At 42.4% G+C, this 143,013-nt stretch overlaps 6 protein-coding genes across 13 annotated transcripts; 2 read left to right on the plus strand and 4 right to left on the minus strand.

Moving 5' to 3' along the window:
• The first annotated feature begins 1,436 nt into the window (after positions 1–1,436).
• BFSP2 (beaded filament structural protein 2) lies at positions 1,437–21,321 on the plus strand. The gene is made up of 7 exons (XM_074898121.1): positions 1,437–1,919; positions 10,255–10,337; positions 12,249–12,405; positions 14,746–14,907; positions 19,584–19,715; positions 20,182–20,402; positions 21,223–21,321. Exons 1-7 carry the CDS (start codon positions 1,464–1,466, stop codon positions 21,224–21,226), a joined length of 1,215 nt encoding a protein of 404 aa, XP_074754222.1. The 5' UTR covers positions 1,437–1,463; the 3' UTR covers positions 21,227–21,321.
• A 7,205-nt stretch (positions 21,322–28,526) lies between these two features.
• On the plus strand, positions 28,527–45,354 carry CDV3 (CDV3 homolog). Of its 4 annotated transcripts, XM_074900654.1 has the most exons (7): positions 28,527–29,098; positions 29,168–29,233; positions 30,581–30,596; positions 31,127–31,206; positions 33,325–33,461; positions 34,479–34,641; positions 35,724–39,134. In XM_074900654.1, the coding sequence occupies exons 1-7, from the start codon at positions 28,830–28,832 to the stop codon at positions 35,848–35,850; spliced, it is 858 nt and encodes a 285-aa protein (XP_074756755.1). In that variant the 5' UTR covers positions 28,527–28,829; the 3' UTR covers positions 35,851–39,134. The 4 variants fall into 4 exon arrangements, with proteins under 4 accessions (XP_074756755.1, XP_074756756.1, XP_074756757.1 ...); XM_074900655.1 differs by lacking the exons at positions 29,168–29,233; positions 30,581–30,596 and having other exon boundaries at positions 28,528–29,054; XM_074900656.1 differs by lacking the exons at positions 29,168–29,233; positions 30,581–30,596; positions 35,724–39,134 and adding an exon at positions 42,645–45,354 and having other exon boundaries at positions 28,529–29,054.
• Positions 45,355–46,865: 1,511 nt separating this feature from the next.
• On the minus strand, positions 46,866–73,101 carry TOPBP1 (DNA topoisomerase II binding protein 1). Of its 4 annotated transcripts, none has more exons than XM_074900659.1 (28): positions 73,046–73,101; positions 72,623–72,710; positions 71,945–72,079; positions 71,222–71,365; positions 70,242–70,423; positions 69,922–70,115; positions 68,943–69,122; positions 67,801–67,970; positions 67,103–67,266; positions 66,329–66,576; positions 65,710–66,032; positions 64,743–64,915; positions 63,566–63,777; positions 62,025–62,314; positions 60,186–60,359; positions 59,024–59,133; positions 57,823–57,946; positions 57,292–57,441; positions 56,689–56,797; positions 55,903–56,095; positions 54,889–55,115; positions 53,638–53,801; positions 52,562–52,676; positions 51,870–52,033; positions 50,820–50,960; positions 49,547–49,636; positions 47,959–48,120; positions 46,866–47,583 (listed from the first exon to the last, which is right to left on the minus strand). In XM_074900659.1, the coding sequence occupies exons 2-28, from the start codon at positions 72,701–72,703 to the stop codon at positions 47,440–47,442; spliced, it is 4,563 nt and encodes a 1,520-aa protein (XP_074756760.1). In that variant the 5' UTR covers positions 72,704–72,710; positions 73,046–73,101; the 3' UTR covers positions 46,866–47,439. The 4 variants fall into 4 exon arrangements, 3 of the variants coding, with proteins under 3 accessions (XP_074756760.1, XP_074756759.1, XP_074756761.1); XM_074900658.1 differs by having other exon boundaries at positions 73,011–73,099; XR_012633233.1 differs by having other exon boundaries at positions 47,449–47,583; positions 47,959–48,086; positions 73,011–73,099.
• Positions 73,102–76,807: 3,706 nt separating this feature from the next.
• LOC141957131 (C-C chemokine receptor type 5-like) lies at positions 76,808–78,650 on the minus strand. The gene is made up of 2 exons (XM_074898122.1): positions 78,544–78,650; positions 76,808–77,889 (listed from the first exon to the last, which is right to left on the minus strand). Exon 2 carries the CDS (start codon positions 77,876–77,878, stop codon positions 76,808–76,810), a length of 1,071 nt encoding a protein of 356 aa, XP_074754223.1. The 5' UTR covers positions 77,879–77,889; positions 78,544–78,650.
• A 12,676-nt stretch (positions 78,651–91,326) lies between these two features.
• LOC141957132 (C-C chemokine receptor type 2-like) lies at positions 91,327–96,628 on the minus strand. Of its 2 annotated transcripts, none has more exons than XM_074898123.1 (2): positions 96,571–96,628; positions 91,327–93,143 (listed from the first exon to the last, which is right to left on the minus strand). In XM_074898123.1, the coding sequence occupies exons 1-2, from the start codon at positions 96,626–96,628 to the stop codon at positions 92,110–92,112; spliced, it is 1,092 nt and encodes a 363-aa protein (XP_074754224.1). In that variant the 3' UTR covers positions 91,327–92,109. The 2 variants fall into 2 exon arrangements, with proteins under 2 accessions (XP_074754224.1, XP_074754225.1); XM_074898124.1 differs by lacking the exon at positions 96,571–96,628 and adding an exon at positions 93,846–93,933 and having other exon boundaries at positions 91,327–93,191.
• Positions 96,629–112,266: 15,638 nt separating this feature from the next.
• On the minus strand, positions 112,267–113,322 carry LOC141957133 (C-C chemokine receptor type 8-like). Its single transcript, XM_074898125.1, has one exon. The coding sequence runs from the start codon at positions 113,320–113,322 to the stop codon at positions 112,267–112,269; it is 1,056 nt and encodes a 351-aa protein (XP_074754226.1).
• Between the last annotated feature and the right edge of the window lie 29,691 nt (positions 113,323–143,013).

Below are 143,013 nucleotides of genomic sequence, written 5' to 3' on the forward strand. Positions count from 1 at the left end.
TTACATTTGTTTTCTGTGTGCTGTATTGCTTTTGCAAGGCAGTTTGTTGTTTGTTTGTTTTTTATTTGACACAGAGCAAATACACTGAAAATGTTGTGTAAGAAATACTGGAGGATTCCTCTCATTTAGCCAGCACAGTTTGCTTGGTAATCTAAATGCAGAATGCCTAGAAGCTAGTCAAAAATATTTGCAAAGCTGTGAGATGCTGCGCTATTCCTAGCCTTCACACGACTGGGAAATGGTGACCTGACTGTAGGCAGTCTCGCAGTTCTCAAAGTTAAAAGACAAGTGAAACAGACTCCAGCCACCAACCCGTTGAGCCAGGATTAGGCACCTATGGAAGACAGGGGTATCTGATTATATTCCATCTCACCAAAGACTCACCGCCGCCCCTGTACTAACCTACACCGCATTAAGGCAATGCCCAACATCAGCACATTACAGGCATGCCTACAAAGATGCACACACGGTAATCCTACACTGGAACAAGTCTGGCATTCTGGCTGTGAAGCATCCCTGTGTGTAGGTAGAAAAAGCTATACCTAGTGAAGGATCCCACTGCACCATAAACACATCCTACTTACATACCTATAAACTACCCACCTGATTACTAGTCACTAAAGAGCACTGACATAAAAAGAAGAGCAGCAGCAAACTCCCCCATCCCTGGCAATAAGTTTCAGGGATTGTTTCGCCCTTTCAGTTCACAGATGCCTCACCTTGTTGCCCCATTATGCAAAGTGAAAGGGGGCCTTGTTGAACAGACCAAGTGAGTTGATAACATGACGTTAAACTGACTGTGCAGGGGTAGACATGAGGGTGCTTGTCCCTAGTTAAAATCTGCTGGGTTTGGGGCAACGTGCCTTGGTCGGGTGGTGAAGCCAAAGCGCAGAGAAATCCAGAAGCTGCAGCAGGGCCGAGGGAGTATTCGAGGTGCTGCGGCACCGAAAGGCTGGCTTGGCTCGGCTCAGCTGTGGCCCTGCTGGCTCCTCAAAGGTTTGGGTTTTGCTACCTTTAGGTAATGTCTTGCTGCAGGACACTCTGGACAAAGTGTGGGCATTAGCAGCCAAGGCGTTTGTCATATATGTCTAGATACCTGTGGGTATAAGGGTAGGAAATCATCTGAGTGTCAGCGTAGAAAACACCGCTGGTATTTTAAACACGTACGTTGCACTGAATCCCCGTTCCGCTGTCCCTGTAAACACCATTGTGCTTTTCATCTGCCACATTTGCAGCAGCAGCAGCAGGGAGATTTCCCCTGAAATGGGATTGCTGACCCAGCGGCCGCCCGGACAATGTGACGGGCGCTCCCGGGCAGCACAAAGCCCCCCTTCCAGAAAGCCATCGCACAAAGCCGAAACCCTGCGTGAGCCCCAACCTGCTGGGCTCGGCACATCCCTCCCGCCAGTGCCGGGCGAGGCGGCCGGGCTGAGCGGTGGCGCTCGGCGGGCTGGAGCAGCATCATGCCCTTGCCGAGGCGCCGGTCGTCCTTCTTGGGGCAGCAGCCCTCTTCCTCCACAGCCGAGAGCTCAGGGCCACCCGGCCGCCGGGTGAGCGTCGGAGGTGGAGGGAGCCTGTCGAGACCCCCCGGCGTCTACGTGGGCACCGTCCCCACTGGTGGCGTGAGCAGCTTGGGCACCCGAGTGTCCCGCAGAGCCCTGGGCATCAGCAGCGTCTTCCTCCAGGGTCTGCGCAGCTCCTCCGCCGCTGTGCCCCTGGCCCCGGGGTTGGAGAAGGGCAGAGGCCTCTCCTACGAGAGCCTGAATGGCTGCTTGGTGGAGTACATCGAGAAGGTGCGCGCTCTTGAACAGGTCAACCAGGAACTGGAAGAACACATCAGAGTCTACCTGGACAAGAAAGCGGCCAGCGTGGGCAGCTGGGGAGCACTGCGGGAGAACTGGGAGGCAATTTACCATCAGGTGAGTTCTGGAGCACTTTCGGCAGCCGCAGGGACAGAGGGGAGCTTCATGAGTCATTAGCAACCCTGAGCGCTGAGAGTTGATGCTGATGATGAATGCCGCCTGATTTCAAGGCACGGCACCCTAGACAGAGGGTTTTAAATCTATCTTCATGATAATTAGCATTATCATTACACAGTGTGTTGTGGAAAATGCCTATTAAGCAGGAGAATTGCCTCAGGCATCCTGTGCATGGGGGAGATTGAAATGCACCCCAAGGCGCCATAGTCTGGGCTGATTAAAATGGGTGGGGTTTTTTTCTTAGTTTTTTGTTCTTAGCTGTGGCTGTTACACTAGGCATGAAAATTATTAAAAGAAAACTGCTAGGACTGAATTAGTTTATCCCTCAACATGATATCATTACAAGCATGTTGGGTTTTTTTTAATTAGCAATTCAGATTTTTACTTTATTCCCTTGTTAATCACATTTTCAAAAGCTCTATTTATTTAAAAAATAATAATTATATGGCTACAAATGAGTGATTCCTTTCCTTCCCTTTCTCGCCACCGCATGATTCCTTACTCCCACCAGCACAGGCTGCGGGTTCTCCAGGGAAGTGTTTATTGTGGGGGTGCAAAATAGTGTTTGTATTGACCTCATGGAAAAGAAACAGTTCCATTTGCTGACCAGTAAGGCCAGTAAGACTTTGCAGGCTGATATCCTGCTTGAAGAGAACACAGAGCTCTGTCTCCTGAGGTCTCACTGCACCTTGCGAGTCCCAGCTTCTTGACTCCTAGCCAGCAGGAGCAGACAGGACCCCAAAGAGCTGGAGCCTGGAATCTTCCACATCTCTTCCTGGCAGCACTTGTGCAGACACGGAAAGTGCTGCTGGCAGGTCTTCAGAAAGACTGAAAGACAGCTTTAAGTTCCCCAGGACAATTGTGTGTTCTGCCTTGGGCTGACCAGAGCTTTACTCTGGCGTAGGAAAGAGGGAGCATTTTTATAGTGCGCTGCATTTTTAGGGCAGGTCTTCATCCAGAACGCGCTATAAATGTCATCTGAACCCTGAATGTGGCAGCTTAAGCTGTTGTACAGAGATCATGTCAGCAGAAATGCCCAGTTAAGCACTGACTTTTAAAGATATCTTTTTGTATGGGCAAATGACATTGCCACTGCTAATCCTATAAAGCTTCCTGAAGGGACTAGCTGCTGAAGGCAGTGGGTGCTCTGAATCTGGGGTGCTTACGCAAAACCATACCCTCAAACCTATCATCTCACTGAGGTACATGGGGGACTTGGATGTGAGATGAGGGTTAATGCTTTGCAGCCACCATCCCTTGTTTTCCAGACGAGTGGCCCATTTTGCAGTTGGAGACCTCACCCGTAAATCCTACCAGGGTTTATTGTTAAGACCAAAAAAGTAGAACCATAGGTACTTTAGGAAGGACTGTCTGATTCTTCTTTATATGAAACCCCAACATTGTAGTGCAGATGGACTTATTCATGTAATAATTTTTCACCCAAATTGCTTTCCTTTTAACCCTTCTTCATATTATCCTGCCACATTGCCTCCACCTCGCCTTCTTATAAGTAAATCAGAGCAGCATATAATGATATCTAGCTTGAATATTGGGCTCTTCCTGTATAAAATGAGAAAAATAAAGCTATGTAATAATAGCATTTGCAAGTATCATAGAAAATAAGAGGAGATTAGCATCATTCATATCGAACTATTAAAACACATTAGAGAATACATAAAGTTTTCCAAATTACTGCAATTAAATCAATAAAAGAGGCACCACTTAGTGGGTTTTGACTTTCTCAGATATGATCTGAGCTGCTATGTACAATTCTGACTAATAGGTTTCTTCTCTTTTTTTATATTAAGCACCTAACCAAAAATGAAAGTAGGAACTCATCCAGCCCAAACATCAATTAAATCATTCATTCTGGAGATAATTGGCAAAAGGATGCCATCATCAACACTGAAACTGCCACATTTATTAAAATTACATCAAAATCAATTGTTGCAGAAACAGCTGCAATCACCCAAAGTCAGTACTCTCCTGCCTAGGAAAAGTAAAAGGTGTTCAGGAGCGAGGTGTAACAGAAAGGAAAGATACCTGGCAGATACATTTCTTGATGTAATTTTTGTAAATATATTTAGATTTTCTGTAGATGTCCACATCTACCTTAATGTGACATATCCTTTTTTCAGCTTCCTGCAAAATCTGAGGATTCATTTTGACTCCCAGCCAGCCCCACACATTCAGCCGGGAGGGATGCCCAGCAGCCATAAAACCCCTTAATGCCATTTGCATGAAGCAGCTGTTAAAGTTTTGGGGTGGAAGCCACTTGAGCAGTCACCCACTTTAAAACCCAAATACCCATGATAGGAACAATTTTTGAACAAGAAGCAGCAGAGAAAAATACACAACTCGGGGCGGGGTTGGGGGGAAGTGTCTAGACAGGAATGCCTACTTCTTGCCTTGATGGTGAGAAGACAAGGATATGGCCACATAGGACTCTCCTGGCCCCCAAATCAGAAAAGTGATGGGCCATCTTCACAGTGGAGTAGGAGAGACACCAGTGGACCTGAGGTCCCGTTTCCCTCCTGCCCTTCCTGTGACGTGCCCCAGCATCCCAAATTTGGGGTACTTGTCCTCTCAGCAATAACAACTGGGTGCCAGCATTTCTCCCAAACGTAGAGCTAGGGGAAAAAACGTTGCAACGAGTGACTTGGAGGGCACAAGTGGAGGGTCCCTCAGGGGAGAAAATACTCATGATTCATTGCAATTGTCAGAGCTATTACTGCAACAGGGGATCACTGACATGAGCTGAATGATGGGAAGACACTATCCAGCTCACAGCATTAATTATCCACCTGGGCAGCTGGTTTTTAGCAGAGCAGGTGGACAGACACTAACTGAGACAGGTGCAAAATTTTTCAGGAAATGAGAAATCCTTGCAGAGAGGAATTCATGTGTCAGAAATACAAATTCATCTCACTTTACTCCAGGCATAATCTTTTTCTCAAGGCTTCATCCTGGTCTTTTTGTGGAAAATTCCCTCTAATCAAATGTGTCTCTTCTGCAGAATAGGAGGTTGTTTGTAATGGCAGTTCCTTCCCAGGGAGCAAGACAGCACCTGGGAAAAATGGACGCTTGAAATAATCTCAGCAAGTTTACGGAGAGGAGAAGGTAGCTCAGCCTCCGTGACTGTTCAATTACGGCTGCATAGGAGACACAGAGATTTATTTTGTCTATGAGATGGCAGGCAGTGCAGTTCAGGTCACAGGAGTAAACACAAGAGCAGAAGAAGGAATCAATGTCCTGGACCAATTTTATCACTGCTGTGACTCCTGTGCACAGTTGGGAGCATCTGAATGATCACCAGAGTTTTTCTATAGAGTTACTTTTATTTACACCTGGCCTTACTGTCAGCATTTACTCAGTGTTAATATTAAGCTTGGAGAATATACAGGACTGACAGCCCAAGGAATCACCATATTTGGACTCACAGCCAGTAATTTATTTGCTGCGGGGCCAGGAGAGCTGCTGAGTATTATCTGTCACACACTGTAAGGCAACACAGTGCATGATTAGTGTCTGTAAATTGGTGAAACAGCATTCTGCCGCTGATCTAAGGGCACAACAAACTCCCACAAAATGGAACAAAGCTTGGTCAACTGCGATAGAGAGGATGACAATAAATTAGTTTTAATTATGTTCTCTCAGCCACCTCCAACGGCATAACCTTGGACTACCTACACATACAGCTGTGAGGTGGGAGGGGTGAGGTTTTCTTCTGGTCCTCAGGCAACATTACAGTTTTTACAGATTTTTTCTTCAGTAGGTATCTCCTGCTTTGAGAACCAGGAATTCTTTGATGCAGTCCCGCTTACTCATAAAATATTTGATCTCTAAATGAAATTGTGCTTTCCTGGAGGAAGCAGGAATTGGCAAAGGACCCATCAATCTTCCCCACCTCTCTCTAGGTATTGCCTTTCCCAAGGCGATGCAACAAACGCCACTCTTGCTACCTTTGAGTTTTCCTCCCTCAGGCTCTGAGAAAGGGGTTCAACACAGAAAGCGTAACCAAAAGTATGACAAGTTTACTGCTTGGCATCTGAGCAGCAGGTACTCGGTTGAGTGATTTTAGAGAGATTGATCTGTGAATCACAATGTGTTGGACGCAATGGATTCGTATCAGGGAATATGGTATTGCCTTCCATGGAAGGAAAAACTAGACTGGTATCTTCTGATCTTTCTCCATGGAGGCATCATTTGCTTTAACTGAAGTGAACTTAAAAGCCAGATAATTTTCTATTTCATGAATAATTGAACCATGAGATTCATTATCACAGGCCACAAATTCATCAGCATTCAGAAAAGGATTAGGCATTTGTAAGAATAGCAAAAGTATACAAAGCTATCAATAAAGCGTAGCTAAGAATTTGAAAGGCATAATAAAGTCTGCAATTCCAAACTTGGTCAGATGTCTGTTAAAAATCAAAAGTTGCCATCCATAAAGGATAAGTTGTCCCCATAAGCGTCTGTACCACATCATCCTTTATCAAGGCTGGAGTCTGAAAACTCCCTTGAAGTGGCTGGTTTTTCTCATTGCCAGTCATAACGCAGTAAATGGGCCATACGCTGATGCAGACTTTGATAAGGGTTTTTTTTCTAAAAATTAAAATTGTTTTCATGTCCATAAAACTGCAGTGAGATAAAAGAAAATTGTTGCTGCTTTCTAGTTAAGATGTTTTATGCCACAAACATTCGGTGTTAATTCAAGAGCTAAAAAAAAAAAATCTTGTTCAAATGGTGTGTATGCATCACAGATGCGAGTGTTGAAAGACAATACGTGACTTAAAGGAGCTATTATTAGTACTAAAATTTGCATTTTGATAATACTTCCCACCCTGACCATTTAAATGCCACACGAACATCAGTGAATTAAGCCTCTCAGGAGCCTGTGAGGCAGGACAGCCATTGCCTTCTGCTTTACAAGCAGAGGACGCAATATCCAAGTGCTTGCAGCATTGCGAGCCCTCTCATTTCCAGTGGACACAAAGAAGGGTGTTTCCTAAACTGCTGCATCATGCATTTTAGTACCTGTGTCAGCAAAGTGGCTATGAATCCATCTCACTAATGCTGTGTGTTTGCATCCAGCTGTTTGATTATTAGGAGAATTAAATCAAACAAAAGAGCCACTAGATGGAAGTCTTACATCTCTTCTTCTCCTCATGCAAGTCAGGGAGAATTTTTCAGGAAACCTGGTTTCTAGATAGAAACTACCCTGTAATTATTTATCCTTCAGGTTCCCTGTTGGACTTAAAGCATACACAGGTGACTTCCACAAGGGCTGACAGGCTGATAGTCAGCCTGCTGACTACAACACTCATCCCTGAAGACTTCCAAACATCAGACTTTTTTAAACCATTTTTACTTACATGGCACAGTTCAGGTTTGTGTGCAGTTTTGGAAAGTCCTGGACTTTCTCACTGAACATTTGGCATTAGCTGCTGGTCTATGAAGAGGGGAGTTGGGTATTGACAGAGTCCTCAGGAATATGGTACCAGGGGTCTGGTAAAGACATCCACTGAGGGTCAGGTAAAAAGTCACCCCAAATGCCTCAAAAAACCCCACAAGTTTACTACTGAAAAGCACTTTTTAAAATAGTTTGTCTCCATATAGAGGCAGAAATCTAGGCAGTGGCAAATCACCAGCTATTCCCTGCTTCTGCTTTTGTTGCAACCTGAAAGCAATTTTACACAGGATTCAGTCTCTAAACTTAGACATTAACATACCTCTGAGTGACACTGTGCAGCTCACAGGATTTAATGTTACTTTTGCTTGTGGGGTGTTCCAAATTCCCACAAAGATGTTGATTTTCGTCAGACTTTAGGTCATATATTGTAACCGTGTGGGCTCACTGCCGCAGGCGAATGGATTTGTTTTGACAGAGCAGGGCAAATCACAGGGCAGCATTTCTGCTCCCTGATTTGAGTCAGAAAAAAAAAAAAAGCTTCTGTGAAGATCCACACATGTCTGAGTTGACAGGAAGACGAAATAACTTCTGCAGAAAACAAACAAACAAACAAAAACAAAACAAATCCCACACCAAAAATTCAGAGCTTTGGTCAAAGAACTGCCTCTACCTCCATGATGCTGCCATATAAAAACTCAATGTCTTTTCTCCATCTTTCAGGAGAAAGTCAGGTCTCCTGGTGCAAGGGGACCCAAGGACAGCAGAGCAGTACTCCTCCAAAGTCCTGGCTCTGCTCAGCTGCGCTGAAATGCCACAGAAGTGACAACCCAGGGGTTGGGGAGTTAGGCCAGTGCTGGTAAAGCGGGGTTGCAAAAAAGGTAGAGAGAAAGAAATAAAGGGTTGAATGATGAAGAAGAGCCAGTTCTGTGTGCAAGAGAGCACATAAAAGTCTTCTGTGCTGGTGTGCTTCACGGCAGGATGGGCTGGTGTGCTGTCAGATACCATCTCTTTGCCCACGCCTGGGACTTTTGTAACATCTCTGGCTCCTACACATTCGCTGTGATCTCTTAATTTTCTCATGCCAAAACTGGGGCTTTTTTTCCCAGCAGCAGTATTCACAGGACCTCTCTTCTCTGTCTAGATGCTACTTTCATGAAACGCTGGAACTGCATGTCTCTGAGATGGCCTACCCCTCTATCATATCAGTTGGAATTGGCTAAGAAATCCCAGACTTATTAAAGAAAAATTGGCCACCCATGCAATGGCATGAGCTCTGTTTCCTTCAGAAGTCAAGCCCCAAGCTGGAGCTGGCAGGAATGGAGGTTCAGCCCCAGGCTTCCAGCCACAGCCACCTTCCTTTTTTGTTTCTAACAGTAGGTGAGAAGTAAGCAAACCACTTTTTTTTTTAACTCTCATGCCTCCTCAGATTTAAAAGATGTAGAGTGGTTTAACTTCATGATCCATTATGGACTTCTCAGTGTGGAGAAGAGCTTATTCCTCCAGCTCTCTCCTTATCAGACGCCTTCACATATTTCACATTTGTTTGTCTAAACATCTATAAGACATTTGGAGCAGTGAGCCACTTTTTCTGAGGGGAATGTTAATTATCATGTAGAAATGCTTCAGCCTTGCATGTCTACCTTCACCCCGTCACCAAGCAGCAGGCCAAAGAACAGGTAGGACCACACTAAGGCAACAACCAACTTGCAATACTTGAGATAACTTGTCTGGACGAAGGCTTGATGTCTCCACATTGCATGGCCTGTTTCACCTCAGGGGAGCAGAGTGCTTCGGGGGATTTGCAATCTCATTTAGTTGCAGACTTAATTATCTAAAGAAAGATTTCTGCTTCAAGGACTCTCCTGACCTGCTTAAAAAGCTGCTCTTATTCATGTGGTGGTTTAGATTCAACTGCAGATCTCCATGAGTATCTCCTGAAAAAGACCAAAGAGATGTTCAGTTTAGCTCCTCCGGAGAGACAGCATGGACCACGGGATGGCTGGACCTCCCAGATAGTTATTTGCAGAGATGATTGCTCTAATTATGGTATGAATTCAGCATGTCTTCGGTCATAGCTCAGTGCACGTGTGACTCCAGGGCAAGCAGTGGTCCTTTTTACCTTTTTATCATTTTATATATAAAATCTTGAATCACGACAAGCTGCTATGTCACAAGCCTTTCAGGTTTGGTTACCCCTCAAGTGTCTCCTGGGCATTAAAGATACGCCCCAGAGCCATAGCGATGATACCAGTCTTATTTGCACAATCTTTCCAAAGCATTTCACATTTGGTGTAATAATCTTTGAAGACTGCCTGCTTCTCAGGTCTCATATCTACACAAGAGCTTACAGGATCCCATCAGAGAAGAAAAATGATGCTCTGGGAGCTGAGGACGGCTCGCAGGCGGCATGAGCAACAAGTATTCCTTGGCTCACTGAAGAGGACGACCCTGAAGAGGACTGCTGATATGGGAAGTAGAATAGGAACTGCATAAGTGCTACTTAAACTATATCTACAAAATATAAGTGGGACTTAAGTGATGAACATACCTTGCACACAGTAATGAATTTTGCCCCTTGCAACCAGCTGACGATCAGAATAAATCTGTTTCCACAAGAAGATGAATGCTTAGGAGCAATGAACAGTTTGATGAAAAATTACAGACTATTTGCAGAGAATTTGTGAATTTATATATACAAAGTTAATTGATTAAATTATCTGGAATGAGTCATTTGAACAGCCCTAGGCTGAAGGATTATTTTCAGAACCAAAGCTATACACCTGCTTAAGATACATGTAGAGTGCCTATAGCTCATATGCTGAAGTTCTTCATTGCTTGAGCTCTGTTGTCTCTTTCTTCTAGGTGGGCGAAGCAGTTCTTGAAAATGCTCGTCTTATGCTGCACACCGAGAACATTCAAGCCTGTGCTGAAGATTTTAAAGACAGGTAGTCTTGTGGCGGCACCTACCTGGCCACTTTCTTTGAAACTTTGCATTGGCAAACTCTTACTCTATAGGGGGGTGATGCTTAGTGAGTAGAATGGACTTGTTCTTTTAAGTCACATATTTAGCCACCTGACTTGGGAGGGGTTTTGTAACAGCAAAATAATTATGATGCTAACATTTTTTTGGAAGATCTATAGTAAAAAAAAAACCCTGCATTAGCAAAACTACTTAAGCTATTCTTTGATATACAGACATTGATCTCTTACAGAGAGTTTAGCATTTATTCAAATTTGGGTTGACATTTTATAAAGGCAAACTTCCATGTGATTTTTAGTTTTAATTTTCAGTACCACACAAGCGCTTTTGGAAGTAACAGTCATTCTGCTGCAGCAGCTGAAAAGTAAAAACTGCAACACTACAAACTTCAACATGGAAATGTTAGATAAGAAAACAGAAATGGGTTGCACTGATTTTTCTTGTCTTTACTGAGATAAATGAATAGTAAAAAATCTTAAATACTGGCACACTACTTCTTTAATGTCTTTCTATTTGCAAAGCCTAACATTCACGTGCATGAACTCTTTAAATTTTATTCAGGAGACATGATCCTTCTAGCTTTTACTCATAATGGACTCTTTCATTTACAAATAGCTTTTTGCAGGATCTGTCACACAAACTGTATTTCAAAATAATTGATTTTTATTTCTTACGATTTTTATCATCCTTTAAACTTCTGTCTCTCTGGTGTTATTTTATTTAATCACATCAAAAACTGTGTTAATCATGTTCTTAGGTTTGCCTTTTATTTCAGAAAGGTACAGCTCTGATGTACCTTTATGGCTTTAAGTCCAGCAAGCTACACTCATATTTTAATTAGTTTTTTAAAATATTTTTTAAAAATATCAGCTGACTTGGACAAGTGGTCTACACAACAAAACAATGCCAAATCAATCCACTGCATAGTGAAAGCTCCTAATTCTCACTTGGGATCAGCTGTCACTTTCCCAGGCTGTTGAACTCCCAGCAAGGAAGGTGGCTCTCAAAGGGCACAGTGCAGGACTTGTTTATAAAGCCAGGTCCCATCCTACCTGCCAAGCCCCCTGTCTAACCTCCGTGGCCACCAGGTCCCCAGGTTGGATGGGCTTGACACAAAAGCCTCCCACCCAAGGAGATTCTTCCTGCAACCCACCCAGCCACATTTTCAATGGAAAGCCTAAAGTGAAAAGGTACAAATGAGCATGATGCAGCAAGCGACGCTGTGGAATAGCAACTGCCTGTCACAGTTTTCCCTACCATTGCAGCCACAGTTTAGAAATAAGCCGTTTGCTTTAACAGCAATTCTAGTTGACAAGCCAACCATTCAAATTTCCTCTTTATTTTGACACTACTGAGATTTGTTCTTAAGGATGGACTGGGACCCTGGAACATAGGCCAGATTTCCATCAGTATGTCGTTAGTAAAAGTAATGCTTGATCTATGTGTGTTTTCTTTAACCATAGCTCTGAAAATTTTTTTTTGTAGATGAATGAGCAGTTATTCTCATTATACAGCCAAACAAACAGAGAAAAAGCCACACATAGTCATACTGTATATAAATACCGGATCTCACAAGAGAGCATGTGCCTCTCTGTTCTTATTCAGGAATCCTATCAGGCTGATAACCACTGTAGCGCAGCCTGCTAACTTGGCCTATTTTATTACACTCTGAATTAATGACAGGGTACTTCAGGCAGTTAAATTCAAGTATAGCGAGACAAGGTGAGAGCACAGAATATCTTCTGTGTTTCTGTGCCTTTGTCTGGGACATACGAGATAACTAGCACAAACAGTGTCATTAAAAAAAAAAAACATTTTTTTTTCTTGATGAGTTGTGCTGCATTAAGGTTTTGTTTGTTGGTTCTTTTCTCTGCAGGTATGAAAACGAGCAACCATTCAGAAAGGCTGTGGAAGATGAAATTAATTCTCTATATAAAGTGATCGATGATGCTAATTTAACTAAAATGGATCTGGAGAGTCAGATAGAGAGCATGAAAGAAGAACTAACTTTGCTGTCAAAGAATCATGAAGAAGTAAGTCCAGACTCGGGACACTGCAAAGCCAGCGTGTGCCTGTTTCATCCAGCTGGTATCATACATCTAGTGCAAAGCAAGCACTAAAAAGCTCCTCCTGCCACATCTGGGTGGGGGGATTCTCCTGAAACCTGCTCCTATTTCTCTCTCCTCTGTTAACTTAAAGTACTAACCTCTGAAGCATGATCAGATTTAAGTTTTAATTATTTTCATCTGATAAATATGACACCACATGATGGTCATGGGGTTGCACAGTCACGTATGTGGACATCTCAACAGCAAAGTCTGTTTCTCAGACAGAGAAGTAAAGAGAATATGTGTGTGCAGGGAACAAGCTCTGGTCCTGCTGCACTAACACTGAGAATTAACCAGGTTCCTCTGAAAATATCCTGCTTGGCTTATCAAGCTGCTGAGTTCCTGAAACCAAGCCTCTCCTCAGCAACGTACCACTGAAGCAACTCACAGGGACAGGGACCTAGAAGGAGAGCCCATTGATACCCAGTTTTGCAATACCTTCCCATGTACTCATTACATTCACCATCATTATTTGCATGAAGGTGGTTTATTCCCTTCTGTTTCAGGATTGCACCCAAATCAGCATCTTTACTGATGAGGGCTCCAACATGGAGCTACTACTAATCCCACATAAGGGACAGCAAACAATTGCGCTGATGCCTCAGAAGTAAACGAATTGAGATGGCTCATGGAAGCGAGGCGCTTACAGGTTATTTCTCCAACCACAAGATTTCAGCAACATTGGCAGGCATATGGAGTCTTGGCTTGCCAAGATGAGGTTGCTTCATCCCCTCCGTACTTTCATGAGTCTGGTCCCAAGGCTGGCATTTTGCAGGAAATAACCAGTGGCTTCAGCACCACTGCACAGCATAAGAAAGATGGAGGTTGTTTTATCTAGATAACAGGGAAAACAGAAAATTGATAGAAATACACAAGATCCTCTTTAAACCTCCGTGTATTGCAATGATTGTTATGAAACCAGAAAAGCTAGCACTGGTGCTGTTTTCTGCTCATATACATGGCATAACGAGAACACCTTTCCAACAGACCCGCTCACTCCACATTTAGCCAGTGAGGAGCCCTTGCAGGGTGGAAGGATGCTCCTCTCTTTATCCCCAGCGCAGACCTGGTTTCCCATGGTAGCAGTGACAGGGGAAGCTGCTCAAGAGAGGTCACAGAATAAAGGCTGGAAGCAACTAGTGCAATTACTCCAGCTGAACTCTGGTACGATAAAGTCCCAAGGACTTTCCTGAACTATTTCCAACCTTTCCTTCCTTTAGTGTGTCCACTAGGAAATCCATGTCAAGTCCTTTTGTGAACTCAAGAGTGGGCACCTTTTGAGGCTTCCATTCTTGCAAGGTTCATAATTCATATAATACCCATCCATTTTTTTCCAGCATTGTCACTGTCAGGGGGCATTGCTTACAAATACAATAAATACAATTCCCAGATGCTTTTACACTACTTTTTTTTTTTTTTTTTTTTTTTTTTTTTTGCTTATGCCAATAGCACATATAAACAGATTGATGTAAAAGGATTGCGGTGCCAGGTTGTTCAAAGGATTGTGGTGCCAGACTGTTCGGATACATGTGCAAATTTTATTTATTCTTGCATTCCTGAATACGATGTACAACTGATGCACTACCTTTAAATATGCAATCCTAGACACACTAATTCTCTACTGCTTACATGTTTTTGAAGCACTTATATGTAAAGAAGGAATAGAATGGTGTCACAGAGAAGGATAGTGCTCTTCATCCAACATGCACAGGCATAAAAGCGCACAGGTGGCTCACACAAACTGTGAGGCTGTAGAGATCCTGCTGTTTTGTGCAACTTGTTGTATCTCCCAGTAGATGCATTGTGCGGCAGAGAGGGAAAAGCAGGGTTTGATTTGCTGTAAGCTGTTAGCCCCTTGACCCGGAGTCCACATTGCAGGTTTACTGGCAATATAGCTGTGGTGGTTTCGGGTCTCAGGTGTGCAGAGTGCATGTGTCAAACTGACTGCTGGAGAAACTTGCCACCGTGAGAGCACTGCTCCAGGCAGTGCCTTGGTGGAGAGCTTCAGTCTCCTTCCACCAAGGGGGAAACTACTTCCAGTACCCCAGATCTGCGGCAAGACTCCCCATGAAGAAGAAAGGCAAATCCACGTCTGAAAATGAAACCCTCCAGTGCACCAAATCATTAATGTAGAGACACCTTTCGGGACCAAATTTAATTACTCTCTCTGTGTGTGGCACCAACATAGCTCTTCCTCGAGCCTGTCTGAAGCTACTATTCAGTTGTCCCGTTCACCTTCTTTTATGTCTTTTATTTTTGTTTAAGGATGTGAAGGTATTATACAAGCAGCTTGCTGGATCTCAGCTGGAAGAACTTGATGTTCCCATGGGAAGTGGCCTGGATGACATACTGGAAAAAATTAGAATCCACTGGGAGAGAGACATTGAAAAGAATCGTGCTGAGACAGGTGCCCTGCTCCGTACCAAGGTAAGCACTCTGTAACCCACTCCAACATTTCAGGATTTGAAGCAAACACAAAATCTGTCTAATGCTCTTCAATAACTTTGAGGGTTGAGTTTTTCTTGAAACAAAAAAGATAATAAAAATCTAAACAATTTTGGCCCAAATACATGGGAAAATATACTCATAAATATCAATGGCTTTCTTGGGATGCACAGAGTTAAACAGTGGTGAAAATGGTCCTGCTGATATCACAGGTCTATGTGGGAGCCTTCTAAAGGATCTGAAGCGTTGGCTAAGAAAAACAAACTTAATCAGTTGATACCTTCTGCCTAAGATAAGCCACAGTCATAACCCTTCTTACGAGGGCCGTTCCTCCACGGAACAATTTACAGGGGTCTATAAATCAAAAGGGTAAAACATTGCTCCACACTAATTAGACAGCCTTGAAATTGTTTCCTTTGGCAGCAGTAGGAAAATTGGATATTAACTTAGAAATTAACAGGGATGATAATAGCCATTCCCTTCAAAAGTCCTCTCCTGATGCTGAGTTTGAAACAGACTTTTCCTCTGTCATGAAGGATCACTGTTTTTCCAAAGTGGCTGGCTGAAGTATTTTTTCAGAGCTGAAGCATTAATTTCATTGGAGAATCCTATATGTTAGTAGTCATCTCATTCTGAGTTGGCTATTACAGCAGAGCATGGCACAGCAAAAAGTAACTACAGCTGTGCTGTAGAAATAGCAAAAACATAGCCCCACCCTGTTCTGTGGTACAGAGTTGCCATGAGAGGAGTAAGGGGTAGTGAAGGCAAACAGCAAGATAAAAAAAAGTAAGAAATATGTTTGTAAAGATATATGCAATTAGGTGTTTATTTTCAAAATGAACAAGAAAAATCCTGTGACAGTGATACCAAAGGTGCTAGGGAATGTACAAGAAGCCAACCAGAGGAGTTTATCCCAGAGGTTCCAGCAAATTTGTGAGCCTGACAGACTGTTACTAAGCAAAGTTTTCATAAGGTTAATCTGTGCAGGCCTGATTTTCAGCTTGTAGAGCCCAAAGGAAGTTGGTGACACAGTAATAAACTGTATGAGCCCAGAGAGTGCCTCCATACAAAGCATATGCAGCCCTGAAAAGCCAGAGCATCCTCAGTACCCTCCTCAGCTTTTCCCAGAAATTCTGTTCCTGGCCTACTGCCAGGTTTCAGCAAAATGAGCATTACTCTGATGGCACCAAATTCTTCAGTGTTCCCACTTTCCTGTCCTGCTTGTTCCACTTCCTCCTTGTTCTCCTGTGCAAACACACCCTCACTTCTTTTTTCCTATTTCTTCCTTACCTTCAATATCTGCTCTTTCAGCTGCCCAGAGATATTGTTTGGGGGGGAAAATGCCACCTTGTACTAGACTGATCACTGGAACCCACTATCATGTCTTTGATACTTACCCCTTTCCTACTTGTCCATCTCAGTCTAAGTTCTTCCTAGTTCAAGTTGTTCCTGTTTTGCTTTGTGTTTTTTTTTTTTTTTAATAGGAGGAAGAATCAGAATATCATAGATTTCTGGAAAGATCAGTTCTGGTTCTGAGCAGGTTCTGGTATGACATTCTAGGGGGCTTTGTCCCCAGACATACCTCTTAAACCCAGATGATGCAGTTTTGTATCTCATACAGTTTTGTATCTCATAGGGATCTATTCAGATTATTACTACTTATACAGATAACAAGAGTTCATCTTTTCTCAGCTAAGCTTGTGGATTTATGTCATCTTACGTGGCTAAATTGCACCATTTAGTTATCCACACTGTGAAAAATATGCCCTCACTCTTTTGCAACATCAGAGTAGAGAGAGAAATTCCCTTCTCTCCTTTGCTCTTCATTACCAGTTTATCAATCTCTCTCCGTGAGGTTTCCCTCAGTTCCTAATATTTTCATTTCCTTTCTCTGGACTCACTCTTGGTGTAGTCGTGACCAGGTGAGACCCAGGTATTTCAAACTACATCCTAGCACTGACTTAGACATCAGGGCAGTATTTTTGTTCTTTTCTGTGTAATTCCTTGTGTCCTTTGCTTTGTCTTATGACTAGATTTGCAGTCTTGGCTAGATTTTTCACTGGTATTCAGGCACCAAAACATACCAGTTAACAATGGGGTTTCACATGGGACTTTTTTAGATGAGTAAGTAACCTCAAAACTCAAGGTCATTGGTTTGATCTCTTCACTTTTTTTGTCCATAATGCTCAAAACCTTTTCCTGAAATGACACGAGTGATTTAAACACTTGTAAGGCACACAAGCTATTTAATATTTTCCCCTGAAAAATGCTTTATTTAATGATGTGATGCTGTTCACATTTTCAATTAGTATAGTTCAATTCCACATATCCACCCCTGCTCATTGCTAACCTGTATTGTTTTCTGCCATCCATAAATCCTTCTAGTTCGTGAATCATCCTCAAGGCAGTAAAGCTTGAGGCATCAAGCTGTTAAGCTTCTGTCATATTGGAACTAGACCTTAATCCTTCTCTTCATGTCCTGTCTCTTGACCAGCTGTTGATCCATGGCAATGCTTTGCCCTGAGCACACCATTACACAGCTTCCTCTGTCAACCCCTATGCTAGATCTCATAAAAGGTTTTGAAAAATCTTATGAATTATGTCAATTGTTTCTCCCTTCTTTGCTAGTTTGCTACCACATTCCCAGAACTGTTAAGACCTTATGAAAGACACTTTTCTTCTGCAGATATCATGCTGATCAGACCCTGGATGTTGGTGTTCTATCCCTAATCATCCTTTAATTATCTCAATTCCATGAAAAACAGACTAATGAGAGATTCTGTGCTCTTGCACAACTCCTGGCTCAGAACTGTGCAGACATGCTTGAATCTACACATTCCTAGGGAGCTCAAGCATCAAAATGATAAAGATTTAGGGGGATGATTTCACCCTCTCCCTCCATCAATCCAGTTGCTTGTGGGCACCGCAGTTCAGTATAGCCTTTCCCTTGTTGAACATCTCAGGAATAGGAAGAGCAGAGCCCCAGAAAACAACTGATTACCTAGTGAACAGGGCACAAAGACTACATCTGCACTTTTCCACAGAAGGAACGCCAAAGCTGAGGCCAAGTGTCATACCTAGCATCGCCCTCCACATGGACTGTTGAAGTGACTCGGCTGGTAATCCTGCAAGGAGGGTGGGGAAACCCTGTGTGTACCAAAAGCTTTCAAGCTCATTCAGTGTGTGCTTACATGCTGTGTCATCCCTCTTTAGGGCCTGATGTGGCCACCTCCACTGACTCCATCTGCCTTTTCTGTCATTCACATCAGGCAGTCGTGACAGCTTCGGGTAACTCCTGGGGGAGTTTCAGCATCACCTGTGGTGAGGGCAAGTGGGATTTATAGGTAGCATTTGGGCCATCAGCAGGGTAAATGTGAATGAGAGAGGCCAGGCTTCAGATAATGGGTGTAGGCTGTAAATATAGATGCAAAGGCACCCACCCTGCCCTATGTATCTCTTTAAAAAGAGCCATTTATAGTCCTTGTACCATAATAACACGCAGACTACATTCTCAACACAATTTAGGAGACAAATTACTCCAGTGGCAGGTCCATTTTCATTAGGCTGGGTTCACCAGGACTAGTGAGGTCGGATTTTGTCTCTCTGAAGCACAAGCCCCCTGTAAAGTATTTCTGGAAAACACAGGCTCCATGCAGTTTGCTGGAAAGGACAGTTTTAGTGTTTGGCTTGAAATTCAGCCCTCTGCAACACAGGGTCATAAATCCCAAATTCTGTTTGAGACTTAGCTGGTACTTAAGTGACCTTTTGCACCTGAGGTTATTTCATTCACAATGACCAAGTTGTGGGGTTCCCATAATGGTACCAAAAACAATTATAAAAATGACTTACGGTGCATGGTCCCAGATTTTTTAAAAATGTTATCTTACTTTTAAAATAAAAGAATGCCTAATCAGGAAAGCAGGACAGGGTCAAGATGAATTTTCAGAGTGGAATGGAAGTATTTTGCATAGTTTAACTTTAGCATCAACCAGAAGAAATGTAGGTTTTGACTGAAGAATTGTATTTGCTAGAGAACCCAGAGTTCTGGATTGAAAACCTTGATCTCAGCCCTCATTAAAAAGTATAGATATTTTATTTTTACTAAGGTACCTTTTCCTTCACCTATTTTCAAGGAGTCTGAACTACATACATATAAAAACCCACAAGCAGCAAGAGCATGAATAAGAATATCTTAATTCAGTTAACAGACATTATTTTTCTGATCTCTGTGATATGACTTATAGACTCACAGAATCCTACATGAAAAATCAAGGTGTGACTACTTCTGAAATCCAACTAAGTGAAAACACTTAACTTCCAAATATTATAGTATAGCCACAAAATGAAGAATTACAGCACCATTTTCTTTTTATAGGTCATTTAAAATGTACTAGTATGAATGCTGAACAGCTTTTGTTGGCATAGATAAAATAGATACACTTACATGATTAAGCCATTTTACAGTAAATGCATAGAAAATATGATAATTTTGACACTAAGAAGTATGCAGAATTGTTCAACCACGGGATTTAATATACAGGAATCAAACAAAGTCAGAATTGCCACAAGCTGTGAAAATATTAACTGTCAGTTTGGTATGTAAGGAAATTAAAACATAATTTGAGTAGGCTGTGACAACAGTCACCATCTTTTACCAGCAACAGGCCGAAACGACGGCTGCCGTGAGAACCCAGGAGGAAGAGCTGGTGGAGGGCCTCAGAACCGAGTTCCATGAAACTGCCTGCAAAATACAGAGCTTGCAAGCAGAAACCGAATCTTTGAGAACCTTGGTAAGTAATGTTGGGTTTTCAGTGGGTATATTCTGTGTGAATTCGACATGCCTTCTGTGGAAAACATTCCCATCTTGGGATGCAGACAAGAATAAATCCCATTTTCCCGCTGATACTGTTTTCAGAGATGCCAGACATTTCTGGGCTCTTCTTGATCGACGTAGTACGCTAAATGTACCACATTTAACAACCAAGTCACAAATTTAAATCTTCAGTGTCTTCATACTCAATAATAATTTCACTGAAATTGCTGGGTGGGTAGTACTTGACAATGTGAAGAATATTTGTGCCTTGTAACCAAAGTAGTTCAACCTTTGTCATGATAATATACATTTTTCAAAGTGTCTAAAGAAAGGAATTCTCCATTTAAGCATATTCCAAAGAGATATTGGCTAAACCTGAATAAAAATCTCTATGAAGCATATGAAAACTGACTGGTTTAATGTCTGCTGTCCTGCCCTTACAGAAGAGGGGTCTGGAGAACTCTTTATACGATGCCAAGCACTGGCATGACATCGAACTGCAGAACCTAGGCTCTGTCATTTCCAAGCTGGAGGCAGAGATGGGAGAAATCAAAGTAGAAACAGAGCAGCAGCAACGGGATCGTGAAAATCTGCTGACCAGCAAACAACAGCTGGAAAAAGACATTGCTGCGTACCACTGCCTTCTGGATGGAGAACAAAGCAGGTACTTGTCCTTCAAAGCAAGTGTGCACGAGGATGGACGACATGTGTTCCCTGGGAAGGCGTTTTTGAGATTGCTGGAAGCAGGAGGACTAGGGTGGTTCTTGTGTTTCATAAGGCTGGGTGGTAGATGGTGAGGTTTGAAGAAGTTGCCACAGGGGAATAACACCCCAAATCCAATTGTGCAGAGATTCCTGATGTATTGGAGATGGATGGTTTCTAGCACTGCCATGGAAGGAGGAGGTTCAGGAATACACCAATAGGTCTATGAGTGTCACTTCCCTGAAGATTTGAGATGTGAAATTAAAAAGCTACTACAGCATCTGGTGGCTACATGAGTGGTTGCAAAGCAGCTGTGTTGTTGTTTCCTGCCTTGGTTACATTATGACTTCTCTCCTCGTCCCACTATACAGTCTAAATATTACAGCTGTGATCTTGGGGAAGCTCCCTTTCTAAGCACACAAGTGCCCCCCCCGAAGTACAAGGACAGAATCTGGCCCACTGACTGTACCTTTTGTGAAGAAATACAGTTCAGACTCTTAACATTTGTCCTCTGGGAATAATCTGTAAACACCTTTACGGTGGTTGGGTTGCTTGGTTGGGCTTTTTTAAGATCCTTAATCACCATTAGTCATGAAACATCTGAGAATCTGATCCACAGATTTTGACTTGTTCTTCCACTCAGGTCAGGGGTAAATTGTGTTATAATCAGACCCTGCTGCAGTTGATGAGATTTCACCAGCTGAACCGAGGATAGTACTTGGTTCAGCAATTTTCTGATTTGTATAGTAGTGACCAATTTTTTTTTTTTTTTTAACTTTCAGCTGATTATGGAACTCCCAGACCACATAAGACTATTTCTATAAAAGCAGAAGAAGATGTCACTGCCAATTATGTTCGTGGAAGCTAAAAACCCATCAAAGCAGCCTGCTTTATTCAGTTTGATTCAACAATCAAAGTAGGTTGTAGCTTGAACAACTTTATTAGACCCTCCTCATGTAATTGCTTTGCTTACAGATTTCAATTTACTCATGTTGTTAAAATTATAATAAAAATAAAGAATATCAGGTTTTTCGTTTGACTTTTTTTTCCTTACAGTATTTTTCATGATAGCTGAAGGGGGTTGGATTAAGAACCAGCTCTTCACTTTCCAGCAAGTAACTGCTTTCTTTTGATAGTACAAATATATCAAGACTGAGCTTACCCCGCCACTGTGCACACAGCATCCACACTGAAATGGCAAGTGCACTGTTCTGTCACAAGACCGTCAGCTCACTAGTGTGAAATCTAATTAAAATCATGCTGAAGCAGTTGAAGTGTGCTATTAACTTGATGCAATATATAAGCCAGCATAAGCACTAATGCGAGCATCCCAGAAGTACTTAAGAGACATGTTTTAACTCTAAATTTCTGGAAAATCTGAACGTGAAGGAGAGCAACAGCAATTCTGTATGCAGTCCAGGTTAAATCCCTTTACTGTATACTGAGAGTCCTAGCCAGGGTGTCTGTTTGTGCAAATATGATACTTTTTGATATATTGATGTCGTTTTTATTTTTTTCATGCTTGGTTCTTTCTTGACATCAACATCCCTTAAGGTAGGTTGGCCAAACTTGTTTTAAACAGGCACCCATACAGCATCAACATGTGGGTGATCCTAGGTAATTTCTCTTATTTTGATGGTAACGTGATGAAAAAGATTTGCCACCTCTCACTTTTGACTTTCTTTTATAGTTTAAACATTGATATCCTCACTGTATTGAATTTGCAGTATGGTCATATGAAGTTCCCTGATGGATCCTGCATTTTCAGAGAAACATAATGAACCTTGGCCCCCGTCACACAAAATCTTAGGCAAGTGGCCAGCTTTCCTTCACAAGCCCCTGCACAGGAACGAAGCTAACCATACAGGTGTTTGTTGGATTAGGATTTTACAATATCAACAGTTATACAGGCTGACAACACAGTTCATTAAGGGGGCTCAAAGACTACTGAGAAACGGCATGTACTAGGGAACATAATGGCATACAGCATGTATGAAAGGTGACTGTAGATAGTTTGATCTTTAATTGAAACATTAGCTAACAAAGCTGCTTAGTTTTTAATGACCGATAAAATCAAATGCACTCCATATCCACTCTACTTGATCCATTGGTGAATAACAAGAATCAGCACACAAGTGTCATGCCTTTCCTTACACATTCCCCCACAGATGGAAAAACCTTCCTGATAGTTATTTAACAAACAAGCTCTCATTTAATCTCTGCAAAAAGGGCATTTGAGATGTACCGCCTGCAAGATTTTGATCAAAAACATATTGGATTAAGACATTACCCAACAACAACCAAAAAAGGAAGGCCAGTGATGGCAGATTCCCTTTTTTTCTCACAGAATGTAGGCTACTCAAAGCACCAATACCTTCTTACACATCAGTGCAGAATTTACCAAGCTGAGACCCCATCAAGAATAGTGATGATGACAGAAAATATACACAAACGGTGGTACAAAAGGTGTGATGAGCACAGACTCGTGGGTTGTTGTTAACTGGTTGCTGTCCAGGAATAGTCACTTTTGACATTAGTGACACATAACCTCTCTCTCATTCTTGATACATAAGAAAGCAGTTTATGATTTGAGAAGGAAGAGAGAATTTACTAATGATTTGTGCATTTCTTCATAGCAACCCCCTGATAGGTTTTCAGGTTTTCTTTCTGTCTCATGTGTGCTGTAATTACAGACATCTTCTATCAATAATCAAATTAATCCTATAGCATAAAAATATACAATCTAGCATCAGATCTCCATTATTTTCTAGTGATACTTCAGGCATGAATACACTGCTGGATATCCCGTGAAACTGTTCTTTATAAATGTCACTGAAGAGATAAACCTGGTGAAACTAGGAGTCTACAATCATACTGTGATGTGAAAAGAAGGATTTTTTAAAGTTTCTCATATGCCATTCCAAATTCTCGTTCCAACAAAACCTGGATCGTACATTCAAATGATCCAGCATATTTCATAAAAAAAATAAATTAGATCTCTACTGAGATATATATTCATTGGAATGAAAATACTTTCTTGCAAAATCATTAGGGTATTCCAATATGGGGAAGTGGCTGGAAAAGGAGGAAGCATCTAAGCATAAATGATTAATTTCCAGCTTTTCTCTCCATCCCTAGCAAAGACCAAAAGCCATTGAAAAGATTATTTTCATGAATAGTTCATCAGAAGTCAAATGTAGCTCATCTGGCCCTTCTAAAACAAAGTGCTTTCATATTAGGTGCTAAAGCTTTCCTGAAGAAATCTCTTCTACACAGACTGGTGCAAGCTACCTAGCTAGCTCCACAGTCCCTTCAGCATGCCTTGCCAGCCTGAATGCTATCTAAGCACGTGAGATGGGAAATTGAGAACATGAGAGACTAAAGGCCTTCACAACAGTTTGTCAGTGCTAAGGTTCATGAACTGATTTATCTATATATTCACCCTCTAGTCTAGCTGTTGCTCGATCAAATACACGTGAATGTTTCCAACTATTTTTTCTAAGAAAATGAAAACTAGAAAACAGATCTGATTATCTCGTACTGCAGTATCTATCACACCTATATTCCCGTTAAGGGATCTGTGGCATTTGTTGTTACGAAGACTCAGGATGCAGTCAGAGGGTACAGATAATATGATCTAACAGCCAGCTGCTGCATGAAGGGACATTTCTACTCCCCCTCACTTGCTATATGCTCCCATCACCCTGTCTTGTGTTAGCACCAAGATCTGTTTAGTGTCTCAGGAAACAATTTAGGAAGTGAAATCAACGGAAATTAGTCCTGTAAAATGCAGGGAAACTTTCCTGCCACTCAGCTCCCTGAATCAGGCCACTACAGGGACAGACATGTACCAGCAGCAGCACAGGGATGGGAGGGGGAGAGACTAGTCAGCGCTAACGCATGGCCGCACGCCTTGGTGACAGCTAGTGGCTAGGTCGGATTAGCTGTACCGTCAAACCAAATGCGTACTTTATCCTCCTCCACCACCAGGCAAAGCTTCTTCTGCACTACAGCTTGAACACACGCTGCTGCATCCTTGGGAGAAGCAGAGGGTGCCGGCTCTATGCTAGCCCATGCTTCATTTCAGGTTTCACACTGAGTAGCAGCATGCCACACCAGCTAGGAACTGGTACTCTAGCTTCTCATTCTACTGTTACATTTTAGCACGAGCATTATTATACTGATTCTACCATTAAAAGGTTATCTTTAAGGTGACTTTAAGCTGGCATTGTGTAAAATTTAATACTCCAACAAAACATCATGCACTGCTGCCACCACTGCCTGCTTTCAGATGGCAATTACTGATGGAGAAATGGGCATGATAACCCTTCTCCCTTCCGGCTGTAGAGGTCTGGAATTACAGCAAACTTAGCACCCCAAAGCTGACAGGGGGGTTAAGCTTCTGAAGAGAACTGGGGTCTATGAGGTGGCAAGGACTCCACCAGAACCCTTCTGCAAGCTGCTCTGCACCTAAGGGCAACTTCTCCAATTTCCGCAAGCAGGCATCTGCTGAAGACTGATCGAATGAAGCATTCTTCTGCTTGTGCTCTGCAAATGTCAAAGCGGTTTGCAGTACTATCAACTTCACGTCGCAGAATGGAGATAATTATGTACAAAGAAGTAAGAAGACAAAATACCGGCCGAGTGGAAATTTGTTGTTGGGTAATCTCTTCACCCGGTGGTTTTTTTGATCAAAGTCTTGCAGGCGGTACATGTCAAATGTCCTTTGTGCAGCAATTAAATAAGAAATTGTTTGTTAAGTAACTGTATCAGGAACAATTTCTGATACACATGTGGAGGAATATGACAGAAATTACACTTGTGTGCCGATCCCTGGTATTCACCGGTGGATCAAATAGAGTGGATTTGGAGTGGATTTTATTTTATCGGTCATTAAAAACAAAGCAGCTTTGTTAGCTAATGTTTCAATTAAAGATCAAACTATCTACAGACACCTTTCATACACGCTGTATGCCATTATGTTCCCTAGTACATGCCATTTCTCAGTAGTCTTGCTTCAGCTTTCCTTTTTTCAGTTTCCCCACGTGCAGAGCAGCTGCTGCGTCACTTCCCCTATACGCAGCGGTGCTTCATTCCTCCACCTTTCTTTGTAAAACGCACCAAGAAGCACAGGGAACAGCATCACAGCCAGACTCATCATAGCTACAGGACAAAGACGAGCGGTGGCCGGGCAGCACTGTATGCCACGACAGGCACACTGCAGCGTGCACTGCTAACGTGGGGGAGGAAAGAGACAAAGTCCGCGGAGTCCTCCGGGTAAATCTGTACCCAAGCAGAGGCACTCAGAGCACCACGTCTTTGCCAAAGTTTGGTCGCACGGGTCAGTGATACGCAGTGCAGTAGAAAGCTGTCTGCTGAGTGTGTGCTTTTGTCAGGACAACGGGGCATTCTGGGTATAGTCTTTGCATTACAAACGTTACTTCTGCCAGTCCATGCCTGCGAGCTACACTTCAGCCAAATGTCCTTTGCATAAGTATCAAGGATTGTTGAATTTGAGAGAGTAAAAGGAAAAGAAAAAAAATAGAAATACTGACCTTTTTTTCTGCAGCTAACATTTTACATGGCAACAATCTTAACCATAAAAGCTACTGCAATGCATTTGCAGAGAACTACAAATACTGTGCATCAGCACGTTTTCACAATTTTACATAAAAATAAAACTAGAGGTGGGAGGCAAATCCAAGCATAACTGCATAACTAATGCTTCCTTTAAAGTGCCAGCTGAAACGTGTCTTTAAATCTGGATCTAAGATTTCCGAGGCCTAAAACGTTGCTGCTATTTTCCATGGTTTCCACTGAGTCTGCTCCAGATTTAACAGCTGAAGTGTTTCTTGGTACTCTGCTCCTGACAGGTATTAAGTTTCTAATCCAGAGTTGGTCATTCCAGCCTTACAGCACTATGTTTGCTGAAACTCGGAAAAAGCGTAGCTTAGAATCAGACACAGCACTGTACTTAGTGGCCATTATTAGCTTATCTCCCACAAAAGCTGAGGGATACAAATTGTCTGCTGAATTGCATATTATTATCAGTGCTGAGCCTGCAAGTCACGGCATGGTGCCATGCGGAGGGATGTCAGCTCCCTGGGCAGTAATGGAGTGCAAAGGCAAGGGAAAGGCAGCGCCTCGATGGGGCAACGACACCCGCACGTCCACACCCAGCTCTCCTGTGCCACATCTCCCACCCAACCTTCTGTCAACCAAAGGGGACAGCAGGAGTAGGAGGGGAGCCCAGCTGCACCAAGGAGGCACACAGAAGGAGAGTCAGCTACTAAATTTGCTTTCTACTTCAGTAATTATTCCTGCCGTTGATCACGTGGTGTTCTTGGTGTTGCCAGATGAACTCTTATGCCTGCCATTTTTAGTTCTCAGGGCCTGCTCTGGGCGGGATCAAACCTGGAAGTGCACAGAACGTCAATGGTAGTAGAGAAATACAGAGGGAACGCAGCACGACAGACATAAATAGTGTTGTAACGAATCTCCCAAACACCGAAGACGCGACTACAGTGATTCAGTTACAGCTACAAAACGTTTCACAAAGACATAGAGTATTTAACCTCTTTCTGCAATATGACAGCGACGCCTCCCCTATTTTTTCAAGTAGGCTGAGAATTATGGAGGGAAAGCATTAACTATTTTTATGGCCACAAATTAAGAGATTGTCACTCTCCAAAGTTCAAGAAAACTTTTAATTTACATGTTAATACACAGATATATAATAATTTCAAGAAAAAAAAAATCACAAAGCATGAAATGATACTAAATAAATAATACAAATATGCTTACTTTTATATAACACGAACCAATGCTTATTTGATGGGTAATTCTCATTTAGGCTCACACTTTAGCTGTAGGAATATTTATTTCCTTCTGATGGCTAAGTCATCAGAAACAGTTTCATTTAATTATTTGACTCATGACAGTGTACGTCCTGCCTCAGAACTTTTGACAATGCATTTTGAAGCCACGGTGAACTTTTAAACACCCATGTTTTTTTCCAAAGCTAAAGGTCACTACAGTACCCAAGGCTAGCGGTGGCAATCTGCAGACACCCAGGGTGAACTGTGTTTCCCAGCAGGTATTTCCTGGGTTTCACTGTGAGTCAGGAAAGCAGCGAAGTTCACATCGACACATCCGGACATCCCTGACAGAGCGGTGTTGCAAGTCTTACTCACTTAACCGCACCATTTCCAAGACGAAAGCACAATTACTTCCTTGCATCCTTTACAGCGGCAGTGTCAGAGCACGGCCCCACGGTGCGGGGGGGGGGGGAGGGCGGGCATGCATCATCTCAGTCCACGCCAAGAGCGAAGGCCACTTCACCTCAAGGGTGGGGAGCTGGGCGCAGGCCGAGCCGCCGCTGGGCAGGCGGAGGGGCCCCCTACGCCGATGGGACCGGCTGAGAGCAGGGGCCGCTCCAGCAGGCCTCCCCCTCCGCCTCCTCGGGAGCGGCTCCCGCAGCGCTGTGCGGGGACTGCCCCCTTGGCTCCCGGCCCTGCCCCTCTGCCGCTCCGCGGCGGGCCCTGACAGGAAGGGCCTGCCCACCCCCCGACGCGGGAAGCACCAGCGGTCTCCCGAGGAGCCCCGGCCGGCCACGGCGCACCCGCGAGCCCTCCCCGGCCGGGCCCCCACGCGGGTGCCCTCACGGCCGCCGGCTCGGCCTCGGGGGAAGGCGGAAGCGGGGGTGCGCCGACGCGCGCAGCGTAACGGCCGCGGGGCGCACGCGGCGGCCAGCGCCCGGCACGCGCCTGGCAGCCCCACGCGCCGACAGCGCCCCGCGCCGCCCCGCCCGGCCCCAGCGCGCACGCGCCGCCCCGCTCCAACCGACCCTGCGCCGCTTCCCCCCGCCGCCCCGCCCGCCCCGGCCAATCCCCGGCGGCGCCGGCGCCGCCCCGCCCGTCACGCATTCTCACGTCGCGACGTCAGCGCCTTGTCCCTGGAGACTCCCGACTGGCCGGCAGGACCGTCTTTCCCGGTCGCTCATTGGCCGCGGCGCGGCTGCGCATGCGCAGGAGGACGCCACAGCCGGAAGGCTCCGCCCTCTTTCCCTCGGCCCAGCCCCGCGGCGGGCCGCCCCTTCTCCCCCCCCTCTCTTTCAGGCCGTGTCAAGCGGCGGCCACCAACGTGGAGCGCGGCAGCCTCCTCCCGCCGGGCGTCGGGCGGGCTCGCGCGGTCCCGGCCAGCCGCAGCCGTTAGGCGGCCGCGCTCGCTCCCCTCGGCGAGGGGCGGCAGGCAGCGGGAGGACGCGCCGCCGCTGCGCGGGGCTCACCTGTTGGCGCGGGCCGCCGCTGCCCTCTTCTCTTTGCCCCCCACACCCCCTCCCTTCCCGCCCCGTCGTTGGTAGCGGCCGCCGCCAGCCGGAGCCGCCGTCATGGCGGAGACCGAGGAGAGGAGCCTCGACGACTTCTTCGCCAAGCGGGACAAGAAGAAGCGGAAGGAGAAGAGCAGCCGAGGGGCCGCCGCCGCCTCCAGCGCCTCGAACGCCGCCTCGAACGCCGCGGGAGCGGCCGCGGCGGCCGGGGGAACCCGTCCGGCTGACGGCAGCGGCTCCGGGGCCGCCGCCTCCAACGCCGGCTCCGCCAAGACGGCGACCAAGGTGCGGCCGCGAGGAGGGGAGGGGGTGGGGAGCGGGGCCGCTCTGTCGGGGCGGCGGTGGGGGAAGGGTCACGGCTTCCTCCGCCGGCCCGGGCGGCGCCTTCCTGCCGGCAGGGGGCGCCGCCGCCGGCCCGGGGGGGCGGCGCGGCCCGGCCATGCGGGCGCCCTCGGCCCGGCGGGGTTCTTCGGCCGCCCCCTGGGGCCTGGCGGGGCTCCCTGGGCGGCCCAGCCCCGGAGCGGGGCGGCAGCGGGCTGGGGCCGTCGGGCAGGCGCTGCTGCGACTGCTGCTGGGAGGGAAGCCCGGCGGGCGTCGGCCCCGGTGGCCTCCCGGCCTCGAAACGTGTCTTGTGTCCGCGTGGAGGGTGGGGAGCGGGGCCGGTTCCCGGTCAGCGACTTCGGTTCTACCCAGCCCTCCATGATTTCTGGGTCTTGGCGCACGGTGGCGGCCGGAACTGGGGGTTTGCATCAGATGCCAGCCGTGGGCCACCTGGGTTTGTGGCGTGTGGCCTGTGGACCTTGGCAATAAGATCTCCCTGGCTCTGCAGACAGAGTACGCCGAGCGCTTTGCCTTTCTGCCAGGAAGGGGTTTGCTGCCAGTAATTTTTTTGTAGCGTATTACAGTGAAACGATGAGAATGCAGGAGAAGCTTAAGAACTCGTAGCTGGTGCCTTAAAGTGGGCCATGCTGTATATCTGGAAATTAATTTTAAGAAATACTCTTCTATTTTGTAATTTTGTTTAACTTAGGGAGCTTGACACCTGCAGTAGCTTTCGAAGTAGACCAAGGTCAGTGGTAGGCTTTCAGCTGCTCTCATGCTCGTTTGCTTGTAAAATAATACCTGGTTTTGACTGAAGCTTGTACTTGGATTAGAAATAAAGATCATTAAATTTGAAAAGTACATTATTTTGGAAACAGGTTTCCATGGAGATGGGGATATAAGAAGTCTAAAAGACTTTAGAGCTGTAGACTCATGCTCTTCCAAAAGACCGAATCTTCACCACACAGTGCAATAATATGAGGTCACTGTCTACTTTTACTGTTAATTTAAAGCAGGTCAAAGTTTTCCTGCTAGAGGTTGATGATGTAGTAGAAGATCCTCGGACAGGACTCTTAAAAGAAGCTGGATTCCCATCTGTTCATCAGAAAGGGAGCTATACCATTGGCAGACCTTGCTTGCAAGGTCTTAATATTTAAACTGCATTTTGTTTACAGTGTAGGAACGATGTGAACTGCAAATTAGGATTTGTGTGTTTTAAACCTGTGACTAGGAAAATGGGAGGACTGCTTATCTCTTCTGGTCCATTTCTGTCCTAACTTAATAACGCTAGAATCTGCTGATGACACAGTAGGACAAAATTGACTGCAATTAGGTGAGTCCTTCTTTCCCCAAACACGTAATCAAACTCCTGTTTTAAAACCTTAAAGCGATGCTCTCCAGAGACTAGTATTCTGCTGTTTTTGTATGCTAAGATTGCTGTGGTTTTGAAGCTGACCTTTTGACTATTATAAAGACATTAAGAAAACAAGAAAGGCTGTAAATGTGGTTGTGAATGTGAACAAGTCAAATGTACCAATATTAATCTTTGTCATAAATCCACTGCAAGCTATTCCAAATGTTTGGCTCGTGAAATAGGTGATGGAATAGCTTTGTGTGCATTCAAGCTGTCATAAAAGCTTACTGTTAGTAAAAGAGAGGTCTTGCCCTTGTATTTCCCTGGTCTTGACTGCACAGTTCTAGTCCTGTTCCCTGTTTTGTGTTGTCCCTTGGCTTCCTGCTGGATTTTTATTGAGATTATGTGATTTTCTTTCACTTGAATGACTTTTTTGCTGGGGTGTTTCTTAGCTGTTCTAATGAATGAGTTAAAGTCAGCTCACAAGTGCATCCTAGATGACATAAAGTAAGAGGGGAGGAGGGAGTGGAATCCTTTCCCCTGTTGCCAGTGATGTACACAGATTAGTTTCCCATGCAACTGCACCTTCACCCTTAGTTTTCTTTGTATTCTCTTAGTTACATTCTTCTTTTCTACTTTCAGTGTGAAGAAGGTAACAACTTACATTTTTCTCCTCTTGCAGGAAGAGGATGATTGGAAGGAGTTTGAGCAAAAGGAAGAAATTGATTATAGTGGTCTTAGAGTTCAGTCCATGCAAATAAGGTACGACTTTTTTTTCTTTTTCTCTCCAGTATAATAATTACCTGTGTCTTAAAAGTATATTTTTTCTTCAGAGCTACCTCCACGGAGCCCAGTTAAACAGAGGTTTGAGATGTGTCTGCTAGCATACAGGTTTGCTGCAGGGTTACTTAGGTTAACTGTTCTCTGCTAATGTTCTCTTTATTTTCTAAATCTCCATTGATACTCTAGGTCTATCTGTTTTGGTTGGAACTCAGATTTTTATTACAAATGCTTAACATTCTCCTCCATAAAGATAGCAAAGGAGGAATTTCTCTGAGAGCGCGGTGTAGGGTAGTAATTCCCACTGACTCATTTGACCACTGTAAGGGTATCTGACTCAATCTATTTAGCATCTCAAGTTTGGGGAGTGAATTCCTGAAACATTGCATTTTTATTTAAAAAAAATGAAAATGTAGTTGGTAAAACTGGTGTCCCGTGACAAGGTCCCACAGGATTGCATTATGAGTCTCATCCAAGATTCTTTGCTTGCTTTTTCATTAGATTATTCCTGTAGTCTGGTCCAAACTAAGTCTGCTTAAGTGTGTCCTGCTTAAGAAAAACGTTTCATCAAGTCAGAAAAAGGATTTTCGTGACCTCAGTCTTTGACTGAGAATGTCACATAATCCTCATTGTCCAGGTATCAGTGATGTTCAGAATAATGTTATCTTAAAATCATCTTGCTTGTAACCAGTGCAGTGGATGTTTTCTTCACTGTTTGGGCAGATCTGACATGTTGTTTGCTTTTTTATAGCACCCCTGCCCCCCTTCCCTTAACTAGTCCTTTTAGGCTATTTGCACATATTTGGTCCACAGACTGTCTGTATCATTGAAGTGTCACAGCAGATAATCACATGTCTGAATGGACAAGTAACAAGTGGGCTGCTGCTTCACTGACTACTAGTACTGTTTGAAAAGCAAGGACTTTGGTTTTTCAGACGAAGGCCGGCATTCTGAATGCTTTTGATGCTGTGGCAGATTTTCAGGCGTGTAGAAGCTTCTGCCATGGGATTTTGTAACCATTCAGTTAGTGGATCCAAGGGGAGAGTGGAGAAGTAAATGGAAGAAGAAAGTTATAAATTATCCAGCTCTGGAGATCAATTTGCTGAAAATAAGACACAGAGTATCTGGTAGGGGTGGGGTGTTACGTATACTTACTCTGTTCTATCTAGTCTGTAGGCATCTGCTTTTGACTGTGGTTTAAAATAGAACAGTGATGTGTTTAGGTCCTTAGTCCAGCTTACTATGATTGTTACTGATGAACAGTGAAAAGCTGTTTAATTTTCAGAAATTATAGGTATTTTTAATTGTTCTCTAGTTATTACTTATATAGAAAGCTTATCCAATCATGATTAGTAAGATTTGGTGTATTATAAACTACTGCTGTATTCACACTTTCCTGCTGGTGTTCAGGTCAGTGTCCTGGGTCTTTGAACAGCCTCACCCTCCACGTATGTCCCCTTATACCACACAGCTTTCTGTAGTAGCTTTGTCTAGCAAATTATTTGGAGCCTCTCACTGTTTCTATGCAAAATAAAATAGTCATGCTTTTTCATAGGATTTATCTTTTAAAAATGGCGTATTTTTTGATTGCCTGCTTTACAAAAGAATCTGAGTTTGTAGATTATATTTGTGTGGGTAATATAAGAGTGTTTCTCAGGTGGTTGTGATTATAGGGAAAGGGAGCTCAGGACTTGCTTTCTGTCACTACTTTTTCACAATTTCTTTCTCTTGACTAAAGCATTTTATGGGCTGGACTTGTACCCCTTTCCTGCTTTATGTTCTCATCACTTCCAAATGCATGACTATCTTGATAAGAAAAAAGTCTTTAAGCTCAAAATAAAAAATTGATTTATTTGATGACTTAGTACAGTTTGAATTTGTATTTTTTTAAGAATTTTTTCCTTCTCGGTTGCCAAGTTACATAGCAGCATGCCAAAAATTGTTGACTAATACAGTGGTTACACAGGACTAATGTAGTCTGATTAAATCTAGTATCTTCAGTACAGTAGCTGTGAAGTCTTGGCTATGGTGATTGTGTTATCTGTGGCAAGTCTTAAACCTATGTTTGTAAAATGCTACTGATCATTTCTCTTTTTATAGTGAAAAAGAAGATGATGAAGGTGAAAAAAGAGAAGAACCTGGTGACAACTGGGAGGAGACTGGTAGTGGTATAGACAGATCATCTGGTCCTTGGAACAAGTCAGCTCCTGCACCAGCACCTGTTGTTGAACCAATTGGTAAATTTAACTCAGTTGTTGCTTTTTCCAGTCAGAAACATCCTAGGTTGAATTAGGCTGCTCGGAGCATAGAGCTCAAGGAGCAGTTCTGTTCAGGTACTTTGTCACATGCTGATTGACTTGTTTGACATATTAGCAAATGAGGAAATTTTCCCGTGAAGGGATCTGAGGAAATGAATTGATAGTGCTGTCAAATAATTTAAACACGAATGGAGGGGTTTTTATTTCTGACTTCAGAAGGGGAGGCGGGGGGAGCATTCCATCTTTGAAGGAGATCCCTCTACTTTGCAATTTGAAAAATACCTGCTGGAAGCATTTCTGTTGATGAAAAAATAGTGCTTTGACAATTAAGTGGATGTTCAGCCAATATCTGATGTCTAATACGGCAGTCCTTGAGTAGGGTCCCATGGTGAGTAGTACGTTTTTCAGGTCAGTTCTAGAGTACAGAGAACATGACATTGCAAAATTGATTAACTGGAATGGGACTTCAGTTTTGTTTAAGTACAATTTATTAGCATCAGTGGTGATGAACTACTTAGTCATGATCTGGGTTCAGAGTGTTCTCTTCCATTGAGAAATTCACTGAAAAGTGGCCTGTTGTGTTTTTTCTTGTTTGTACAGGCAATGAGGTAAAGTTAATTAAATCACTGTTATTTCATTGTAGATTGTTACCGTAAATACAAACTATTTGGATGGTCTCTTCTGTATCTGAAGAGGTGCTTTAAAAAAGACTTGCCAAATATATAATTATGTGTTTAAATCTCTAGTTTGAAATGTAAGCTGCTAATAAATTGCAAATAGGAAACATGAAGACCTCATCAGTGGTTTCGCTTCCCTGAACTTTGTGAGGCAATACATTGGAGCCACATTTTAATTTTCTGCTTTGTCTAAAATACTTCTGGAGGTTTAAAAGGTGCAAAAACATACTTGCAAGATTCTTTTATTTGTGAGTTGGGGTTTTTTTTCAGATATGAATGCAAACTTACTCTAGTGTCTAAATCTTGTTCTTGTAACTAGTTACAGAAACCCCAGAACCAGTCCAGACTGGTGGTGTGTACAGGCCGCCTGGTGCCAGGGAGGGCGGCAGGCCACGAAGAGCACAGCAAGGACCACCAGAAATCTATAGCGATACGCAGTTCCCATCACTGCAGTCCACTGCCAAGCTTGTAGACAGTCGAAAGTAAGTACATTCCATTAATTTCCTAAGAGATGTATTTTTAACTGCCTTGTCTAAGTTCTTATTTTCTTTTAGGGCTTAAGCCTGTATTTTTCCACAGAGGAAAGAAATAACTTAAGAAATTATTCTGTTTGGCAAAGAGATATTGGGAGAGGTCTTAACTGTATTTTGCAACTCTAGGAAGGGCTTCCCATGAAATAATTTTCATGGGACATAGCCCAACAAGACTGCCAGTTACCTTATCTTTGACTTGCTGAAGGATTTCCCTGAAGCAGGATATTTCTGCTCTTGACAGCATCTGGTTCCCTGAGCTACTAGCCATGGTGAGGCTCTGTGCTACTACCGTCAGTAGGCATGAGTAGAATGTCTTGAGCACACTGCCTTCTCATTAGAGATGTGGAAGTAACTTAAATGGAGGAATGGGGTTTAATACAAATCAGTAAACTTGCTGTCTGAGCTGTGGTTTACAGTGATGAGCCCCTCCAGTTTTGCTGAAGTGTTTTGTACTTTGTTGTGCTGAAGACTTGAGTCTCGCCCTGCTTTTGAGTCCTGAACTTTCTGTAACCTTCTTCCCTACAGAAGAGATAGCTAGGCCAATGCCCCATTCGCCTGGGGTTTTGGTGGGTTTTTTTTTTTTTGGTTCTGCTTGCTGTGTTAATGACTCATACAGCCTAGCAGAAGCTTTGTTTCTTCTTGGGGGTTTTTTGTGTGACTTTACTTGGTAAATGAGACATGCTGTCATTGATGCTTTAGGGTTGAACAGTGCAAATTGAGCAAAGATTCTGAGTGAGCATTCTAGAAATGGACTTCTGCTTTCTAAAACCTGTTTTTCATAAATGTACTTAAAACTTTTGAGAATGTTAACATTGAAATTAGACTGTAATCTGAATTGTACTGGGTAACAAGCTTGATTCTGGAGATAAGGTTTTACAAGACTTGCTTGGGAATGGTTGGCTGTTCTGTTAACAGATCTTCATGTTCTGTGTTCATAATGTTTTTGTTGGGATGGGGTGGAAATCAATTAGAAATTCACAATTCACAAGCTAGTGACAAGATATTTACTGATTACATTTATTTTCCCTTAGGGATAAAGAAATGGAGAAGAGCTTTGAAGTAGTAAAACACAAAACTAGAGGTAGGGATGAGGTCTCAAAAAACCAGGCACTTAAACTTCAGCTAGACAACCAGTATGCTGTGCTTGGGGATCAGTAGAGCTGCAGACACATTACAATTAAGGAATGCTTTTTTGGTAACCCTTCTACTAAGGTAACTAAACTACAGCTAACGGCTATGATGAACATGCCACCTTATTTCTGCTGGATCTACTGCAGCAAGCGCAGACTACTTTGACGTAAGTGATTGGTTCTCCTGCAATATGGAAGCATAATATGTTACAACTTCTCCATTGGATATGGGGCAAATTAATGTAATGATTGAACAAGAGTCATCAGTGTTCTTTAATTGCTCAGAAAGATACCTACAGCCAGTGGTCATTTCAAAATCTTTTTATGTTCAGATACTGAGCCTTCGTAAAGGTTGACTACCTCAGACTTGCTGCACTCATTGTGGACACCATGTGGATCACAACTTCTGGAAGAGAAGGTTACAGCTGTTTTAGTGGCCATCTGAAACTTGAAACCAGCTCTACTGGATTCCTGTCAGAAATCCTGCAGAAGTCAGCCATTTGGTTCCAATTTGCTATAACAAAGATTTAAGTGACCTTAATGACAAACCTATTCTGTTCCCCTTCTGAGGAATCCTGTCATGTGTAGCCATAGCCTACTAGAGACTTCTGGAGCGTACCACACCACTCTCACTATCTGAGTAGAACAGAGCTGTAGTTTGTTTACCTTTTTAGATAGCTGTACTGAAGAAACTACAAAACACATTAAAACTCACAGTATCAGATTTGAGGATCGATGGGTTTGAATGGTCTGTTTGCATTAGCCATTTTCAGTTGTCTGTTTAAGTATTTTTCTCTGTTCTCCACAAAAAAATGCCTGCCTTGTTTCTGGTATCAAATTGCAGTATATTTAAATAACAATGAGATGTTGTAGTGAAATAGGGTTTGTTTTGATTTTTTTTTTGTCATGAGTTTGTCTTTCTTGCCCTAAAGCACTAAGACTTGAGTTTCTATTTGACACAGAGGTATCCAGACTCTTGACTGCAGTCTTCAGAATTTATCTTTTAAAAATGAGATATGTGGCAGTAGCGTTACTAGATGAAAAAAAGTTCTCCTCTGTTAAAAATAGTTATTTGTTCGTTGAAGGGGTATGGTTACTTGATAACCAAAATAACTTAGTATGCAGAGGGATAACTAAAGCTGGTAAGCGTTACTTGTTTGGCTACTTCTGTGAAGCATGCAGGCTTTTGGGGGCAGAAATCCTCTAACTGAATAAACACCTTTTATGAGTTTTAAAGTCAGGAAGTTTAGTAATAATTGAAGGCAGTGACTTCTTTAAGTTATTGTCATCTCTGACTTAATTTAGCGGAAGTAGGCAAAATGGCACTGATACACTAAGAATATAGGATGTTGCCCGTAACTGATTCGATGAACCAAACCCGTCAAGTACCAAAAGTGTCCTGCTGTAACTGTTTTTCTCTTCTCTGAATTCTTACACCAGAAGCAAAATGAAGTACAATAGTAGCGTGCTCCAGTGTTGAGGTTTCTCAGAGTCAATGCCAAAAAATAGACCCAATATCCGTAAGAGTTGCCAATGGCAAGAAAACCAAGGGAACAAACAAAACTTGCTTACGTGTGTGGGAGTACTGTGTATGTGCAGAAGATGAGGATAGTGCAGGAATCGCCTAGCTGGGTTCCCTTTGACTAACTGCTGACTCGCTTTAAATCTACTTTTCTGAGGCCAATAGGAATTTTGCTGTTGACTTCAGCAGGGCTGGGGTTTCACCTGGTTCTTCTGTGCACAGACTAAAACTGGCCTTGTCCTTGCAGAGTTAACTGTCTCTAAAACTTCTGCTAGAAGCTGCTATTAAAAGAGGGCTCAAGAGACTATTCTTTAAGTTGGAGACTTCATTTGGAAACAAAACCCCACTGAAAGACTGATACCAATAGCTTGGACTCTGAGCCATGTATCTTCCTTGAAAATAGATTGTTGCCAGGAAAACTGTTGATTTGTCACTAAAGATTTCTGTGGAATTCATGGTAAATGGACATGTCACTGGATGTGGTAGAAATATGAAATCTTAAAACACTTTTTCTGCTGCTCTAAAGCAATTGAGATCACCAATGCACATGAATCAGATTTTAGTCTACTACTGTATGAAGGGTAGATGAGACTGTCCATTGTACCATCTTTATTTGAGGTTTTGGGCATGAATTCTGGCAGTTCAAGAAAACCCTGTAACAGTTTCAAATCAAATAAAATGGAAATATACATGGAATCTGGAGTCTAATGAATCTTTACCTTTAGTTTTAGCTTATGACTGTATGACAGCTGAGGAAATGCAGAGCATTTGGATCTTTCAAGGGACAGGCCATGCAGCAGGTAGTCAGCCTTGTGGTCAGGTGGGCTCTGCTTAAGAGCTTCTAGCAGTGCATATTAGTATGACTTTATTTATATGTAGAAGTTTAGTTTGCTACCTGTCAGAGTGTCTTCTGACTCCCACCATATAGGACTGGTTTGAGATTGTGAATTGAGTATGAATGAACCTTTGATTTGCTTTTCATTTGAAAGTAGCTCTGCTAAATTAAAGAATGAAAAAAAAAAATATAAAATAAACCACCCCAGCCTCTGGATGGTTGCTGTCACTGGTGTCCATCAGCTACCGATAACTAGGGGTGTTACTTTGGGGGCTTTTCTTAAATGTATCATTCCAGGTTCTTTCTGGAGGCATAAAGGAAAAAAATCAGAAATGCAGCAGATTTCCGTAGTACGGAATGTTCAACTATTTTAAAGTGTTTCTTGTGTTAAATATCGCTGCCAGCAACTATCAGAATGCCAGTTGTCAGTATCTTCCTTGTAACAATTAATTGTTCTGCATGCCTGAAATTTTGCAAGTCAGTCCTCTGTGGAAGCTCAGTATGCTTTTGAGACTCTGAAGTCCAACTTTATTTGGTTTGTTGTTGCGTATGTTCGAGGCATGCTAAGAATGTCCATTTCATTCCTTCAAAATGCTCGTTAAAGACTCATTCCATAAATGAAGGATTGTCAGTTGTAGAAATGAGATCCTTGATACAGTCAGTAAAATGAAGTCAAATGCCAGTTCAGGATCTTCCTAACCTGTAACATGCTTTTACAGTGGGTTAATTATTAATTTCCAATTTAAAGGTTCCGTTTTACTTTCTCTGGTTTAAAATAAAAATGAAATAAACACAGCCGCAAAGTTACCGACTTGCTAGTAGAATGTTTAAATATCCAGTACTTTACTGGGAAAGGAACAATCTGGATTTGTGGTTTTTGGTGATAGAGTCTGTATCTAAGGAATGTTAAAATGCCAAAACCTAGATAATTTTAATAAAGTTGACTTCCCAAATACCTGCTGTAGGAATCTGGCATCTGTATTTACTTGAGCTGATGATAAAATATAGGAGAGAATCAGTTTTGCAACACCTCTCACCCTCACCCACCCCACCCCTCATTTAGCTGTGCCATGTTTAATCTTACTCATGAAGAGGAATTGACAACTAAAAGTGACCATTTCCTGCTCCTTCAGTTTTGTCTTTGTAGCTAGCTTTACCAGTCATGTCCAAAGTAACTCTCTTACAAAATTTACAAGTAGATGACTTTTTAATGGTACGAACTATGTTGGAGACCTGACACCACAGGGACTAGCGCGTTTGGTACTTGCATCTGTTGGCTCTTGGAAAGTCCTTCACTGCAATATGCCTGTGACACCTGTGCTGTTTAGGTCAAGTAAACAGAATATAAATTTGATAGGGCTGCACATCTTGGAGTTTGCTTATCTGAGCTTTTGCAATAGTTGTATCTTTTTGTCTCTTTAATTTGAGCCTGGTTGACTGGTTTTAAACTTGCTTGTGGTTTTCTGTCAAATACCATAACTAAAATGGAGCGTGTTACTCTTTTCAGAATAACAGGGCTTCGTGTGCTTAAAAGGTGCTTATTTACAAGGTAGTAATATTATTCTTTCCAATACTGACATGGTCAGGGAAAGGAATACCTCATATTTTAAACAACCAGTTTGTATCAGAGGCCGAAGAAACTAAATTTTACCCAAAACACCTCGAGTAATTAAAAATCTCTGTGAATAACTACAATCCAGGTTCTGTTGTCTGACTGTAACTTAGTTCCCAGATTGTCCCTCTGTGTTCAGCTTAATTTGTTTTAATGGTGAACAGGGGCTTTATTTGGGAATATAAGAAAATAGTAACATGAGTATTTAAATTCCAGGTATATAAATTAAGTACATACAAAGGAGGAGGAAATTTACATATTTGCCAATAAATTCTTCAGAAAAAGTTAAATCAGCTTGTCTGTATTGAGGTTAATAGGAGAACCTGCAAGTTCCAACAGATGGAAGAAGAAATGATGGCAGAAAACAGAACTGAGTCTAATACTCATTTGGATAAGTCATAACTATCATGTATATAGAGTTTGGCTTCCTAAGCTCCAAGTGTATTTCCATCATGTTCTATTTGAAGTGAAATAGAACAGGAAGGAAGGTACTTTTTTTTTTTAATTGGAAGGAGTGGAAATTATGCAAATAAAACACAGGAGGTATAAGAGAGGGATTAGGAAGGCTGTTTTCCAGATGGTACTGTTAAATGCATAGCCTGAGGTAGGGGAGTGTAAGTGGTTGGATAGGAGGGGATGTGCTGCACGGATAAGCACTCTTTGCAGTGGCAGATCCATCTGACTTTAAATCAGCAAAAGTGTTTGAAGTTCAGTACTTGGGGAAGGCATCCCACTTTATTTTTTCCCTTCAACGAAAAGAATCAGGAAAACCTATTGACAGAGAAGGTAGGATTTTGCATTGGAACAAAGCTAACCACTTGCCTAAAGAGAGAACTGAGTACAAATTCCAAGATGATAGTTCAGCAATCTTATTAGGAAATAACTTGTTTCATATTTAAGAAAACTTCTTTTCACTTCTGTGATAAAAAGCTGAGACACTGATGCAAATTGCTATGAAGACATTTCCCTTTTTTATGAAGCATCTTCTAATGGTATGTATATCATGGGTTTATATTCAGTTGCTTAAAATATATGTTGATAAAGCAAGGTTAATGAAGTTCAATGGGCTGCTTAGCCAGAATACAAATATTAAAAGTGTATCACAGTATCAATGAATTGTCAGAAAAAACACAGCATCTGGAGTACTGGAGTGGAAAATATCATCTGAAACAACTGCGTGCACTGGAAAGAAGCAAGCCCATTTTGTAGCAAGAGCATAGGACCAAGAGAGTGGGGTTTAGCTTTGGTTTTCCACTGAGCTGCTGTGTTAATTTTAAGTAATTTAGTTTCACTTTGCCTCAGTTCCCCCAGCTGTACCAAAAAACCCCAACCACCTACCTCACAGGGGTGTTGTGAGGCGAAAGCTGTTCTTTGTCGAGGGCTGGGGCTGATGGAAGGTGTGACAAAGGACTAAAAATCTTTATTAAAAGATCTTTATATTAACTTCCATTACAGTCTTTTAATAGTACTCTGGGAAAGGCTCATTTCTACAGACTGCAATAAACATTCTATTTAAGACTTGATATGTATGGGTAAGGAAAAAGTTCAGGCTTAGCACTCTAACTGGTTTTTCCTCTTTAATTTTATGTGCATCCCAAATGGTATATTTATGAGCCTTTACAGGGAATACATTAAAATCAGTATTGCTCTATTTTGTAAAGCCCATGACTGCAATAAAATCCTGCTCACAGTTGATAGCCATCTCTTATAATGTGGCTGTTTTAAAGTTTGTTCAAATTATGTGAATTAGAAATGTTCACTCCTGAAAATTTCTGTCAGGATACTAAAGTGGTATTTTGTAGTAGGAATGTAGTTTTCTTCCCTTCTCCACATGTAAACACACATTTGTCCTACTCTTTATCCTTTCTCTCATTTAAGTTGAAGTAGCATGCAGAGTAATCTTAACTTCAAAACTTTAACAATCTGGTATTAAGGCAGGCTGTGGAGGAAAAAAACGAAGGGAATGAAACAAAGACAGGTAGTTGCCCACGGAGAGGTTTCTGTGAAACAGATAAAGGAAAGAAACAATCAAGACAGAACTGAGAGGTGTAAGCAGAGGGATAGGTAGCAGAGGAAGGAATACAGATACAGAAGAGGTGATTACCTTATTTACTATTGTCCCCTGCTTTATCAGTTAACTGCAGCTGAAGGAACATGAAAAAATGATTTTTATGAGTATGCCCTTGTCTGCTGTGGCTGGTGATTTCAAGGTTCATTGCTCAGCTTTTACAGTGGGCCTCCAAATAGAAGCACAGAACATGATGGTGGTGTGCACACAGACAAATTAGACCTCCGGTGGGTACTGGATGGGGATGAGGCCCAGCAGCTATCTTCTCTTACTGATACTTTTATCATTGCAGCACCTCTAAGACAGTTGCTACTGTGCATCAGCTGTGACAATTCTGTCAAAAATTATTACTGTTAAATTTCAACAAACTACTGCAGTTACTTCAGAGGAAATGTTTAACTAGCTGCATAGTAAGCCTTGAAGAATAACATGGGTTTTTTTGGAATACTTAGTGGTGATGATAAGTGATATTGAGGTCAACAGACTGGTAGGTGGCTTAAAATGACTTTGAGGGTATATATCCTGTTACATGGTGGGGAGGAGAATTACTTACAAGATGTCTATCATCTATTCTTTTCCCCTCTTAACAAATAAACTACCTTGGTCTTACTGTCGCTCCAGCTACCAAGAGCTGCTTCTACCATTCTCTTACTACTTTCTGCCCTGTATTTTTCTAATGTGTCACTTTTTTTTAAGGTGCTGATGAAACAGCAAATACTAATTTAGGACCTCTAAGAGAAATAAATGCTGTAATATTTTTCCATATTGTTCTGTCTTTAATACAGCCTAACATCTTATTCGCTTTCTTGACTGCAACTACACATTGAGCAGATGTCTTCATCAAGCTGTCCATGGTGATGCCTAGATCGTCCCCTTGAAAGATCACAACTAATTCAGAATCCACCAGAGCATGTATGAGTGGTTTATAGCCTTTCCAGTATTCATTGCCTTGGGTTTATTTTTTGTTGACGTTCACTTGCCACTGAATTGCCAAGTTTACAGAGTCAGCTTACCCTGGCAATCACCATCTTCCCCAGTGCTGACAAACATAGTAACTTCCCATGGGCACTGGCTTTTGACATCTGGTGTACTGAAGTCTTCAGTTTCATGTATATAATTCACTCTTATCAGTGATTAGCATGGCATGCTCTTACTAACTTTTACTCAATCTGAGCTTTTCTGTTCTGTTTCTTGTCTCCTATCTTCTGTATTGGATCTTCTTTCTAGCTCAGTTACAGCACTGAAGGAGTTATAGCTGTCTGCTTTATTTCAAATAATTTGCCTATAGAAAAGCATTAGTTACAATGTTGTCAATTAGTTACGATGTTCTTTTTTTAAAAAATAACATTCCACAGAATGTATAACCATAACAAAATGATTCAAACCATAAAAACAGGCCAATACAAGAGAACAAATGCATTGAGAAACAGGTAAAACAAACATGAATCAGATCTCACAGAGCTTAACTTCACTGGCTTCACTGGAGTTGTTTCTGTTGCTTGAGATCAGTTTCATTAAAACTTGATTTGAGATCTTCTCACCAGAAGTCTAGAAACAACAGCCAGAATCAAGCACAAGCGAACAAGCCCCATAGTAAATTTGTTTTAAGTTTTTGGGTTACTTTGTGGCAGAGATGAAGCAGCTGTATTACTTGGTCTCTGACTGGCAACCAAAAGGGGCTCGGCGATGCTTAGTCTAAGTGGATGTTGAAATTACAGTATTTGAGATGAAGATGAGTGCAGCAACACTGGGGGGCAGGCTTAGTCTTTGTGGTTTGTTTCATCTCTTCACATTCTCATCTTGTATTTTAACCTCATTTACACATGTATGATCTTTTAAGTCTTCAGTGTTGACTGCATTTCCCAGTAATGCTGCGTTTATAAATACAGATGTTGTAAGGGAAGACTCAAGCCTGTTAAGATGTATAGCTTACCACTTAAGAGTGGCATTGTCTCACTATCAGAATACTATTATCATAGAGAACAGCTGCTTTGTAGTAATAAGGATATGTGATCGAGAAGAATGTACCTTGGATTTCAGAATTTATTTGAATGCACCTGTTAGGTGTTCTATTACAGTACTTACTAGTATTCTGTCAAAAACAATTGTGCTTGCTGGGGATTTATAGAGTTGGCAAATGGGAGCTGAGGTTTTCTGTTAATTTTGAGGGGGCAGGGGGGAATAGAGCAGATGCAGCAATAGCTGAAAGTTGTCAGAATGTCGTACTTCATACCCTCTCCCACACTTCTAAAAGACTCATCGCTGCTGCTACACTTGCCAAAGCCCTGCCTTGCCACTGCAAATCCTTATTGTGTTATTTATTAACCACCCCATAACCTTCAGGACTAGTTTTCTGACTGCACACTGTGTCTCTAATCTGGGAATTAGGTAAAAGGCAAACTGGCTTTCTAAACTAGCATGACAGTGTTTTCTGGATAATTGGCTCCAATTGCTTTTTCTGCATATCAGAGACCAGCAAAAGTGTCTTGATTTGACCTGTCTTCACCCTAGAGTATTAGCTCCTTTTTTCACCTACATTATTACCATGCCAAGGATTTCTAGCCAGGTGCTTGAACTATTTGCCACTTTCTTAGAAAGCAGCTCTGTAAGCAAGAACTCCGGAGTCTTGATCATGCTGTATTTCTTCAGTCAGGGCTCTAGCATCACAAACACAGCTCTAGCTGTTGCAAAACTGCTTAGCAAGTAAATTTGATCTCCAGAGAATTTAAACCTGGACCCTCAAAGGCTACACAGGAGCCTAATTCCCTCAGAATACAGCAAAATGAAGGCAGTAACACTGGTCACAGTGTAACACAGTTCAGCTACAAAAAAGGAGTAGGGTTGCATGACTGGTAACATGCTAGCTCAAACAAAACTGTCTTACCTGGACAGCATGGTCTACCCTAAATCATTCTTATTTTTTTAATGAAAAGATGACTGAGTGAAGAATAGTAAGAGGACATCCCTGTAAGTGAAAAAAATATGAAACTGAATTTCAACAATGTACCAGAAAGTTTCACCACCAGACTTAAGCTGAAGAAATTAAGATAAAGCCATTTGAGTGCTTGTTGTAGTGCAAAGGAACGAATGATACTGTCTGGCTGGGAGCCCACTGAGCACAGCGGAAACTTTCAGCGAAGTCAAGTACAATACCATCTATTCCTGAGAATCCCTCTGTGGCCCCCACAGTTAACACAGGAACCTAATGGTGCCTGTATATTTATATAATTATATGTTTAGAGTCATAATTTAAGTTCAAAACCTGAACTATATATATATTTTTTTGTCAGTAGATTTTTTTACCCTGGTTTACCTATCATGGCTTCTGCATATGACAACTTCTAACTGTGCAGTGCACACACCTGTTGTTGTCCTTTTGTCCCATGTTAGAGTAATGGTATCAAACTCTGTAAAGCACTTTTGTGATGTTTCCTGTGAAGAAAGGTGAAGAAAATAAATTTATCTTAACAGCACCAACTGAATTTATACCTCTAAGTTTGTCTTGCTGTTGTTGTGTTCACCCCTCTCTTCAGTGACCCCGAGCAGGCAGTTGCCATGACAGGCAGCAACATGCTGGGTGTCAAGTGTGCTGTTCTAGGCTCTGGCTGTAATGGCTGCTTTCTGTCTGTTCCCCCCAGTGCTCTCTCAGTGTCTGCTCTTCCCCACGGAGGCTCAGGGCCTGCCTTCCCCCAGCTTACAGCCCATCTCCGCCCGGGCCCTGCGGACTGCTCGGTGCACGTACGCCTGCGCAAGCAGAGCAAAGGGCCCAGGAACAGGTTAATGCTCAGCTCCTACGTTACTGGTTGCACTGGGGGTTGGTATGGGTCTAGTTTTACCTGCTCCCCACTTCTGCCCTCCCCCCAGGATTCACAGCAGCAGCAGGAACTATGTGGCTCCAAGACTTCTTTAAAGCTTAGCTAAGTGGGTCAAGGGAGTGGTTTCTTATCTGTAAAGTGAGAAATAGCAGCTTCAGCTGAGGATGGGGAAGAAGGAAAAAAAATGCAAGAGTCACAGGACCCTTAGGTCTCACCTACTTCTATCTACACCTCTTTAAAATGCCTGCAATGCAAAGCAGCATTGTGGAGGTAGAACAGAGAATGGCCAGTGAAACACAACGGTAATTCAAAATGTGACGTGGCATTAGCAGCATTATTTTCAGTATGTGGACTGGGAGAAAGTTGGAGATGTTTGACATCCAGAAATAGTAAAAAGCATTAAGCTGTTAAGATCAAGAAAAGCAAAACAGGTGCTGAGTCACAGCCTGAGCCCCCACTGATAGGGGCACAGATCTCACTTGTTAGAATCAAATCCCTCAGGCTCAGTGGCATCTTTCAATCCTGACAACTCCGGGTCATCCCAACAGCATGTTGCCGAGCTCACTGCCAAAACAGCCACTGGGCTCTAGTGGGAACAGCTTTGCAAGTGAATGCAAGCTGCCTTCCTCCTCCCTCTCTCACCTGGGGACTCCCACAGCTCAGGGCCTGTCCCCTGTCTGCCAGCAGCAAGGGGTTTGTGCTCCCCAGGTGCCTCAGAGCTGCGATGCTTGTGGCTCCTCCTGCCTTCCATCTGCAGCCAAAGATACTGGTGCAAAGCCTTTCTATGCAACAGAGTATTCAGCAGCTAGAAAATAAAAGTAGAATATACCCCCCCCAACCAATAAAGTAGTACATTAAATAGACTTTAAAAGACATTACATCTATTTCCCCAGACAACTCCACTACACAAGTGGAGGCCATGCTTTTCTGTTCGAAGAGGCTGCAGCAATTCTAGTTGCTTAAGTACAGCTCTTCAGATTTCACACACACAAACACTTCTACCCAGACTAACGCAGCACAAGTCACATACAGGAAGTTCAGTAGAGAACCAGACTCCACAGTTAATTACTAAAAGGTCAAGCAGTTTGTCAAATGTTGTGGTTGTCTGACCAGGAACATTTCCAGCTGCTGGGAACCAAGACCTTAGTTCTGCCTCTGGTTCTTGTTGCAGACTCAAGCAGGGAGCGTGGTCAGACAAGCATCACCTCAGCCAAAGTTGCTTCTGTTTGCTGAACAGATTTGTTAGCACTCGGAATGGCAGCACCTCAACAGCACCTCTGTTTTATAGAAATAATTTATTACACCCTCTATTAGTACAAAAATTTACAAGCCATTTTTTTTGTCTAGTTTCCTTTTTCCCCTCCAATAAAAACTAGCAAAATAGGAAAAACTCATGTAAAACCTAAGAAATCCATTACTGTGTGGGAAATGCAATAGAATTCTTATCAACTGGTACTTTCTCCAACACACAGATGAAAGATGTAACAACCATTTCACAAAGTATTTCTTAACTATTAATATGCAATGGTGTCCCTAAACAAAATCATTAGTGGGACATTTTGAAGACAAAGTCTTTTTTGGAGGAGTTCTTGCCATATTTTTAGATGCTACTGGTAACCAAAGCAATCTTTAAAATATACTTTAACAGTCATTGGAATCTCAGGACAAATTAGAAGTGAAACTCAAAGCTTTTAATTTTTGTGGCAAGAATGAAGAAATATAAATATGAATTAAAAAAGGTATAAATTAGAAGCACAGAATTTGCTCATTGTATTCTGGATCGCTTGACTCTGCTCGTTTCTCCCAGTGCTTTTCTTTTCTGGGATAATCCAGTTCCAAGTTCCGTGTTATTCTGAAGGTAAGATTCAGCTTCTGGCAGGCAGTAAGACTGCATTGGGGGAGGTGGATCCTTCAATAAAGGAAGAGAAAAAGAAAGTGGTTTAGCTCAAGAAGCTTCTGAGAAGAATGAAACAGCTCATAAGATTTCTAAAATTAAAAATAACAAAACACTGCACACCTACATTCTGAATGCATTTTGCAAGCTCCCTACCCTGCCTCAGACCTACTGCCAGCACTAAAACAAGTTATAGCAGTTACAATTTGAGGCTACAGATCAAAAGACTTGGCCTAGGCACTTGTGGCCACAAATCCTGGCAAAGGTGGCACACAGTGGGTAGAGCAGTGATCCCTCTCGGAGGCTTTGGGGCGAGGGGCCTGCCCCATCCACCCTCCCACGGCGGGGCAGGTGAGGAGTGCCCCTGAGCATGCCCTGGGGTGTGCACACCTGGATGAGGTAGTCAGCGATGTACTCTGGTTTCAGGCAATTCACTCCTTGGGCTGCCGCCTCTGCCACACTAACCCTGGTGTCATCTGGCTTCAGCTTACTGAAGTCCGCAAAGAGATGAGTCGCTTCTTTAAAGAGAGACACAGAATGACCAGAAAACACCTACAGATTAAAACACGACAGACAAAGCCAGGTTTATTTCCATGTTTCTTCCCCAAGACAAATGCAGTTCATGAGCTGTAATTTCACTCATCAAATTAACCGGCAAACCAATGGGAAATACAATATGTACGCCCGCATTTTGTACCATCATGTACCTTTTAAGAAGGGTGATCCTTCTCATCAGAGCAGGGCACAGAAATTCTGTCCTCGATTCCTACCAGCCCTACTGACTCGTGCCACCTCAGGCAAGCTGCTCTGCCTGACCACTTGCAAAATGAAGATGACATAGCTTCTTCCTCCCACACATTGACCATCTCTCAGCTATCCTGTGTAAGCAATAATGTTGACTGTGCTGGGTTTGTGTGGCAGGGTTTTTGGCAGTAGGGGAGGGGAGTAGACTGGTGGTCCCCTGCAAGAAGCTTCTAGAAGCTCCTCCGGCTCCAAGGCTGAGCCAATTAGTGATGGTGGCTACACCTCTGTGATAACGTACTTAAGAAGGGAAACCTAAGAGGAGGGATGCTTTGAGGAGTTACGAGGAGGACATCTATGTGAATACTGAGGTCAGTGGAAGGGAGGAGGAAGGGGGAGAGGTGTGTCAGAGAAGAGCCTCCCTGTATGCCATGGTGAGATGGCAGCATCACGCCCCCTCCAACACCCATGGAGGTCACCAGCAGAGCAGAGGCTCCCTGCAGCCTGGGGAGGAACCCTGGGAAGAAGCAGCCTCCACGGTTGTAGTTTGGTGTTGGGAGGACTGCAACACGTGGGGGTGACCTACACCAGAGCATCTCGAGAAGAATGCATCCCGTGGGGAGGACTCACTGCAGAGAGTTTGTGGAGGACTGTCTCCTGTGAGAGGGATGCCACGTGGAGCAGGGGAAGAGTGCAGAGAGTGCTTTCCCCCCTACTTTGCAGGAAGATGCGGCAGACTGACTGCACCCCCATCCCCTGCCCCTGCACCACTGGGGGAAGAGGCAGAGAAAATCAGGAGCAAAGCTGAGCCCAGGAAGAAGGGAAGAGTGGGGGAAGATGTTTTTAAGATGTGGTAACACTTCTCACTGTCCCACTCTGTTAAGCACTGTTGTTGCTAGTGTTTGAATTAAAGTGATGTCCTTTTTTTCTTCCCCTAATGAGCCTGTCTTTTGCCCATAACTGTAATGGGTGAGTGACACCTTTCTGTCCTTACCTCCATTCCTGAGCCTTTTGATTCATTTTCTCCTTCCCAGCGCTGGGGGGGAAGGGGGGAGTGAACAGCTGCATGGTGCTCAGTTGCCCTCTGGGCTCAAAGTATGACACTGGATAAGATCTTTTACTCATATGAAAAATGCACAGCCCAGAGTTTAACAGAAAGGAAGAAAAAAACCCCAAACACCAAAACAACCTACCCACCATATGTATATTTCATTATTTTTTAAAAAAGCCTACATACTTTTGCTCCTCCTGACTGAAGAAGGCGTCTGAATCCCGCTTCCTTGGTTTGATCAACATTCAGGATCACTTTCCAGCCACTGAAAGCTCCCTAGACAAGACTCAGTTTAATCAAAAGTAGGTTGGTACTGAAAAAGTACAAAAAACTTAATGGGTCTATAATGTGCCCCTTTATGGAATATCCATTAGATAAAAGATTTGCTATCACCTAGTTTTGTCTTTAAGTATAAACTTTAAGATTAAATGGCAGACAAAAGCCCACAGAACATACAACTATCGGGCCAACACCTTATAGCCAGGCAGCTTGCCACCTGCATAGCAAGATGGGCAAACGGATCTATGAAAAAACCCTTGGCAATGAGTATTTTTCCCAGCAGACTAGACACTCATTTACAGAAGAGCATCTTAAGACAAACAGTTACTTGGGAACTTTTCCCCTGCACCCCATGCACTACATTATCTACTCAGTTACTGTAACAGCACCCAGGGCCAAGTGGTTGCCGCCTACAAGCACTCAGTGTGGTTTCCAAGTAGGCAACAGGTAGAGTGGATTTGTTAGAAGCATTCATTTCAAAAAGGTTATTGTAAAATACATGCAAGTCAAGATTTATCCCGATGCAACTGGAATATCAGCACTATTTCTACCTTTCAATGAATACTCGATTGCAATGCCTGATTTGAGAGAGGAGTTAAAAGGCTTTGGGGAGCCCAAGTCCCACTTTCAAAAATGCGACTGAAAGACTATGGAACTTGCACCATAAAAATCACAGAAGGTACTTTAGGAAAGGCGTAAACTTGTGCCCTGTTTGAAGCACAATAGTATGCTCACTGCTAGAGCTATAAAAATGCTGTCCAGAGAGCTGTATTCACTGTATGGCACAGCACAGGATTTCTGTTACTGTGAGTACTGGTTGTGGTTTCCTAGTAAAGCCACGTTAGGTTAGCTCCCCAATCAGACCCCTGAAGTGTAAACATCATCTTCCTGGCTGAGGGATGTTTACACACACAAGTAGACACATTCCAGCTTTGCAAAAGTAGTACAACAGTTCAGAAGGAGATTAAGACTTAATATACCAGCACTAAACATTTTTTTTTAAACCAAAATTAGTTAACTAGAATATATCCAGCTAAGCCATTTTGTTCTTAATAACCAAACAGATTACCTTTCCCTGCCAGTTAAGTTTTTGAGTTTCTTGGTGACAATCCCTGTCATGTCCACCCACACTGTACAACCTACATTGCCTGAGTATCTAAATACCTCAGTGATACCATACCTCAACGATACCAGTTTCTTGCCTCCCTTTATGAATTTTTTTCCTCCACCTCATGGCTGCAAGCGCTAGTTTCTTCTGGTTTACATTGATTCCAGACAAAACATTAAGTATGGAATTACTTCCCCACTCATAATCTTCTTCCTACAACAATCATAAACCTGAATTACAAAGCAGTCCTGACAACTTTACCAGCAGAAAAGCAAATTTAAAAAAAAAAAACAAAAACACACCAAAAAGAAAAAACAAACAGACAAAACCAGAGCAAATCCCAACTCACTCTAGCTTTATGTACTGATTTAATCTGGCTGAAACAACTCTAGGTAAAATTTAGAGATATGGCTCTTAATTGCACATATGTATCTAAATCAACTCATGTTTTCTGTGACATCATCACATAAACAACTAGATTCTTCTTGCAGTTATCTACAATGGAATTCAAGAGCAAGCTAAAGCAACTCACTACTCTGGACACCTTTGACTCTACGTTTCCATTGTGTCTTCCAAAACAATGAAAGTTGGTTTTGATACATAAAGATATGAACCAGTCTACAGGCATTATTTTGAATTTAGTCTGGTCAATGTAAAAGAACTGCAGACTGAGCAGAACTGTGAAATACTGGTTAGGGAGGTGAGGAGTTGAAAGAGAGAGTGTCCAAAAATGTTTATGTACATGGTTATAGAGTTGGATTATTTAAAACTATTATATGTTCATTTATGAAAGGATCAAGATTTCATTCCTGGTGTAACAAGATCCACGTAAATTCAGCTGATACCAGTGAGAATTTATCAAAAGGTACTCAAGCTTCAATTTTCAGAAGCAACTATAAAAAGTATAGGAATTTCATTTATCCTATACTAGGAGTTTGGTCCAGGACTAGTTTTCGGAGACTGCCAAAAATTTCTCAGACTTTGGATCCTCTAAAACTCCCAAAGCTCAGGCATCCTAAACTGCTGACTGGTTCTGAGAGATTAAGTCCTTTCCTAGTAGTGCAAAGTAAAAAGAAACGTGAAAGGGCGCCACACTCATTTCTCAGTAATAAGGTCACATGCCTGAACAAAGCAGCCAGCTCCTCTACATGCCTCCAGGTAGGAACGATGAAGCACCCACTTTCCAGCTGCCATCGAAGCCAAGAATTTTTCATTTCGAAGAGGATGTCCCACAACAATGTGTGTGCAACTTGGATCAAAACACTGTTTTTCAAGTACTATTCCACCTTGAATCGAGAAATGAATTTGATTCAAATTATTTAAGGGTCATGCTATACCACAGAAAGGATCAACTCCAAGTGAGAATTATTTGAATTGAGATAAAAATATACTTAACTCAAATTTACATTGAAAGTATTATCATTGAAGTGACATGGGTAGAACCTGGCAAGGAAGGAGAAGCAGCCAGGGAAGAGTGGCTCTGATAAAAATAAAGTGCCACTGTAAAAGACAGGAATGAGAGAGACACCAGAGGACAGCAGATCCTGGGCACTCCCAACAGTAAAGAATGAGGCTGTTGTGGAGACAGCTAGAAGAAAACTGTCAGAAGACAAAACCATTGCTGTTTTATGGCAAAGCTGATCACTAACATAATTATATTCAAAGATTTGCTCACAAGCACAGATAGCCATAAATTTGAGACCTCAGATCTGATGAATCACTAACAGAAGCCTTTTTTTTCCCCCCAACCAGCCACAGCTGACTAGATACATACAGACACATACTATTCTTTGCATTTCACAAATATCTGGTACCTAATTCCTCAATCAGATGGCAGTAATCAAATCTTTCTTGAGGATTAAGAGAAGACAGCTGAAATTTACGGTGTTTTTCTGGTTCTTCATCAGTCTTCTCATCTTCTGTAACAGCCTGGAAATACAGTAACAGATTTTGAAATTAATGACAGAAAGATTAGGTTGACAGCTGACTATTTCTCTGCCAAACATTCTGGGTTATTTTTATATTGAGTTTTCCTTTAGTCAGGAAATGCAGAACCAAACCTGTCAATCACTTGACAAAAAGATTGGATCTTATCAAATCAACGTTAGGCTTGTGCTTAACATCCTCTTAGTTCCCTCTTTCTTCAGGGCACAACTGAACCAATCTGTCAGAAAAACTAATCCTTCATTCATAACCACTGAATGCCAAGCTGAACACATGAATCTATCTATCTATCTATCTATCTATCTGTCACATCCATCCCTCACACTGCTTCATTCATTCAGACTTTCCATAACTTTGAGGCCCCTTATGCATTTCCACCACAGCTTATTTACTAACATGACACATTATGCCTCTGAAGACACATAGCTGCTGAAACTTTGAGCATCAAGCAATACACTGGCGGACAAGAGACTAAGATCATTTTCCTAGCCCATTCCAAGTTCACTATGAAATAGTAGAATTTTAAATCAGGTTTTTGGCAGAAAAATAATTTTCCGTTTGTACCTAAACATAAATTCTAGATACCACCAAGGAAACAATGGCCTAACTTTTTTCCATCATCCTAACATGGCTGGAGGAGTCCAAAGAAATACACATAGTAACTCCCCACTCCAAAGCCTACCTCAGCGTTCCAGCAGGGACTAACAGGACAAAAAGCTTTATTTGTCTGAACAAACAAGCTTTATTTATTTGAGTAAACATTATTTGTTCAAAATCTTGAAGAAAGGGGGAAAGAGAAATAGAACCACACAAAAATAATCCACTTCAAGATTTTAAATGCAGATATGTACCTGATTTATATTTACCATCCAGTTCAAAACTTCTTAAAGTGTCGTTACATTTCTCAGAACACAAAACATCACAAGTATTTCCTCATATGACAAACCTTTTCTCTGGGCTGTGGTGCCACAGGAGGGTTAGCCAGTGGAAAAGCAATGCTGGGGGCCTGTGGAGTGGGGATCAAGTGATCTTTAATTGGTGTTTCAGGTTCTCTGCATACAGGATTTTTTAGACCTTCAATCAAATCTCCATCCCCAGCCTCAGGAACAGCTGTGAAAGTAAAGTGTTGTTGCATGACTCATCTTTGGCTGAATATAATTATGGATAAAGTAAAAAATAAAATTAGAAGTTCTAAAAAAGGTAGCTAACCTAGGACAAAATACAACTGCTACTACAACATGTACAGTTACATTTCACCACTGCCTTTCATAAAGATACTCTCCCTTATACCACAAACCACCAATTGCAATGTTGCAGACTCATGTCCTTGGATGCCTTGTTTTGAAAAAAAACCCAAAGCCTCAAATGGCCTAATTTCGTTGACTAAACCGCATTGACTCGCTTGAACCAAAAATCAATTGAATGCATTTAGCTAATTTGCTTCAACCTCCTCTAGGACAGGGTCAGTTTTCAACAAGACTGTTGCCACAAGCAGAAACTCTGTAAGTAGACTGAGGGAAGGAGTTAGGGGCAGAAGGAAGGCAGTGGGGAGAGAAAAATAAAGGATTCTGCTGTTTCTCAGGAGGCAGGAATGGGAAAAGAGTAAAACCAGATGAAAAACCTAAGTATGTTGTTTCCTTAGTCCAAGCAGTAGACTAAAGACTTCAAAAAGAACAGGGAAGATAAATACAGTATCTTCACTGAATCCTGACCTAAGCACATCCACTGGCAGCTTTGACACATCTGTTTTTCAAGCTCATGGATTGTCTTCTTCCTTTATCTCCATTCTTCACCTATGAATATTTCCATTGGAATTAAAAAGTTTTTGCTACTGGTATTTTCATTTGAATTCTACTATGCCTATCCAAATTGTTACCTGGAAACCAGCTGTGGTTTAAAAAAAAATAATAATCTGGAAGATTTCCTAAATTTGATGCAAACTATTTTAGACAAGCACTGCCTTGGTGCTTGACCACAAACATCAAATGGATAGGAAAGCTTCTCTTTAAAAAAGAACACCACATAATGGAGCTCAAAGATGTAAAATTGTATTTTTATCATTCAAGAAATGTCAACAATGCTGACCTTTTTTTGAAAAAAAAAAAAAAAAAGTAGAATTCAAACATTATTTTAAAGGTCCCAAAGATCAAGTGGATGCTGTAGCAAAGAACAAAGATACTGTATTTCTGATTTTTACCTTTACGAGCAATCTCTGCATCAGCTAAAGATTCTCTGAAGGCAGACTCATCAATGTTCTTATTGGTGTTACTCTGACCTTGCTCAGTACACTGGGAAGGACTATTGGGCCACTGAAAGTTGCTGACAAGTCTTGCTCTCTCCTCCCTCGCAGTAGGATCATCCCAGATGATCTGCTCACTCTGGGATGGCTCAGTGTTCATATCTGTGAGTGCCTGACGGGATTGCCTAAGGAAAAAAGCACACATACCTTAAATATTCATTTGTTTCAAAGTAGACTACCACATTTGAAGGCAACGTGTTAATGATCACATCAATTGTAGCATCTAAGTGACCTCATTATTAGAAAACATGGCTGGGAAGGGGGAAAACTGCAGTAGAAAAGCAAGTCCAGCAGCCTGGGTTTGTGAGCTTCAGTGAAAAAAGGCAACCAAAATATCAGTAGGAGATAGTTTTATTATGTGTCATACTGATAAATTATCCCAAAATCAGTGTACTCTACTCTTTACTGAACTTACTTATTTGCAAATAAACACTAAGCTAATAGGAATAATTTTGCAAGGTTTCCATTAAGAGTTCAAATCCTATACTCTGTTTAGAAAGAAAAGATAAAGAAAACAGGAGAAACATTCAGAGGCACTTTTCGGGAAAACCTACTACCAGTTTATGACCTATGTACTGAAATACTGCAGCACTGCTTGCTTCAAAATCTGTAAGAACACTAACTAATCTGAAAAGACATCAGTTGGCATAATTCAATTCAAAACTACGAAGCAATCATACTATTCTGTGGTATTTTGAAAAACAAAAGATACCCACTACAGATTAAGATAACATTCTGCCTTTATGTAGCACGTGCAGTTAAAGATTCTGAGTTGCAAGAGAAGCAACTTAAGTACATCAGTAGAGAAAGGCAATACACCTGATAACCCTGGCGATCTATTCATGTTTCAGTGAATGTCTAAGTATGTGCAAGGGAAGACAAAATAAGATACTCTGAAACACAAATGAATACCTTAGAGCCTCCAACACCCTACTGCGGCCATTTCGCACAGACCATGTGCTATCAGGAGTGGCTGGAGAACCATCAAAACTGTTCCTTGAAAGGGATCCTCGTTGCCCTTGTGGCTTCACTAGTGATGTGGCAGACATGATCTCCTGCAGCTGTCTTTGGAAGTTCTCCCTCATTTCTAGTGCTTGGGTTAAAACTTAATAGAAGAAACAAAACTAGTAAGATCAAGACTGCTATATTGTAACGAGTGGAAAGTAACTGAAATTCCAGTCAACTTCCCCTCACCCCCCTCCATCAGGATAAAGACAATACTTTAAGGAGAGGAAAAGATATCTGGGAAAAAATAGGAAAAAACTATGTATACCCCAAATCACCTATTCCTAGACACAAGGAGAAATCTCCATTTGTCTCATTTCTGAATTTGCCCACATGATCTAATTTACATCCACAATTCTCCCATAGCACATTTATTTACAAAATAAAAAAGGTATACTCTAAAACTGATTTGTCATGTTAAAGACAAACTGCAGTAATTTAAAACAAAGAAACAGCAATTAAGTAATTTGCAATGGATGATCACAATTTTCTAATGGGCTGTCAGTCTTTAAAATAGAGAGCAAAACCCTTTCCTCTCATGCAGCAGCAATAAGGGCTAGCTGTACTTGACCAGTCTATAAATATGGTACCTAAAGCTTCCAGATCTTAACATTCAGCACCTGAAATTGTAAAAGGCTTATATTGATGGTTTGATGTTCCACAACTATTTTGAAACCAGTGATTTACATTTACCTCCTTTGGATTCACTTGTTACTATCTGTTCTTCCTCTGTAGCAACCATTTCCTTTATTTGGTCAGTAGTTATATCATCTTCAGCATCATCTTCATCCACTGGAATAATCTAAAACCAATAAAGACAAGTAGAACTCTGAAACACCAATTTTTTTTTTGCTTTTTGCCCATGTTCAACACCTGCATAAATTCTGAAGATTAATAATCTTGTCTTATAGTAAACCTAACCTTTCTGCTACTACAGTGACAGTAAAACAGTAAACAGCAGCATTGGTGACAACACCTGTTCTGCAGTCTAAATGTCTACTAAGGCAAGTTCACACCTTGGATCTTGTTACCTACAAGAGAAGGCAAAGACTGAACCTACGTAATTTCTAATCCTGAAATGCCTGCCTTTCCCTCCATCACCCTAGAAGAGAAATAATACAAAAGCAGAAAAACCTTAAGGAACACCTGCAATAGCTACTATTAATTGCCAGCTAAACATGATTCAGGGCATTGCTGAATAAGCATCAACATTTTTTATTAATATATTAATATAAAAATTAAGTTAACTGAATCCAAATCACTTCATAGAATGTGAATTCATATCACACATTATACCTCATTTTCCTTTGCTGGTTTTCCAGTTGACAGAAGTTTACTGGAGGAGGAGAGTCCGACATCTTGCACTGCACTGATGTCCAGGCTCATTTTGGGATTGTAAGTGTGAGGAAAGAGAGATTCAGGAAGCCGTTTATATTCTTGGGCACTCTGTAACAACATCAGTTAATATAAGAAAGATGAGAAACCAATTGAGATAAAAGAAATTTCACATCTAAACATAGGAAAAGTACAACAAAGACACCACTGAAAGCAGTACTTTACGCAAGAGGAAAATGTGGCTCTCGTTCTGGGAAATGCAGCAGAAATGTTCAATGGAAGATAATTTCTTGTCTCCTCAAGGAGAAAAAGGTAAAAGTACATCAGTGAAAACTGATTGCTCAATTCATAAATTCAAAGCAGGATGCAAAACATCAGCTCCTATATATGTTCAGTATAAATGTAAACAGAAAATCCACTGCCATACATATAACTGGTTTTAAGCCTACATTTCCCTTTACTTTTAATAACAGAACAAAATAAGCTCCATACCTCTAAAAGCCAGTGTTCTGAAACAATATGTATACCCCGTTCTTTAACGGATTTGTACTCCTTGTTGTTGTCATTCTGTCCTCCCTTGTAGATGAAGTGTGTCACCGTTTCATCAAAGCACCATCTAGAAAACAAAATACAACTTGAAGACATAATTTCTATCAGAAAGCATCAGAAATCCAGCTCAGAAATTGTCCTATCCCTTGTTTGTTAAAATATTATTTTGTCTATTTTGTTATGCTTAAATAAGCAACAAGCCCACTTTTTTAATCAAAAAAGACCAGATTCAGTTTCAGGATAGAACAACTTCAATGTATTCTGAAAGCATTCCTGAAGTAAACAAAACTAAATCTAATAAACAGATAGAAGAGGAGGGGTTTTGCTTTAGGTTTTTTTGTTTTGTTTTTATTTAAGTAAGTGGAGTTTCAAATCAGTTTCTGAAAAGAAGGTGGGACCCAGGATGAGAGGGCTTTTTCTTTTGTTGACATATTGAGCTGCAAGCAAAATACTGGTCCTCAAAACTCAATATAAACAAAATGCAAGATTCTAACATTTAAAGCACAAAAAACTAGTATTTGCTATCTAATGCAAACACCTTCAACATTTCTAAGCTACCATCAAACATAAAGGCAACTTCCTCACCCACACCATGAATGATAACACTTCTTATAAATGTCAGTAACAAAATATGTAAACCAGATTCAGTGGGAGCAGAATTCTGTCTTAAGTCACAAATGTTAGTTTGTAGTTTCTCTTAATTACAAGATATTTCTCCTAAGCTTTTCTGAGCACACTAACTTAGACATTCTTATAATTTGTGAAATAGTTTTGAGAGAGGGAGAAACACACACAAATTCAGATCAGATTCAAAACTATAAAGCAAATTTTAAACTACCCAAAAGCTAAGTTTCATAATTTTCTTCAAAAAACAAGAGAAGGAAAGAAAAAAATTTTGCAATTCAGGAAGACTTCAGGACAAACAGTCTTTCCAACACAGTTTTATCAAGAACACCGGGGATGCGGTAGAGAAAGATGGCCTTAGAAGCAGATGGCCTTATTTTGCAATAGAAACTGTTTAAGATGGTGAACTCTAATTTTTAGCAAAAGGTCATGCAGATAAAGCATATTAGAATGTGAAGAGTCATATTTACTAGAAGTTGCATCAGTGTGGAAGTTTAGATTTTTTGAATGAGGTTGATACCTGTAGTCTGCCCCAAGAGAAGCTGCTATTCCATTCAGTTCATTTTGCTTCTTACTAAGTTTTTTACTGACATAAATAACAACATTAGCTAGAGGCTTGGGCTCTTCTTCCTGTGCAAACAGCAGCAATAAGAACAGAAGAGTCATGTCTGGAAGGTTTCTCTATCAATAACAAAACCACTTTAATATTCAGTGTAGCATGTAGTAAGATATGCAATAACAACAAAACTTAAGATAAACACGTTTTCTCTCCTTTTGCTGCTCCCAAACTCCATGGTCAAAACCCAGCACTATCATCATTCCATGCACTAGGAATCCAAAAGACAAAAGATTCATTCTCAGCCAGTCTCCCTGGAACGTATTCTGCTCCTTCCATCACAGACGAAGCACCTCCTGAACACTGAATTTAGGGAATTATCAAAACTGATGCCACATAAGTATTTCATTGTACTGGAATGAAAAAAAAGTAAGAATAAAGAGCTACAAAATAAAAAGCATCAGCCTTCCCTTGCTGAAGGCCATTAGCTTTTTTGCCCCTCCTCTGCAGCAAACCATGTACTAACACAACAAGCAATACGTAAGTGCTCTATTTCCTTCTACATCTGTTTCTGTTTTCTCTCACTAGTAGATTAGACTAAAGAGGCAAGCTGACTACCAGAAAGGATAACATCTCTTTATAAGGGGGTAAGCAACTGATCACATCTTGTGCCTCCTAGTAAGCAGAAGAGCAGCACCTTACAGAGAAAAATAGAAGACACGGGCATTAAAAAAAGAACTCCTAACTTTAGTCCAAGACAAAACATTTAATTCTGCTCACCTGGAGCCTGGAAATTTCTTAAGTGTGATGAAATCCTCTCATCTCAGTACTAAAAGTCTAAAGTGGTATATATTTCTATGCCGTGTTACTTAGCAACTTCTTTATATACAAAATAGTAGTACAGACAATAGAAAAGGTTTTAAAATCTTTGCCTTCCAGGAGGAAAACCTCTTCTATCTCACTTTCCTTTAAATGTCATTGAAGAATACGCATAACAGTATGGATTTCTACTCAAATAGATCAAAAAGCACAATTCACATACTCCTTTGTAACTTAATTAAGAAAAATGCCATCTCTTTTGTGATTTAAGTCTATGCTCCAGAAACCCAAACCCCAAATCTCCTACCACTTCTGGCTGTGCAGTGGTCAGTTGTGGGCTGGCAGTAAGAGCTGCTGTATGCCTTGTGCTGTTTGCCAGCGCCAATTTCAAGTTTCTGCCAATGACTTCAGAGAGAGGTGTGCTCAGCTTCCTGTTTTTTTGATCAGGACTTCCTGGAGTTTCCAAAGCTGCCAGAGCATCCTACCAAAATAGAAGCAACTGACTGACTTTCACAAACACATTACAGAATTCTCACTTAAGTGCAAGTTTCACAAATACAATCTGAAGTAAGATTTCATACTCCTAAATCACAACAGCGTACTACAGTAACAGCTAGCAAGTGCAACTGTAGTACCACTGCACAAAAGCAGTACTAGACAATCCCAATCTTAGAGTCTGCAGAAAAACAGGAAGAAGACAGATGATTAATCTTTCTTTTCACTGCCATCAATGAAAACTACATTCAGTGGAAAAGCCAGTAGACAAACCCAGGCATTCCTAACGACAACCAATTACTATAATTTACCAATACCACCCCCACAAGAGTTGCATATGTGTATGTTAGTTCTATCTGTACCTTTAAAACACCAAGTTTCTTACTGCCCTTTTTTAAAAAAGAGAAATTTTGGTGTAGAGCATCTTGCTTTTGAAAATTACCAGTGGTGAACTATTAGATTTCAAAACGCAGAGTACCAATCGAATCACAGACTCACAGAATGGTTTGGGTTGGAAAGGACCTTAAAGATCACCTAGTTCCACCCCCCCTGCCATGGGCAGGGACACCTTCCACTAGACCAGGTTGCTCAAAGCCCCGTCCAACCTGGCCTTGAACACTGCCAGGGAGGGGGCAGCCACAGCTTCTCTGGGAAACCTGTTCCAGGGTTTCACCACACTCACAGTAAAGTATTTCTTCCTTATGTCTACTCTAAATCTACTCTCTTTCAGTTTAAAACTGTTACCCCTCATCCTATCCCTACACTCCCTGATTCAGAGTTGTTCCCCAGCTTTCCTGTAGGCCCCCTTTAAGTACTGGAAGGCTGCTGTAAGGTCTCCCCGGAGCCTTCTCTTCATGAAGCAGGACTTACTAAACTAAAAAAAAAAAAAAATATTCTGGTTTTGTAATACATGTTTTGTTCTATTACAGGCAGAGGGGTTTAAAAAACCCCAAAAACCAACAAAACAGCTAACCCACAAACAACTTCCCCCTCCCCCCCTCAACTTTGCAGGAATTCAATTAATTCATCTTTCATTTAAGGCCTCAAAAATGAAAAACAAACCTGAACCCTTCCAAAGCACACTTGAGTCACGCCAGCACAGATACTCCCTGAAGTCAGGGGTTTCTTTCTTCCGTTTTAAGACTAGTAGTTTTTCTAGACTGTTGCGGCCTTCAGAATGAGACAATTAACCCAAACCCCCAAGGCGTTTTTCAATCTGCAATAACAGCTTTGTAACTGCTATAAAGCTATTACATTAAAACATGACATTAAAGTAGCATCTTATCACAAAACAAGCAAACAGTTGTTTCCAAATAACTGGAGCAATTCATGTGACATTTCTGTCTTCAGATGTAAAGAACACAGATTGTGTACTGTGCGAGGTGTAGAACACATGAGAACATGAGCATTAAGTACAGAATAGCTTTGTTAAGGACATTATAGCATCTACTAGTCAATAAATGTAGTCCACAGGTCATTAACTCAGAATATATATAAACAGAGCCAGTCTTCCTGGCTTCATTCAAAATGGAAAGTCTGTAGGTTAACAGTATCAAAAGGGGTAAGCAGGGGTTTCTGTGTGGTTTTTATGTTTATATGCATCTTTAACCCTAGTGGTTCTACAGGCTAAAAAATTTGCAAAGATAATCACCTTTACATCAAAAGAAGGCTTGAATAATTTGTCTTTGGAAAGAAATTTTGACGGTGTATCAAGATGTAAAGATGGCTCTTTCTGTGGCAGTCCCCCTTGTGCAAGAGGGGTTGTCTTCCCAATATGATGAGAGATTACAGCTTGGAAAGCTTTACTCTGAAACCTGTTGATATCAAGAGGGGTCACAGCTGTTTTTTTCCCAGCTTCAAGGAGGTAAGTAGGTTGTTCTGAATCAGGAGATTTAACAGTCACTGGTGTCTTGCTAAGCTGAGTAATGGAACTCTCCTTATCTTTAAAAGAAACAAAGAAAACATAATCAAGCAATTTCCTTTTTTTAACACAGATCTCACATTTTTAAACAACTGACAGTTCATTTAACCTTTCCCTAAAAAATTAATTCATATCCCTGCCCCGCCCCCCATAAACTGATGATTGTATTTTAAAAGCCAGTATCTTAGGTGTCTCTTCCAGTTAGATACTTATTTTAAATTACTTTGGTGCTGAGCTTGGCCCTAAGTGTCTGAAAAAGAGCAAGCAACCTCTGGTTCACTCTCACTGTTTTCAGTTCCACACACACACCTGTATAGCTCACATATGTTATACAACAACTACCAAAATACAAATCCAAGAGATGCAATACACAACAAATCCTTCCCTTTCAACATTAAAGATAACTCCTCCTCCCTGGCTCCTTCCTTCCTATGCAATACAAAATTTCTTTCGTATTCATGACTCTGAATCACACCCCTTTAGGTCACTATGTACGTTTCCAGTCCCTTATGCCTTTAGATTAATAGGACCAAGATTTAGCCAGGAATAAGCCCTTAAAGCTTATCCATCATAAATGCTTCTAGATAAGCATGACTCATTATCTTTATAGCTCAAAAACATTAGGACAATAATTGCTTTTACAATTTACTGCTCATTTCTGCCCCTGCCCCCCATTTTTCCTTAAAAATAGAATATACAGGTAAGATGTGCCTATGCCAAAAACATACCTTTTGTCCTCTGACTTATATAATTAATTCACAAGGGCACTGGTAAAACAGGTCTGCTAACATTCAGTATTAAATCACTGTAGTCTGCATCTTAATATGGAAGAAATACTGCCAAATAAAAGATGTGTATAAACTGGAAAAGGAGCAGAAGTATCAGAAGATGAAGTAGGCATGAAGGACTGAAAAGAGGGGCATCATGTCATTGCAGATTAACAAGTACGAAGCTGGATCTAAGCTGGACCTATCATCAATTCCCATGCAATCTACAGAGCAGCATGTGTCAAAAAGGACAAAGCTGAGACACCGAGCTTGATTTTCAGCTGATAACAAGACTCCATGAGACTTGCAGCAAACACACAGTATCATTTCTATAATCACAACTCAAGAGCAGGGAAAAAAAAGCAAAAAATACTTGGGAAAAATATCCTTTAGATCTAATACTTCGAAGGCGTTAGGAAAAAACCTGCCCTCATATCTGCCTTCTTTATCATGAACGAACTGTACACTGACACAACCATATTCCCTAACTTGCTAATAACCAACCTTCAGCCTCTACATTTTCAACCAAGAACTTGCTTTCATCTGCTCTCTTCCCTGTCCTTGCAGACTGCAAAAGCCAAGCTACGGTGATGGCTGGCAAATTCCACTTCTTTGCAGCTTCATACTTTGAACCACTTGGTTCTCTCACCACAAGATGAGTACTGGCAAACATTCCCTTTTTGGCATTGGCTTTCCGCACAAAGAATTCTTGGACTCTAAAATTAGATTAGTAAAACATTCGGTTAGTCATAAACAAAATTAATCTAGGTTACTTTTATACTATTATAAAATGCATTCAAGCAACAGAAAAGGAACCAGTAGAATTATCTAAGGCCATTTACACTTTGCACTTTACAGCCTAGCCTACATTAAAAAAAAAAAAAGTTAAACAGGAATGTTTTGCTTCTATCAGTATTGAAAACATAACATTTATCATACTCCAGAAGTCCTTCCAAATCATACACTGGGCCTGACATTCTTCTGCAAGTTTAATGGGACAGGCTGGACTCCTTTCTGGAGCCAACAAGCATCATTTCCAAATTTACTGTAGTTTTCTTTATACTAGTTTTTCTCTTATCATCAAGGACTCTATCTTCCAAGACGATGGCAGGACTGAGAATTCACCAGCAAAGAATTTAATTCAGACTACAAATCAGATCAAATGATACTCTAAGGTATACAATTTTGCCACTTCATGACTAAACATGTTTTTCTTACAGTTTTTCAAAGATTCTGATGAATTGAGAGTAAATAATACACCATCCCAGCTCCTAAGAAATGGTGCACTATCACTGGTTATGAGGTTGAACCAGATAGTACCGAAGAAGAGGAACACTGGCCCGTTCCTGGACAACTGAAGAGCAACTCTGAAGGCCTGACATCTGAAAAACTGACTTTTTTTTTTCCTCTGTTCCAGAGTAAAGCAAAAAAGTTACTGAGACTCAGTCATTATTCTGTCATTATTTCTGGTAGAAATCAGGCTCTTCTAAAGGAGAAGAAAGTAAAAGAACTATGTAATAATGTCTCATTGCTTCAGCACTAGTTTTTGTAAAGCTCTTCTGGGTTCTATTGATTTAACTCTAATATTTATTTACTCCTGTAAAAGAAGAAATGAAATGCATAATGGGTTTCATCACACTGGCTGTCTAAGAACAAGAAGAAACAGTGACAGGAGACCTACCTGGCTCCTAGCAGTCCTGCCAGATAAACCAGAGAATCTCTCTCAGCACCAATGAACTGGCTAAAAGAAAGAACACAATCTTCCAGAGGGGTAACTCCTTCCATTACTGGGACTGGCGTGAAAAGTGGATTGGACTGGGGATCTAAAAGGAGCTGCTGTTCCACACATGTTATCTTAAAGAAGATGAAAGAGATAAAAATGCAAATCAAGCCCAACAGCAACAAAGCCAACAATATTCCAGCGACTGTACAATAGCATTTATGGACTCAACAATAAGCACTCCTGCTTCCATCATTACATCCGAGACAAATTATTTCTCATTGCATCAGGCAAATTCTTCTCTAGATCATTTCAATTTTGTCAGTTTTGACATATTGAGGCATTCAGAACTTTTCAGTTTCTACTCTTCCAACCCTGGATGATCCCTTGAAGTAGTTCAAGGTGTGATCTGAAGGTCTGTGTAGATTTACTTCACAGAAATCTGCCTAGTACTGAAAACACTAACAGCACTTAATCTACATCATGTGTCTGCTCTTGACAAATATGATCATTATTTTTTGACTTTGAGCTACAAAGCTGACTTGCTCTTCTGCCACAAGTTAAAAAGCTGTAAAAAGCATGAAACAATAAAGAGTAAGCATAAGCATATGCAATAATTATTCATCAACTAGCTCCTTCTACAATTCATTATTTAAAGAGAATTCTGTCAGACTCTCATATAAGCCTCTGAGTCATGACAACGGAGTCCTATTTAACAAGCCTGTAGAAAATGAAGCGAAACAGACAGAAGATACCTTACATATGCAGAGGCTTTAAAGCATGATTTCAGTATATTTCAAATGAAATGAGGGCTAATCTCTCAGCATCTTACTTAACATTTTATCCACCGATAACTACATTCTGACCAGACATATTTCTAATGTCTCGCATTACTTCACTCACAGAACTGAAAGTGTAACACCCTTACCAGCCACGTATTTGTGACAACATCACCAACAGTTGGTTTCACCGTGCACCCCAATAAAGGTACCACAGCGTAGTCTGCAATCGTTCTGCTTTGCAGTGGCAGAATTTTTCCAGCATTCTCCTTTATAATATCTGCAATGCAGGACTCGTCCTCTTCACCAAAACCCAAAAGAAGAAATCTCTTTCTGACAAATAAACCTCCTTCAGCCAGTGCAGAAGAATCTCCCAAAGAACCATTACAGACAAAAGACTGATTCTCTCCTTGAACAGTCAAGTGAGTAACATCACTGAAGGATGTTCTGGATGTTAGTTTTCCGACTTCATCTGAAAGGGGGAGAAAAACCAACCAACCAAAAATAACCAACCATAGTAACTGATTGACAAGAACATCAAAGTCAACTCAAAATAGTTTCATGAAGAAATGACAGTGTTCTGCTATTTTCAGACAGGTTTTAGTTAAAACTGGTCTATATAGGACTGTTCAAATTTGATTTCTAAAACACAATATAGAAGGCAACATAGTAGATGTGGCTATCTTTTTCAATATGCAAAAGCCACAAAACTCAAATGCTAATTATGAGCAGTTAAGCTTTCTATGGTATGCTGAGCCTGGAACATACCTAATGTAGAATCATTATTTACATATTGAGAGAGGAAGTCATCTTCAGCAGCTTTCTGGTGCTTTATAACATTCACAGCTTCTTTCTTCAAGAGATTTTTATTTTTGGGAAGAAATGACTTCATTCCAGGCTGCTCCAAAATTGAGTTCTCTAACAGCTGGTAGTTTAGAGGGATATATTGCTCCACTGGATGTAGACAACCTTTACTGAATGACTCCAGCAACCATTTTGCTGTCACTACATGAGGCCTATAAAATAAAGTGTTATACACTTAAAGTCACAGCAGGTTTCAGAACTGTGATTCTTCTTTCCTGCTCTGCAAATACTAGTACACAGTATATAGACATACAGTTATAGTTTGTAACTCCTTTACTAATCAAGCTTTGGGCACTTTACAAACCTCAACATTTTTTTTTAATTCTTTCAGTCTGAGAACAGAGAATTTCATACTTATTTTCTATAGTGTAAATTATATCTGACACTTCTGGGTCGCCAAATGCTCCCTCCTCCATATGTTAACAAATACATGTTAACACCTCTTTTCACCAGTAAGAATACTTTTTTCTATTCACTGAGGTGACCCACGGCTACCCAAAGAACTACAGTATTCTAGAGCACACAAGGATGTACTTATGAATACCACCTGTAAGTCTCTCTCATTTAAGTCAGGAATTATTTGAAATTTTCAAATCAATACATGTTTTCCTGTTTACAAGGTGGTGGGAGAATGAAATCAAGGCAGAAAGAGACCTTAAGCAATATAGTTATCATAACCTGTGAGCTGTCTTGTCCAAAAAGTGTTTCAGTTCATCATTATTTTCCCCCAAAATGACATGGGTAACATCTTCATTAAGTTGATTAAATCGAACACCACCACCACAATTAATAAGCCTCCTCATCTTGTCCAACTTCCTGCCACTGAAGCCACACAGATAGATCTACAAAGAGAGCAGAGCAACAAAAAAGGCTTTTAAGAAAAGAAAAAAAAGTAGAAAAGAAAGAAATTATGTAGGATAATTTGGTGTAATTTATTTTGACTGCTGTAGAACACAAACTAGTGGCACAACTTCTGAGAAGCAGCAAAAAAGTTAAGCATTTAGAATTGGATCAATTTCTCCTTGCAAACTAATCTAGCAAAACTTCAATATTTACTAATGGAATGAACCCTCAGCCGAAGTCATACAACAACAACAAAAAAACCCAAACCCCACACCAATTCTAGAATCCATTCACTACAGTGTTTAAGTCTATAAATACATCATATTATATTTATACTACATATTTAATAGAATTATACATACACATGTATGTAGACACACGCAAGCTACAGCATGTGGACACAAAATAAATCTGGCATTTACTACTGACCATGGAAACCACAATTTACTCAAGCAGCAATTGCCAGTTACGCAACCTAGTTGATTCCACAGGATTAAGACTGAACATTTCAAAGTACACATGGTTAAACATACTCGACATCCATCTAACAAATCTTCAGGGGCTTGAAAAGAACTTATATCCAAGTTTTCCAGCTCATCAGGAAGAGGATCCAGTCTGCTGCTCATTGCAGAACTACACGCTGTTTCATTAACACCACTCAAATTGATACTGGAAATGTGGCTGACGTCTGAGAGCATATGATCTTTAGATAAAATTTAAAAAGATGCATTAGTTTTGGCAGATCTTTCTCCACTGCTTCACTAAACAAAATACAAAACTCCCACATATGATTTTGTTGTACTAGAAGGAAATTTAAAATCTGAAGAACAAAAACTACTAGGCAAGTATAACCTTGGTTAAACTCAAGGGTATTATTTATACATAGATTATGTCCTTACTAGTAAGAGTGCTTATGCACCTTCTGTTTATTCCCAAATGGATGTAATCTATGAGATAGCAGCTAATGGACTGGTTTTCAAAGCTTTTATTCCAGTTTTGTGGCCACCTATTAGAAATACTCTTAGGCATTTCTGTAGTAAAGAGAATGTGAACATGTAGCTCATAGTAAACATGAAGTTCATTGATTTAATAGAGTTATATGCAGTTTGTGTAATACCCAACTGGTAGTGCCAACCCAGTGCTCCTGCTCAGTCATTTCCTGAAGTAGCAGTCAGTAACAGGTGTTTGGAAGGACACATCTAAAGCTGTCTGTGTCTTTCAGGCTACCATGTTTGTTTACAAAATGCTTTTAACTTTCCTTCTGTTAATAGCACGGAGTAATTAAAAACAAGTATATGAAAAAAATAGAAAAAATACCAGCAAAAAAGAATTGGCATTTGTTTTCCCCCCTAAGACTGCTGTAAGATTAAATGTACGAACAGCGACGCTTTTTTAGGACTTAAGAGATATACACCACCGATTCTCAAGCAGACAATCATACGCCTAATTCCAGTTTACTTTTTTTAAACAATTATCCATGTGTTCTAAGTCTACACATGTTGGAATATTCAGTGTTTATAAAAGTAATCTGCTGTGTTTTAAGTAGAAGCAGAATCCAAACTGTCAAACCAGCATCGCAAAAGCAAGCGGCACTCTACTAATCTGAAATAGTTCTTCCTCCTTACTACAAGTGTTTCCTACCTTACTTTAACATATTTTAAAAGGTCTTACTTACTGTTGGGCTTGCTGGCATGATGCGTAGGTGTTGACGTACTGGGTGTATTACTCAGCTTTGATCCAGCCTCTATTTTATACATTGTTTCATCCTGACAGAAGCCTTTCTCAATGCTGTCAGAAAACCACTGCACAGACACACAGTGCACATTCCATTTTTTGGCACATTCATACTTCTGACCTTTCAAATGTAAACAAAATAAAAACCACAAGTCACTAAAAGGTTTCAAACAGTGATCGCTGAAAGATGGTTGGACATTAAGAAGACTTAATAATTCAAATAACCGATTTCAGTGTGCAAGTTGTGTTATCCTGGATTCTTCTGATAGGCTGCTTATTTATTCTCTAAAGTTAGAGAAAAAAAATCTCATTGACGGCTAGCTCATGGGTGCGGTATGACAGAGCAATAAAGCAAAAAAAAAATAAAAAGGCTTTAAAGCTTTCAAGCACAAGGAAGCAAAGTTTAAAAATTCCCAGCGTATTTCCCCACAGGGAAAGGGATGGAAACTGAGGAAAAAAGAAAAAGCTTCCCATTCTTCTCACAGCAAAACTACAATCCTTTCATCTTCCCACGACAAAAAAAAAGGCAGCTTTTATTCTATCTTAGTAGGGAGTTCAGAAGGCACAAAGAATAGATCACTTAAAGTGTTAGTCCACAATCCAATTTCAATCAGGATATAAATTAAGTCCTATCCAGGTCTCCCAAAAAACTTTCTTTATTCTTCTATCCTGTCTAGGGTTCTCCCTTTTTCTTCCCTTAAATACCATCTGAGTCTCTGTTTCTTTCATCTTTTGTGCTCTTCCTCGTGCCTTTAGAGCAAATCAAGGGTGCCCTGCGTTACTCTTCCCAACAACAGTTATTCCCTGAACAGAAGTATTAAGAGCAACACTGAAGCAGACACAGCCAGTTTAAACTCTCATGCATATTTACACTGCTTCAAATCAAGAAGTGAAAATAACATTTACTCTGTAAGTTTTACCTTTTGGCTCTTTAACTATGAGGTGAGTACATTCATTCATCTTGAGCTGTCCCATATATTGCCCACCATGTTCAGCAGTGAGGCGCTGGACTTCTTTCCTGTCTGAACTACTTAAGCCAGTTACGCAAATAGTACAGCCAAGGAACACAGGACAAGCGTAATCTTCCATCTTAACATCAGTGTATCTCATTATGCTAAAGGAATGAAAAAAAGGAAAAAATTGTTTTTTTTCTTCCAAGTAAAAATCAAACAGAAAGTAGTCTGTATCACCGTAAGAATTACCAGTCCCCAAAAGAAAAACAGGTTGGTTTTTTTCATACCTTTGCTGAGATTTATCCCACAGTGCCTTAATCCAAGAGGGAAGCAAAACAGGTTTTTTCAGAGAAGCAGCTACTAAGTATTTCTTGCTGCCAACTTCTCCAGCTATAAGATGAGTTACTGACATGTTGAGGTCTCTGCACACACGTCCACCCATCATCTGCACATATTTATGAACTTCTTCCTGGGTGGGGAAAAAAGCTTATAGAAAATTATCACGAAAAAAAGAAAGAACCTACACCACACTCACATTCATCTTAAAAAACAAAATCACAGGTTTCAATTGTCCACGGTTTCTCCTGAAAAACTGTTCAAAACCACAAAATGTATGTATATGGAAGCCATAAAAAACTTCAAATATAATTTCTATTTTATTTGTATTTATGATAAGCCAAACATAATACTTACCCTTAATAAAAATACTACAATCATACTGTACGAGTAAAATTCTGAGGATGGTTGACTTTTAGGTAATATAAATTAGAGAGGTCTTGGAATAAATAAAAAAGTAAACTATTTAAACCATAGCTAATTGGGTATTGTATCTTTACCATGTAGTTTTGAGTAACCAGAAATAGAGTATGTTGTCTGTAGCATTATAGCCTCAGACAAACTAGCAAGATAAATGATCCATCTAATCAGGTAATAAAAATCCCTAAAACATACATTTACTCCCATATTAATACAGCTGAAAACATTTATGATTATAAATGTATATACTTATATAATATATACATACGGATACACAACTACACCTCTACATACACATTTATATACTAAACATACTTCTAAGACTCCCTCTTGTTCCATACGTAGAACTCTCTAAACTACGCATACTCTACAAACTACGGAAAGACTAGATATATCTAAACACAGGCACAATTAGACTTATATATAGTGTGACTGTTGCCTTAGTAATGAGCCACCTGAAGCAAATTTCAACAATAATCAGCTAAACAATCTGTTTTGTACAATGCATTACCCTAAGATCTTTTTCAAGGCTGGTACAGGATACTGTTACATCGGCCATGGTCATATTGTACACAGGATACTCAGCTCTCGGGACACATTGCTGGGACTGCATACAATACAGGACTACCTGTGGTCCAACAATTCTACAACCAAGCTGCAATAAAATAACAGAAAAAAAAAAAATTAGCAGAAGGTACACTGGTATAAGGCAGGCTTTCCTTGTCCCAGAATCCTGAGGAAAGCAGGGCCCTTGGTCTCTCCCCCTCCTTCTCCTCTAGCATCCCCAGGTAGTTGACAGTTTTGTTTCTACTTTCAGCTGCAGATGTTCAATACAATCCTTGTAGGTTTTCTGGCGTCAGGAAAAGCAGCCCATACTATAGCTAATATGCCAGAGAATTTCAGCTAGCCTATCTTTATCTGCTGGACAATTCTTTGCAGGTCAAACAAAATCATGTTAGTCAGGAGGTAAAAAGTGTGAGAGTTAGCTTCACAACTCCGGCAGAATCAGAACTGATGGTACTATTTATTTTTCCACATGCTTCAAAATAATCCTTGTGCTTTGCTAGTCTTCTTCTTCCTCAAATACAGGATGCAGTGAAGTTTTAAACATTTTATTGTGAATACTTCATACTGCTATATTCAGTGCACAGAGAGAACATACAGAGTGCAAGGATGGACATGAGCGCTTCCAGAAAAGAAAGTACAGCTAGAAGTAAGCTGATGGACAGCATACCTTTTTGAGATGACTGAAACCAGCGCCTCTAAAAGGATCACAAATGTAAAGCGATTTATCATTTTCTTTTATAGTGAGTGCGGCTTCTTCTTCAAGGATCTGGAGATGTTCTTGTGACTGAAATTCTTTTATAGACTGCAGGAAAACAGTGCATACAACAACATTTATTTCATTAACAAATCACAAATAGCCTACCCTGTAGAAACTACACATTTAATTGAAACAGCTCACAACAAAGCTACCATGCAAGAGTATATTGGCAGAATATCTCCATGGGTGCTCCCCTCGTTCCTCCAGGTCTTCACAATACCCAAAGTTCATCATACAAACTTTCAGGACTTGATCCTGCCACACAGTGCCTTTTGCTCTCACAAACCTCTCAGGGTGGAAGACAATCCAGTGTCCTTCCTAGATTTGCTTAGTGTGCAGGTAGGTGAGTGACCACCATCCAGACCTTTCAAGTTACGTGTCACTTCACTGAATGTCAGTATGTTTTGAAATGATAATTACTTTTTGTTCAAGAAGAAACAGCAACTGTTAAAAAAACTTTATTAAACACCCCTACGACAGACACAGCTTTATTTCCAGATGCATGCATATAAGCTACATCTAAGTCAACTACAGAAATAACCTGATAATTCACTAAGCTCACTGAGAAAGGTGATCAAACCTACTTACCTCGAGAGCTTTTATAAAATACTCCGAGTTCCCAGAAGACCTTATGAATTTCACGCAATACGGCTCCTTACTACCTTTCATCCTTTAACTGAGAAGGAAAACCCGGTAAGCGTCCTGACATTTTCGCCGTAGCCCGGAACCGCGCAGTGCCGGGACGCTCCGCCCACCTCCCGGATCCGCGGAACCCGTCTCGACCCTCTTCGTGCCCCCGCCAGCCCTCAGGCCTGTCCCACGCCGCCCAGCCTCGGCGCCGACTTTTACCGGAAAGGGGCGGAGGAAGGCGGGGGAACCGGGCCCACAGGGATGCCCCTTCCCCACAGGGCCCCCTCCTCAGGCCGGCATGCTGCTGCCTCCCGACACTCCCCCCTCAGGGCTCCCGCGCACCCACCGGCCCCGCTCGGTGCGGCCGGTTTGACCACGCACCCCACCGCAGCCCCGGCCCCGCGCCTCCGCAGCCGGCGGGAAAACGGCGGCCCCCGCACTGCGCAGGCGCGGGAGCGGCGCCGAGTGGCTGGGGCGGGGTCTCCGGGGGGCGGGGCGGGGCGAGAGGGCGGGGCGGGGCTTATGCCGCTCCGCCTTCTCCCCCTCCGTCGCTGAGCCTGCGCCGCCGCGCGCCTCTGCGAAGGGTGCCAGTGGCGGCCAGTGGCGGCCAGTGGCGGCCAGTGGCACGCTGTTGCACACAGCCGCGTACCCGAGCGGGCCTTAGTGAGCGGTGAAAGCTTGGAGGAGACTCCTCTCCGGTCTGGGAAGTGTTGCTGCCGTAGGAGGTGTCAAGACAGGCTGCTTCCCACCTCCCGGCGTGTCCCGCATCTGGCACCTTCCGGGCATGTCCCCAAAAGCCCTTCAGCCCTTCAGGGGGGTTCACGTGGGATAGGCTTGGTGTGGTGTATTGCTGCTGCCGGGTGCTGCTGGGGGACACGGGGAGTATCACAGCTGCCAGGGTCTGCGAGAGGTTGGAAGCGTGAGCATCCCGTGTCCCGCCTGGTTTCAATCCTTACAAAGGATCTGTACAACCCCTTCAAATGAAATATGGTAGGGAGTGTATTTTTATTCTTGTCAAGCTATGGAGAAAAATGTCAAATGCTCTCCTTCCAGAGCAGACGGCTGAAAGCCGGACAACATGAGCGCATGAAAAATCTCTGCAGGAACTAACATAACCTCGCTTCCCTCTTACCACACTGTTGCATCCACCTGAATCGTTAAAAGGTGACCCTGCCCCCTCACCCAATGCACCCCCCTTCTCAGGAGCCGTGAGTGTTTCCTAAGACTCGCAGCTGTTTGCATAATACTGCTGCTGCCCGTAGTGGGGGTTGGCATTTTGACGGAAGATCCTCTTAGGAAAAGAACTGTTTGGAAAAAAAGAAAGCACCAAACGCGTTGCCGGGGCAGCATGAAACCTTACAGTGTGGCCGCGGGATGGCACCATCATCTTAAGAACTGAAAGGAAGCGTGTCTACAAGTCCACTGTAATTGTTAGATGTTAACTCTTTGGTCACTAGGGCAGATCCTAAACACTAAAAATTTGTATGTGTCCTGGTTTTAACGACGTTTTGTATGCTTAGTTATTTTAAAAACAATCTTCCAGGATCAGAGTGAATTGTGTGAGATACTGCTTTTCCCATTTGTAAAAATAACTAAATGTAGAGACAACCAAACAAGCATATTTATTATTAGATTATTAATGACAAACGGTTAAGAACACTGGAGTTATCTTGATGATCCGGTGCAATCTGATGATGCTGGGTTTTAGTCCACTTGTAAAACCCAGGATTTGTTCTGCCTGCTCTTTCAGCATCACAGCAACCGAATTTGTCTTCCTCTTTCATTCTTCTGGGCTATTCTAAAAAAAAAAAAAAAAAAAAAAAAAAAAAAAGGGCTACCCAATATTGTATTTTCTATTATCTCCTTAAATGTGGGTCACGGTTCACTACAGTAGTTGAAATCTGGCTTGTTCTCATTCAGTGAAGTGGTAGAAACTCTTGATAAGCTGCTGACTCACTGGGCCACCAGTCTTGAGGTTCCATTTCTTCCCTTCAAGAGCTGCCTGTGTCTTGGGAAGATCCATGCTGTAGAAGAGAGCACTGAAAAGGGTTGGGGCTGCTTTATGGCATGCCTCTCAGAAAGCTTGTCAGTGTGCTCAGGCCCGTTTGGTTGCTGTGCTTTGCTCCTGCAGAGTTGGTCAAGATACATACCCTGCCTGGCATCAAAGCCCTCCAGAGAAAGTAACTTCTTAAAGGCAAGGTGTCTTAAGGGCCAAATGAAAGTTCTCATCAAAAGCAGAATAAAATATAAAAAATGATTTCACAAAGATATTTTAGAGGAAAAAAAATATGCAGCCTATCTAGAAATTACTGCATGTAGCTTCCTATCTCTTTAAAAAAATATATGCATATATATGTCATTTTATGCTGAAATTACATGATTTCTGCTTATAGTGATATAGTTACCTGTTTTAAAAGCATATACAAAGTCCAGAAAGTAATTGGTGCATAGGTCTTAAAAAAAGAGTATGAAGCTGAAAACCTTGTAAACTAGAAGGTATAGTACACTTTTATTATACTTCCCATATGCATCTAGTCCAAAAGTAATGCTTCATATGGCAAAACTGAATAATTTAAACCAAGTAGTCCGATAAGCAAAGATTTCTCTATTTCACTTCCTGCTTTCACAAGCACTTGGCAATGTAAAATCTCTTTGGGGCTGTATGAAACATTTGCTTCTTTGAAAATATTATTTAAAATTTCTGGGAAACAGAAATTACCCTACTGGATAAGAACAGTAATCAAAATATTCACTTTTAATTTCCTATCTCCAGAGTGTTGTCTTGTCTTAGGAAAATGTAAGAAATGCTAGAAAGGACAACTTGACCTAAATCAATTAATAGCATGATTATGGTGTGATCTTAAGCACCTGAGTATCCCTGCATTTCATGTTTTCTACATGTTGCAGTGCTTTGCAGGACCTGAGCTTTAAGGAGAAGCCCAGTCATATTAGACCATCAGTCTTACTAATTATGGAAGCTTTTGCTCTCTGTAGAACTCCTAAATGGCAGAAAAAAACACTGTCATAGCCCCCAAATGATACCTGCTTCTAAAACACAAAAGAGATGCTCTATATCCTTGTCTCTGTAGAACAGTGAATTTTTTTACTTATTGATATGTTTTGATAACTTAAATGTCTATAGCCTATGCTTATCTCTAAAAACATCTGGGTCAACACCGTTCAGAGATCATTTTCACACCTCTAACACTGTTGTGGTTTTGCAGCCCTTATGAGTGCATTCATTTCATATTTTAAAGTTTCTCTCTTATGTAGGCTGTAAAAATGGCAAACAAAATCACTTCACTAAAAAGCTAAAACCCTGTTGACTCGTTGTCCACATTTGATCTCACCTGGTTAAAGCTTCATGTGCAATACTTTATTTTTAAAATATTGTAAACACATTGATTTTCTAACCAATGATAGATCATTATAGTAGCTTTTTAGTATGAATAGCATATAAATCAGCACTTGATTAAAAGAGAGCCTTCTGAAATATCAAACTCTCTACTCACCTAGATATCTACACCTAGTAGTTAAAACTATTATGAAAAAGATCAAAGAGGTTGGTACTCAACCATATGCAAAGGAAAACATACTTTGAAATATCAGTTTCTTCTATATGTGTAAAATTTCCCCATACCACTTGTAAAGATTCTGCATCACAGGCCTCAGTAATTCAACATTATTTACAGAGATAGACGAGGCTAGTAAAAGATGTGACGGAGACTGAGTTTAAATGAGTGAGATAGCTTGTGTACAGTGCAGTCAAGAGATGTTTCCAAAGAACCAGTGTCAATTTCTAACCTCTAGTTCACATCAAAAAATCAGTTTATGAACCTACTAGCTGAGTCTGTGTGGTTTGGGGCCCTATAATAAAAAATTATGCTTTTACATTTACAGAAAAAGAGAACACTTTATTTTCCCTACAGAATCCCATGTTAGCATATCTAGGTATCTAGTTTGATATATCCTTTTCATTTATGTACAAATACCCAAATGTATGAGCAAATACAATCTTTGGTAAATATGCGGTCTGTGACCTTTTGCAGGTGCCTTAGAGCCAATATCCTGAACAGATTCTGCAGGCTTTCATCACAGACTTGTTTTCACAAAAGTCAATTCCACTTTTTCTCTAGACACAAATTACAATGCAGCAGAAACTTCTTGTTCTCCAGTGGATTGTGTGTAGGTGGAGCTAGCTCGTTCAGCTGTGTCAACATAGAAAATGGGACAGAATTTAGAGAAGTGGAATGCAATCTGCTTTCTGAAAAAGTTACGAAGATACTTCCTAAATTTTTCTCCAGCAAAGGCATAAATTACAGGGTTGATACAACAGTGAATCATAGAGATTGTTTCTGTCACTTGGATTGCTTTGTGCAGTTGACTATTGCCTTCACAAGTAGTGATGGAAAATGCACCTTGAAAATCACGCAAGAGAAGGCAAACATTGTATGGTGCCCAGAAAAAGAAGTACACAATCATGATGATAAAAATAAGCCTGACTGCTTTATGTTTCTTCTCATTCCTACATTGCAGTAATGTCTTTATAATTTGCGTATAACTGCATATCATAATGAACATTGGAATAACAAGTCCCAGAATGTTCATTTTTAACGTCAGAATTTGCTTCCATACGTTTATCTGGTCTGATGGATAATGAGCACTGCAAGTATAACGTGAATTTTCTTTTTGAGTTTTGTGAAATACTATCCCAGGAACAGAAATCAAAAGAGCAACAACCCAAGTGGCAACGCTGGCGAGGATGCCGTAGGTGACTGTTCTAGCTTTTAAAGCAAACACTGCATGCACTATGGCCAGATACCTGTCTAGGGTCAACAGGATTATGAAAAAGATGCCACTATAGAAGCCAAGGAGGTAGATGCCTGAGAGTATTCTACACAGCACCTCCCCAAAAATCCAGTCGTGAACAGCATAATAAGCCCAAAAAGGGAGAGAAAATACAAACAGCAAATCAGAAATTGCCAAATTGAGCAGGTAGATGTCAGTCATGCTCTTCAATCTCTTGTATTTGACCAGGATAAGGACAACAAGCATGTTGCCGGTGAGGCCAAATATCACCACCAAAGAATAAAGCGGTGGCAGAAGACTTGCTGCAAAGTGCTTTTCCTCAGTTCCCATGCACGGCGCTGAATCACCGTAGTCAAATTCTGTTGTCAGTGACCAGTCATCTATGTCTGTGGTATTGTTTTCCATGGTGTCTTGGTCTGGAAAGGAAGAAAAGGATGGTAAACTGGAGGAAACCCCAGGCTTGGCAGTGAGCGGAATGAAACATGCTGATGTCCTCATCTGGAATGTTTTTTACTGTTGAGCACCTGAACATTACTACGTCAAGGTGTGGAAGAGAATGAAATTGCAGAGCTCCCGGGAAACCCATCTGTATACCTGTGAAGTCACATCGCTGCACGCTGGAAGTGTGCCGCGCGTCATTTCCTACGTGTATGCTGTCTGGTGCATTTTTCCTTCTCAGCAGAGCCTGTCATCTGCCTGACCCAACCAGAAGCAAAGGAATGATGAATTACTCTGAGCAGTGGGTAGTTTGGGGCTGTTGTGCTCATCGGTGGCTTTCCAAAGGGGTGGAGAGACCCAGCAAGGCAGCGACAGGAAGGCACAGCGTAGCGATGCAGCTCCTTGGGACCTGGCCACCTTCTCATCGTGCCAGCCCATACTGTAGCCCTCACCGGGGGAGGACCATGCACTGGCAAGGTGTAAACTGGTGCCCGCAAAGGCGCTGCGACACGGGTGAAACAAACTGACTGCCGCTCGTTGTTCCTGTCTTCCTGGGAGCCTTAACGCCTGTGGGAATCCGGCCACTGGGGGTGTAGGGATGACCTAGGCTGTGCTGTACTAAACGTACCCACCTGGTGGGCCTGCTGTCCGGGGTGTTGCAGAGCAGCAAGGCGTCAGCGTTGGTCTGGGTCAAAATGGCAAACGCTGTGTCCTTTCCAGAGCGTGGGTCAGGCGTGGGCCATGGAAGCGTGCTGCTTTGAGGTAGCTCTGGAATGAAAACGGTGCACAGTCCTGCAGAAAGAACAGATAGGCAAACACCTTAGCAAATGGCATAAAAGATGACAGTTGGTGTCAGTGTGGCCTATAGCACCTGTATCTGTCGTGGCATCTTCCTGTCAATTGAAAGACCTCCCCAGTGCTCAGGGATGAAAGAAGTTGTGATTCCTTGTTTCAGTAGCTGCTTAGCAGCCGTGATTCGGGAGCTCCAAAGTCTAGACTGGCTCAGTGTCTTGGAGGGGGAACAAAGGCGAAAGGCAGATACGGCCATCGCTATGAGGGCGCACTGACAGTTCCCCATGTGCAGCGGTTGTTTGACATCGTTCCTCATCCTTTGGCAGCCAGCGTTTCCAGTGAGGTGACACAGGAACTGAGGAAGCGCAAGGGTTGCCCAAACTCTCTGTCCCTCCAGTTTAGGCCTGGGAACTGTCGGAGGGAGTGGGCTTCCCTTGCAAGAAGGTAAGAAGGTGTCACAGCCTGGGAGGCAAGTGTGCAGCAGAGCTGGGAGAGCCCTCAGGCAAGGGGTTTCTTTACAGTGGGAGCAGGTAAAGGCTTGTGACTTTGCTCTCAGCCCTTCCTGTCGCCCAACCCTCCCCCTTTCCCAAGTCCCAGGTCGGACTGTGAGCTGGATGCAGAAGCAAAGCTTTGTGTAATCTGGTCTCTGAGAGGTTGAGAACTGTCTTCTCTCAAACCTCCAGAGAGAATGGAAGTATTCCTGCGTGTCCCGTGTGAAGCCAGGAAAAGGATTTTGTGAAGACGGGTGTCGGGGACCAAATAAGCTTCCTGGTCACTTAGTGGGGAAGTGAAATCAATGTGCTTGGTAGCCACTCAGCTAGAGCCATTTGGTGCCTGGTGAAAGGGCTGCTCTTCCTTCCTGTGTCAGCAGGACTGCTTTCATCAGGCACTTCATGGCAGATTGGTGGCTGTTCATAGCAGGTTGATGCTTTTCCAGTCTGCATTTTCCTGGCAATTTAACACCTACCTGTTCTCTTGACAGAGGCAACAGACTGCTCCCGACACAGAGGGCTTCAGGTAGGCAGTGCATCTGCCCCAACCCCTGCCTTCAGAAGGCAGTGCACCTGCCCCAACTTGCATTGTGATCCCTGACTGCTCATGTAGTGCAGGTCCTGCTTACAGCCCCACCACGCACTTACTTTCTTCAGTGGCGAGCTGTACCCTGTGTGATTGCAGATGTCTTTTGCAGAGATCACATCCTCAAAACTACCACTTCATTCTCTCTGCACTTGAGTTCTGCAAGATGAGATATACCTGAAGAAATTCAGCCTGTGGCTGCAGTGACACAGGGGCAGGCCCCCGGTCTGCTTTTTTTAGTAGTTCATCATTGTCCATTCTGATTGACAGCCTATGAATTCTGTCTCACACTAGTTATGTCATCTAGACAAAACCGTTCAGGTGAAAGGAATATTTTCTGCTGTCAGTACAGATTGGTGAAAATGCTAATATCTTTATTTTAATTTGTGTTAATGTGGTTAATTTAGCTAAACCTAAGCTGAGGTTTTGAGCATGGGACTGTCTCCTAGGTCTTTGACCTTGGTTAGGTCCTGTGACTTTAAAAATAAGGATCTGTGTCTCTCCTGAGCTGCCAGCTCCTGATGGAGATTCTTATGTTGCACTGTGCAGGTAGAAATCTTCCCCAAAAGAAGGAAGCTCTATTGGAGCAAAATCTGTACATTGTAAACAAAAAGAGGTGCTGCTTTTGCAAAACTTTTCCCCACCTCTTCCCCAATCTCTTCCTGAGTGTGGCTGTCAACTCTCCTCCTAAGAATAACAAGAATGAGAATATCCCTCTTCAGGTATTACTTTGGCATGTTGAATATAGCATGAAGTTTTGTTCTGGAGAACAAGAAAAAATTGGCAGGTTTTAACAGTTTGGGTCTCAGCTTTGCCTAGATAGAATTTCTTGGGGACAAAATAAGTGCTATCAAACTCCTCAAAGACTGGCTTTCAGTAAGCTCTGGCAATCTCTGTGAAACTGTTTTTTCCACAGCCATACTAACTACATAGTTATTACAATACTGAGATATGGTTTTGCTGGTAAAGGAAGTGGCTGTTGACAGTAAATATGCTGATTTTAAAGTATCTAAGGGTTTACATCTCTTAAGTAGTTTCAGCAACTGTTTTAGAAAAAAAAAAAAAAAAGCATCTTTATAAAACACTCTTTGGGCCAAAACATTAACTTCTTTATTTCAAAACATGACAATACTTGGGTACTGTGTAAATATTTAATATTCCCTGCAGCTAGATCTGCTAGATCTATGTGGCATCCCCTGACAGTACATGTCCCTGGTACTGCATATAGCTAAATATCCCCATTTCTGATGTGTCAGTGAGCCATGCTGTATACTGGGATTATGGGATGAGGGACTGGCTGCAACACAGTGCCAGACCCAGCACATCCTGTCTTGATCATTTTGCGCCTACATGATGCTTATGCATACACACAGGTGTGAAAAACACCTGGGTCATAAACCCAGAGTGGGATTTTATGACTATGTGATTGATAGGTTTCATGCAAATATTATTGCAAAATGATGTCTCTATGTTATTGTGGTAATTCTTTTCATGACATCCCCTTCTTCCTGCTAACTCCTCAGTGCCTTCCCTCCTTTTCCTTTGCCTTCTTGGAATGACAATCTCATCTTCCTTGCATGTTATTTTCTGCCTTTCAACCCTTTTTGGGTGTTTAAATTGTGGTCTTCCCTCTGAGCAGTTAATTGTGCTGAGCCCCATTCCTCTAGCCTAGCCTTTGCTTCAGAAGCCTCTCTCTGCAAAAATACTTACTACCCTGAACTGTGTATAGTATCCAGAACATGCTGATAATAGAAACTACAGATACTAATTTGGAAACCAGAACAAGGAATTGTAAGTGGTTTTGTGCTTTATCCTATAATCTCACGGTTTTAGAAAACAGTGGTGGCCACTGGCTAGAATGCTTCACTGGGTTAATTGACCCGGGTTGTTTACCTAATTAGAGATATCTGACTGGGCTTCTAAAGAAAGGATATTTCAAAAAGAGGTCTATATTATTTTGAATACAGTTTAGATAAATGCAGTATTTCTAGAAAACTGCAATCTGCTATACAAATTCTGTTGCTCTAGTTAAGACTAGCAGTCATGCAGTTTTCAAGATAAAAGCTCTCCATAGAAAAGCTGAGCAAACTCTTGTCACTGTTTCATGCTCAGTTTCAGGTCAGAGCTCTCTGGTTTTAAAGAGGCAAAGATTTTATTAAAGTGAGTTTCAGTTCATTTGCCCAATGCTATAAAATCGTAGCAATTAAAAAGGTATAGTAAATGGAAGTAAAATGCTAAGCTATGCTGTGTGTAAACAGGTTCCATGAGACAGTGTTTAAAATACAACACCAGATTTTCTGTAGTCATCCTGTGAGAAGAATAAGTACTCTTCACTCAAATCAGTGTTTTGTCTTTGCAGTAACAGTTTTAAAATCCAGATTTTCATCACTATAGATCATCTTCAGAGAAAAAAAATCAGAGAGGCATACTCCATTATATTTCTTACTCAGATCAATCTGTAGAGTTTTATTTCATTGCTTACCTGGATCCTCTGTTCAAGCCTTCTAGTGGTTCTGATCTTTAAAAATAGTGTATTCCATTTAACGTATCCTGTGCATTTCCCCACAGTAATTTTTAAAGATGAGTAAACTAGCAATTTTCCACAAGTAATTTTCCACCTCAGGCATTAGACTACCTAAGCAACTACTAAATGCTAAAAAAAAAAAAAAAAAAAAAAAAAGAGAAAAAGAAGCAAAGCAAAGATGACTTACCATATATCTTATGGTGCAAGTGATGACTTAGATTATTACACCAAGAGCAATGCTAAACCGATGTGTCAGTCACAAGAAGAAGGTCAAAAACACCTCTTCCTGCATGAAGAAGGATGTATCAGTTTGAAAACTTCTAGCAAACAAATCTGTTTTCATTTAAAAAAAATCAAGGAGCAGTTCTCTTTTTTCTAAAAATGGGTCTTCAGATGTTGCTTTTCAAACTCTGCGAGATGTGCAGAGATGTTGAAACTGTGGAGGATCCTCCTAGGAGCTGAATTCAAGGTTTCACAACCCACAGCTGTAGTATGAGAAAAAGGTTTTTATATCATTGTCTTCTCTTTTTCATTTAGCTAACTTCTTTGCATCAAGAACAGTTTACATGAGGTACATCCCTTTGCATTTCTCAATTAAATTTCTTTCATGGTTTTTGCCCCTGAACAGAAAGTAGAGCTTTTGAATAAAGCTTACATTCCTGTTCAGAATTACCTGCACTTTCTGTTGGCTTGCTCTGAGTTGCAATCCTTATATTTTTGGAGATTTTATTCTATTTTTCTCTAACCTGGTCTTTTGGACTGTCTTTTTTTTAAAATTTTAATCCCTTTCATAAGACTATGACTGACCACCTTCTAAAACAACTGTTACTTACTTTTTGGCATTAAGCTTCAGAAAAGCCTGATAGAATGTGATTTCTTATCAGCTTACTTCCTTGTAGCTGATTCCTGTGACTTATAGGTGAACTGAAGCTGCACCATGATCAGTTTTTTTACATCCTTCTTAGACATCAAAGAAACCACACAGGAGCTAGGAAAGATACAGAGAAAGCAAGAAAGGGTGCCTTATCAGATTCCTGAGAAACCCTGAGAAGATACCTAATAAAGTGCAATCCCCTGTCTCCCCTTGACATCTCTTTGGAGGGTTCTGGAGTGTCTCATCCTGTCAATCTACTGAAGACACTAAAGGGATATCTTCCCTGCACCCAGCCCTTAGTATCCTTAAAAGATTTTAAAATGCCAGAAGCCCAGTGGAGATGTCTTGCTTGGGATGCTGCCATTCCTTAATGGAAGTCAAGGGAATCACAGCTTCTGAGTTACATCTCAGATCTGAGGGGAACCACTAAAAAGTGAAAGGCTTAGCCTGTTTCCTTGTCAACCCTTCTTTACATAAGGGACTAATCAAGGCCTTTATTCCACGGGATCAATAGACTTTTCCTTTCCTAATCATCTGTTCCAATGAGCTCTCTAAGGGTTGGAGTCTCAGCATCAAAATTAATGGCCGCTGTTAGGTATTCTAAGGGTATGTTCACACTACCTTTTGTGATGGACTATATTAGACCCTCTATACAGTCAGTGGAAAGAGCTGCTTCTAGAAACGTTTCCATTACACCTAAATCAATCTCCCAATTGCTGCCAAACTTTGCTGACAAAAAAATGAACTTTTATAATGAATTCTTGTAATTCACAAACAAGGTATTGTATCAAATTAATTTTTCAATGTATAATTCCTAAGCAGTCTACATGGTGAAATTAACAGACATTTTCAGGATTTCTTTATGAAGCCTGCTTCATTGTCCACTGTTTGTTACATGTTACTGAACCTACTGAAGACTCTAAAACCTCTCATAATCTGACACTATATGAACAGGGGAAACAGTCTCAAGCCGGTTGTTGGACTTGCCTGTTTTTCATCAAGCTTTAGATTCTGAAATATGCTCCACAAAACTGGTCTCAAACTTTTGAACTAACAACAACCTAAAAGTAAGACCTGTGATAGACTGGTCTTCAGAGATAGTCCCTTGTTCCCACAGATTCATTTGCTTTATTGATCTGTTTGATTTTGTTGCTTACAGCTTTTCATTCTCATAGCTCAGCCTGATCAGTAGCTGGGTATTTAATTTACTGATTAGCACCATAAGATTGCAGAGGGTGTTGCATGTCAATAGAGGGCCCCTGCCACTCACAGTTACAGCAGCTGACTAAGGGAAATGGTTTTGGTCTGCTCACCAGCTGAGTCTTACAGCTGGATGAGAGACTCCCCACACAGAGTGCAAATAGCTGTGACACTTGGCAGTCCAAATACAGGGACACACTCTGGCAGCAGTGTGAGTGTTTGATTATCAGCACTGACATGATATGTTCAGTTAGCTCTAGACCTGCTGCAGATGAGCAGAGCTGCTGGGAAGTCAGATTTGATCAGATCTTGCATGTGGCTGCAGGCAAGTCCAGGCCCCTTGTGCTGTTTGCTGGGCGCTGGGGTGCTGGGGCTGTGTTGTCCATCCGTGCTGTTAGGACAAGATCTTTCTTTTGTCTCCCTCTCCACTCCCCTACTGCCCTTAGTTGCTCTCGATGGGCCCCTGCAGGACTCAACCTCCCACCCAGTCTGAAGCTCCATCACACCAGCCTGGGACTGACTGTCTTGCTGCTGTGTCACCTCCTTCATCCAGTGTGTGTGTCAACACTGAGGTATGGACAATGCAAGTGGCACATCCATTGTTACAAGTCAGATTTTTTCAGCTCTTCTCAATCTCTTGCCCAGCACCTCTTTGAAAAAGTGCACTGCTCTTTCCTGTGAGTTGCAGCAGATTTTAAGAATCTTTACCTACAGATGAATCTCATAATTTTACCAAGACATTGAACCTATTGTTCAATAATAAAAGGAATAACACAGTGGATTGATATAGCTTGGAATTTTACTTATTATGTTTTTACTTTCAGAGATGAGTGGGAGTTATGTTTAGTGGCATGACACTCATTCCCTCCCTAAAGACATTCCTGCAATGGTAGTGGGTTTTGTTCCCTACCTGTAGGGCTCAAGTCAGCAAGTATGCAGCAACGTACACTGTCAAGTTAAACTGCATTCGTCAATGTCTTCTATCTAGTGACTGATTATATGATTCATCTTCACAGTAATCAGGCCATCACACTGAAGTATGTAGTATCTAAGTGATATGGCACTCCCTCGGGATGGTGTCATCATTTATGTGAAATCTACACCAGTACAGAAGTGTCTACTAGGACACATTCCAGATGCTTACATAGCAGTGTGACCTACAAATGTCATCAAGCAGAATTATTGGTAAAGAAATTTGAAAACACGACTAACGATTTCCATTTGATTTATTACAAAATTGCACCACCTGAAGAAGAAAGATTGGAAATAAAAAAGGCCTCAAACAGAATGGCAGATACCTTTCTTAGAGATATGATAGTGAGCAACACTCATCAAAGCCTATAACTACAGCAAAAAGATTATCCTTTTCATCTGGAGAAGTCGTCTAATGAAGGTATGTGAACAGGACTGGATGTATTATTTTTTCAGTTGGTTCCCCCAATTATATGTCATTTTGCTACATGTTATATTCACAAAATCCATGTCCAAATTAGGTTAGTACAAGCATATACTTTATTTCATCAGTAACAGTTAAATGTCTTTGTTTTGAAGAGGCTGAATAAAGAGATCCACCTATAACTACTGTACTGCTTATGTTTGGGTTTTTTTCTTACCAGCCTTTTCTTTAAGCCTCTCAAGTTCTTATGACTAATCTTTTGCTGCCACCTTACAATCACACCCAATCTTATATCTGTGAGGTATATTTTTTTGAGGAAAATGGGGGAAAAAACATTATGTACCACACCCTAAGATTTCTGTTATGGAGACTAGTTAAGAAAACAAACAACAAAGTATTTTACACATTTCACAGATTCGAGGAAACTGGTTTACCAAAAACAAGCTCTGGAAGACAAGCATTTCTAATCTGGATTAACACTACTTATTTAGATGGTTGTTTACTGGCAGTAAAATCAAGGGCTTTTCCCCCTGCTATTCTTCTGGTTTCTGTTTGATTCCCTCCTGTAAATCTTGCATGTACATAATTATCCATTGCAGCATATATTAATTCCATTGTCAAGGTTTTATTTTTGTTTTGGCTTTCCCCAAGTGGCTCTTACTGAACTAGCTGTGTTTCCTCATGCAGCAAGGAGGAAGAGAGCATTGCTTCCTTCTACAATTTTTATCCAGGCCTCTGATATATGTTGTCCTGTTTTATATATAGGGGGTTATCATAGTACAATAGTTTTTACTTTTAGGCCATAGCTACGCATTTCACAAATTTTCAGCTCTTAGAATCTCATTTTTACATAGGCCTTTAATTCTCACACTTTACTGTTTTCAGGTACATTTATAGTATGTTAATTCTAGGTTTAGAGGTGTTGTTTGAGGCTATCTTGACTGTGAATTGGAAATACTCCTCAGTGTACATGTAAATCCTGGATCTCTGATCAGGCAGGCTGGGAAAATCATACACCAAATTCCTTCCCAGTGAAAACTAGGTCACAGACAGAGTCTGTACAATGACAAGGTATGTGCCAGGACCCAGGAAAGTACTTTTGGGTGCCAAAGATTTGGTGTAGTTTATAATTGTCCATACCTCATGATAGCATCCCTGCAAGTTGTGTCCAAGTGGCTCCTTCACTTCCATCCATTTGGTTTCCATTCCATTCAAAAACCCTGGTATCAGGTTAAGTTGTGGGTTTAGTGTTGTACAGTTATCGTTCTACTGACACAACCTTGTAGACAGTTCTGCAAAGCTGATTGTCACTTGAAGGTTTGTGCAGTTTTATACAATTGACTGTGTATCTGATAATACTGCCCTCCTCCAGTTCAGTGCTGTCACCCCACCTTCCCAGGATCAATCATTTCAGACTTAAAACACTCAAACCAAGATTGCTCTCACTGTCACAGGAATTACAAAACTTCTTGGCAGTTATACAAACTTACAACATTTCTTTTCCCTACCATTCCATTTTCCGAATGAAATACAGCTAATAGGCAAGTTGACAGAATATATGTACAAAGCCTTTATCCCTTATTTCTAGACAAGCATCTTTCTTTGTTTTGGCCCAATTGCTACTGATATTCTAAATGTGCCTGAATTTTCTGGTTTGGTTTTGTTTCTTCTGCTAGTTTAATTTTTTTTATTACTATACTAAGGTGTAATGCTTCTAAGGCCACATTAACCACAGTAGCCACTAGGAGAAGGCCAATAGACATCAGTGGTTGAAAACAGTAGCAAAATTATACTTCAAAATGAGCAGTATCTGCCTGTTGTGCTGTTTAACCAGGTCAGCATCGTGTCATTCACCTGGCACATCATTTCTTTGTCTTTTATTAACTGGAACAAGACACCATGTAAATTTGTCCTTATGTTCTTTGTATCCCTTTTGTAATTTTCACTGGAAGGAGAGAGATTTATTTTGGAGGTTCATAACTGGAAGTATCTCTTACTCGCCTAAATATTTTAATGTGCTGCTTAAAGTATTTATCTCTGATCTTCCCATTACTCTGGCTATAACTTTATTAGCCTCTGTTAAAGCTACTAAAGTAATTCTCTCATTTTTTGCCACTACTTTTTCATCTGTTCCTTTTCCTTTATACTCAATTTACCTTCATCTTACCTAAACTACGTACACACAAGGTTTCAGCTGGGTTAACAAACAAGAAGGTCTTATAACAAGAACATCCCCATGCACTGCTTACCAGAAGTTTCACTATTTCTACATTTGTCCATTATATACTTACCACAGATGAACCAATGTCAGTGATTATGAATCTGGTGGTTGGTTGTGAGTGCTGCTCAGCACTCACCAATACCATATATGCACTTTTGCTACATTTCCTTTTGCCCCTTAGGAAGTCTGCCTGACAGTTGGTGGAGTTATCTTCTGCTGTGTGGGGAATTCCTCCCCACAGGCTTCTGAACATGTGGCAGTAACATCTCCTAACAGAAGGTCAGACTTTGTTCTGTTCTGTGCATAAACTAAACTGTTTGATTGGTTTCGGGGCTGTGCATAGGTATTTGTCCATGGCACATGGGCCTTCTTTTCGAAAGCCCAGTCAATGAATTCTCTTCAGAAGTTCAGTGCTGAAAGTTTTGAACTTGTAACAATTTTCACTTAACTGTTTCACTGTTCAACATTTGTTGTAAAGCAATGATTTACTTGTAGTGTTCACAGAAGTCCTGTCATGAATCTTTTTGGTGTTCTGGTGCTACTTGTAGAGTCTCTCAAATGTTTGCTTTTGTTTCCTCAATATCTCACCAGAGCAGCTCAGATGCCTCCCAAGCACTGCAGTGGTTCTTCCTTGGGCTAGTTTTTTCTCTGCCCTAATTAGAATCCTGGTGCACCTTGCCATTTTCTTAATATAACTAGTTCATCACACAGTTTCTATGTATTTGCCTGCTTCTCTAGTTCTACATACACACTGTGTCTTCATCTCAATTCCTTTCCCTGCAGAACTTGAGTTATGAAATATTTGTCTCTGTATGTAAAATTTCCTCCCCTTCTCTGCTAAGGTAACTTGTGTTCTTTTTCATAGGGACTGAACATCTTGTTAAACCTTCCTCACCGTTAGCTCCACCCCACCGTGACAAGACTGACTGAAGTTCTGCTAGCCTAATTTGGAACTTCCTGGCCTGTTGCTACACCATGCTGCAGCCATATCTGACTGATTAAAATGCAAAATCTGTCACAAAACTATCTAGAGCCTTGCTTGTCTCAGTGCAAAGCTACAGTGAAGGACCAGTATCATCCTGCCTGGGAACATAATGTAACAAGAAGCTAATCTTGATGTTTAGTTTGTTTGTGCCTGGCAGCACAAAATAGAAAATGAAAATCAGAAAACAAAGGTAGTGGGTATAGAATATAGCTTATCGCATAGTGGACAGATGAAAAGAATGTGCAAAGGAGAGGAGGAGGTGTGGATCATAGGCTGAAAAAAAGGACAGTGTAACAGAGAGAATGCCATGGTGAAGCAGAAGTGTATTTCCATATTGAACTTTGAACACTTGAAGTTCCTTACACATAAAACTTGGGAGATCAGGTGTACCACATGGCTGGGGTCACTTTTTACAGTGCAAGAAGATCTGAAATTAGCTGCAGAAGGTCTATGGAGAATCCTATCTTCTTCCCAATCTTGATAGAGTGCTATCTTTTATTGCCCTCCTTTGTTTCTCCCCTTCCCCTATTTATAACATACACAGCCCTGTTTCTCCAGATTTTACCCATCTAAAATCTGTGGCCCCAGACTTTTCCCAAAGCTATTATAATGCAATTCTCTCTAGCTTGTGGGTGGATGAAAGCAGTGCAAGCTACAGACTGGGCAGCTTCTAGACTGAGCAGACAGTTCCCCTGCTTGGTCGGTTTTGTTTCTTTCACTGGAGTGTGGTATCATGAGTGTTTAAGTCCATGGTTGCATCTTTTTGCCACCTTCATTCTGTGAAGCTGATGCCTTTTGCTTAAGGAGGAGAACATGGACTACAGGGTATACAACTTTTTCAGGCACAGATTTTATTAATTTCACTTCATTAACATGAAAACAGGAAGAAACATAATTCCATCGAGACAAGAATTTAAAATAAAACACATCAGTAAAAACATCCGTTACAGAAAGATTTGTATCACACTGAACTAATCTATGCTTTAATATTAAAAAAGGTGCTTTCACTTTAGTGCAGTAAAAATGTACAAAAGAAAGGAAAAATATTACTTCCGAGCAAGAAGGTTTACTGTGAGGGTAGGTTTTGGTCTTTTATTTAGTCTATCTGTGGCTATTAACTTCACATTATGATAGCTGATAAGGTAAAAGCTAACAACTAATAGAAGCAGTGCCTTGTTGTTATGAGGCTAGAGGGAGAAGAGTATTTGCACCACTCACATGAAGGCATCTGATACCTAAATTAAGAGGCTGACATTTCCACATTTCTTCTGGAGTCAGACAGGCAATCTTTCCCAGAGGCCATTTAAATCATGCATTTGCTTCTGACTCAGACATCTCTTTTTCTCTACTGACCACTGGGGGACCTTGAAGAGATCTGCTGTTAATTTGGGCATCTGAATCACGTGCCTAATGTTAAGTAGTGTGGAATTCCCTTTTGTGTCCTTCCATTTTCTGGAGGTTTGTTGAACCTGCCCCACCAGATTTCCATGAGCAAGGCCTTACATGCATGAGCCGTGCCCTTTGAAGTAAACGGGGGGGGGGGGGGGGGGGGGGGGGGGGGGGGGGGGGAAGGGCAGTTCATGTGCGTAAGGAGTGCTCACCTGCACTTCCTTACAGTCTGAAGCAAAAAGTTCTACACTATGCCCCTCCCTCCTTTGCTAACTTCATGTCCCTGGAATACCACTTTCTTTCACAGGGAAGTTCCTAATAATGACATAAATGTATGCCTATAGGATACCGGCGGACTGATGGTCTTGAGTCTTCAATTAGCATACAGTTCTAATTAAGGCACCAGTTGGCTACGGGCACTTTTCTCCTGGGAAAACAAAGCAAGTATATCTCCTCTGCAGTCGGCTGCTTTTGCAGTTCCAAGGCTTCTGTCTGCCTAGAACTGTATCCCAAACATCAGACTTACTGTGTGTATGAAGACCACACTTTTCTCATGCAGAAGCCTAGCCTGACACACTGCATCTGCCATGTAAAGTCTTCCTCTACACACATGATTTTCCCTGTCCAGAACTAGGGAGGCCTCCACTCAATACTGTTCTCATGGTCTCCAAAATACTTCAGGGAGTTGTAATATTTTCTTCATATGGAATCTTGCATAGCAGATACCAAGGTAATTTTCATTCTGGTCTTGCAGATCTTTGATGATGGGCTTTTATTGGTTAAGTGCTCTTTTTCTTGGAGGGATATTATTTGTCAGAAACAAGTTCATGTTTTTTGGGGGTGCATTGTTGTCTTGTTGTGCAGTCAGTAGAGTTGGTATGAGCAGTTACTTGCAAAATTGCACCCATAAAAATGACAATGTTGCCAATTAAAAGCCCACTTTGGAAAATGTTAGCAACTGAATGGTTATATGGCAAACATAAAATGAAAGAATTAAAATCAAAATACTGTAACTTAGCCTATAGTCAAAAGGATTATGTTTAAAAATGACTACACTATTAGATAACAGGTAAATCCTTGGGTTAAATGGCCCCAGTAAGATAAAGGTCAGTCAACTCTCCCATCAGAGGAGAGATATTATCTTGATATATCTCATATTCAACCTCAAATTCCTTTTTATGAAAACATCTTTTATTCATGTAGGGAAAAAAAGGGGTAGGGGGGAAAACTGAAGAAAATTAAAGCTCCCTCCCCCCCTCAAATGCCTGACTATGTTGCAGAAGGAATACAGTCACTTCCAAAAGGTGTTCCATTAATGTTAAATAGTAAACAGGTACATCAATCCTCAAAGCTTCCTCCCAGCGTTTCTCTTACAATGTTCATACAACAGCAAATGGCTCTTGTGAGATGATATATTACTCCTCAGTCTCTTCAATACTGTATTCCTCCCAGGTAAATCTCACTAGCATTTGTTCATTGGATAGAATTTGGGTGAAGAAACAGAATCATACTATTTTGGGTCCCATTCAAATCTTGACGTGATCCAGCCATGGTGTTAATACTTCGCAGAGAACTCATATTCTAAGACTGGAAAATGCTGTAACCCCAGGGAACACTTAACCACAAGAATTGAGGGTCATACAGTTTTCAGTAGTGCTTGGCAAAGATCTTAAATAACGTCAGGCAGTCTTTAAGGCAAAGCAAGTGATGCAACATATACTAACTAATTTAAATGTATTTTTACAGTCCAGTAGAGATGTCATGCTCTGCAGTGGATGGTGTGAATGTGGAACTAACTCTTTCTAATTTTTCACGATAAAGATTTGGACATTTTTTGCAGAGGTGGGCTGCAACATGTTTTCGGAAAAAGCTGTGAAGATACTTCCTAAATTTTTCTCCAACAAATGCATAGATCACAGGATTGATACAACAGTGGATCATTGATATTGTTTCTGTCACTTGAATTGCTTTCTCCAGATGACCTTTGATTTCACAATTTGGGATGAAAAGTAAACTTTGAAATGTATACAGAAAAGAAGAAATATGGAACGGTGTCCAGAAGATGAAATAAACAATCATGATCACAAAAATAAGTCTGACTGCCTTCTGTTTTTTCTCATTCCTACATCTCAATAATGTTATTAGAATTCGTGAGTAACTGAAAATCATAATGAGCATTGGAACAATAAGTCCCAGAATGTTCATCTTTAAAGTAAAGGAGTATTTCCATTTTATTGAGGCATCATTTGGATAATGAGCACTACAGGTATAGCGTGAATTTTCCTTTTGAGTTTTGTGAAATACTATCCCAGGAACAGAAACCAAAAGAGCAACAACCCAAGTGGCAACGCTGGCGAGGATGCCGTAGGTGACTGTCCTAGCTTTTAAAGCAAACACTGCATGCACTATGGCCAGATACCTGTCTAGGGTCAACAGGATTATGAAAAAGATGCCACTATAGAAGCCAAGGAGGTAGATGCCTGAGAGTATTCTACACAGCGCCTCCCCAAAAATCCAGTCGTGAACAGCATAATAAGCCCAAAAAGGGAGAGAAAATACAAACAGCAAATCAGAAATTGCCAAATTGAGCAGGTAGATGTCAGTCATGCTCTTCAATCTCTTGTATTTGACCAGGATAAGGACAACAAGCATGTTGCCGGTGAGGCCAAATATCACCACCAAAGAATAAAGCGGTGGCAGAAGACTTGCTGCAAAGTGCTTTTCCTCAGTTCCCATGCATGGTGCTGAATCACCGTAGTCAAATTCTGTTGTCAGTGACCAGTCATCTATGTCTGTGGTATTGTTTTCCATGGTGTCTTGGTCTGGAAAGGAAGAAAAGGATGGTAAACTGGAGGAAACCCCAGGCTTGGCAGTGAGCGGAATGAAACATGCTGATGTCCTCATCTGGAATGCTTTTTACTGTTGAGCACCTGAACATTACTACGTCAAGGTGTGGAAGAGAATGAAATTGCAGAGCTCCCGGGAAACGCATCTGTATACCTGTGAAGTCACATCGCTGCACGCTGGAAGTGTGCCGCGTGTCATTTCCTACGTGTATGCTGTCTGGTGCATTTTTCCTTCTCAGCAGAGCCTGTCATCTGCCTGACCCAACCAGAAGCAAAGGAATGATGAATTACTCTGAGCAGTGGGTAGTTTGGGGCTGTTGTGCTCATCGGTGGCTTTCCAAAGGGGTGGAGAGACCCAGCAAGGCAGCGACAGGAAGGCACAGCGTAGCGATGCAGCTCCTTGGGACCTGGCCACCTTCTCATCGTGCCAGCCCATACTGTAGCCCTCACTGGGGGAGGACCATGCACTGGCAAGGTGTAAACTGGTGCCCGCAAAGGCGCTGCGACACGGGTGAAACAAACTGACTGCCGCTCGTTGTTCCTGACTTCCTGGGAGCCTTAACGCCTGTGGGAATCCGGCCACTGGGGGTGTAGGGATGACCTAGGCTGTGCTGTACTAAACGTACCCACCTGGTGGGCCTGCTGTCCGGGGTGTTGCAGAGCAGCAAGGCGTCAGCGTTGGTCTGGGTCAAAATGGCAAACGCTGTGTCCTTTCCAGAGCATGGGTCAGGCGTGGGCCATGGAAGCGTGCTGCTTTGAGGTAGCTCTGGAATGAAAACGGTGCACAGTCCTGCAGAAAGAACAGATAGGCAAACACCTTAGCAAATGGCATAAAAGATGACAGTTGGTGTCAGTGTGGCCTATAGCACCTGTATCTGTCGTGGCATCTTCCTGTCAATTGAAAGACCTCCCCAGTGCTCAGGGATGAAAGAAGTTGTGATTCCTTGTTTCAGTAGCTGCTTAGCAGCCGTGATTCGGGAGCTCCAAAGTCTAGACTGGCTCAGTGTCTTGGAGGGGGAACAAAGGCGAAAGGCAGATACGGCCATCGCTATGAGGGCGCACTGACAGTTCCCCATGTGCAGCGGTTGTTTGACATCGTTCCTCATCCTTTGGCAGCCAGCGTTTCCAGTGAGGTGACACAGGAACTGAGGAAGCGCAAGGGTTGCCCAAACTCTCTGTCCCTCCAGTTTAGGCCTGGGAACTGTCGGAGGGAGTGGGCTTCCCTTGCAAGAAGGTAAGAAGGTGTCACAGCCTGGGAGGCAAGTGTGCAGCAGAGCTGGGAGAGCCCTCAGGCAAGGGGTTTCTTTACAGTGGGAGCAGGTAAAGGCTTGTGACTTTGCTCTCAGCCCTTCCTGTCGCCCAACCCTCCCCCTTTCCCAAGTCCCAGGTCGGACTGTGAGCTGGATGCAGAAGCAAAGCTTTGTGTAATCTGGTCTCTGAGAGGTTGAGAACTGTCTTCTCTCAAACCTCCAGAGAGAATGGAAGTATTCCTGCGTGTCCCGTGTGAAGCCAGGAAAAGGATTTTGTGAAGACGGGTGTCGGGGACCAAATAAGCTTCCTGGTCACTTAGTGGGGAAGTGAAATCAATGTGCTTGGTAGCCACTCAGCTAGAGCCATTTGGTGCCTGGTGAAAGGGCTGCTCTTCCTTCCTGTGTCAGCAGGACTGCTTTCATCAGGCACTTCATGGCAGATTGGTGGCTGTTCATAGCAGGTTGATGCTTTTCCAGTCTGCATTTTCCTGGCAATTTAACACCTACCTGTTCTCTTGACAGAGGCAACAGACTGCTCCCGACACAGAGGGCTTCAGGTAGGCAGTGCATCTGCCCCAACCCCTGCCTTCAGAAGGCAGTGCACCTGCCCCAACTTGCATTGTGATCCCTGACTGCTCATGTAGTGCAGGTCCTGCTTACAGCCCCACCACGCACTTACTTTCTTCAGTGGCGAGCTGTACCCTGTGTGATTGCAGACGTCTTTTGCAGACATCACATCCTCAAAACTACCACTTCATTCTCTCTGCACTTGAGTTCTGCAAGATGAGATATACCTGAAGAAATTCAGCCTGTGGCTGCAGTGACACAGGGGCAGGCCCTCGGTCTGCTTTTCACTGAAACTTAATTTAATTACATCATGGGCCATTCTGAGCTGTAGCTTGTGAAATTTCTAAAGTGTCTTAAGCTAGTGTCCATCTACTCATCTGTTTGAGAACCATTTAGGATCTAGAAGACCAATTTTTAATATAGATCTTTATCTCAGTGAATATATATATATAATGCACATAATCTTCTTGAACGGATTTTATGTGTTAAAAATATTTCTCCATTTGTATATGCGCACATATATTCATATATATGTAGAATCATATAATTTTAGAAGCACAGAATCATTTAGGTTGGAAAAGACCCTTAAATTCATAGAGTTCAGCTGTAATCCTGACACTACCACATCCACCACTAAACCATGTCCCTATGTGCCATGTCTACACATCTTTTAAATATCTGCAGGGATGGTGACTCAACCACTTCCTTGGGCAGTCTGTTCCCGTGCTTGATAACCCATTCCATGACAATTTTTTTTCCTAATATCCAATGTAAACCTCAATTTGGATCACTTAGCTTGGTTGAATCTTTGTCTTTTTATACTAAGAAATTAATATTTTTTAAAATCTAGTTTGGAACTTATTTTGAGATTTTAAAAAAGAAACAGAAAATAATTGTGGGTGTAAGAGAACTAAAGGTAACTGATTCCCTACAGATTTTTCTCCTTTGCTGCCCAAGCCTTGTTTCCTGTGATGGATTGACCCATCTAGTCACTCACTCCCTTCCCCCACAGCAGATGGGGGAGAGAATCAGAAGGGCAAAAACAAGAAAACTTGTGGGTTGAAATAAAGACAGTTGAATAAGTGAAGGAAACAGAAAAAAACACAAGATGGGGTAAAAGAACAGATGCTTTCCATCTCCCGCCAAGCAGACAGATGACCAGCCAGTCTCTGAGCAATGCCTACTTTGGAAAAACTCTCCAACCCTGTTTTATTGCTGAACACGATGCTATATGGCAAAGGATATTCTATTGGGCAATTTGGGTCACCTGTCCCAACTATGGTCACAAATCTCGAAGGCAGCACCATAAAAGCTGCTGTGAAGAAAATTAAGACCCTCCCAGCCAGACCCAGTATATCTTCCCACTATCAAAACTGAGCTCCTGCCCTGCAGAATTCACCCTGATGCTGCCTAGAAAGACAGCATGTACTATGGTTATTTTATTTACGGTCTATGACCTGATGGGAAATCTTTGAGCATTTACATGGGATAGAAGTCAGATCCTCCTCTTCACAACACGTACAAAATATTAAAAATATTTTCTGAAATGCTTTCTAAAGAGTTCCTTATCCTTTGCACACAAGCAGTGTTAATCATGAAGCGCTCTAGAAAACTGATCTGGCTAACAAATTCTACTGTTTGCATTTGATTTTTTTTTTTTTTCATCTTTAACTATTTTTCCCATTTGCACTTTCATGTAGAAAGGAACATCTTCTGCAGAAGCCGTAGCCTTTGACAAGAAGTCTGGTTTTGGCTCTAAAATTATCCAGACATGAACCTTCAGAAATGGGTATGTTAGCAAAGAAATCTCCAGGTTTATCTCTGCTCTTGTGCTGTATTAACGGGATCTTCTGTGAGATTCTGTTTTGGGAACCTCTGATTATTTGGCTTATTTCCCTCTTATTTTCCTTATGAAATTACAAATTAATATTCAGGAAGTTTTAATACAGCCCAGATTTCCATTTACTGGCCTTTCTTGTTTACTTTACAGACTGCAATGCAGCCATGAGTGCCCACTCTCCTGCCCACACACCCACAGTTTCTGCCTGCATAGGGTAGTTTTGGTTGCTAACAGAAATTCTGGGAAATTTCTGCAAAAGCAATCAACCTAAGGTAGAAATATAAGAGAGGAATTTTCTATTTGGTGCCTCCTTCCCTTCTAACTTATCCTGTGTGCTTATCATCTAAAGGCATCTAAATATATGAGCCGTCCAATAAAAGGCTACTCTCATTTCCCCTCAAAGGACTGATTATGTTTTGAGTCAAGGGTACAGTGAAGTATGACCAAGCCTTGGGCCAAATACCTGCACCCGGGAAAGAGTTCTTGCCGAGAAAATGGGGTTACATCCTGGATGGGAGAAAATTTTATTTTCTTAATAATTGTAATATTATGAGTCTAAATAAATGTAATTTCATTTATTTTTTACAAAGATGCACTTACGGCAACATCAAAGATTGTAGTGAGGATGTAGCTCTGAATCACATCTTTCGAGATTTCTGTATTTTGGCTGATTTGAGAGAAGCCTTGGTAGCTCTTGAGTATTGGATGTTATCTATAGTTCATCACCTTTAGCTACAGAAGTGTCTAGGTGGTGGGATGACTATCAGACATTTCTATGTTAGAGTAATTCAAGCAAAGAGGCTCCTGAGTTGCCACACTAACTTGTTTAGCCATGACAGTTGTCACAGCTCAATGAGTCTGATGTGCTCTGAAGAGGATTTGGACAAAGTTTCCTCATGGAAATCAGAATATTTGAGAACTACAAGTTAGAAGAGCATCTGACCTTTAATGGAGCTACTGACCTCAAAACTGAATAACCCCCAAAGTTCCCTTTCTCTTTTTATGGTGTAAGACAAGGTTTCTCTTTTGAAATATATCAACGGGTAACACAGTGCTACTCCCTCTGCCCTCACCCTCCTCCTTTTCACAAATGGCAGTGTTTATCATACAGAAAAAAGCAATTGCTTAATGAGTAGTAGTCAGCTTAAAAGTATGTGTCGGCAGCATCGAGGGCACTTTATAAAGAGAAGTACAATGTAGCACAGAGTAAAACTGAAACTTAAATGAAGAAGAATAATACCCCCAGTCCTGATAGCAGGTGTTGCAAGAGAGGTGCCCAAAGTTTCCTGCTAACAGCTCTATCTCTTCAACTTTGCCTTGACTTTCCAGGAGTCTGTGGATAAGCAAAACTACAGAGAAGACTGTGCACAGACATGAAAGACATATTGAGGAGCAAGCATAAGAGTACATACTTTTCTTGAGTTAGCAAGAAAGCTGAAGGAAAAGATAGAAGTGTAAACTAAATGCTGTATGTAAGACTCTGAGTTGATAGTTTCCCTCAACCATATCTTTTCATGTGGTAGTGACCACAGGATTTCTTTCCAGGATGTGACTGGGGAAAGACAATCACTTCCAAAATTAAACCTCACTTTGGAAACCTCTCCCTCTTTTATAACACCCGAGCTTCAGAATTGCTTGCCTCCTAACTGATGAGTTTTTTTCATCCCTGCAGAACTTTCAAGGAAAGATAAGTACTGTGCCAGAAAAAGTCTTAATTCTCTGTGAATCCTCAGGATCCAGTTGTTTCCATTCCTCACCAAAACTAGAAAGACAGTCGTCAAAAAATTCTGAGCTTTTCTGCAGTTAAATAGATTCAGTCTATGTGGTCACAATACAAAAGAATTAGGAGGTGTTCTTACCTAAAAATAAGCACCTCTGAGAAAGAGAAACTTGAGACAGCTATTAAATGTCTTCTTCCAAGTCACGACTATATGTATAAGAGGGGTCTTCTCTTGTGTAGGCTAAGTTCTGTGCTAGTTTGTCCATTCAGTTTTCAGTGTCTCTGCTTAAAATGCTTCAGACAAAACATTGAATTAAGAGCAATTCTAACAATAGTTGTAGTCACAACCATTCTGGGAATAAACTTGAGTATAAAAAAAAGGATAATAGTCTGGAATGAAGACTGCCAATATATGTCATAAGATCATGCCCCTGTCATGTTATTGCTATAGGGGTCTCCACACAGAGAAGTTCAAGGTCACTGCTCTGACACTGTCAACTGTTCTTGGCAAATGACAGTGCAATTCTACCATGAAAGCAAATGTTGCTATAACTGCACATTTGATACATTAAAAAAAAAAAAAAAAAAGAGAGAGAGAGAAAATTCTTAGGCTATTGTAGCATTTTTCACAGACTTACAGAACTGTCTAGGTTGGAAAAGACCTTGAAGATCATCCAGTCCAACCATCAACCCATCATTAACAGTTCCCAACTACACTATATCCCTCAGCGCTAAACACCTCCAGGGATGGGGACTCCACCACCTCCCTGGGCAGCCCATTCCAACGCCCAACAACCCCTTCTGGAAAGAAATGCTTCCTAATATCTAGTCTAAACCTTCCCTGGTGCAACTTGAGGCCATTACCTCTTGTTCTATCGCTTGTTCCTTGGTTAAAGAGACTCATCCCCAGCTCTCTGCACCCTCCTTTCAGGGAGCTGTAGAGGGCGATGAGGTCTCCCCTCAGCCTCCTCTTCTCCAGACTAAACAATCCCAGTATTTTTGCTAATACCCAAGTGGCAAGTCTCCTTTATCCAAGCAGAGGAGCTCACCTCTCCTTGTATTTGGGAATAGTACAATTCCAGTGTAGTACTGATGATTTTTATTCATGTAAAACCTCATTAACAAAAATTGCAAGCCAGATCATGACTGACCATAAAACCGATATCTCTAGTTGAGATATGGAGTACAGGCTTTCTAATGTGGTGCCTCAGAGACATCCCAAGAGAGCAACAAATCCCAGAGAACATATCCCTTCATAACATGATAATGAAACACCTTTAACAGATTAAATATAATACAAAGAAACCATGTGATAGGATAGTGATGAAGAACATCTACTATTTACATCCGATAGAGCAAGATGTGGCTTAGATTTGAAGAGGTTAGATTAAGAGTGAACAATTTCATGCCTGATCATTTTATATCCTTAACAGAATACATTTTCAAGATACTGGAACAGCTTCGAAACCAAGACCCCGTAAGTTTCTAGTACAAAAAAAAAAAAATTTGTCTACACCATTTTTCCAGTTCAGTTCTCTCACATTTAGCCTTATCCTGAGTTGTAAGCTAATTACAAGACCTGACTGTTCTTAAAGATAATGTCTTTGTTTGAATGGTAGCTCTACTGCCACTGTCATTAGGCAAATATACTTCCCCACTGAGTTAATCTATATCTATATATATACATATACATGTAAAAAAAGGGAAAAAATTAGTTACTCACTGATCTATCAAGCTTGTTTTGTCTGACCGTGTCTTGTTCTTCTTTGTGAACAAACTCATAGTTAAACCCTAATATCTGAAAATAGGAAACAGCACTTCCTGTGTGATCTATTGCAAAACATTATTACAAGAATCAAGGGTATGGTTCTTCTTTTCTGAAAACACAGTTTCCTGGCTGAGTTCAGAACTGAAGGATGAAGACTTTATGGACATCTACTTGTTCTGCTCCAGTTGGAACTGGCGCAGTCAGTATCTGAACTACTGTATCTCTACAGGGTTAAGACTGGGTGGTTAAATTCAATAAAATCCTGTTCTCAGGACAGTAAAGATTTCTATCTGCTCTAGACTCTTCTGCAGCTCAACAGAAACTGGCATGAAGTATCTGGCATACAGAATGTGTGCTTTTAAAATTAAATTCAGGTGTCCAAAATGGCTGTTGAAACAACCCCACCAAGGCATTCTTCATACTCATTATCACTGACTGACTTCTAAATAATTTCTACATGTTTCTTCCTTTCATCATCGCTAGTGAAAAAGAATCTGTAAACAAAATTAGGATATGTTTATACTATGCAAAGCAGTGTCATGTCAGACAGCATAACACTTGCCATAGGTAAGCATGGTGAAGAGACACAAGTCAAGGTCCAGAGGTTTCAGAGCTAATTAGGTCAGGCAGAGCACTGTGCTGGTAGAGCTACCTTCCTTCCAGTTATATGACCAGCTCATGCAGTCTACACCACACTGCACTCTGTGGTGTAGACTGCATGACTGTGTGATGTAGACGCCCTCCTTGAACATCTACTGTAATTTTTGCAAAGCCATTTGCAATGATCTTACACTTCTAAGAGGTTGTTGTATGAGGTAGGATGGAACCTGAAGATCATTCCCTTTTTGGTGTGGTGATATTGCAGGACTGAAAGCAATAGAAAGAAAGAGATTAAAACAACAGAAAGTGGTAAAAATATTTTCCTTCAAAGGCAGGAAATATAATTGAGTGTACAGGCTGATGTCAGGAATTTATTTTTTAAAAACATTCACTTCACCAATGCCATTGGCACTGCAGCTGACACAGCCTCCAGCTGTTTGAGTGATAATTGATGCCTATGTAAGTGATCCTTATAAGCCAGGACTGTTGAATAATATGGCCACTTATCTGCTCCCTGAGGAGCATTTTTACAATTTTATAGCAAGGCTACATTTTTCACATTTGCAGATTTTTGGCAGCAGCTGTTGACCATTTTCTCTAAGACTGCTGGGTTGTTTCCTGTAAGACTGGTTTGTGCTACAAGATAGCTGGATTTTGGCATTTCCTAGAAACTCTGTGTGGAGTTTCAATAAAACCAGTGATACATAACCTGACCACATGTGTTCCAGAGAGTATAAAAGAGACTCACAGAGCTGTTTCAGAAGGAGTGCCTAAGCAAGGCTTTAGGAAGAGGGGTCTCTGTGATGGTTGAAAGAACATATTTCCTGTTGATCTGGAAGGGGCTGCGTAGATTTTGCTGTAAATTATAGACTGTAAACCACTGAAAAACTTCAAGCCGGAGCAGAAAGGGCCTTCCCTACAGGGAGACAGTGGTAACAGGGAGACACAACCCACACTTTCTTTTTATACCATCTCCCTCTGAGTTGCTGTTTGAATTTGAAAAGTTATGGTTTTTACCACTCAGATATCTCTTCCTACTTGATATACAGGCTGCTAGTTCAGGAGTTTTGTTTAATCTTTTGTGAATTACTATGCCTGGTAGAGAAATTCTTGGCTTGCAGGATCAAAAAATATGCCTAAGACACTTGGGTTTTGCTGCCCCATGAAAAAGAGGGGCTGTTGCCTGGGGAAGGTGTTTGGGCTCTCTAGAGTGGGACTCCTTTGGAGTCCATTGCCCAGGAGCTACAGGTGAGTGTAATTGTCTAGGGGTACCAGAAGTAATCCTTGTCCTCTTTTTCCCCTGTTTTGTGACTCTGGGGCTTCCTTATGCCTTTTTCAGGGACCTTCAGGGACTGGAGTCCCCAAGCTCCTTTTTGCTTGCTCTATCAATTTGCCTAAGCAAAAAGCAATTACAGCTGAAACTATTAGAGCGAACCTATAAGTGATGACAAAAGTTTTTGAAACTTAGCAAATGCAGTACTTTGGGACTGAATCCCTCACAAGCAGGAAAGGAAAAAAACCCAGGTATATGGCAAGCAGCCTATGCAGATGGTACTTTCTAAACAAACGTGGAAGAAAAAAATGGATACAAACCTGCAAGCATGCATATATTGTTAGAACTGCTAACATTTGAAGTCTCTCAGGAATGGATAAATTCTAGTTATCATTTTCTCTCTTACACAGACCAGTCCTAGGAAAGACCACAGAAGAAGTCATCCTTGGAAGATCTACGTGCCAGTTTCATAATCTGTAAGGTAAGCAGCAGTGTTGAGTTTGATGTAATGGGTTTGATGGATCCTTGTGATGGGGAATGAGTTACGCATGACTCACGACTCACTTCTACTTTGAGAAAGAAAGCACAGTTTTGCACACATTGTTTTGAAAGAGTTTTAATTCTTTGTGCCTCCAGTCTGAGTTCTTAGAATGAAGACAGTGTTTTCGGGCTGCCTGAGCTCCAGTTTCTCTGACCTTCGAAAATCAGGGGCAGTTTCCTTCTGAAATGGTAATGTAATAACAACAGCAACGACAACTGCAACAACGACAAAACAATGTATAATATACAATGATATATAATATAATACACAATATAATTGTAGCTAAGTTACTATTATATTGTAGAGGATAGGGCCTGTTAGAAAGGACAGAGCCATCTGAAAATCCCTTTTTCAGAGGTGTTGTGACTCTGAAGAAATCCAGGGGAAAGGAGTGAAGAGTCCATCAGTCTAGAAATCATGGCCTGTGAGAAATGATTGGAAAAGGACTAGATGATCTCTGGAGAGCTCTCTCAGACTTACTTTCTCTGCTTTTACTCTTAGCATCTTTCCTGTAAGGGTTCAGTGAGCTTTATAAACATTAACTAATCCAAAGAACTGCCTAGGAGATGGAGGCAGAGGAAGCATTGGGAGAAAAGCCTTCCAAAGTCAGAGACATTGCCAGGTAAAGATTGCTGGTTTGATGAATTTGGAGAGCTGCTTAGGTTCTCCATCGGCAAAATTAGAAAGAAGAAAGGAAACTTCACCATGCTCATCAACTGAAATTCTATAAACAGAGAAGTACCACGTGGTTGTACCAAAAATAAGAATGAAAAAAGAACGAAAAATTTCTGCAACATAGCTGTCTTACTTCAGATGGGGCTTTCTATAAGCTGTCACAATACTACCACTGAGAGAACTGAAGCAAGGGAACCAAACCATCATGTACTTCTATTACTCCATCAACTGCTAAATGTAAGAGAGAACTTGCTTTTTCTGACAATAATACTGTTGCCTTAAATTTACAATATTATCTGGATACTGAAGTCAAGATGTGGGGATACACTCAGGGCACTGACATAATTTTCCTAGTTTCTTGAAGAAGTCTCTTTTCCTGTGGAGGGAAAGGGAGAGCTGGAGACTTTCACTGTTGGAAAAAATATTGTTAAAATTACCAAGCAGATCACCTAAATAGAAATGACTGGGCCTCAGCTGCATGCCACTAACACTATAGCAAAAATTAAGCGATGGCCTTGCAGTTCATCTCATATTCTAGGCCTCCCATGTGGAAGGAGAAATGCTGACTTCAGTCCCTGCATCAAAGCATGCTTAAGGATTTTAGGCAAAGCAGGACAGCACGAGGGAAGGCACATACTGATGACTAATGATGGAGTTGCTTTCCCACTCCTCTGGTGTGCTTCAGCCTGTCTTTTTATGGTGGAATTGGGTGAAATTGGATGAAGTAGATGTTTTGTGTGGAAAAGGAGTTCAATAAACATATTCCTGAGCCCTCTGCAGCAGACTCCTCTTGAGTGTCCTCATCCACAGTAGCCCTCAGCAGACATTTTGTTGATTGTCCTCAAGCTTACAGGGATGGGCATGTGGCAACTTAGGTTGACCACAAGGAGGAGCACACAGGAGACATTTGTAAAGTCTGTTAGTAAGTAATTCATTCCAGAGTCCTTCCAACTGAATGTTCTAGGCTGTAGGAATTGTGTCTCCCATCCTTAGCTAGTAGTTGGCTAGCTAGTCTAAGGGCTCCCTCTATAGTCAAAAGATAGAGTATTTGCAGAGGGTAACTGCCTCTGTCTTATCTAGAAGGAATTACCATATGCAGGGGGCCCTCTTTAGCGATAGAAAGGGCCTAGTCAACGAGTTCAGACTAGAGAGCTAACCTGTACATTGATAAAACTGAGTTATAGCCCAATCAAATAGTTTAGATTACCTGAATGAAATCTTCGGGGCTTTTAGTGACAAGAAACCATTCTTTATTTTGGAAAAAGACCAAGCCAAATATTTTCAATTCATTGTTCTTTGAGGTTGAGGTGGTTTTTTAGCAGGTAAGCCTGATAATGCTGTCTGCATCCTGTAGGAATAGACCTGTGCTGTAGATCTTAAGACTAGTCCTGCTGATGACCAACCCAGAACCAGTAACAGATTTATTGGGGCACTATGAAGACCATACCCTACTTATGCCCATGAAAACTGTATGTGCTCCCCATCATGTCACAGAGGTAAGGCTACAAAGGCCGTCCTCCTCTTCCTCTATGTTGTCATACCCATGCAGATGTTCTAAAGGGGCACTCTGTTTTAGAAGCTGTAGGAAGATACATAAAAGCAAAACACAGTTTCTACTGATGACATATGAAAGTTGCATCATCAGCTGCTCAGTTGTCATAGTACTTCCTCACAGCTTTAGGGCATTTCACAGAACCTTACAGAAGTAAGACTTGACGACTAGATATAAGTAAAATGGGAGTTCAGCATATTCTTAAGATATTCTGAGCTGCTCACAAGGAGAACTATACAAGGAAATATCAATGTAATCTGCCCTTCACATTAATCTCTTGAGTACGCACATGATGATGCTTACATTCATTTTGCAGGAGCCATCCTCCCAGCTGAGGGACTGGTTATTTGAGGTTCTTGTTATTGCAGTTCACTAGTGTGCAGGACCAGGCCCTATTTAATGTACATTACCCAGACCCTTCTTGGGCTGCAGAAGTTTGCTTTTACCTCATGATCAAGTGTCTAGTTCAGTTAGAGTAATATTGGAGTGCTTCACAGATATTACAGTATTTGTCTTCTTACCACATTTATGAGATGAATCAATACAATTATCTACATTTTTCAATGAGCAAGTGCCAAGGTTATGAATAACACTGTCAAGCATCTATTAATTTGGGGAACCTGATCTGTGAACTGTTTTTCTCCAAAGCAAAGTATTATGCTGGGGCATGGTTCCCATCTGTTGCAGGTGCTGGTTCTTGGTCTTGGTCACTGGGTCCTGGAACATGAGGAACACAACCTCAGAGGCCATCTATGAAAATCTAAGTTTAAGTGGAAATGGAAGGTGCTTATTTTACGTGCTAGAAGTAGACACTTAAGATTAGGTAGAATAAATTCAGGCCTAAATGCCTAAATCCCTTGGTGGACCTTGTGCCTGCCCTGTGACAAGCTTTCAGATCCTAGTAGTATTTGTGGTGTAGCAGTTGGCGTCTCTGAAATGTAAGTCTTCCCTGAATTTACTTCCCAGGTATCTGCAGGACTGCTCAATTAAACTGAATCCAAAAGACACAACCAGCCACAATCTTCAGTCTTCTCAGAGACTGGCCTCACACTCTTGTGCACCTGGCTGGTGGAGCCTGCTTTATTTCTGAGAAAACTTCCCAGGGAGGGTCCAGCAGACTGAAGCCAGCTTGGCAGCCACGCTACACCAATTTATAGACATACTGAATCTGACCTGAATGATCTTCAGACAGGTTTTATTTACAGGGTAGAGACACCATTTCCTTAGTAACTTTTGTAGAGAAAATATAGGGCTTTAGGTAAATCAGCAAAGCCTCTTTTCTCACAGTCCATGGCAAACTAACCACACCACAGAGTCTGTGATACCACAGACTGTGCACGCTGTTCTCCATCCCCAGCAAATAAGGAGCACTGTGGTATCTTCTGTACTATGGTGCGGTCAATTTGATTGCATTCTCTCTGTCTTGTTTTAAAAGGCAGTACTAGTTGCTGTCTCATAATGGGAATGGAAAACCTAGCTTACAGCCTTGTCTGCAAGTGAGATATTTTACACCTGCTCTCTTAGTTGTGGATAGGCTGTTTGTGCCACTGTGCAAAACAGTATCAGTGTTAGGAAGCGTGATATGAAGCCAAGTCCATCTTTACTTGTGAAGATCTCCCATCACATTGCAATAGTTGTTTTATGCCAGTATATTTAGCACATGCAGACTAGTTTGCTGTTCTTCTTGGAAGATATTGTGTAAGTTTTAAGATAAAAGCAAACCACAAATAAGTGATAAAATTAACTGCAACTGAAAAGCCATCTGAGCAAGAGAATTCAAAGGAAAGCTAGTGTTTCTGTCTAAGTTGTATTAAAGTATGCTGGGATAAAGTCCTTCATAAAGCTTTAAGTGAATCTTAGCAAAAAAAAAAATGTATTTGTGTTGCCTGAAGTGCACTTGGATTCATCTGATATCTCAAAACCAAACTATCACTTTCATCGGGGAATTAACATAGTATATTGATGCTCCATTTTACAAGACTTCTTCAAGTTACAATACATTTTCAATTTTGTTAGCACTTGTCCTTGGCAAGGGGAGAAATTTACTGTCTTACTGTTTGGTTTTTACACTGATGAGGAACCATTTTTATCTTCTAGTTGTTCATATGTTAAATGCATTAAACATTAAATACTTACACAGTTCTTACCACTGACACTTCCAACTTCCCTCCCTCCACTCATTTTGTTGAAAAGACTGTTATGTCAGCCTGAGCCCCACAAGCCTGTTTTTTTTTTTTTTTTCCCTGAAATCAGGGAGCTTCTCCTGGGATATAGCCTAACATTTTCTCTGCCTGAGAAGAAAGCCTAGAAAAATTAGGGCCAAAGGCTCTGGTCATCAGCCACAACCTGGAAAACGCTGTATCAGAAAGCTGTGACAAGTGAAAACACAATTTAACAGCTAGCTTGAGAATCGCTGTGAAGGAGAAGAACAGGATGACTCATTAGGAGGGAAGATAGACTGACCAGCTGACACTGGAGTGCACTGGGATGGATGAGAGAGAACAACTGACTAACTTATCCAGCTCAAGAGAAGGAAAGGAACTGCTGACAGAGAGAGAAAAGTTGGTCATGGAAGTCATCTAAGGGCCACCAGAGTTTTGGCAGACCTCTGACATTTTCAGGTTCCTAAAGAAAGTTGAAGTCAGGTAAGCCTCAGAACTTAGTGGCATTATGAGGTCATTTCAGCAGAAAATTGTAAACCACAGAAAGTTTTGTATCTCACTTCTGGGTTAATTTATTAAAGCATTTGGGTTTGCATTGGATAATGTATTTGGATTATAATGTATTTCTAATTAAGAAAAGCAAAACCACAAAAAGTATTAGAAAGGGGACCGTGGTGTGAGGTGTGTTTCTGTAGCCAAGATTCTAGTGTAAGGACTACAGGTAGTTATAGTGTGTGGTCACAGTGAGCAATATTTTGGCTGATCCTACTCTTCTTTATATCTTGATCTTGAATAAGAGGAGAAGCTCTTATCTGGATCTTTTTAACACTGATAGCAAGCCCTGGAAAATGTTATACAAATCCCGATGACTATTGCATCCTGCCTCACTGAATTCAGTCATGGATCTCAAACATGTGACAGAACCTGGTTTTAAATTGATTATCGTATACAAACCTGTGAAATCTCAGGCTTTCAGGGTGAGGCACATTCACTCTCATGCCTGTTTTGGGTTTCCCCAATGTGGTGCCATACCTCATAAATTTGCAGTTGCCACAACCCAGCCTGTCTACCAAGGTGCTCAATGCTGCCTAGTTGGCCTTGTCTCTGGGGCAAATGTAATGCTCTTAATTCTGTTATGGGCAAAAGGAAACACCTTATACATAAACCCAAGAATTTATTGTTAATATGATTGAACTTTTAGCACTCTAATCCAACAGTCATTATTAGTCCAGATCTAATTATCTCAGAAAAAGAAAGAAAAGATAAAAAAATAAAAAAGACAGGAATACTCTGGGCACAAACATGTTAATAATAATAAAAATAATAATAATAACAACAAAAATAACAGTTAAATTCGTTGTATACACACTTCCTAGTAGTGTAGGTCCTTTTCTATGAGTAATGAGTCCTTTTACTCTTCCACTGCTCCTTTGAGTCTTAAGGCACAGATTAAGAGATCTGTTCTATGAACAGCAATAATTTCCATATTCCATCCTCTTCAGAATAGCGATCAATTTTCCACTACTTTAACGGAACAAGATTGGGCTACATATTTTGGCATATATATTCATATTACCACACACAGCACTAGGAAATCCAGATGACATCAAACCTGAATGTTTCTTGGTGCTTTTGCAGTGGTATTTGCAACTGACAACACCTCAGCACATGAAAACTATGTTTGTTTGAAAACTGTGTTTGGTTATGAGTAGATGGCAAAGTTCTTTAACCAATTTTACTTTGTGTTAGAACCCTCGAAACTGAGGAAGTAGTACATCTGCTACCCGCTTTATTCCAAGGAAAGCATTGCATCTGCAGAAGAAAGCAGATTGCCTTTGTCAAGTTTCTACCTAAAAAAAAAGGATAATGGAAAAAAACCAGCTCCTACCAGTGTAGTGCTCTTTCAGTGCACAGAAGTGCAGAAGTTTTTGAACATTGCTTAGTGTCTCTGTAGATTCTTTCCATCACATAACTTCTCTAAACATGTGTTCCATTCACATGTTTAGAGAAGAAGTACTATGATTCTGAGAGCTCTGCTGCATATCAGTATTTGGGTTGATGGTTTGTGTCTCTATTCCGGCAGTTCATAAAATAAAAGGGGCAAAATAGCTACTTGTGTTACTCCTTTTTGCAGCCATGTTAGACAGAGAAAGAGCATTCTGAATGGAAAAGTGTCTCAAGAATCTGCAGTCTTGATGGATGAGTGACTGACTGTCCTTGAGCAGAGGATGGGGGGGGTTGTATCTACCCTTCTGAATTCTTAAATACTAATCTTTCAAAAGCTGCAGTGGAAGACAAGGATGAGGAGGAAGAGGAAGAAACTCTATAGTGAGCCCAGCAAAAGATAATTTTTTACTTCTTTGGTTAAGTCTTCACATATCATTTGGGCTAAATTCTGCTATTACACACACACACACACACACACACACACACACACACACAGAGAACATGATTTCAGTGGGAGCTGGACAAAAGAAAATAATAGAAACCGAAGAGTTTGTCCCTTGTCTTGTAACCCAGAAATAATCCTAGTCTACTGCTGAAAACATTGCTGTTTTAATGATGCAAGAGTCTCTTTGGGACATTTTAGGTTCACACTTGCAGAATTTTGTGACAACAGTAGAGAGAATTGTGCATATCTGGGGCATATCTGGTGTGTATCACTTTGAATGACATAGCAACCTGAAAAGGGGCAAGATATTTGAAATATTAGTGCTTTTGACTGTCTTGTCTTTTTAAAATTTGAAATTCAGCAAGGCAAATGAACAATTTGTGCTGGGTTTATGTGTGTGGCACACAGTTGTTGAAAAATAAGAATTTAGGGACCTTATCCCTTATTCCTTATCATTTCTTCTGACTAACAAGATTGCAGATATGATCCAAATCTGTGTTTTAAAACCAAAGAGTCCTTGAATACTATCTTCACCTAAAAGTAGCCTTTGTTTGGTTTTGGTCTTTTTTACACAAGTGTTGAGAAAATGAAGTGATCAGGGCAAATTTTTTGCTGTTTCACACATGCCCAATTTGAATCAGAAAAAAGCTGCCCAAAAAAGCTGCCAGGTGTGAAATGATCATGCTGTGAAATCTACAGGCCTAAAAAAGTGCAGCTGACTCTCCACAGGTGTTTTATGTCCTTGAAGGCAGCTCCTTATTGCTGTAAATCTCATGCAGTCTGGACTGGACCAGGGCCCCCTCTTTGACCAGTCAGTTGTGACTCTTCCCTGAAGCGAGGCAACTTGGCTCCTGACTGCCAAGTTTTGTGCTATATAACCTGCAGTGATGCAGGTTAACAGGAAAGCGTCAGTGTGACAGTTGGCCAGAAAACATTTCCATTTTCCTTTCTTCTCAAAATATCAGTTAAAAAATTATATATATATATATATATATATATATATATATAAAACTTCTGTTTCTTCTCCCTTCCATTTTCATCTGAAACATCAACGTGTAAGATGATGGTAAATGTCACTGAACATTTTAAACAGAAATACTTTTATTCAAACTCCAAAATTCTGGCCACAGGACGAAGATATCTGACCTGAGATCCTGGCCCATATTTCTTTCCTATCATTAAAATGCCTGCATAGTACAAAAAACACACAGACATAAATGAACAGAGAGATTTGTTTCTAAATACTTAGAAGTCTTCTGGGAAGTAAAACAATATGATAATTGAGCTGCAGGACACTTATTGTCCATTGAGGAATAAAACTTAGAAATATTAATTACACTATCATAAATGAAAGAAGTATTTTCTATACTGTGTAGCTAATGATGAGAATATTTTGGCACTGAGGTTAGAAATGTATTTGAAATCTTTAGAAAACATTAAAAAATGAAATTATATTTTCAGAAGGAAAGGTAAAACTAAGAAAACATATTTTTATTACCCTAAAAAATATAATCTTTGACAATACCCAGGTTGAGTTTGTCCTGGTTTCAGGTACTCTCTTGTTTAACTTTTAAAATGTTGTTTACTATAATACTACCTCAACATAAATGTTGGGGGTTTTTTCACTATAAATTTTTATTAGGATTTTGAGAACAAATCTCTCAGCAGGAAAGAGGAGGCAAGAGCTATTTTCTGAGGAGATCCAGGGTGCTGGAGCTTAATTCCACCAGATGTATATTATGTGATAGTAGCTCAAAAATCAGTAAAAACATCTTTTCCTTATCCTAATCTATACTTGCATGTCATTAGAAAGACTTCCAGGAGACAAGAAAAAAAGGTTCAATTAATATATTTATTCAAAGAAAACATTTCTAGAATGGCATAAAATAATGATGTATAGAAAAAGAGACAGAGCCTACACGCTACATGCTAATTTTTGGTTCTTGCATTTAGCAGTGAGCGCTGGGGGCACAGAGTTGGAGGTCCCACACCTCCCGTGATGATGCAGACTACCAAGCTGCTTTGATGATGACATATTCAAGTGTGTGAGCCTCTACAAGTGACCAGTATAGGGGGCACCTGGAGGCGTTGCTCTGCTATTTGTGAAGACATCACCACCAAAGGCTGCTTTAGGCGGCAGCAGCTCCAGGGACCCCCGGCTGTGCCCCTGGGAGTGTCTCACAGCAAAGCAACAGGGCCCTGAGCTGAGGGCCCTCTTTATCTGGGAGCTGAAGCAAAGGGGCAATGGTGACAGTGGCTGAGGTGATTCCCTCTCTGCAATGTGAAGTAACCCCTTCTCTGCTTCCCAGAGGGGTGTCCTATGCCTGTCACAGGGATGTAGGGATTCAGGTATGGAATAGGTTCCACAAGGCAGAGCATATTTGAGGGTGAGGCAGAAGTGATGCTTTCATCAGAGGAGAAAATAAATGCTAGAGGAAGCACTCTGCTTGCTGAAATATATTGAAAGAGCTCTAAAACTTAATTAAAAATCATTCTGTGGCAAGCTTGTAAGGTCACCACTTTAGAAACACACTGGTGCTCTTAGGAAACTAATGTTGCCACTTATTATGCCACAGTTTACAGCATATCCCGAAAGGAGGTATAAGTATAGCGATCCTCCCAGGAGGATTCTGCACACATGGTACAACCTCTAGGGCCATGTCAGACCTTAGGCCAACTATTCACACCAGATGAAGGCAGCTCAGGTGGGCTCACAGGAACCCTGTGCTGTCAGAGCAGCCAGAGAGCTGGGTGGGTGCTGGAAACGGCTGACCAGCCCTGGCACCTCCCACAGGGCTGGAGAGGACACAGACACAGGACTGAAGTAATCCTTTAAGGTGGGCCTTGAATGTCATCCCTGCAAAGGCATAGATCAGGGGGTTCAGGCAGCAGTGGATGAAGGAGATGGTTTCTGTCAGCTGCAGAGCCAGAGCTATCTGGTAGCTCGCCTTACAGTCATTGATGATGTGCATGCTCTGCAGAGAGTCTAGGAACAGTGCGATGTTAAAGGGAGTCCAGAAGAGGAAGAAAACAATGACGATGATGAAAATCATCTTGATCGCTTTGATCTTGTTCCGATTCTTGCATTTTTGCAGGTTTTTCAGTATCTGGGCGTAGCAGCAAATGAGGATGCTAAGGGGAATCAAGAGGCCTAAGATATTGGCTGCAAACTGAGAAGCAACCTTCCAGGTATTGTTGCCTGGGGGGTATGTGGAAACACACTGCAAAGACTGCTCGATTTCCAGCTGCTGGTTGAATATGATGTTGGGTACAGAAGCCAAGCCAGCCACTAGCCACAGGATTATACTGATAATTATGCCACAAGAGGCTGTCCGTATCTTCATGGCATAGACAGCATGGACAATTGCTATATACCTGTCTATGCTCATGAGGGTTATAAAGAAAATACTGCTATAAAAGCCTGTGTAATAAATGCCAGCCATTATTTTGCACATAGTGTTGCCAAAAACCCACTGGTCTGAAGCATAGTGGGCTTGGAAAGGGAGAGGCACAACGAAGAGGAGATCGGAGGCTGCGAGGTTCAGGAGGCAGATGTCAGTCATCGTTGTTAGCCTTTTCCTGGTCAGGAGAACCCAAAGAACCAAGGAGTTTCCCAGAAGGCAAAAGACAAACACAAGGCAGTAAAGAATTGGCAGAAAGAGGGATTTGAACCTGTGAAAGCTGTCTCCTTCATTGCACGGAGCAGTGTTTTCATCATATCCATAGTCATATTCTGTGGTGCCAAGGAACTGGCTTGTGGGATTCATCTCAGATACCTGTTCAGGAAAGAGCAAGGGATTAATGGCTGGTTGTCCTGCCATGGGTCTACCAGAGTGGCTTCCGCCTCTTTCTGTGCCACGTCAAACCCATGGGTCAACCTCCAGGCAGAGAGGGACTGCAGAATGCAGTCTCGGTCTCACTGGCTGGACAAGATCGGCTGTACCACCCAAAAGGCTGCACGTGCAGCCTGCCAATCATTCCTGTACATGCGTATCTATGAGCAGTGGGATGCTCTCAGTTTCCCTGAATCTGCCTCAGTGCCAGTGAGTTAGCCCCTCATCATTATAGTGACAATGAAAAATTCATGCTCTGAATAGTCATAACGGCACAAAATGGTACAAAACCTGCATCTGATCTAAGAATCTGGATTTTCTTGTGCTCCCTCGGGTGGGGAAGCTTTTTGCCTGTAGCATGAAGACTCCTATAAAAGTGTCTCAACTGAAGAAGCCGTCACCCAGCAGCATAACCACATTTTTAGCTGAGTTGATCTGGGCTAGATACTGGCATGGAGTGCAGAGGCATGTAAGCTAGTATTCCATGGATGGGTGCAGGATCACATACAAAAAACTTCTGCAGCAGCAAGGAGTTTGCAGGGCTACACTTGCAGTGCCCAGCTCTGCTGAGCAAGGCTGCCACCGAGCAGCTTGGTTGTGCCTACTTCTAAAATACGGCAGTTTATTGCTCCTGCCTGTTCTGCCCAACTTCAGTTTTCTGGTTTAAAGAAAACTAAAGCAATCTGGGGGTGTGTTTCCTCTCTGTCATTTCTGAAGAATTGCAATGAAGACAGCTTTCAAATAGTCTGACCTGCTCTCCAAAAGTGAGTCAGTGCTTTAGCCAGTTTTTTGTTTTTTTTTTTTTTTTCCCCAGATGTCACCTCATGATCCCTATGAAAGGAGATCTGGTTTGCAGAGTTACGTGTTCACATTTTAAGAAGTAATGGTTCTTTCAAAAGACACTATTTCAAAGGAGTTTGCCTTGTCACTGCTAAGACATTTGCATGTTTATTGTGCACTGCACCTATGTTCTTCTTGCATACAAGTTGATCACATCTTCAAAGAGCTTCAGAGACACAGAGTTTCCATGAGGGAAGAAACATTTGTAATAATCATTGCTATTAAGCTGGAGCAATAATATGAAGGAGCGATTAATTCATTAAAAGTAGAGGACATGCTCTCTTGAGTCACAAATTGCTGCTCAGGTATGCAAGAAGAGAGAGAACAGTGAAAATTTCCATATTGACAAGGAAGGAATGAGAATTCACCCGTTCTTGCCCAGCTGTGCCACCTTGTGCAGGGAAACAGGAGGATCCGTACACACAGCACATAGGGGTGCTGGAGTTGGTGTTTGTCCTCTGCTCCAGGTATGGATGCTGCTCATGTTTACTGAGCTACCTCAGCTTTTCTTGGGGCATCAGGACGGATTCCACAAAAGCCAATTGGCATGTGCAATGCAGAGAAACCTGTTGTAAATACAGCACTCATCCCTACGGAGCTCCTTGTTCAAAAATAATGAGAATGAGAGAAAAGCATTGTTGTAATCTATGTTGATAGTGTAATTATTTCTTATAATGAGCTTTCAGCTGTAGGTAGGACACCTGCATTATTGATTTCAACTTTGTTTTCATGCATAAACCCCCTAAATATTGAGCTGTTCAGTCAGTAGATAATGGCTGTTCATTCAGCAGCAGGTATGGTTAGAAAATATGTCCTGCTAATGCTGACACACTGTGACTGTAAGCACCGCAGCAACGACTTGCTTTTCTTAATTGCCTGTCAGGTACCCCTTAAAAGCAGTCTGTATACTCAACAATCAAAAGTTTAAAAGTTTGGAAAAAAAAAAAGAAAACCGCCTTATATAATTATATAAATACATAGATAGATACAGATATATAGATATAGATTTATAGATATGATGTATCGGATTTTGGCAAAATTCAAAAGTCTTTTTCCTGGGCTGAACACAACCTAGAGATGCTCCACTTTAGACTTTCAGAACACCTTTACACCGTTAATATCTTTGACAGCTTTGGACCAAGGCACAGCATTTTCCATTTTCTCCCCTCTCCACATCAGTTGGCAAAACAGTCAAACTGAAAAAAGCAGTTTTCTGGAGGGTATCAAGAGAGAAATAACTGCTGCAGGTCCCTTTCCCCTGGTTGACAAAATTAATGCATATTAATTTTAAGAGAAGCACATAAATTGGATGGACTTTACCTTTAACAGCAAGAAGCCTTTATTCTCCCAGGTGGCCCCGATCCCCTCCTCCCTCTATTGTGTCCTTGTCCTCTCTCTCGGGCTCAGGAGTTTCCAGGTTTACTCCATCACTTGTGGCGATGGTTGAGTTTGGCAGTATGCAGGTGTTGAATGGGCAGCTGACAGTTCCAGAATAGGTTTTGAGGCAAATAGAAGATTTTGTAGTGGCGGTAAACAGGAAAAGAGGTGAGAGGGCTTACAAACACATTCTGTGAAACAAGAATAAAATACAGCTCTTTTTGAAGACAGTAAAGGTTGTACATGAACGGTGTTCTTTTAATGTGCTTGCTAAACCCCCCTTCTTCACAGTCACCCCTGATTTAAGTGAAAAATTTAAAAGCTCAGATGGCTTGATCACAGAACACACCCTAATAAATTTGCAACTTTTTACAGAAGCTGATATATAATTTCCGAGTCGCACTATCTGTTTTTCATTTCCTTCAGCTAATTTCATCTTGTATACTGCAGTCTGTTATGTCTGTTCCCATTAGCAATTTATTAAGTTTCTGAGCAAAATAAGAACTCACAGCTACTGACACCTCTTTGCAAACATTTTTTAAATCAGCTTTTATTCAAGTGGAGATATTTCAGAGTTTCTTTGCTACCTTGGTGTTATTTTAAGTATATTTTAGTCCATTTAGCATACATGGTCATATTTTGGATACAAAACATTGAAACAAGGACAGCCTTGAAATTTTTTATTTCTTTCAATAATTTTACATTATTTCCGGTTTCTGTAATACTGTAAACTGTGGTACTTTATAAGTTAGCCAAATTATATGCTTTTCATCCATTAATATCAACAAGCACCATTTTCCTGATTTATAGGAGCACAGAGAACACAAGAGATTTGCCCAAGAGCCCCAAACAAGTATGTAGCAGATCCAAAGCATGACTGTTATTAAAGTTATTAACCTGTTCTTTGGAGCTAGCAGTTTCAATCCAAAGTAGCTTTCCAGCTTGCTGGTTGCTGCATAAACGAATAGTGAAGAGAGTCCCAAAGAAGAAAAGAGCTAAACACTGAAAGCAGACAGAAAAAAAGTGAGAAAATGGTCTGGGTTAAAAAAAAAAAAGTAACCCAATGAAGGAACTGGCACTAGTCAGTAGCACAGTCAGAAATAAAAGACCTGTTCCTTGAGATATTCAAAATGCTATCGATGACCATGGCATCACTCTGCTGCCAAGTACCCAGTTGGTCTTATTACATAAAAGAGACCAGCTCCTCTTTTTTTTGGTTTGTTTTTTTGGGGTTTTTTTCAGAATTAACTTCTGAACATTGTGGTAATAGAACTTTCTTTTATTCTACTATCTATATGTTAATTATATAATTAATAATATGTCAATAGTATGTCCTGCTGTTACAGACATATAGTATAATGTAATGTAACTCCATTCTATTAACATTTTGTTTAGAAATCAGTAAGTTCAGCTTTATTTCTTCTTATGATCAAAACATCAATCAATTAAAGATGCTTCCCTTTGGATGCTTTTTGCATTAGTTTGGCTGATAAGTTATTAACACATATAAAAAAATTAAAAAATAGTTTGACATGAAGCCGATAAAGGAATGAAATATATTTGCATTTTCCAAAATTAAAAAAAATCTTATATTTTTTCTGATTTTCTGTTCCATGTATGATGATTTTGAAAAAAAAAAAAATCATTTCATTCAAAAAATATATTTTTTAATTTAGAAATCTTCCAGTTGTGTATTTTCACCAGCTGCAATTCTGCATGGTCAGGCAAAATGAGGCATGAAGCTGGAAGAGTGTGGCAGGGAAACATCAGAGGAAATGCTGCGTGTGTTGGAGAAAGCTTGAGCAAGCAAGAAGATGCAGAGGACCTTAAAGGCAAGGAAAAAAGTCTGAATTCAAGTGATAAAAAGATGAGAAACAAGTGAACAGGCCTGGTGACTGCTGTGGTTGGAGGATGGCCGGCTGCTGTACTCTGGGCAGACCAGAGAGGACTGTGCAGGCATATGGGTAACAGCCTGGTAATAAGGAGACAGAGAAAAAATTGTGGTGATGCCAGTGTTTTGGAGGGAGAGAGTGGAATTACAGAGTCTGATGTTACATTTCCAAGAGCAGATTTGCTGTGTTTTGTGAAGTGATATATGGTAGGTCTGATGGTTGGAATCAATGATCCCAAGGGTCTTTTCCAACCTGAATGATTTTGTGATTCTGTGATACACGTTTGAGTTCCTGGGCCTACCTGGCTTTTAGAAAGGTTTACATGCCTGTGCTGCTTCTGGGTTAGTTGGTGTTCCTGACACATAGCTGTTCCCTGAGCTTTTCTCAACAGAGGAAGAAAATTCATTAAAGGCAATGGAGGATGTCATTTGTCAAAGGCAGTGAAAGGAAGAAAGCAGACGGGTTTAGGAGATGACAAACACGGCTTTGGAAAGGTGCTGTCCCTGACCAGCAGGTATGAGGGTGGATGGGAGGCCCACAGCACAGGGGTGGACTTGGGAATTGTTGACTGAAAGGACAATAATTGTGATGATGAAAACTAATGAGAGATGCCTGGGCTAGGGGACAGGGTAAAAACAGAGTCAGATTTAATTTTTTTCCCCATGCTGAGCCCTACTTGCTCTCCAACAGGTAATTTGAGGGGAGCATGGGCAGACAGAGCACTGCTTGGCTGGAGGAGGGTAAATAACCACCTGTGTGTTCAAAGATGTGGGGTGCTGAAGGTTGTAGGTGCTAAATTTCCCTTGAAAGCTCAGAGGAGGATATCTGGTGGCGGGAGGATAAGAGGTGTGCCTTTCTGATTTTCTCCAGCAGCAGCTATGAGCCAGGCTGTAATTAACTGTATCCTTCCTAACAATTTTTCAGTCTGTGAGTAGTGTTCACCTCGTCCTCAGTTACATAATGGCCACACAGGCAAACACGGATTTTCTGCCAAGCCAACAAGCAGCCCTTTGAAGTTCATGTGAGAAGGATAACAAAGAAGACAATGTGATAAACAGCAAGAGGAGGTAAAAAAACACAGACGTTAAAGGTCACCTGCACTTGAAAGCGCTGAACTCAAGCAGAAAGAGGTGCAGAGAGGCTGCAAGGTGGCAGTGCAAGAGAGCTGGGCTCAGCCTCATAAATCAAAGTCATAGAAGGGATACATTTGCTATGTACAGATAACCCTGTGAGGAAACGGCCAGGGGAAAAGGAGGATTGTCTCACCTTGCACAAAGCACAGGCATATGAAAGCAATATTTACAGGCTGTGCCTTGGGCTGAAGGGAGTTTGCTAGCAGGGTGTTGGGGCTGTGGAGTAGCTGTCCTGCAGGAGGAGAGCAAGCCAGCTGGGGTAAAATGGTCCTTGGTTAAGTGTGTGAAAGTGATGCCTGACCCAGGGGCTATCATAGCCAGGGCCTCAGGGGTGCTCCCAAGGTGCTGGGTAGGAGACAGAGGGCAGGGAGGTCTGATCTGTTTGCTAAGAACCCATCCAAAATCCACCCTAGTGCTGTCGTCTTCAGCAGCCCCAACTGTTGCCTTGCAGCAACCCTCCAGTTGAGTTTCACCTGGACACTAATAGGAGTCCTAGTGATGTCTCTCCATATGGGCTCTCTTGTGGTCTTTCCTGTGAGAAAGAAATACCTTACAGCAAACCAGAGACAACTGACTGTTGTTTGGGTTTGGGTGCAGGAGCTGTGCCACACATCATGTTCCATGCACCCAGTCAGGACTGTGTGCTGCAAGAAAGAAGACCTGTGTGGCATTAGTGCAAATGCACAGGCATCTTAGTCACTACTCAGCTTAAAAAACACAGGGAAAATGTTGCTGTAGGAGAAGCCTTCTGGTTTGTCTTCTTATGTTTTGATGGTGGTTGTCAGGGTCAGCCTGCAGTGGCCACAGCAGCCCCAGGCAGCCCATGGGTGCTGGGGAGTCTCCATGAGACACTGCATCACATCATTCATGCTTCCCCTTTAGCTGCGCCTGCTGCCATTGCCACCACAGCAGTTTTTGTATTTACTCTCTGAAGTTATGGTTTCTGCTGGTTTATCTTGTCAGAGAAGTTGCTTCAGTGGGGAAAAAAATCCATGCAACGCTTCATATAGCTGAAGACACTGTCAGCCTAAAAATGACCAGCCCATCAGAATAATGCAGACTTCCACTCCCCCAAACTACTTGGAGCCCCACGGGAAGTGATGCTCCACTGAAGCCCCATGATAAATGGAAAGGCTGTGGCAAATGCCGCAACCAAAATAATCTTGCTGTAAGGCAAACAGCATGGCCATGTCTACAGCTCCTACAGCCAGATGTATTCACTGGCACCAGAAGACCACCTCTGTGTGCTAGCTCAGCCTCTGATGTTAGTCCCAGAAGGTTTTCTTATCCCATGCCACCACTGCAGCCTCTTAGCCTGGGGGTGACGACCAGCTTAGCCGCTGCAAAACTGCTATGCCTGCTCTTGTAGAAATCTCCCCATCCTCCTAGAGATGGTCTAGATTAATTGAGTTTGAACACAGAAAGGAAACTGTGGTTGCAACAGAAGCCACCACCAGCTTTGGCCCCAGAAGCGAGTGCCAGCCGCAAGTGCCAGCATGGCTCTGGCTGTTTGGTAAGGCAGATAGGAAGCACCTTTCTGACACCATGGCACAGGCATCAGTGTTGGTGTAGCAGCCGTTAGGAAAAGATGGGAATAAAAGTAGAGTAAGATACCCTACCTGGTAGCCTATTTCCCAATAAAAGACTAAGTATTTCCTGGATCTGCTTGCTATCATAGCACCTGGCTGGAAAGTGAATGACAAGTTCATTTTGATGTGATGCTCTGCTGCCACTCATCTCAAAGCAGGGGTAACCAGATGAGTCAGAATTTTTTATCCAAGAAGAACACTCTCCTTTGATGGACAGCAAAACAGGAGCAGCTTCTTAATCAAAAAGAGTTCTTTCCCTTCCAAATAAACTCTCACTTTACATCTCAGAGGGCTTACTCTGTCATTTTAGAAGAGGAGGGAAGAGGTGACTTGGTTTAGCAGAGGAATCCAAACAAGTATTAACTGCAATAGGGTATATGTGATGTTCAGAGATGCTGAATTGCTCATCTAAAATGGCTTATAAAATACCAGCAACCATGACTGTTGATGGGAAAAACAATGGCAACAGCTCAGATTTGCAGGAGAAGGTAGAGGTGGAGGATCGGGGCAAGCATGTCCTCTGCATAATGGGAGCAGCATGGCAGGTAGCGCTTTGATGAACCTTCCACCCCAAATTCCTCCTCCTGGCAATCTCTCTGCCCCAACAACCCTTCCTCAAGTCTCTGCTGCCTGCATGGACCCGCAAGTGCCCTTACCCAGCCATAGCACTCTCAGTGAATCCCTTGCACCCCTCTCCCACAGGGCAGTGGGGACAGACAAGGGGGATACCAAGCCCAGGGCCAGCAGTCACCTGGGAGGTACAGGAGGAAACTCCACCCAGGAGCTGTCTTTTGAGAAATCCTTGCCAGTTTCGGTTATTGCCACAATGTTTGGGTTTATTAGCATCAGCTATCATCACACCATCTTAGTAGGACCACATCATCTTAATCAAAATTGCTTAATCAGGCCACTCCCGGTGTAGAGGTACAGATATGCCACATGGCAGAATGGTTCGTTTCCTGTTCTTAATGGGGATAACGTATTTGTATGCCTGTGTGCAAAGAGGTGGGTGAGATTTTGTGATCAGATGAGATTTGGAGTGACCAGGTTTCTTGTCATCAAAAGGTATATTTAGGGTGACTAAAATATCTCTGAAAGTGCCAAGATATTTGGGGGGAGATTCCCCTCCTCCAAATTAGAGAAGAAGAAGGAAGAGTCACAATACTTCATTCTGAAAAGCTCCAGAGAAAACACTGAAATTTTTCATTTTCAAATGTGCCATTTTCAAATATAGTAATTTTATTATAAATAACTTCTTCTTTATTATTATAAATAACTTATTCCTCAAAAACAGGAGAACTTCAAAGCTTCAAAAATTCCCAGTAGAACTAAAATGTATCTGTTCTGCTGACAGCAGACAGAAATTCTTGTTTTTCTTTCCAGCTTGTTCAGCAAAAATATGGACACCCTCCACCAAAGTGGAGTTGTATTACTGTAACAAAGTGCTTGTGTATGCAGACATGTACAAACATCCGTATGAAAAACCTGTTTGGCATTGCTCTCTCTCTCTCCTGCAGCAGATGCTCGGTGCAGAAAAGGCTGTGAGCCAGAATCCTCCAAAAACTGTTGCTGGATTTGCACAGGAGAAGCAGCTGGAGGTGCTCAGTGAAGCCTGGATCAGGTCACTGCTCCACGCTCTGCTTTTCACTGCCGGCACCAAAGCCACACGGATTATGGCTTTGACAGCTGTGGCCTTGCACAATCGTTTTGTTTCGCTAAAGCAGAAATCAGTGCGTTGCAAAACTCCCAGCACAGTAACTCATTCATAACAATGTCAGCAGTGAGTGGGATTTCCTCACTCATGTTTTATGACAGGGTGATTGTGGGACAGAAAGAAGTAAACAAATACATCTCTTCCATATGTAGTCTTTGAGTACAAGTCTCTGCTCCATCTGTCCCTTATCTGGTGCTTTTTTTTTTTTTCTCACCCTAAAGCACTTAGGTTTTTCAGCCTTTGCTGTTCCACACCTTCAGTACACCAATGCACAGGTAACTCTCAGATTAGCATGTGACACTGTTTTGCCTAAGGGTGCTAAACAGAGAAGGATGCAATCGAGAATGAGTTAGAACAGAAAAATCACAGAAAACAGGGCTGAATGGGACACTGGAAGATCATGTAGTCCACCCCTCTCTTGAAGGCAAGGGCAGTGTCCCACTGTTATTCTTGCCACGTGGTTGTTCAGCCTGCTCCTACAACACCTGCTTTCTGCCCAGCTTCTCCTTACAAGCCATCCCAGTGCTTCTCCAGGCTCACTCCTAGTAGATTTGTCTTAACACTTAATCTAAGACTCTCCTGGTATGATTTGAGTCAGTTATTTATCTTACCCATGGAGCAACAATTGCTGCTTTCTTCTAGCTGCCTTAAAATGTTCTAAGATCACATTTCCCTTCAATCTTAAAAGTTCATAGTCCATCATCTTTTTCCTTTTAGGCCATTTTTTCTAAACTGTTAATCGTAGCCAGTGTTATCCTTTGGTGGCTGTCCCATTTTCCTTAATCTTTTATTTGCATTTCAGTGCCCAAAACTACACAAAGAGCCCCAGCTGTGGACATACCCCTGAGTCACTGGCCTGGGGTAGCCGTCTTCTTTTGCAATCATGTAGCACTGGTGACTCACGCTTCTCTTGTGCTGGATGCCAGCCCCCAGATCCTCTTCTCCAGAAGTGCTGCCTTCCCCATCCTGTGTTTGCGGTCCAGGATGACCCTGCCCATGTGCAGAAGTGGGTGTTTGTCCTTAATGAACTGCAGACCACCACTCCCAGGTTTTCAACTTGAGCAGCATCCTGTCCCCCAACAAACACTTTTGCAGCCCCTCCCAAGGTGGTGGCATATATAAAAATAGTAAAACATGCACCAGCCCTTCATCCAGAGCAGTAATGTACATGCTGGCTTGTGCCAGGGCAGAGCACAGCCCTGGCTGCAGGACCCTTCTGGGCAGTTCTCCTGTCCAGCAGTGACTGCTCAGAAGTTTGACTGTCAGGCCACTTGTGCATCCACATAAAGGTTTTTTTGATATGCTCAGAAAGCTTGCTGGCTCCGAGGTACAGGATACAGCTGCTTTGCCAGCTGGCATGAGGCTGTAACTGAGGCTGATGTGATATAGCTGCTTCTTGATAAATCTGTATCAGCTCTTACTCTTTTTATTTTCTTGCAGGCTACTTATTCCTTCTGGTGCTTTCCAGCAACTGTAATTACACTGACTGGCACATAATTCCCATTTTGCTGTGAAGTGGTTTCCCCACTAGGTTATCAAAGCTACCTGTACCAGCTGGCTGCCCAGTGCTTGCCACCAGAGCTTGGCATTGGCCCTACTGGCTCAGAATAAAGGGCCACTGCAGCCTGCACCCTGTTCCCAGCAGCGCCCAGCCCCAGGTGCCCCCATTTGCAGAGGGGGCAACCTCACTGCCCAGCCAGAGCACAGCTCTGCTCCCAGCACCTGGCCAGGCAGCGCCAGAGACCACTGAAAACCACAACACACCTTCCTGTCAACACTCAGGGCTTTTTTCTCAGGGCTCGCTGACCCTCCAGGTGTGAAATCTGTGAGCTTCAGCACAGAAACCAGGCAGGATTCCTCCCACCACAGCAGTGCAACACTTTTTGGCTCTATGAATGCAGATAAACCACATGCGGCTGGGGCCTGGGGGAGGGCACTCAATTAGTCCCCTGGTTAAATGACTAGATCGGTTCCTGGCAGGGTTTGGGCTCTGCCCTGTTCACACTCTCTGCTCTCTGGGAGCAGCAGTGCATGGTGCAGACCACCAGACTTGCTCCTGGGTTCAAGGCCAGTGCCCACTCATGACCGGGTGCCAGCGGTACCCCTGCGAGGGCACACCGCTGCGCTGCAGGGGCTGCGAGGAACTGGGGGGCTGCAGGGTGGGACATCGCCGTGTGGCCATCCGCGCCCATGCCTGCCCCTTGAACGCAGCTCTGCTCCCATCAAAGGGGCCTCCTGTGGAAGAAGCTCTGGAAGCTTACCAGATTTTAAAAGGAGTAAAGGTTTCAGCGTATGAAATCACTCTCTTAAAAGAGGGAAGCCTGTGTGGTTTAAGATCAGAATGTTGACTCAGGTACCCTGGATCCAAACCTGCACCCTAACACTGGCAGCGGGTCCTCTCAGAGGGGTTGCGTGACTTTAGTGATGTCTCCCCAGGGCAGGCTGCTTTCAGCACAAGAGTATCACACAGCAAAATCTGAGCAATGGTCCAGTCCCGCTGGGACTCCATCTAGACCACAGTGGCTACAATCTCAAAGCAGGCATCTGTGTGGCATTATCTTGTCTTTTGTGTCTTCCCTCAGGCCTCTGCCCTTGCCTGGGGTGCGAAGAGAGGCTTTGCTGGGGTGACACACACCTCCCACACTGCTGTGGTCCAAGGGAAGGTGTGAGGAGAGCTCAGCAGCACCGCTGATAAATGTGTATCTGAGCTGCTGATAAACAGGAAGCTGCTGAACAGCTTTATTCTTTTTCTTGGTTTTTAGGTTCTTTTGGTCTGATCTTTGTAGCTATTCTTTTTCACTTACTTCATCTCAGGAAACACATTTTTCTGCCACCTCTTGCAGGAAATGTGCAAGATACAAAAAGTGTTGAAAACCTCAGTTAGCTGAACCCGCTGTATGAGAGGTGGTGAGTCAAAGGGCCTGGCAATGAGGGCATGGCAACAAGGGCATGGCAAGAGCACTGGCATAAGCTGGAAGCTCACAGATCAAGCTCACAATGGTGAAAGTAAAGCTAAAAGGATTTGACTGCTCAGAATACAGACACACACTTCTGGGTGATGATTAGATGTTGCAAGTTAAGGACTTTTCACCAGTATCAGAAAGAGCTTTCAAATCTTTATGCTCAAGAGAGCTACAGGCATAGCTCTTTCCAGAGCTGCAGCACTGGAAAGTTCCCAAGGCTCTTGGGAACTCATTTTCAACATCAAAGACCCACCAGGGAGCCTGATGTCCACACGAAGCTTGTCCACCATCCACACCGCTGCAAACAACCTCAGCCATGCTGAGCCTGTGTGCCAGAGCTTGCTGGGGAGAGGGAAGGCCACATGCACTCAGCACTTTAGCACGGACCCAGCCAGTCATCTGGACACATCAAGAGCAGAAGGACAGCCTGTGCTACCATGTAGTGGATACTCTAGGCTTGCCCTAGGCTGTAGGCAGCGGTGCAGGTACAAGACCTTCAGGGATCAATGCTCACCCTGTTTAAACTCACTCCTGATCTTGCATGGTGCTGCTTGAGGAAACGAGCAAATAATCAAGTCCAGAAGCCTGCTGCGTACAGGGGGACATATCAGGGTTTGCTGGCAGTAATGGTGGCAGGACAGGGTGAAGCTGGGGGGGTGGGGGAAGGCATTCCTTCTGGGGTTCTGGAGCTGCAAGCGTGGCTTCGGCTGCAGCATGGCTGACCTTGCACTGACAGGAAGGAGTTTGCTTTATGCATCAATCCTGCTTTCTCCCTCTTCTCCTTAGCAGCAAGGAGGATCCCTTCAACTAGCCAGGGTAAAGCAGAGCTTGCACTCCCACCACCTACACCATCATCCTCTCCTGTGGGCTGGGGTTGGACATGCACAGCTTAATGAAGATAAGAGATACAGCCCAAAATGTTCTGAAAAATCAAAGATCCAGCAAGAAATTTTGTTGAAGAGGCGGAGTGCCTTTCTAGTTTGCTGATGCACAGGGCAGATTGTCTTCTCATTACCAAACTAGTTTCATGTTTTTCTGGTGTACTGAAAGCACGAGTGGGGCTTTTGTGGGTTTCAAATGAGTGGGACAAAGCAGATGAACTTTTGCCACTGCACAGGTGAAATCTATATTTCCTTTTACAACACCCAGAATGTCTTTTGCTGACTCTTTTCTGATATGGTCCAATAATTCCAAGAACCATCAAGATTTCATACCTCCCCTCTTACAAGTTTGCAGGCAGAAGTATAAAAAGTCAGAAGTTTCATTAACCTTTTGAAATCACTAGGTGTGAATGTGTCTTTCTGACTAGGACACAAGACCAGCTTTCATAGACAAGATTAATAGCAATGTGTCTGCATTTCTTGGGCAGAGCAAAGGACATCTGAGAAATCCTGAAGTCAAGAGTTGAGCCACAATGCTTTAGGCAATCTTTGAAGAAAAAGAAAGCTCTTGAAGTAGTCTCAAATAATATTGAATATCCAAGAATGAAAATAGTGGTTTGGGTATTTGTGCTTGTTTTACCCAAAATGTTGCTCTGCTTGTTTCATCTTTATTCTATCAAATATGTGCAAAGCCAACGATTCTAAACTTAGAAAACCCTTCCCAGTGTGAGTTTTCCTTAAGGAAGAGCCCAGAGTGTAGATGGGGCAGTCAGCACAGGGAAAACTTTGCCCCTCACTTTGGCCATGGTAATTTTCATAAACTGAGACAAAGAAGGCTTGCCTTTTTGATTACTTGGGACTTTTATCAGTAAAATATGTATGAAGATGGAACAGAACAACCGTCATTTATTCCTGCTATGTCTCATTTCAGTTTTAGAAAGTTAGAAACAAAGTTAAAACAGAAATTCTCCACGGTAATGTAATAAAAAAGAACCATGGTCCAAAGCAGCAAAGTGAAATCACATCATTAAAAAAAGGATGCACAATGTTTTGGGGTTTTCTTTGCCTTTTGAAATATGAATAGGTATTCTGATAAGACATCAAACAGCAGCTGACCACATATACCACAGGAGTTTAACGTTTAATGTACTTCTCAGTAAGGCATGCTATTCAACAATATGAGTATGCGCCCAATATGATTTCATTTATGCCTTTAGCAGCATTAAGCTTGGTATAAAACACACCTTTATACTCCCCCATTGCCAAAGAGGAGGAAACGACTGCATAGAGAAATTACACATTTGTCTCCAGGCTCCCTAGAAACCTGTGACAAAAAAGGGTCATTAAATCAATTGCTATGTTAAAAATTCAGCCTTGGGAATCATCTATAAGTCTGGCATTCAGACATGCTTTTAATACGAAGTTGGGGTTTGGTATATCTTAGTTCTAGGGCCCTAAACTATGGTCTGAGGATGACGATGGCCAAGAAGATCATGCAAGTGGCCTTTAGGTGTTACAGAACCATGCCAGAAGTAGCACTCACCCCCTGACATCAAAATGCTGATTCCCAGAGTTCTTGGTAGTCCTCCAAGAAACTCTTAAGGAAATAAATTCATGTACGCTTTTGGATACACATGCAGCCAATAAAAAGCTGAGGAACTTGGAAAGGACTCGGAGAGGCTGGTCTAGCAAAACATAGCCATAACTACAGTTTGCACAACTCCTATTACAGCATGGCCATGCTGTCCCAAACCACGCATTACAAGGAGCACAGCAGGGAGGTCTGCCTGCTGTGGCTGACTATCAATATAATGCAAAAAGAAAAGGCATCTGATCGACAAGTAAACAAAAAGTTTTCAACAGTGTTAGCAAAGTGGCCGGCTCACTCGGCAGCATGGGGCAGGGCTGAGCCGCAGGCAGAGGGGAAGAGAGGCAGCTGGGCAGGCAGCTGCTGCCCACCGCTGCCCGCCACTGCCCACGTGTCCCGCTCCTGCGCCACGGCCACAGTGCACTGCACAGTGCGCTGAAAGGAGGGGACTTACCTGTGGTGAAAGAGCACCAGGAAGGGAATTGCTGTGCATGGAGAGAAAACCATGCTCTCATGAAAGGCAGCCAACTTTGCTGGCAGTCAGGGATACCAGTGGTTATACAGAGGTCCCGTGTTGCATCTGAAGCATTTTCGGAGAACTAGCCAGGTGAGAAAGGATCAGCACTTTGGCCATGACCAAAGTGTGAACATGCAGCACCTGAGCTGAAAACATCCTTTATGCTGTTCCCTCCCTAGCGTGCCTGTGTTTCAAAATCTGTCTCATCTCCGGCATGGGCATGGAGGATGGATTACCAAAGGTGAGAAGATCCGCAGAGCTGACAGATGCACTGGCTCACTGTCACCCAGAGCCATAGGTGCAAAAATACAGGGAACAGCTTGAGGGGAAGGACTGACCAACTTTCAACACAGCTGCTTCCAAGACAGTGCAAATGCAGCTGTGGGAGGAGAAGACATGCAGCAGCAACTGGGCTTCACGGAGTCCGAAAAACAACAGGAAAGCATGCGAAGGAAAACAACAGGCTGTCTTAAAGGTAAAATACTGCCACTGGTCAGTACCCTTGTAGTAAAGACCCAGGGTTAGGGCAAGCTTTCCCCAGCGCTGGGTATAAAACAAATTCCCATGCCTGTGAGCACTACCTACCTCCCAGCTCAGCTCTGCTTCAGCCTTCTCCTCCTCCTCCGATGGTGGTGTGGTGGGAGCTGTGCAGGAGTCCAGGAGGGAGCAGCTTTCAGCACTGCGGGGTGGGGCAGCAGCTGCTGGCTCTGGAGGCTGCAGGGACGCACAGATGGTGGGAGCTGGGACAGCACTGGTTGCCTTTGGGCATCGAGGCTCCCCCCATCACCAAATAGTCAGATATACTTAGTCCAGTTTTCTGTAAAGAGCGCCTCTGTATGTTTTAGTATATGAGAGTTGTTGTCTCCCTGGCTGCTGCAGCTGCCAGCCAGCTTCTCTGCCTCTAATCGTGAGATGGGGTCCTAGAGTGCCCATGGATTTCATATTACACCATTAAACTGGGTAAAATGCTCTTATGTTTTAGCAATGCTGGAGCAGGTAGCAAAGTGTGGGTGCCCCAGTCCAGACAGGCTACAGCATGGTGTTTCTTCCCCTCAGAGAGCCTCTTGCCCTGCGGCCCATCAACCACCTGGAGACCACCGTCACTCCCTAGACTCTGCCCCAGTGGCCAAAACACCCTCCCAGCTGTCAGAGATGCACATCTAAGTCTTGGGCTGACCCAGGCCTCTGACCTCTGTCCTCCTCTCTCTGGAAGCCAGTACCAACCCCCAGCTTGACAAAATGCCTGGAGGCAGGGGCCACCATGGGAAGGCAGGGGCTGCCATGGGTTGGCAGAGACCACCACAGGATGACAGGGACCACCACAGGACATCAGCGGCAGACATGAGCAGAGTGTCCAGGCACCCCAAGAAGAACAGCAGGAGGGCTACAGACAGCATGTGCTGATGGCATCCATCCTGGGATTCACCAGCTCACAACGAAACGCAGCCGAAAGGTGCCTCTGCTGCCCACAGCCCTCCAGCAGTCTCTGCAGTGAAGGGTGACAGTCCAGTGAGCACAGCCATTCCCCTGCCGTCCCACTGCCACTGGGAAGATGGGGCTTCTCATGACTACAGCTGCTCAGCTGCCCTCATTAGATTGGGCTCAGCAGAGGGATGAAGGGGACCTTAGCTCCTCTCAGAGGGATCAAGGGGACCTTAGCTCCTCTTTTTTGTCACCCAGTGCAGCATGTCAACCACAAATAGCAGATGACAGGTAAAGAGCTGAGACAAGCAATGAACTTGGGTAAAGAAAGTGAAGCAGCAGGAGCACAAGCTCAGGGCATGGTGGAGGGAGATCCATGGAGGCCATGGGCATCTAGGACAGGGTGGGATGAGCAGCTCGGCACTGAGGGAAACAGAAAGCAGGTGATGATAATGAATGTCTTGCATGGTCCTTAGCCTTGGCTGTGCTTGAGCTGATCTTTTTTTGTGCCCTGAGGTGCTCCAGCACCTCTTCCTGATCTGCTGCACCACACCAACCCAAGGAACCAAGCTCTGCTGCCAGTGTTGCCAGCTGGGTATGGAGCTAGTCTTCTGTGACTAGCTAAAGCTTAACTTTACCTGTTGTAAACTGAGAACAGGATCTGGCCCCAGAGCATCCGGTTCCCCTTTGTGCAAAGCCTATTTGGCTATGTGCACCGGCTTCCACTTTTGGCACTGCAGCTGCATAGCTGTCTGGCTCTGCAGAGCTGGTGGCAGGACTCTTGCACACCTTCTGGTCTGCTACCAGCTCTTGTAATGTCTTCCTTGCATGCCTGGAATTGCTACTCTGCATCCCTCCAGAAAAGAGGAGGAACCCTCATGCTTTTTTCCATTGCCTTGTAGCTCTCCAAAGCTATGTAGACAAAGTGCTGTGAAGATCAGACCTGCCGAGAAGTGGTGCCCAGCAAAGAACAAGGGACCCCAGCTAGGCTGTGGTAATCAAAGGTGTAATCAAACCTGGGAGCAAGCCAAACTCCTCCCATGTGCCTTGGCCCAAGGTCTTTGTCTCCCAGACTTGCACCTCACTCTCAGCCACTCATTCTGAAGGGGTATTTTTTGTGGCACCCTTAAGATATGCTAGTTCCTCCAATAAAACATTAAAAAATAAGCCAAGGTATCTCAGGAAAAGATGAATTAAAGATGTCTTTGCAAGACTTTTGCCTTCTGGGGCCAGTTTCAGCTCATGCCCCTATCCAGGATCCAGCCACAGCCCCAGAGAACAGCAGAACAGGGATGGCTCCAGCTCTGATCCCATTTCCAGTGGCCCAAATTAATTGAGGAGGGAGATGGGACAGCCTGGGGCAACTACAGCAAGGCTATGCTGTAGCATTGCTCTTGTTTTGGAGAGTCTTCCAGAAAGCCAACAAAACTGATTTTCTGAGGTAGTTCAAATTAGCTGGATTTGAAGACAGCATCTGGCCTGAGGTCCTGGCTCCAAAACTCACCCTATTTAAATATGCTGAATGTTTGCCATCACGCGTTAGACACCAATTGTTGTCATGGGGCTGTTTATGTTGCGGCACACAGTGCAACAAGACGCAAAGGTTGCAAAACAGCTCGTGGGAAGGAGAGGGCCAAAGCTAAGCTTGGAAGGGAAGCACTGGGAAAAGGAAGATGCATTAAGGACCAAATTGTCCCTGTCCAGATTGTCCCTGCCTGGTTTTATTTTTGTACAATTAAGAATAATATTTTTGACCATCATCATGGCTCCAATTCCACGGCAGGACCCCAGTTTGCTCACATGTATTTCTCCTCCCTATTCATTTTTTCCCTTGCAGATCAGCAGAGGGTCAAATTTGGGCACGTGGGTACAGCTCCACTCACCACAGTAGAGCTGCTGCACAAAGCAATGGGTGAAATGTTCCAGTGATCTTTCTTTCTGGCCTCATTTTGTCTTCCCATCTCTGCTGCAGATTATTTACGTCAACTCAGTTCGATGCAAGCAGAGGGCCCTTTGGGTGACTATATTCCTGAGACAAAGCTGGCAAGTGGAAACAAAGCAAATTTGGGAGCCAGCATGTGGATGTGCTTTATTTACCCCAAAGGAGAGGGACTGGCAGCCTTACTGATTTGATCCTTGCCCTTAACCCACATGCAGAACTGCCTGCAATCCCAAGGAGTTTTAAAGGGCAGGTGATTCATACCTGAGGTTTCATCTTTGAGGTTCTCACTGGGAAACAGTGATTTCCTGAGGACAGCTTTTATTTTCCAATCCTCCCTGCCAGCAGAGACTAAGGTGTCCTTGTGTCCTGTGCTTCCCAGCTCCACAGTTTTGGATTGGCATGAGACTCTCCATAGGGTCAATTGTGCATGAGCACCTTCCGCAGTCCTGCTCCAGGAGGTCTGGACAAACCCCCAGGCACCACCCAGAGCCTCAGTGAGACCAGCCAGGCTTCCATGACCCCACAGAAAAACACCACCCCATAGAGAGCCACCCTAAAGGACAGGGGCTGGTCACATGTGTGAGCTCTGGGTGCAGCTGTCCCTGTCCTCTATCAGCAGCCCCACGTGCGAGGGAAGAGACCCCAGTGCAGGCACCATGTGTATTTCAGCTGAGCATACCCCCTCCGCTGTGGGACAGCCTGCAGTCACCAAAGGCAAGAAACTTCCACTGCCAAAAACATGGGAAGAAAGATGAAAACAGTGCGCCTAAATCTGATTACATCCTTGCCATTTGTAACTGCCCTGGCAGAAAAGGAGAGCAAAATGGGATAAGTGAAATATGCTTTGACAACAGCCCACTGCTACAATTACAGTCACACTCTGCCAAGTCCTCATGGTGTCCCCTAAACAGGGCATGAGTCCACTCTGCCATCTTTGACACCTGAGGAAAATGGGCAGGGGGGACAAATGGGGAAACGGTAATATTTCAGGTAGGTCTGATGCTTGGTTTCATGATGACTTCAGTAAAAGTACAGGAAACAAAAAAAATGTACCAGTCACCGCTCCAGGAAGACACAGTGATGCAGTTTCTAGAAAAGATGAGTAGGGCATTTTGTCTTCGAGACAGCTTAAAACCAGATTTTAGAGAAAAAAGAAAATCCAATCTAAATGTAGCTTATATTAATTTAGCTTGCCCTGATGGGAGGAAGGCATAAAGCTTATAGAGAAATATATAAATAGATGTAACCAGACTTAAACTGAGATTTCATTTGCATGGTTTTGTGGTGCTTTACCTAGATCAACTTGTAACCGCCTGTTTTGTGTATGGTCAGACGAAGCTTCATAACTATTTTTGCAGCTATTCAAATTCCTGCGTCCAATCTCCTGTGCTAAAGAAACAAAGCGGGGTGCTCAGTGTTGGCTGGCAAAATTAGACACTAGTTTTAAACGCACCTTCCTCGACAGTTTAAGCTGTGCCACATGATCTTTGCACAGCTGAATCAGAGGCATGAGTACATGTCTCATCCCACCAAAAGAGTAAAACCTGCTCGAGGGTCAGCCACAACCAGGCTGGCATGTACAATGTCCCATCCATTCTCCTCTGACAGAGCGTGAAAGCCCCTGAGAGCCCAACAGGCTGAAACCCTACTCAGAGACCTTGAATGAGCTGCAGAGACTTCTTCTGGTGGTGTTTTCTTCAAGGTGTGGCTTTATTTTTGCCTGGCTCTCTGTAGCAGAAGTAAACCTGCTGCCAATTTAGGAGTTTCAGGCTTGCTTACTCTCTACCTCAGCTATGCTGGGATTGAGAAGTCTGGTTTTACTGGAAGGGGTCCCTGCTTCCCCAGGATCAAAACTTTCTCAGCCCCCAAATGGAAATACACTTAAAACTTTAACAAACATGTTTTCTCCAAAGTGTTCCTTTGCAAACTGAGGTAGAAAGATATTAACAAAATCGACCAACACACAGGAAAACCACTTCCCATCTCGATTAGTCATATTTCATTTGCCAGGTATCAGAAGATCTCCTTGCTCAGCTACAGAGCACTTCAGGAAAACCAGAAGAGTCAAACCTGCCATGTGCTGTGGATGTAGGCAGAAGTTTCCCCTTTTTGCCTGTATTTAAATTTCTGAACTTTCTTTACATATCATAAGGATGTATATACAAGTCAGAGTGCAAACTTTGTCATTTTTCCTCTGCCATTGTTAAAAGCAACTAGACATCGCTTTTTCAGCATAAAACCCCAAAATTATATCCTGTTGCTCAGATACCTAGAGGGACAGTTTCATAAAATCCTAGATGAAGAATTGAAACAAAAATACCTGAATTTCAAGTAGTGCTTTTTCTGCATTATGAATTGAGATCTGAGACTCAGTTTTGTAACCAGAAGATCACAGAAGAGACTTCATCACTTCATCTAAGCTCTGCTCCACTTGAACTCTAGTTGACTATAGCGGGGTTATTTACTTGTTATCTTCGAAATATTGCTGCCGCGAAGGGACTGCCCATATGTGATAGATAAAACCTTAACAACTGCAGCTCTGACAAAAACCTTCCATCCCTTTTTGCTGGTTTCTGCATGCTTCCATCACCTGCCTCACAGGGATATTTAAGAACAACTGTCATTAGGGTCAATGAGCAACACGAATGCAGTCAGGTGGAAGCCAAGATAGGACAAAGTATCAGGGTGTCTTTGAGAAAGGGAACACTGAAACCTAAGTATCATTTTATCACATTAAGTGGTTTTTATCAGATCATTTGTGAAAGTGGCTGTCAGTGAGGGAGACTTGATGAAAAAACATGCTGTTTTCTTATCTAGAATTCAAGCAAAACATAGCACTTCTGTCCATCAAACTTGGCAGATGGTGCTTCTGTTTCAGATGACTCCTTCTCTTTGGAAACACTGCAAGTGAGTTGCTTTGGGAGGAGCTGCAGGTGGACAAGCCAGTGTTCCTCCTGCCTGGAGGCAAACTGGGGACTGGGGCACTGAGGCACGAGGGTGCACAGCCCGCATGATGGAGCAAGGGCACCTTGAATCTCCGACGAGGACAGGGTGGACTTCGCCAGCTCAAAGAAGGGGGCTGTGCTTCGGAAGTGTGCCAGGGTCTGGCCTGGACAGGTGGAGGTGATGGGGCAGCACCCGGCCTGAATCAAGGGCATCTGCCACTGCCCAGCCACAGCCCGGCCCTGGTCTGCCCTGCACATGGCTGAGTCATTTCCAACAGCCTTTGGGAAGTCAGGGGGGGAATGGAGGGGGGGACATTTAGCAAACAGCTTCAGCTGGAAAAAAAAAGAATAAAGAAAAAAAGAAATGTTACGAAATGTCGACGTGCGAGGTTGCAGCTTCTAAATGCAAGGCTTAGCTTTGTGTTCTGCTCTTGCAGTTTTGCTTTAAGATGATGTTTGCACTTCAGAAAATGAGAAAACCACTAGGTAATTAGAGTGCCCTTCTGCTTTCCACCATGAAATATTTTGGTCCCACTAAGAACAAACCCCAAATGTTTTCATTTCAAATATATATGAAAATATCCTGTTGCTGCCAAAGTTTTAGTCCAGCTTCACAAACTGAACCATAAATTAACCACACAGATGCCGCCAGCACCCCAGCGCCCAGCAAACAGCACAAGGGGCCTGGACTTGCCTGCAGCCACATGCAAGATCTGATCAAATCTGACTTCCCAGCAGCTCTGCTCATCTGCAGCAGGTCTAGATGTGGATGTATCTGCCTGCTGAAGAGCAGATGCTCAGCTAAGCCTCCCTTTGGAAGAGAGCAATGGCTGTCCAGATCCCTTACAAGGGATTTCTTGGTCTGCGCGGGGAAGGCAGGGGTCATCCCTATTCAAGCATGCCACCTATTGCTAACCTGCACCACTGCACCCAGCCCGCACCCTTCTTCCCTCTGCAGAGCCAGAGCAGGCAAGACGAGTGAGGAGCTCTTGTCAAATCAGCTGGTCCTGTGCAAAACCAGACAAATCTCCTGGCTCATGAGCCTTTTAATTTTCTCCTGCTCTACGTATAGACCTAAAAAAAATAAAATCAATAAAATCTATACATGCGCAGACAAACTTCTTTAAACAGGCACACACCTCACATCCTTAAGCTGGATGTTGAAGGGCAGTGCTGCTGCTGAAGGTCATGGGCAGGGTGGGTTGTGGCCAATCAGTATGGCTATTAACGCACACACCCCAGTAACCTTTCTGGATCTTAGGGTGTCTCCTACAATGTCATATAGTCCAAGGAAACGTGCTATACTTGAATTCCAGGGAAGCACCATGCTACTGGCTCTTACACTTCATATTTTTATAGATTGATGAATATTTCTAATTCTATGGGCACTGCTTTTGTCTTTTTTACACTTTTTTTTTTTACTTCATTTCCAGATAACTACTTTTGACTTGTATAGATTGAAGTGACTCAGCTTTTTTTTTTTTTTTCCCCAGCAGAAAGATAGAATATGAACATGATAAAAAAGGACAGTTTATCAGCTGCTAGGAATCAGAAGGACTCATCTACAAGTAGATAAGCTCTCCAAGTGTCTTGGGTTTTCATTCTATGTCAGCTGGTCTTTAAAACCTCCTTCTGCAAACCTCACTTTGTGCACATCAACCACCTAGTGCTAATGCTAATTTTATACACCGTGGGCAGAAGCATCCTGCAGTAGGACTCAGCAGAAGTAGGGCTTTTTGGTGCTATGGGAAATTCCAAAGTAAGGGAGAACTGCATTTTATTTCAGGAAAAGAAGCAGTAGTTTGTGACAGAAAGGAAGAAAACATAGAAATTGCTCTGAAATAATGCACGTTTCAATTCTGGATGAGATGGGAACCCACACTTAGAGCTGTGGTGTTTGCTTCCAGTGAGCTCTGGCATCTAGAGCTGAACAGGGGGCTTGGTGGTAGAGGGTCCTGACCCCCATTAGGGCTGAGTTGCACAAGAATTAAAATGAAACTCAGGAGTAGTTCATAAAGTCTGCTTGCTTCATTTCACATGGTGGTTTGGCTGCATCTTCCGAGAAAGAGAGGTCACTGAAGAGCCCCAGGCCCAAGTGATTTACATGGCACACATCCTTCATGCTTGACTGCCTTGTGCCCAGAGCAGGAGCAGTCTCTGCAGGCACACTGGGTGGGTTTGCAAAAGAACACTTGGTCCCATGGGCACTGCACAGCCTCGCAAGTGCCTGCTGGAAGCAGGGGGTGAAGCTTTGCTCTGTACTGCAGTCAGCTCGGTTTGTGGAGAAGAGATGTAGACAAGTGTGGAGGTACTGCTGGTCACTTGGGGTGGTGGCTAAGCTATGTAGCAAAGTCCAAGAGCTTCATCTCTGAATCTTAAACCTTTGCAGAGGAACCGGAAAGCCTTGTGCTCCCTGGGTCTGAGGGGACACCATGGGGCTGCTTCTTTGCGCAGGGGAGGGATAGGTGGGATCACATCCCAGCTTTGAAGAATGGAAATGTATTTATTAATCCTACGTCCTGCATGGATCCTTCATGTCATCCATGGATAATTAGCCTGAATTCACTTTCACATTATTATCCACAAATGTATTTAAAATCTGTATTAAGTGAGGAATAATTTGAAAAGGGAAAGTGTACAAGGAGACTGCTTTCTAGATTATTTGGTATTTACACAAGCTTGGAGACTCGTGCTAACAGCTCCTAACCACTTTACTGCCTTCAGCTTCTTGCCTCTTGGTTTTCTGCCAGCTGAATTGAACAGGACAGATGGCCTGAGTGACTGGAGCTACCTTGGAGCTGACATAGTGCAATCTAGGAGCTGTGGAGCAGTTTCGGGGAAGAGCGTGCCAACCCTTGTTGCATAAAGTATTGTCTGCCCTCATTGCACTTACCGCAAGATCTCGTCAAAGGACAGATGGCCGGAGATGTTACGAAATGTCTCAGGAACTGGAATATTAAGATTTTGTCTCAGTTCACCCATGCTTCACACACAGAGCCCCTGATATTACCTCCTGTTGTGGAATGTGGGCTACAGCTGACTTTTTGCTGAAGAACAGCTTATCTGGGTGGACTCACTGCTGCTGGCCACCTGCTTGTTCATACTTTGGCGTTGAAATATGTGTGCACAAACTGCATGGCATGGCAGATGGAAATGTACAGATGTCTTCTGCAAAGTGCTGTGGCTGCACTGAGCTAAAGCGCTCTGAGCTGCCTCTTACAACAACGGTGAATGTTCAATATAAGGAAATGAGCAAATGCTACAGAAAAAGATCTGGGAGCGTGAAAGCAAGCCAGTTCTAGCAGGATCTTAAGAATTGCTGGGCTCAGACTGATTGTTTCAGACAGCTGTATTTCATCCCAAATCTTTGATAGAAACAGCTGTGCTCACGGGGGCAGCCAAGAAAAAGGATTTCTTCTCTAAAAAGCCTGTTGAGCGTAAAGCATGCACTGAGTCTGTCTGCTGGGAGGTGGGTCTCTGCCAGTGGCATGGACCAAGCACAGCCCAGCGCCACCTGAACTGCAATCACCGCAGGATCAGCTCGAGAACCCATTGCTGCCACAGTCGTTCTTAAGAACAGGGGGGGAATATTTGAGGAGATGGATTCCCCTCTTCAGATGAAGCTTTTGCAAACACACCTTGCTGGGCTGTGCCTCTGGCCTGTGAGCAGATGTGTCACACCAGGAGGAAGTGCTGGGGTTTGGGGAAGTAGAGACTAAACCAGTACAAGAGTGGTTTTGGTTGCGGTTGATTTTTTCTGGTACAAGTTATTAATTTCCTCATTGTTAACATAAACAGTGCTCAGAATGTAACTATGAGTGGGGTTTTTTTCATTAAATGTGATTTATTTTGCTTTAGCTCATCAGCATATCCAATAGAGAGTTGGGAAAGAGCATCTGTGCTCTGGAAATGTCCTTGCACAAGGAAATTTTTCCTGCTTTGTCTTTCTTCTATAGAAAACTTTACTTTGACTATGAAAAGTTTTGTTTTCCCAAGTTTTGTTTTTCCAAGGTCTGATTGAGCCTTCGGCTCTTCCCCGTCACCATTTGAGATTATCAACCTGACTAAGCCTCAGGCCATTTATCTCCCATTCTTCCTTTTGGTCAGGTTGTTTTAAAAGCATCTGAGCATCCAGCATTTCTCCCTTTTCTCTGACTCCAAATTAACCCGGAGAACATCTCCAGCCTTCAGTACTCTCCAGAAAGAGACAGCCACTGGGAGCTATGACAATTTTCTGCTGGATACAATCTGCAAGACTCAACAGAAATGAGCGGTCAGTGGTAGGCAAAGTGTTTTCTCTTTTTTCTTCTTTTTGGTTTCGTCTGATTTTCTAGCATTACCCTCCTCACCAGCTGCACTATGGAGTGGTGATTTTGGGGGCCCGGCAACTTAGTAATGGGTGGCAGCAGACTGTGCAGCAGAGAGACAGCAAGGCACGCTCAGACACCCCGTACCTCCGTGGCAGCAGTAGCATTTCAGGTCTGCAGCCTCAAGAGGTCTGTGCCACAGGTTGCCTCATCCAAACCTCCATCAGAACGCAGAGCAGCAGCTGCCCTGAGAAAAAACAGGGACAACACAGCAGCCAAGAAAGTTAACCTGGTGATAAGCAAACTCCATGCTGTGACTTGCCTGATGGTGAGCCACCTTCTCCCTTTGGGCACAAAAGGCTGCTCATACATCAGGTCTTAGTCTTCACAAGAGCTGCAGTGTGTCCAGTCAAGAGAGCAGCTAGCAATTCGGGCTGGCAGAAGGCGGGCCATCATACAGTCAGTGGAGAGCGGGATATAGCGGTGCTTCCTTCATTGACCTGGATACAGCCCTTTTTGTTCTTCAGTCTTGCTTCCCATTCTGCATGGAAAGGCTTCCCCTTGCTCCCTTGGCTAGGTGCCACACTGCAGGAGGCATGCAGCACAGGCTCCCAGCCTGGCAGGGGCCATCCCCTGGGAGCCACACAGGCATGCCGCAGCCACCCGCCTGGGTCTGGGTGTCAGAGAGCCACCCAGGGCTGAGTAGGTGGAAGCCAAGGCCAGAGGATACCAGCAGGGTGAATAATGCCAGCTCAGGCTCTGTGCTGTGCTGCAAAGCTTAAGGGATGTGAAGAAGGGAAAGCAAAACAAAACTGGTTATAAAATGCTGAGAAGACAGCAGTGATCTGCACAGTTATGTTGTTTGCTTCACAGAATCACTGAATCATCAGGGTCGGAAAAGACCTTGAAGATCATCTAGTCCAACCATTAACCTAACACTGACAGTTCCCAACTACACCAGATCCCTCAGCACTATATCAACCCAACTCTTAAACACCTCCAGGGATGGGGACTCCACCACCTCCCTGGGCAGCCCATTCCAACGCCTAACACCCCCTTCTGGAAAGAAATGCTTCCTAATATCCAGTCTAAACCTTCCCTGGCACAACTTGAGGCCATTACCTCTTGTCCTGTCACTTGCTACTTGGTTAAAGAGCCTCATCCCCAGGTCTCTGCACCCTCCTTTCAGGTAGCTGTAGAGGGTGATGAGGTCTCCCCTCAGCCTCCTCTTCTCCAGACTAAACCCCCCCAGTTCCCTCAGCCGTTCCTCGTAGGACCTGTGCTCCAGACCCTGCACCAGCTCCGTTGCCCTTCTCTGGACACGCTCGAGTCATTCAATGTCCTTTTTGTAGTGAGAGGCCCAAAACTGAACACAGGAATCGAGGTGCGGCCTCACCAGTGCCGAGTACAGGGGTCAGATCCCTTCCCTGTCCCTGCTGGCCACGCTATTGCTGACACAAGCCAGGATGCCATTGGCCTTCTTGGCCACCTGGGCACACTGCTGGCTCCTGTTCAGCCGGCTGTCAATCAACACCCTCAGGTCCCTCTCTGACTGGCTTCCTTACAGTATGCCCAGCCTTTCATTTTGTGCAAACATGTCACACTGGACAAGTTTTTCTCTCTTTCTCTTCTTTTGCTCTTTGGCTAAAGCCTTGGAAGTCTCCTAGACTTCAGCATCAGAATGACTTCTGTTATGACCCAGACTGGGAGCCCAGAGAGTTGTAAAAGCTTCATGATCCCCTCAGATTAAATTAAGGTGAAACAACACCAAACAACCAGTTAAAATGTTTCACTTGCAGTAGAAACAACATAAGCTTGGAAAAGAATAGTAAGCAATGTGACCTCTTATTGATAAATCTATAAGAAAGAAAGGAAAGGAAAGAGAAAAAAATAAAGGGAGAGAAAGAGAGTCAAAGAATCTGGATCACCACCCCAGGTTCCAGCATTTTCTCAGGTCCAGTAATCTTGGGTGGTGGGTGCACACTAAGCAACATTTTCTGCCATGTTTTAAGTTTGTCTAATCGGCTAATTTGCATACTAGATGAGGAGAGCAGGTTTTCCATGAACTTATTAGCATGAGAGACGAGGAACGGTGGAGCATGGGTTCCACACATGTGTTGAGGGGGGATGGGGTGCATTAACTCTTTTGTCCAGTAGTCCAGTAGAGTCAGTGGTCATGATCTCCCCCTTCCACCTTTACTTTTCCCCCAGTTACTGATGTTTTTTGCTGACTTCATGCTTGTCAGGCAACCTTCCAGTCTTTGGCTCCTTCTGGGGTAGATTTCCCTCTTACCAATCTTTTAGCTCTTCTTCAAGGGCATAGTTCCTAGTAGGGCCTGCATCATTTATACAAGTATCGAACTTAAACAATGGAGCCAATACTTAGTGGTCCTCCTTAGAAGATCAGTGCAGCAAACAATTTGATGAATGTTTGAGGCATTAACTCCTTCAGCTCTTCACAACTTCATGAGTGGAAACAGCCTGATATGAGTGAGCCCATTTCACAGTCATTGAAAACAGGGATGGGCTGGACAGCCTCTGTGACAAAGCCAGACTCCTTGAGGTGACATTGCTCAGCCCTTTCTCCAGAAAACACACCTCCTTCTGCCTGCACCCACAGATTCTGAGGTGGCCCCCCACCTTCCCTCCCCAAGACACATCCCAGGGCTGCAGTCAGGGTGCATTGCTCTGAGCCCTGCCTGGGGAGGGGCCAGCACCCCCTTGTATCTGCTGGTCACACTAGTGGCTGCCAGTGTAGTTTCCCTCTGTTTCAGCATCATTCCTGCAGCAATGGGCCCATGAGCAACACTGGAAATTCCACCTAAGATGTGGTACACCAGTTCTTTAGACATATGGCTTATAATCCTCTTGAAAGAAAAGTATAAATAGGGTGTGTGTAGCTTAAATATACCAGTAGCAATGGAATTCTATAGAAAAATACAACCCTCTTCTTCAAGTTGTCCCTGAGTCATAAAAATTAGTTCATGAACTTTATGTGGAGGCATGAGTTTTGCTAAGCTTTAGAGGGAAGACATTCAATTATTCCTCCCAAAAGAGCAATGTGCTCCTTTGCCTTGATAGTTATCTTTATTTTGTGACTAAGAATTTGTGAGAGAATAGAGTCGGCTTCTTTACATACATTTTACTTAACAGACTTCTTACACAGCTTTAAGATTGCTAATTAAATATATGGTGTAGTATCTGGTGAATTCTCTTAAGGAGAGCCCCATCTTGCAGTATATCACTGGGAGGATACCTGTACATCTATACATAGAGAGGCAAGGCTTGTGTGTGTGGCAGAATTTTGTTGGCAGCAGAAACCTGTAGATATGTTCTGCTTTAGCAATAAAAATAAGAAGTGGATTTGCCTGGTTTCAACTGCCAACAAACTCAGCTACTAAGAACCAAAGTGATATTCTGTTCATGGCTGAATAATGAAGCATCTATATTCTCTATGAAGCAGATGGCAAAGTGATACGTCATGTCACTGCTGTCTGGCCTGCAAGAAACGTGCTAGTGTTTGGTGCCTGGTAGGAACATTGCTATTAAGACAAATCAGAATCACATGTCAGACACAAAGATCGATGCAGTATCTTTGCAAAAGATACACTTAAAGTCTCACTTGTTCTCATTGTAGAAACAAACTGACAATTTCCCCGCTCAGAAAACCCCAGAAAGCTCCAGTTTGCTGTTTCCTTCCAGCCAGTTATTACCAGAAGGACTATTTCTTTTCATCCCCAGGATGCTCATTTGCTCATCCCATCCATGCATGAACTACCAGGAAAACCATGGCCAAACTCTGCCCAGCTGTGAGCAGGGAGCGATGCCCTCTTTTGCACCATCCGGTCAAATTAAGGGGCTGGATTGCTTCTTCCCTTTGCCCTTGGGGAGCATGGGGAATACCCAGAGCTGCAACCACACTGGCTCGAAGCCTGTTGTGGGCAACCACAGGCTGGATGCCAACCACCTCCACTTCCACACAAGCCTCTTCGGCCAAGGTCACTCCTGACTGAGCAGTCTGTTGGACAGCTGCTGCCCAGCTGCCAGCACCACATCCTTTCTGACCAGCCTCAGCACCAATAAAACCTGCAAATCAAATAGGCATGAGGTCATGGTTTTATCATCATGCACCATGGTCCTGCAGACCATATGCCCTCATCCTAGTGCACCAGTAGGGTGGCAGGAGAGGGGCTGCTGCAGTGCCCCCAAGAGGGACCTGCCAAACACCAGCATGTCCTGTTGACAGCAGGTAACCCTCAGTGACATTTTCATCCCCTGCTGTCCCTTCTGTCCAGAGGTGTGGTTTGGGATGGAAGTAAAGGTAGTAGCTGGTTTAAAAGAACAGTGTAAATGCCAAATTTATTTTCCCCAAGAAACTTCTGCAACAGAGGAAGCTACAGCAAAACTGTGATAAAGGGCCCAGAGGGTATGTTTGCAGCTCTGGGGAAAGGAGAAGCTGGAGAGGGAGAGAACATCATATCCTCTTCCTCATTGTAAAAGCAGGCTTGGCTGCTA

This window comes from Athene noctua, chromosome 2, assembly GCF_965140245.1.
Source record: "Athene noctua chromosome 2, bAthNoc1.hap1.1, whole genome shotgun sequence".
Lineage (NCBI taxonomy): Eukaryota > Metazoa > Chordata > Aves > Strigiformes > Strigidae > Athene > Athene noctua.

Bases quoted from the DNA above. Each gene is read 5' to 3' on its own strand.
- BFSP2 (XM_074898121.1), top strand. From the start codon at position 1,464: ATGCCCTTGCCGAGGCGCCGGTCGTCCTTCTTGGGGCAGCAGCCCTCT. The intron at 1,920-10,254 runs GTGAGTTCTGGA...TCTTTCTTCTAG, and splicing joins GGGAGGCAATTTACCATCAG to GTGGGCGAAGCAGTTCTTGA. The intron at 12,406-14,745 runs GTAAGTCCAGAC...TTTTTGTTTAAG, and splicing joins TGTCAAAGAATCATGAAGAA to GATGTGAAGGTATTATACAA.
- CDV3 (XM_074900654.1), top strand. From the start codon at position 28,830: ATGGCGGAGACCGAGGAGAGGAGCCTCGACGACTTCTTCGCCAAGCGG. The intron at 33,462-34,478 runs GTAAATTTAACT...TCTTGTAACTAG, and splicing joins ACCTGTTGTTGAACCAATTG to TTACAGAAACCCCAGAACCA. The intron at 34,642-35,723 runs GTAAGTACATTC...ATTTTCCCTTAG, and splicing joins AAGCTTGTAGACAGTCGAAA to GGATAAAGAAATGGAGAAGA.
- TOPBP1 (XM_074900659.1), bottom strand. From the start codon at position 72,703: ATGAAAGGTAGTAAGGAGCCGTATTGCGTGAAATTCATAAGGTCTTCT. The intron at 66,033-66,328 runs GTATGTTCCAGG...TCCCCCTTTCAG, and splicing joins AAATAATGATTCTACATTAG to ATGAAGTCGGAAAACTAACA. The intron at 50,961-51,869 runs GCATGTGACCTT...TGATTGTTGTAG, and splicing joins GAGCTGGCTGCTTTGTTCAG to GAAGAAGATTATGAGTGGGG.
- LOC141957131 (XM_074898122.1), bottom strand. From the start codon at position 77,878: ATGGAAAACAATACCACAGACATAGATGACTGGTCACTGACAACAGAA.
- LOC141957132 (XM_074898123.1), bottom strand. From the start codon at position 96,628: ATGATTAACACTGCTTGTGTGCAAAGGATAAGGAACTCTTTAGAAAGC. The intron at 93,144-96,570 runs ATATTTTTAATA...ATGACTGGTCAC, and splicing joins TTTAGAAAGCATTTCAGAAA to TGACAACAGAATTTGACTAC.
- LOC141957133 (XM_074898125.1), bottom strand. From the start codon at position 113,322: ATGAATCCCACAAGCCAGTTCCTTGGCACCACAGAATATGACTATGGA.